This window comes from Gambusia affinis, linkage group LG21 (genome assembly GCF_019740435.1).
Source record: "Gambusia affinis linkage group LG21, SWU_Gaff_1.0, whole genome shotgun sequence".
Lineage (NCBI taxonomy): Eukaryota > Metazoa > Chordata > Actinopteri > Cyprinodontiformes > Poeciliidae > Gambusia > Gambusia affinis.
Genome location: NC_057888.1, coordinates 12,763,829 through 12,895,457, shown reverse-complemented (window position 1 = coordinate 12,895,457; position 131,629 = coordinate 12,763,829). Strand labels below are relative to the sequence as shown.

Genomic DNA, 131,629 nt, shown 5'->3' with positions numbered 1-131,629 from the left:
GAACAAGTTTGAAAGCTGTGTAGCAATTCGATCTCACTTCACAATTGAGTATTGTCAAAAATCAAGCAAATAAACACGTTGAAATCTGTAGATGTCACCGTGCCATTTCTAATAAAGTCTATGACAAAAGGGGAACAGCAGTGTTAGCCTGTTATGACGTTGTGTATTCTAACTGCGAGATCCCCAGTGGCCATTCGTCCTTTAGTCTAATGATTGAATGCTCTGAAATTAACACCTTGCCATCAAGGTGGAAAGACCCACAGCTTCAGGGCTTTGACAGACAGCTTGTTTCTGTGTCTTTGATGGACACACAGCAGAGTCACCAGCAGCTTATTAATGCGACTCTATGTTAAACAGGAACATGCCTTTGTGGATGCCTCTGCTCCCGTGTACCCACATCTAAATTCAAATCAGGTCATTTTCATAAAAATGTTGCTACCCACATGGGGGAAGTAAAGCTGAGATTTACATTTCAAGTGGCCTCTGTACAACTCTGGGAAATGCGTAGGGGAACTTTTTCTTATCTGTGGTGGATGCAGGGAGAGACAGCAGATCTGCTGGATATTAAACCAGACTGGATGAAGATATCTCAAACTAAAGGCAGCTGTGATTCAGGAATAAAGATATCTTGCCGAAAGAAAAAAGGTTTTTGCGAGCACTCTTAGAATTGACTTTGCACTAGAAAATCAGCTCAATTGTGTGTATACTTTCATTCATTCTAAGTGCTGTGACCTCCAGAACGTTTTTGTCCAATTGAATTTCTCTCCCTTTTACGCTGCATGGCTCGCTCTCTTTTACAATAGATGTTTTACTCCCTCATGGCCAAACTCACAGAGCTCCAGCTCAACTTCAGAATGAGGCTTTAGTAGCCTGGCTCCGCACGGTGAGCAGAATTCATCAGTAAAAACAATGAAGTGGCTTTGAACGCGCCATCAGACACAGAGATGGATGACGGTACATTAGCTCATGATTGGAGCCATGAGACAGATGGAAACAAAGATACGACTGCTCTCAGGTCTTTGGAGTTGTGTATATTGTTGTATTGCTGGGCGGAAGCTTCCCACAGTTCACCGTATCACCATAAATCATGTCCCTATGCTGCTTTTCATCCTGCGGTTTCTATTGAAAGTGCACTGACTCGACTTTTTTCCCTCCCCCCAATTAATGAAATTTTCTTAAAGCTTTTCATCTTTTCATATTATGTCATAATAAGATCAAAAACAATCGATCGCCACAAGATGACTCTTGCTGAATTCATTTCAACTAAACGAAGGTGAAACAATAAAAATATTTTTTGTTAATTTTGTCAGCAAGAGCAGCATACAGCCACAGGCTCAACAGGATGACTTCAATTAGAACGTATTTGTTTATTGGAAAAGTCTGGACTAGGGGTCAGCAACCTTTTCAATAAAAATTTTGCTCCTCTATTGCAAAAATAAACACAACAAAATGAATCACTAAACTTTTGCAAAAGAAAAAAAAAAAACAGGAATATAGGCAGCCCACTTGAAATACAAAGCATCTACTTTGAAAATGAAAAACCTTAATTTACTTTAAAGCCTTGCTCTATTGCATTCCTTCTGCTGTAAATGCTCTGTACAGATAAAGCATAAAGACAAACAGAACAAAAGTCATCTTTTTTTATTGCCTTTAAATTAAAACCATTTCTGATTTGATTTTTGTCAAAGCCACAGTGTGGAGGTCAAAAAGCCGTAATTGGTTCTGGAGCTGCAGATTTTAGACCCCTGACCTCGACCTACAGTAAATCTAATTGAGATTTTCTTCTTGCAAGACATAAAAATTGAAGTTCACTGACCCCCTCTGTCCAATCGGGCTAAGCTTAAATTATTTAGTAAACCCAAATAGGCAGTCGGTTACACCTCAATATGTAAAAAGTAAGCAGAGACTTGTAGCTGACTGGGACTTGTAGCTCATTTTCTTTCAACTTAGTTATTCACTATTTTCTGTTGATCTCTTACATAAAATTTCAATAAAATATAAATTAAACGTTTGACGTTTGTGGGCCTGAAATTACAAAATATGGAAACTTTCACAGGGTTTCAATGTTTTAACATTGCACTGTAGGTTCAAAGACATGTTAAGCTAATTATTCCGACGCATTTGCTCTCACTTCTATTTATTTGTCGTTTTGTTTACTGACTGTTGGCTCTTGCTCTTGCGATGATTTATGTGCATGTTATTAGTGACCATAAAGTGCGGTTGAAGAAGGAGATGCTAACAGCCGGCCAAGTTCAGTGCTTTCATGCCAATCCTTAGTTGACCGTAGCCAAGACCCCATATTCCTTCTGTCAAACAGGCCATCTGTCATGCTGTTTTCTGCCATATCATGTCCCTGGTCAGCCCACACCTTGCAAACACATTTGGCCAATCAACCTGCCAACAGGGACATAGAAAATATGCCCTCTCACTGACACACAGAGAGAATATTTTCACATGTTGAGGCTGAAATACAATGGCTGCAAAAAATGAGTGACACATGAGGTTTTGCCTGACTCGGGTTGCAAACGAAGGTGAAGGTGCAGGTGAGGTAAGGGGAGCAGGAGATGGTGTTTAAAAACAGGGCAGGGGTGCATGACTATGAAAAGATAGCAAGGGGTGAGGAAGAAGAACTGGCCAGCTGTGAAAGACTGCAGTCATTTCTCACTCTCAACTCCATACCTGCAGACTCAATGAGCCATTCCCGTGCTGCAGCAGGGCCAAAGCCGTGCGATTTCTCAGGCTCATTCAGCTTTACCACGCCTTGCAGAAACAGACGCATGCAGGGCCTTGTACTGCCAAGACTCTGCAAATCTACTTCCCCTGCTACGATTCGCCGAGTGAAAAATTGAGCAATGACTCTGTGACATTTAAGGGTGTCAGATCATGTGTCAGGTGAGCGTGAGCTTGTCGGTGTCACCAACAGCAACATTGTTTTAGATTTGGATTAATCAAATAAGTACATGAGGCAATGTTTAAATATTCTTGCATGTAGTTATACAGCCTGGTTTTGTGGCATTCCTACACTTTCTGCATCCTCTCCCGAACCGGGTCCTGAAGGCAAGAGTGAGTGCAGAGGTCTGCAGATGTTCATTATGTCCCGTCATATTTTCAGGCAGGGTTCTTAAGCGAATCAAGATATGTAAATTTTCCTGTGTATTTCGGTTCTGACCAGACACGTTTAATGAGGAGATAGTTGGGTCCAAAATAATTTTTTTTAACATGAAGAACATTATCAAAAGCTGAAAAACAAATTACAGTGAATATCACTTTTTTTTTTGATACCACTAGGAAAAATACATGTCTAAAAAGCAGCCAAATATTTGTTTAATCAAGATCTCAAGTGGCTCATTAAGTGATGCTCCTAACTAATTTTCAGCTTGGTGATCTCTTTGTGGATCTGGATATATAGTTTCAATTATTCTGATTTTGAAAGTCCCAATTCAGCTTCTTTGTTGAAACATCCAGATTTTATTCTTTAAATCTCCATAAATTTCAAAGAGTCTTTGTGGCCATGCACTCTCACAAAGTTCTCAGCCCTTTTGGAAAAGAAACACACCCACAGCATCTCCGTCCCGCGAATGTACTCAACAACAAAATATCCATCCATTCAGCCATCATCTATAGTGACTATAATGAGAGGAAGCTGGAGTACACAAAGAGAACAGATGCATGCATGGAGAGAACATACAAACTCAATTTAGAAAGACTCCAGGCTGGGATTTGAACCCAGGACTATTGTTTCTAATTGCCCCGCCGCAGCTACCTACCACAAACAACACAGATTATTCGTTTACGAAATATGCATTTATTTTAAGGCTTTTTCCACATCTCTACCAGAAGTGCCAATAAATGTGTCAGAAACTGTGTCAGTGACTCTACTCCTCAAGACCCCCTCTTCTATGAATAGGATTTTTATTTCTTAGCATTGTTCAGTAAAAAAAAATTAAAAAAATATCCTCCAAAATCTCTCAAAACACTTTTGACATGTGTGAAGAAGCTGAATCTTTACATGCCAGGGATGAGCTCTAAAACTCTTCTAGAGCATTGTTAACACATTTTTTTTCTTCTTTTAACACACTCCACTCCGAGACTTTTGTTGTGTTTCATGTAAAACTAAAAAGGTTTACTAGTTAATCTTTATGGAAGACTTCCATCTTGTAGCTTTAAATCCAAATGAGAAAAACCAATCAACCATCAAAAAACAATCCTAGTCTATGTAAACAACACAATAACTGTTGGAAATTATTGTGTAATCAAAATTTTCACATACACTCTAAGGCTTTTGAAAAGGCCTTGAGTTGAGGTGAGAGGACATGCACTCCAGCAGATAATGTTCCTGAGATTGTCAAAACATGCAATATTTATGATTCAGAGGCGTTGTGATCAAGAACCTGTCTAGATGAATGTTGCTGCATTGCATCGCAGCATCCTTTAATGTCAAGTTAAGCAATCTCATTCTGCTAGTTGTAAACTCAGTAAGCTTTCAAAATGTAATTAATTTATGAGTAGTGTTAAGCACTGAATGCACAATTGTCTTTTTACTCCTCTTGAACGATAATATGTCTCAGACCTTATATAATAGAGAAGCTACTCTCCCAGTAATGGATAGTCTCACTTCAAATTTAGATTTGGAATATTCTGAGATTAATTGCAGGGTTGGGGAAGTTAATGAAATCAGCTTTGGTACTGAATGTGCAAAGTGCAACCTGTATGTTTTCTTCCAACTCGGGCTCAGAGCCTGATGATATCCTTTTAGGCAGCTTCTGCATTGAGACGCCTGAGACAGTGAGAGACACAGAATTAGAGCCATAACAGAATCACAGCACCAAAAAGCTCCAGCAATGTTGCAATATAAAACAAAAATACTAATTCTACAAAACAAAAATATGCTGGAACCATTTAACAAATAAAGATAAAAACATTACATTTAATTTAAATACAAAATTAAAATAATGCCAACATGATGTTGAGAAAGCAGTATTTTAGGCATTAAGAAAGTGCAACAGAACCGAACAAAGGGAAACTAAATTAATTGGCAGAGAAAGTTAACTTTCTGACTGAGCTGTTGAGAATCCAGTTACCACTAACCTCAAGTAAATTCTGATTCAACTCCAGTCACTTTCTAAACTTTTTGGCTACAGACAACACCGCTTTATGAGCAGCTTAGATTAGGCAGGTGAATAAGCTACATCCTGCTCCAAATTTTGTTGTTTGGGAAACAGTCTCACCACATGGAACCAAAATTAAATCAATTTTCAGGCACACAGTGTTCAATTCAGCACCATCCTGTGGTTGCGGGTGACTGCACCGACCTCTCACCAGATGAGTCACTGTTTCAGATGAATCCACACATTTTGCTCACTTGAACTGACTGCACCGACCTCTCACCACATGGCGCTCACTGTCCTCTCGAGTGCACACATCCACACATCTCTGTGCTCACAAACAGAGGACAGAAGGATCATGGTAATATTTCACACAAAAAACACACGAGATCCATAAAGCTGGGTGCTTCGTTTCCGCACTACCTGATTTGACTTGTGCTTTTGTTCCTTGGACGCGGATCACATTCCAGAAGAACTGATGGTTATGTCATCTCTGTTGTGTCTGCATGAAGCCAAGCAGCAGCCATGGGAAAATGGAAAAGATGATAGGACCTCATTTAAAGCCAAAAGTCATAAAGAACCAAATGTGGTGTGCATTTGTATTTTTTCCCTTCTGCTGTGATATTCTTTAATAAGACCCAGTGCAATATTCATTTACAGGTGTACAAGACTAAATGTAACTATATATACTAAATATAAATATAAATATGGGAGCTATATGCACAGATTATACAGATTATACAGAATATACAAGAATGTTAGGAAATGGATTATATATGTATTAGTGGGTTTATAATACAAGGTAAATAATGGCAGATAAGGTTTACAGATTGTATATGTGTGTGAGGAAAACAGTCCGTGGTGTGTGTGGGTGGGTGTGCGTGTGTGTGAGGATAGTCCATGTGTTATTGTTGTATGAGAGGATACGGGAGTACAGTCCTTATAGTTTATGTTATTTCCATCTGGCTACAGACAACACCGCTTTATGAGCAGCTTAGATTAGGCAGGTGAATAAGCTACATCCTGCTCCATTTAGTGTTTGGGGAACTGGAGTAATCGTTCACCATCACTTTTCTATGGCATGGAACAGTTTTCACCACCCTCTGCAGCGCCTTCCGGTCGGAGACAGAGCAATTCCCGTACCAAGCTGTAATACAGATGACAATTCACCTGTACTAAAAGACCACCCGAGGAGCCAATAGGCCTGTGGAGGAGCTGCAAGGGGGAACCTGTCAACAGCAAAACGTTTTCTGATGCACTCCACAAAGAAAACAATAAGAAATCATATTCATGTTTATTCTTTTGCATAAGCAAAGCACAACCGCATATGTAGCAGAAAACCTGCACCGTACATCATCCTGAACACCATTGACCAGGAATGCCCACCCCTGCCATAGACCACAGGAATGTCTCCACAGGGAAAGAGCAGTAGGTGATTCTACAGGGATACTGACTATAGACACAAAGCACTCTCATTCAGATTTTTATTCAACCAAGAAGATGTTTAATTTCCACATCACAATTATGTTTTAAAACACAATAGATTTTAGCTGTAAGATAGCACGTTGAAAAAAATATTTTGCAAAGCACAATAAAATACAAAATAGCTTTTTGAAGACTGATTTTCATAAATGGCACCCCAGAGATAACTGCCAAGCCTTACAAAAGCAAGCAAAACATGTATAAAATGATATTAAATATAAATATGGGAGCTATATGCACAGATTATACAGATTATACAGAATATACAAGAATGTTAGGAAATGGATTATGCCTAGATGCAGAATAGCATGCTCTAGTAGAAATACAGATATCCATCATGTCTGCCCCTCTCCCGTAGCGGCCAGCTGCGAAGAACTGCAACACGCTTTCCATGCTTCTCATGAGAAACGGACCTTGTTGACAGGCGAGGGGACGCCTCTGTGATTGTTTTCGTCCCACGTTGGACAAGTTAATTAATTTCAATTACCGGCTCTCGTGTTGAAGGCTAGAAGTCAGAGCTGGGAAGAATTTTGTCAAGAAGGTTGTCTCAGTTTTATTATTCCATTTATCAAAGACGACATAGCCATACACCTGAGAGAGAGAGAGATTTGACTGTTTTTCCCTCTCAAGCAGTTTTAAGTGCTGCTCTGCCTACAATAATAGAGGTTATGAAGCAAGAACAATCCAACAAGCATTAATTAAAGGAGGAATCAGCTTGCTTTCCCAGAATTTTAGACCATTCTGAAGAAAAGCTAAACCTTTATGACTTCTACTTTGAAAGATCCTTCCCTCCAGGAGTCATTTTCAGCTCTTTCTATCTTTGAGACATGCCTTTGGAAAAGATGAAAGCAAATGTCTAAGCCTTTCAGTCAGGGTCAAGTCAAAATGGAGAGTGTTCAAATGTCTAAAAACAGGAATTTGAAGGAGAACAAGAGACTTTCAAAGGATTGTAATGGCTAAATTGGCAGCAGCAGCCATGCTGAATTATTTTGGACTAAATTAAGAGACGCTATCTGGCTTCTTTTAAAGTATAACGTCTTTTTCTATTAAAGCTCCCATGAGTGTAACAACTATCTAAGCTGAACAAACTAATCATCAAGGATTAGGCAAAAGCTCGAGTGCTAGTAAAAATAGAAAGAAAAATTCAAAACACAGGAAAAAGTTTGAAACAATATAGACAGAATTAGGAAAAGGTAGAGAGTGCAACTTGTTAGATGAGTTATGGTATCAAGCTTTCCCATTTGTCAAAATTTTCCATTTTCATTTGATCAAAAATATTTTGTGTATCTGTTATTTGATAATGTCCAGAATTTTTTTTTAATCACAATCTCTATTGATTCTTAGCCATTTTATTTTACTAGCTTGTTAGCATTTGTGTCATGTTTTTAGGTTTCTGGTAAACCTGAGAGAGTGAGGGCTTTGACAATTTGCCCAAGCTAAGATTCTTAAGCGCATATGTAGGTTTGCGAGTTTTTAGAAACACATTTAAACCTGCAAAATGTTCTGAACTGTATTTTGGTAATAATAATAAGCAAAGTAATCATGATGGAAATGCTTTTCATATGATGAAATCCAAGAATATATGTGCACTACATGGACATTTTAGAATTAGCGTTCTGGTCATTTTCCCTGTGAGGCTGCATTGATCAGCAGGCAGGTTTTTGAACAGAGGGATTAATTTATAGCAATTGTCATGTAAGAGAAAACTGTATATCACACTGAATGTTAATAGTTCACTGATATTTCACTGTATCACAGTGGTGAAGATTGCATGCATATGCCACTTGTCCCTTAAACATATTTCAAATTTATTTAATCTTTTTATAGTTGATCATAATGCTTTAGTTTAAACATTTCCGTTCTAACTTTGCTTCACATACTATCCCAAGTTTGTTTGTGGTAGCACTGTGTTGAAATATACATCCATGCATAAGTTATATGTTGAGCTAACACTACTGAACTTTTAACTAATTTAGAATTTTTCTTCTGTTAAAAGATGAATCACTTCTGGCTGTTTCTTTGTTAATACTCACTATTATGTGTCCCTTTGTTCAAGTCCTACGTCCAGAACAGGTGCATGGAGGCATTGGCCCAGCACTTCCTGTTTGTCATATTGGTTTATGATGTCACTGATTGCATCACCAGGTGCAACGAAATGGAGGGTTATCTTTTGTCTATTGTCTGTAAAGTAAGTTTTGAGTTGTATTGTATTAAGTGTTTTATTTTGCAGATCATTTAGTTTTGTAAATTAGATTAATGATGCTTCCTTGTTCAGATTTTGTTGTTTGGTTTACCCGGATTTTAATGGCACAGACTAATGAGGTGCAGTTGTGTTTTCAGTTCTGCACAAAACCAATAAGATTTTGGCTACTGAAAGGTTTATAGGATGGCAGGGAACCAGGATGTCAGAAAATAAAATCCATTAAGAAGAAACATAGACTGTCTGCCGATGCTGTTTACTTATCACTTTCCTTGACACTTATAATAGTACTTCACATTCATCTGGATATTTTTAACACTAATGCAGGCTGCTTATGTCAGACCCAGCAGCCTGCTTTGAAGCTGTCATTTATTTGCTGCTACAGCCTACCTTTCCAGCATTTCAACAAAATATCAGCATGAATGAAATGCTATTGTTATAAAAATTGATTGGGGATAAAATAAATGTCCGTATGTCCTTGCTAGTGCTACTGTACTGCAGAGATGAATGGGGAAAAGGTTATACTATTGAACAATTAATTAAATAATCAATCAATCTGACATAATTCCTTTACCTTCCAGGTAAAGATTGCTATTATTATTACATACCAAGAGGTTTTGTTTTCTCAGTGCTGTGATTTTTGATGATTTACACAGCATCCAAATACTATAAGTAAATCATCATGATCTACAAATAAGTGTATATTTACTCACCATTATTTGTCCCTTTGTTCAAGTCCTATATCCAGAACAGGTGCATGGATGTAGGACTGTGTTAGTATATATAAAAAACATATACTTCCATGTAAATACTGGCTAGCCTGCCAACCAGCTACAAATATAAGGATGGACAACAGGAACACAAAGCTGAAGAATGAAACGATGTGTCTGAATATCTAATACTTTGATGTTTGGATTGGTGAGGTTTTGGGTTTAATCTACAATAACATATGAATAAAATATCAGATAAAAGAACATATTTACTTGATGTGTTTGAGGTTCCTTGGTGAATAATAATGGGATTCACTCTCTCCGGAATTTCACAGAAAAAAAATTCTGTTCTTACGAGTGCTTGCAAAGAGAAGTCTCTGGAAGTCTACAGGCAGGCAAACAGGGAAAGTGAACAACACAAAACAAAATAAAGGAGACTTTCCTTGATCCTGTTTGACCGGACCAGGATGGAAAAGATGAATTTAGCTACATCTAAGCTCTAAATGAAGCAAGAAAGTCCAGCAGTAAATGGTTGATAAAAACGACTTAACCTTAAACAAAGCGGTGCTACTACAATTCACCACCATGACGCTAATTAGTGTTTCACCAAAGTCTGTCAGTTTGAGTGATTAAGGTATAACTCAATTCATTTCACTGATTATCAAAATCAAATAACATCAAACTTTTATCTGAAGATTAATTTTTAACCTTTGCATTTTTAAAATGCCATTACTGTAAGCCAAAAAGAAGACATTTCTAATCATTTTCATTATATTTATTGAAAGAATATGCATGGAAAATTCAATCATTTTACTAGAGGTTGCAGGGATGTCATATTCCATATTAAAGCTCCTGTGTGTCAGCTTTTTTAGAAAAATAAAACCATCTCAAATTTAAATGGCCCAGATTTTGACTTAGAGACTGTGAATGAAGCACCGCTTCCAAAAAACAAAGTATAAAAAAAGAAATAAATGCAATCAATACCCAAAGGATCTCAAATATTTGCTGAATCCTCATATGTCAAGAGAGATATTATTGTGATGGTCTAATTAGGAGTTTAATGACCTTACTTAATGTGAACGTGTCTAAAGGGAAGCATAAGAAGGAAAGAGGGACCATGTGGATAGAAAAGCTTGCAGATTTTGAGATTTTCCTTTTCATGCTGACCCATGAGAGTATATGTATTATAGAGTGAGAGTATATGTATATGAAAGTGAAAATAAATGTGTGCAAGAGGAGCAAATAATGAATGGGAGTATGCCAGAATGAATTATGGCCTACATGGCCCCCCACTGATGTGTAAACCGCTGTAACAACACTTCCAAAAACCGATGAGACAGCAGAATTGTCACAACGAGGTTTTCTCCCTGCTCTCAAAATAACAGGGATAACTTACTGAATGTGGCAAACACAACAAGTTCACTGAGCCTTATGTCATCTCTGTTGTGTCTGCATGAAGCCAAGCAGCAGCCATGGGAAAATGGAAAAGATGATAGGACCTCATTTAAAGCCAAAAGTCATAAAGAACCAAAAATTAGTAGAACTTCACTGATAATTATTTCAACATTCAAAATCACATCTTCAGAACCATTTAGATGCAAAACCAACATATGCAAGAGCAGCTGGCTATGCATCAGCTTCCTCAACCTCCATCAGTGTTCAATATCTGGTTCTACATGTCAAACATTTTGCTAACTGTGAAAAAAGGAGTACCATTCTGGTTTCCTTTCACAGAATGCAATTAGCTTCTGGGGTGTTTTTTTTTTTTCATTGCTATTTTCCTTTTAATCATTTAAGACTTAGACTAATGAAAATTACAACCGTTTGCAACAGATTTAGAGAATTAATATTTATTTCCCATGCTTTATGTATAATTTAAGCGTTCACCAGATTCATTAGAGTTTAGAGAGCAATAAAGCAGGGCTTCTGGACTCATTCACTCTGAAGCAAATCATTTCCAGAGATCCTTATATGATCAGAGTTTGCTAAGCAGTCCTCGGTGGTGAGACTGCATCATTTAGATATGAAGCAGAAAAAATAAGTACTAGAAATGCAAAGGTTTTCCCTCAGTAAATGTATGTCTAACAGGATTGACTGACCTGAAATGGACACATGGAAATACAAACAAAAATAAATTAGTCCATAAACTGTGGAATAAAATGAAATGGCACAAAGAAGGATTAAATCTTTCCCAAATTGATCTAATACATTTTGGGGAAAAAAGTGTTAAGGTCTAATTTGTAATAACAACTCTAAAGACTGTCTTCAAATTTTTAAGGTTTTGGCAGCTGTTTTCTGTATGGTCATTGATTTTTAATTTATTTCAAGTTGCCAGGACTACTATCTGAAACAATTTAAATATTCCCTGGGTGTGTGGGTTATTGTCTTCATTGTTTTATTTTCGCATTCAAGAATGTTTTTATACATTTCCCCATTCATGATAAAGCTACATATAATATTCTTGTACCCTTTTCTGAAGCCCCACACCATAACATGCTCATCATCTAACCCTATTTTATTGAGTTTTTAGAGAGATGTGCAGCATCGTTCCTCCTCTAAACACAGTGTACAAAGCAATAGAAAAAAATAATTCAGTTTTGGTCTTGTTTAAATAGATTTTATTTTATTGTTCAGAGGCAAAAATTAGCATGCTTTCTCCTCAGCAGTGGTGTCACTCACACTATGTAAAGAGGCCATTGCAGTTAAGTGCATTGTTCACTGTTTTGAATGAAAAACTGTAACTACAATTTTACGATCTTTCTGAAGTTTTCAATAAGTGGCCATTGGCTCTAGATTAAATATTATTTTATTGTCAGACTGACTGCTTTGTTGTGACATTACATACTTTAAACCTCTGGATTATGGTCCCAATGGTGCTTCAGTACACCACTGATATATTAATGTTTTCTCTGCATAAATCTTTTGAAGGTCTTGAAAGAGCTCTTTGTTTTTATCCATTAGGGGATGTTTTCTATTAGCTAATTGGTAATAAGAGCCCTTTTTACAGGCCATTAACTGTGATTAATCCAGCTGCTATTAATTTGCACGATCAGAGCTGAGGGTTGCTTTATAAATGCTATCAGACTTCAGCTGATTTCTTAATGTATTACCATCATATATTCAATACTTTTATGTCCTTGCATCATTTAAATTATTATACTTAACATCATTTGTTTGGACTGTTTTCGTATGTTCGCATTACTGAGGTTGTTACTAAAATAAAGACTGAATTTCATGTCAACAGCCCCATTGAAAGGAATACAACAGTTGGCATGTTTAAAACCTATGTTATTACACATTTCAAGCAATAAAATGTGAATTACAAACTAAAAATTTGCTAAAAAAAATAAATAATAGAATCACTTCATTTATTACAAAGGGGAAATTGAATAGGTGAAGAGCAGACTAATACTACTACTACTACTACTACTACTACTACTACTACTACTAAAATGTGTGACTGGAACAACCACACAATAAAATGTAGAAGCCACCTATTTTTTCTGATGCCTGCCTTGTCGAGCCAAGCACACATTTCTCACTTCAACAATACATGCATTACCATAATAGCTACATGGAACACCATAAACTCCTAAATTGATTGCTTAATTGTTCAGAATACTCGAACTGCACCCTAATGACCGCCGAATGTCGCCTCGGGGATTGTAGGATTTGTGTCAACATTTCTCCATGCCATCTCATTCATTCCCTCCTTTCTGTTTCGCTTCTGAAAGCGTGAAGCATGAGATTGGATTTACAGTGTAATGGAATAGAACGCTTTGTTTCTCCTTCATGAGAGACAAGGATAGCACTGATAAAATGCTCGAGTTTGGCCAGCTGGAATAAAGCTGATCAAAGACTTTGCAAACAGGAAGGTAGATTGGTGTGTTTGTCTACAACTTGTTAAGTTTACTTATTCCAAAAACAATTTTGGTTTTCTTGGCAGCATTGCAACGGATTTGCTCCGTTGTCTGTTTCCAGCTAGAATTTGGAAGGAGAGCAGGAGTAAATAAAAGTGGCTATCAACAGGCGATGAAAGGGTCTGATATGAGAGGTGCTGTGTTTTGCCCAAAAAGCCTGCAGCGAGATCCAGATTGAAACAAACATGATGAAATCCATGCTCCTTGCTTCAGTTCAATGTTGTTGGAAGCTGTGATGAGGATTACTCAGCACTCATGCCATCCTAGTGTGAAATGTAATCAGACGGAATAAAATTAGCTTCTCTTCCTTTCAGTCAAGTATAACCGTTTTTCAACATTCCTGGTCTTTCAGTTCTTTGAGCTGGCTTTCATATTCACTGAATAGAAAGCCATTATCAATTAATTAATTCTTATCTATTTTTCTTTTGCAAAGATATAATGTTTTTTTCTTTTTTCTCCCCTCGAGGGGTTCTTTTGAGGGCTCTAATGTCCCTTATATGAAAGTAGGCTGACAGGAAAGGGAGGAAGACATGCAGCAAATGTTGCCCGTTCTGGGAATCGAACCCGGGACGGCCACGTCGAGGACTCAAGGCCTCCAAATGTGGGTCGCGCTTTCCCCTACGCAACCACAGCACGCCCAAAGATATAATGTTTTGTAGTGTCGCACCAAAAGCCTGATCTGCTTAATGCCACAGCTAGTGTCCATTACCACAACTTCATTCCCATTTGTATTTGCACACACTAAAGGAGAGAGAAAAAGAAGCATCTATCGATTCTGGCTGAAGCAGATTTACAGAAAGGTGACCCTGGAAGCAATTACTGTCCAGAGGACTTCTAGAAATTGGTTGTACTTGATGCTGAATTTATGCTCTTGATTCTCCCAGATAAGAGAGAAAAGTGCAGTATTGAAATGAAACGTGTCACCTTTTTTAAGAACAGAGTGTTGCTCAAACAAACATGATTAACATGTTAATTTCTCTCTAATAGTCTCTAAGCAGTTGTGCACTGAAATGATTTATTTGATCCCACCTTGAAATTTACTTCCCAGTTGCAAGTTTGTTTGTCATAGTCCGTATAATTTGTACTCAGTTGTCATAATTTCCCAGTAAAAAAAAAAAATAAAAAATCAAACTGCTGATTACCTCTCTCTGCAAATCAATGAGGTATCTTCAGGAGCTTCTCTCCACTGTGGCGTGCAGTGGAGAGAAGCAGTAGTAAGTAAATTGGAAACATAAAATGGGGTTTTATTGAACTAAAAGAAATACATGTTCACACCAGTGGATCACCAGGATGTGACGATGAGCTTCAAAATATCTAATTTCAAACTTATTAAAAGTCCCAGCTTTTAAAAGGTTTGAAACCTGTTCAGTTGTTGTTACATTGCCACGGCGCATTCAAATATTACTATAAGCTGAGCTTATATAATGCTTTTCTAATCAACCGCTCAATCAAACTCATAACTGTCTTATCACCAGATGAGAATATTGAGATCAATCCCTACCAATGGAGCACAGTTTCATTCAGAAAGTAAATTTTAAGAAGGTTAGAGGTCAAAGATTCAAAGATTTTTGTCAGATGTTTGTGGTTTTTGTTGGTGCTGCATCTGTTGCCCTAAAGTGACGCAGGATCACAGGACGATGCAGCAGTAGAATTTAGTTAGGATATTTATATTCAAGTCAGACCTGGTCCTGTATGCTCTATTCCTCTTGTTGTTGAGGTGCTGTGTTTTGTACAAAATATGTTCCTTGGATTTATTTATAGTACTGTAAAGCAATATTTGTAGCAGAAATTTGCCCCCTTACATTTTATCTTTATTTTTTTCACACTTAACTGTTTCAGGTCATCAAACAAATGTTTCTTTCAGACACAGATACCCTGACCAAATACAAATAAAAACTGTTTTCAAATGATAGCTTCATGTATTGAGGTGAAAAACCTATTCAAACCAATCTGGCTTGATGTGAAAGTGTAATAGACTTCAATTTATTTAGATTGCAAATGATTTGCTGCTTTTTGAGATGTTTCATCTTGGTCCTAATGACATGTTGGTGGAGAAAATCTGTTTTTGGTGGATTTTTGAACCCCGGTGTCCAAAAATGTAGGTTCCTAAATGATATGAAGCATGTAAGTGTGACAAATGGCATAAACACAAGAAATCTCAGCACTGTAAGGTTGCTACTTTCAGAAGCATGTTTTCTTGATTTGTTTCAATGATTATAAAGATAAATCATATGTAAAACTATTCAGACCACATTGGTTACTAAGGGTTACTGATTTACAACAATATTTCCTTCATAGGTGAGGAAGTGGACCTGATGAAGGATGAAGGAGTAGAAAGACATCAGTGTTCACATGGTCCAAAACTATAAATCAGGTAAAACACAGCAGGAACTTTGCAATTCAGACTTGTGGTTGGCATATGGCATTCAAAATTGTCTGCTGAAGGAACACTTGAACCAGTGTTGGTCTAGGTCTTTCATACTAGGATCCCCCGGGATATTAGCCCCCCAGGATTTTTCAAAGTTGCCCATTTTCTGCCTCCTAATGACAAAATTTAGAACTAGACCCTCCACATTTCCCAGTCCTCTCCAATGTCTCCCCATTGTTTTTCCGTTCCCAAGTCGTTGAACTCAAGAGTGAAATCATGTTGCCCAGTATCATTCGATGTTGCATGGACTGTAGGTGCAGCAGGCACATTTTTAGTTTCCTAAGTAGCCACTAGACTATTGGAGCCAGCGTAACTAAGTGCTTGCTTACGCTGTAATACATAGGGCCGGCATCCTATGTGTTGTAGTTCACTCCCTGGTTTAACGCACCTGGATCAAATGATGGCTCATTAGAAGGCCTAAGAAGAACGCTGACATGCTGAAAAGGTTGTTGGTACTACCACTGGACCACTGGAGCCATGATAACTGAAGTGACTGACATTTTGGAGGATTCCTTGATGCTCCCATATTTTCTCATGTTAAGTCCACCCATATTTCCCATAATAAGTCCTCCCAAATTTCCCCATGTTAAATCTTCCAAGTTGTCATGGATAAAGCTCTACACACCCCATAGTTGCACCAACCCATTGACTATTTCTTAACTAAATGCAGCTGTAATCTATTTCTAAAACTTATGAAATCAGCATACAACTGAGATAGGAAAAACTGACTAAAAAGATTTTCACGGGTGCTGCAGTGGAGCAAGGGTAAAGCACCATCCAAATATGGAGGCCTTAGTCCTCAACGTGGCTGTAAAAGGTTCAAATCCCAGCCAGATGACTTTTGCTGCATGTTACCCCTTCTCTCATTACCCACTTTCCTGTCTGACTGCTCTCAAATAATGGTCACTGGAGCAATAAAACATTTACAAATAAAGGTTTTCAGTAAAAATCAAGAAGAGAAAAAAGCTTGCAATTTTTTTCCTATAACAATCATGATAAAATATTTAAAAAAATATCTGTCTATTTATTTAATATTATTCTCTGCTGTTTCTGTTTCGTTCTGCAACAATTGTGTGCAGTGATAAATTCCAGCAGCTGCAATATTTCAATATTAGTTATATAATTTATTTGATGTTTATTAGGATCGGTCTATTTTCCAAAACCATTTGCAAGGTATATGTCTCACACCAGCATTGGTCTGAAGGGCTATGGTTGACCAAACGCAGACTTGCTGAGGAGTCATGTTGTTTTATCTCATCTTTTCAGACAGATTTAACTAGGCAACATGCCACATCAAAGAAAGCTAATACATGTCTGTACTAATTAGTGTGTTTGACTAGTGATATGTGTGTGACCTATAAGCACAGACAAAACATTCACACACATCTCTGGAGCTTCACAATTGGAATGTATGCCTGCTATTTTATAAAAAGCATGAAAAGAGCTTGAGAAGTTTCAACTACATACAGGCCTATATGTAGCGATAAACGTAAAAAATAGTTTTGAAGCATTCCTTCACACTCACAGTCCAAGGATATTCCTGTGGATTACAAATATAGTGATTTTGGCACGCCAAGTTGAGTTCCCCAAAGACAGTGTGAAGGGCTCTGACTGCCTGTCATCTTCTACGGACTCCCACTTCAAGCCCATGAGCTTTTTATTTTTTTATGAGGAAGGAACTCAGCACAGTTTGGCTCAAACATCAGAATCCAATTAAAATGTAAATTCACAGTAAGCTGATAAACGGCAACAACAGTTCTTTTGGCGCCACGCAGGAGGCATCCTTCTTTACAGGGAGGCTTGTATCTTGCCTAGAACAGCATGCGAGCAATCAGGCCCAGGAAGTGCCTGGAAAACAGAACATCAGGGTGAAGACCGGCAGCTTAGCGGACCATCATTAAAATGTATATTTCTTTGCTGTTATTTTCACAGTTTTTTGTTCAAGACAGATCTTCTTGTTCTGTAAGACAAGAAGATGCTTTGATGCTAACTCTATCTTACTTACATATCTACAATGGTCACCTTCCCTACAGAGTTTTATTTCTTCACATATAAGAATGCTTCAAATGTTTCCAGATCAAGATTTAAGCCACGGTTTGATAGTGCCACTGGAATCAGAAAGACTTTCTGTTCAGTCTATTGCTGGAGAAATCCCCAAATCCTGATGTGCATACGTTACAAAATTACTGAAATGGCTGACATTTTTTCTTAAAATGAAAACAAACATCCATAGACATTTGTATACATTCGAGAAACAATTCTGAAAAAAGTGGTGCATACAAATTTTACGCACCAACTGGGTTTATTGCTGAGACAGGACCAAAAGGCATCAGCATAAGGCACAAAGCCCTTTAGCGATTTGTAACTTATCTTTATTACAGTCGAGACTTTTATTAAGAAATGCGAATGTCAAAAGAATGTAGCATTAGCACGTTGCTGCTAATAGAGAATACTTTATTGATCATACTAAAAGGCTAAAATAAGCACATTACAGTCAGTAAGTGACCTAACCTGCCTTCAGACTTTAATCCTCAAGACAAACTGAAAACGGGAGAACAGAAATGTATTCTGAGACTTGTGCAAATGTGGCGACCAATTACAAAGCTTGTCTTAAGATCTTTGTTCGTCACTAAGTTCAATGTACGGATTTTACACATGATGACTTTATTTCAATTGTTTACTTCCATGTTTGAATACTTAGAAATGTAAGTCTATTCACAAAATCAATTTACAATGCCAGCAGTTTCTCCCACTGTACAGGAGTAAGAAAGAACAATTAAAGAAAATTTTTCATCCGATACATCAAACATTTTATATTAAAGATGAGTCCGGTCTCGTCCACCTTATCATTATGTCTGGACACATGCATGTCTGCAGCATATGCTCATTTTCCTTCCAGACATTCAGACATCCATGCTTATCTCCTGTCATCACACAGATGCAGGAGGCGGCATGCCCCCCTCCTCAAGATTATATCTAGAGCGGCACTCCAAGGAGAAATGATCAACCTGCTTATTGCGCTTTAGACATTTGATGAAGATGAAAAGATGTGAATGGCTCCATTATAGTTTGGAGTGATGAAACAGCTCATTCAATGAATAAAAAAAATTCAAATTATGTTATTTTTTTTTCTCCATGTAACATGGTGTGCTCTTTTGGGACATTCGGATTACTTAAAAGAACCATAGAGTACCTGATAATATCAAAGCTTACATTAAAACAGATTATTTGAATAATATCAGAAGATTTAAGTAATAAATAAAAATCTAAGAGTTCACAACTGGGCGTGCTAATAAAAACTGTTTGGACCTTTATCTGTTATAAATGACAAAACAATCTCAGAGGAATATCAAATTATGTTTTTCACTTTGAAGTAATGCTTTCCATTTTTAAATCTGCTTTAGCTTAAGTTGCTCAAAAATATTTTTCAGTTCTCTTGAACTCCTCTCTCGTCACTCAGGAGGAATTTTGGATCACTCTTTTATACAGCGTGGCTGCAGATTAGCAGATTCACATTCATGCACAGATTCTGTCACAACATTTTTACCAAGCTAAGATCTAATTCTTTTAGGCCATTAGAAGCACTTAATAATTTTGCTTTCTGAGTCATTTAACTGCTGAATAATGTGTGCATTTGAGCTCACTCTGACAGAGATTTGACCGAGTTTCAGCCAGTCTTTGCTTGAGGTTAATAAAGTGAACCCAGTCAGTGACATAGGGTGTAGGTCGTTCAATGTTTTGTAGCTGTCCCTCTTTGAAACCTAAACAGTAAGTGAGATTTGATCAAATCTTGGCTACTGGAGTCCTGAAAGCAGTTTATCACTACAAGTGACGTAGGTACAGTACATGCTGATACAGAGTACAAACACTGAGTAATTAACAAGTTGGAACTACGATAACTTTTGAAAACAAATGTAATTTATTTAGACGTTCTTCTTTTTAAGCTTGTTGATAATGACATCATTTTAAGACAAGACTCACCATCTATTTTAAACTCCATATCCTGTCTTTTAAGGTGTAGTAAGTAGAGGCAATTTCTCAAAATTTCAACATGGGCTTCCTCGTTATTTCTTGTGTAGTTTTGCATTTTGATGGCTTGTGTTTGTGAAAACACATTTTTGATCTTTTTTCCCGCTGCTTCCTCTCGGATATGGTCATCACACCTTCTCTGAATACAGTTGATTGCTCCCTCAGTAGATATAGAGCCCCTTTCAAACTAAAATGTCCTTATTTGCTATTTTGTTGGTTTATACCTCAGTGTTAGTTTAGTTTTGTTTGTGACTTCTTGTTTTGCAGTAGGAGAGTTTTGAATTCTGTAAAATTAATGTTATGTTATTCATCACCAGCTTCCTCCCGCCAACTCTTTCTGCTTTGGATCCTCAACAACCACCCCCACAACAGATGATTTTAATTTTATCGTCACACGTAAAACCGTTGAGTCAGGAGAAATGCGGTTTCTGTTCAGCGATTGCAATGCATTGGCTTGGTTGAGGCCAACAAAAGGAGAAAAATTTATCCACAGGAAAAAAAAATAAATCTGACTCCATAGTCATATGTCATTGCACACATAATGTGGTAGATTTATACAAATTATTTGTAATTTTTTATACAAATTTGCCTGTGCTTGAAATGATGAGTTTTAAATTATGTAAACTTTCATAATTCATTTTCAAGAGGTATTAGTATTTCTTTGCAGTCAAACATTTGGAATGTTTAGTTAACTTTCTGCAGAATATGTTCACAAGTTCTTAAATTTTAATTATTTTGATGTTGAAACATGATGCTTCAACATCATCATGTTTCAACATCATAATTTGATTAAATTTGATAAATCTCCCCTCAAAACCCTATAAAAAAACTACAATGGCAACATGACTTATTAGACTTTGGATAACTTGTTAAATGTTGTCCAGTTGAAGCCTTATGGCAGATTTTCATCCATTCATCCATTATCTAAACTCGCTTAACCTTGCAGGGTCACAGATGAGCTGGTGCCTATTTCCAGCACTCCCTAGGGTAAAAAGTGGAATGACTTTCATGCATAAAAATCACTAAATACTTCTTTTAGTAGACTTACCACAGCATTACAACAAATATTGTATAATCAAAGGTGTGCAGACTGAAAATGGAGGCCATTGTTAATCAGTTAAATGACTTGATTAATATAATTTACAAGAATCAAGCAAGAAAAACACAAAAAAGTGCAGTTATCTCAACTTGGAGATGGACAGCAAAAGTTTGATCTACGACATCCTTTTCCAAACAAAAATTTTCTTGCAGGGTTCAAAAGATGTGGTGTTGCTTTGTTTTTTTTTTCATGTCAATTCCAGACTATGCACCTTCAAAATACCTGTTTGTTATTAGGCACTGCATTCGGGTAGCGAAATTCATCTTTTCCAGATGTCTGAGGGTAATAGAGTCATTGTTTCATTTTTACAGACGGCCTTCCAGACCTCAATATCCTCGCAAGGGGTTCAGCAAAGGTATTTGGAAATATTGTTTTTGGCTGTTTACATTCTGAAGCTCTTTAGTTCAGAAAGTGCCAAAATATTAAAGATACATCCACAATAGATTGTTGTCTTTTTCTGAGAAATGTTAAGATTTCTGTTAGTCAGCAAGCCTAGCAATATCTGAAACAGTGAATCAGTTCAATCTTTTCAGCAGTTTAGCCTTGTTTAAATCACATGATAACTTATCACGACACTTACACACGCAGTATGTACGTGTTGAGAAGGAAACATTGTGTCTCTTTAAACTAAAATTTATGTAGGTCAAACCTGATCATAGGCAAAATTTTTCATATAGCAGGTAAATGTTTAGAGCTCAATCACGTCCTGAAATAGGACTGCTATTTCAAGACGTGCTAGCACCTTTGAAATGCAGAAACAAAAAAACATAACATCCATTAGAATTCATTCCATAAAATGGGCCAACAAGTGATTTTAATCAAACCTATATCCCCTTTGAAATATTTAGAAGAAACGTTATTGTCAATTCATGTCCCTTGGTGTGTGATAAAGCACACCTTGGTGCTGAGCTGATTTAAACCAGTTTCACTCCTGCTTTGATGCCCAGCAACAGGTGCGCCTTGCCGAGTTGCGTAAGGTCAAATCATAAATTGGGCAACACTGCTCTCTGGTGGCTAATTAAGGGTAACATCCTTATTTCGCCTTTAAAATAATTAACCCACCAAGTCAGTCATATTCATCGATTCTTTTGGTCCAGCATTACATTTTATGAAACATGAGCAAATTTAAAAGCCGAGTTATTATTTAACTTTTACCTAAATCAACCCCTGCCCTCTGGATGCTTTTTTGCCACTGAGTTCACTTAATTTATTTAAAACAAGTAAACAAAAACACCTCAGCAGATAAGAAAATGAACTGAAATAAGACTAAGACAGCATAAATTTCATGAGATTTCACAGAAGATTTTTCAGACAAACAAAATCTAACAGTCAAATATTGTGTTGGGAGTGAGATAATAAGCCATGATCAATGGAACCATTAATTTTGAGGAGGTCGAAATCCCTGGTAATGCTAGTGTTAAAGTTGCAGCATGTAAGTTTTAAATTTTTTTATACGTTAAAACTGTCATGTTGTGACATCAAACGGGTAATCTATGAAAAGATAGAGCTTATTCATCTTCTCCCATTGTTATCAGAAGAAATGTACTGCTCATGATCAAAAACAACCAGTGTCTTAGTGCTGTCAATCACTCTTGTGTAAGCACTCCTAAAAGTGCAAATGACAACTTACCGTTATTTGCTGTCATCAGTGGTCATGCTAACCAGCCTGAGCTGTCATGGCAGGTTCTGGCATTGGGAAGAAGCTGTACCACGGCAGAGAGAAAGGGGGAGGTAGTACCAATGAGTGATTGACAGCATCAAGAACCCCCTCCTAGCTCTGATTGGTCGTTTCTGACAGAGCAGTGCATTTGGACAGAAGACGGCAGGCCCATTAGGAGAAGGCAGAGGAGCTTAATTTTTTCACTGGTCATCTCGTATTACACAAAGTATAATATGTTGTGATCATTTTAACAAATATGCATGAGAACTTATTTCTTTTCAGAAAAGTTACATTCTGTAGTTTTATGGAGGTCCAGCCATCAGTTTGTGATCTCAAGCTTAATTATATGTGTAATTGAACAATGATTTCAAGCACACACCCAAGTATATCAATCACTGAACAAATCTGTGTGTGGCCAGGTACTTTTCACTGCACTGTACTATGGAAGCCCTTCTAGATGCACCTTTCTCTTCACAGTATGTGAATACAATAAAAAAAAAATAAATAAAAAAAAATGTTTTTTTTTCTTGTAAAAAACTGTTTCATCTCTTCTGGTGAAACAAACAAACATTTAAATGCTGCTCATCCAGCTCGTGTATGTCGAGTACAGTAGAACAGCATCGGACTCTTCAACTCACAAGCACAAAATGATAAATGTCTAAGCACCAGTGATAATATTTTATCCTCTTGTGCACGCACATATTTTATCTGCTCGTGTGGAAAACCACATTAGACAGATTTGCTGAAATATTGAGGCACATGCTGCTTCACATCTAGGTGTTGGCAGGGTCTACAACTCATCAGGATTCAGGTACCCCTGGCATTCAAATGTGGGTTCATGCCGACAGATCATTTTTGGCAATCTTCTACGCTAAATATCTTATTCCATGTAAATGTTTGCTTCACGCAATGTGTTCCGTTGTTTTTAATATCCTAATTATGTGAAATGAAATGTTTTCATTAAAAAAAAAGAAGCAGAAGATTCAGATCTAAATCTAATTTGAAACCTATGCCTATAAATCTTGAAAAATTGTACTCAGACTAACCTGCACAATCCAGCTGAGTTTGAACTAATTTGCTATGAAGAATGGGAGATAATTTTTAATGCAAAGCTGGTGGAGACATACCCCATAAGGCTGTCATCTGCAAATATAGAATAAGGTTGTTCAACAAAACATACACTAAACAGGCTAAGTGCAAATGCACAGCATGGCTCACATTGTGCACAGGCTGTTTTTGTTCTGCAACATATAATGCCAAGCAAATGCATTGTTTGTGTTACGGAATATGAAACAGCTTAAAGACTATGAGAACTTTTGCAATTATATTACAAATAAAAGCGAGATTTTTCCAGATTCATTTAAACTTTGATTTATTTGATTACACAGAGGCTTAAATAGCTGCAGTCTGTCTTGTTTTGGGTTATCAGTATGCTGCTAAATTTGCTTTTTTCTTTTGATTGCAACAGATTAAAAAAAAACAAAATAATAATGATGCTTTAAACTTCAACAATATGCAACATAAAAGGACAGTTTTTTTATACAGAAGATTTATTTCCCAATTCAATGCACAAAAAATATTTTCCCCTTAACTGTCACACCTACAAATAACTCGTTGAAATAATAGATTTAACAACCACCATAGGGAATGAACATGAAGTGAACTAACAGGATATACAGTATATAACAGGACAGAATTGATTGTAGCAGAATGGTTAGGACTGTTTATCATGCTGCTGCTGACAGGTTAGTGATATCAAGCAGGTTCAAACATGCATTCATCTGTACCTTTGCTTTTGCATCCATCAGACTGAAAAACCAAATAAATGTATCCAGTAAAAGGCATAAGGGACAAGCACATTTATAATTGTAATGTAATGACTAGCCATTGCAACATAGCATAGATTAAAAAAACAACAAAAAAAACAACCCTATTTCATACATGTCCCAAAAATTTAAATACAGATGTACAGCATCCATTCGCTCTTTCTTTTTATGGTAAAATCTAAGGGTAAGCAGTGATAAGATGGCCAACCAGTGCAGGAATGGGGAATGTGTATTTAGCTCGATAGTCAAAACATTGTGTTGATGTCATTACAGGAAGCCATTAGCTAAGATATGAAGCCCATTTAATCTCTGGTGGAAAATTTTACAGTTAAAAAGGGGGTAAGCTTTAAATTAGGTATACATTGGTCTGAGAAAGAAAGTAAAAAAAAAAAATAAAAAATTTAACCACAACTTTTATTCTGTTTTTGGATGCTTTTGGGTTTGCCAAAATAATCAGCCTCTATTTCAGCCTGTTTCCAGCCTCCTGCCAAGATTTTTCAATGAATAAGGGAACGCCTTCTGTGGTTCTCCATGGCCAGGTGATCCGGATATTTTATTTAAACGTAAAAAAAAAAAAGAAAAAAAAAGAAAGCGATTTGTATTTTCACAGGTTTTGTGCACCTCCAATTTTCATGTGTCTGTTAGTGCCAGAGTGCAACACATGCAATGTAAAGAAAACCTAGAAGAAAAACTTCACAGTGTTGTGTCTTTCACCAACCGTGTCTCATGCTCACCAAAGGCTACAATTAGGAGCTAGCTTGGGTGGAATTTCTTGCTTTGTGCTACTACGAAGAGTCACTGCTTGGTCACAAAATACACTGTTGAACAAATTTCTGAACTTTATTTTCCGGGATCATATTACTATTTTAGCTTTGTGATAGTCTTCTAAAAGGAACACTAAACGCTTTTCCAAAAAAAAACAATTTACAAGAAAATACAAAACTTGTATAACATCCACCTACACGTGGTTGGTTGCCAGAAAAATTACAAGCAACAGATGGTTTTTTGTTTAGTCCCTTCTCATTATTTTGAGAGAACATTTTTAAGGCAAAAAATAAGAGAAGTTTAGTGGATGACTGCAGGCATAGCGATTTTACATAGGTTAATTTCATTTCATAAGAACTTTTATACTTCTGTTTATCTTTGGGAATAAAGAAGCAGAAAAAATGTTCAGTAGTGATGACTATAATTGGAAGAATATATCTACTGACATTAAATGTTTCATCACATTGCTCCCCTTCTGTGCTCAATCCCATTCAGTTAGGTAAACTAGCATCTCAGTATAAGCCACAACTTAATTATGTAAATGATTTAGTGCATTTATAGATACCTCAAGTGAAGTAATGATACACCAAGCAGACATCTGATTATTTCTTATGCATATGTACACCTGGTGGCTCAAGATGTTTTAGATTGTCGAAAACAAGAATTCTAATATCAAACAGGTGCTGAATAATTGTGATAACTACAGAACAAAGTTTAAAAATTTAAAATCAGGAACAAGAACTAACGCTGAAAGAATAAAGAAGTTAATTAAGCTCTGTGGGACATTACAGACAAACAGCAAGAGGAAAACATATAAAAGTGAACACGGATTAAAAGTCCCTCTTTCTGTTGTTGATCCTTGCTGGGAAACAGGTTCTGCGGTCCTGATCGAGGCACGAAGGCTTGCTGCAATTATCTGTTATTGCCAAACTCATCAGATGACCAATTTTTAATACAAGTAGAAAAGCAAATTGGTTTCAAAACCAACGAAGGCACACACACACATACACAGGCACACACCCACCCAAATAAACATTTGCTCTCACGGTGAGAGTAAGGCAGGCAACGATCACTGAGGTTGAATGTAGGAAGGCAGTGCATGGGGTGGGAGAAAGGCAAACTTGAATGAGCGGCTGTTTAAGTGGCCCTGCCTTCTGGCAGAGGCTCGCTCTGGCTTACAGGACTGCCCTGGGGGCCGGCTACTGGAGGAGGAGTCAGTGTGTAGGGGGGAGGAGCTTCGCTGATGCGAACCGAGTTTCCACCCTGGGAAATGAGAGGAGTGTTGTGGGAGAGATGAGGGGAGTCGGACTCATCGTTTTGAGCGCATTCGCTGTATGGAGGCGGCTTCAGGTCATCCTCTGCAAGGGAAAAAAAAAGAAAAAGAAAAGCCAACCAGTTTTAATCTTTTCGTACAAACACAAACTTATAGTGATTTTTGTCAGACCGGTTTTATCTATTCTACCTTCAGGATTCCTCAGGCCATCTAAGACTTTTTTTAATAGCATCTATTTACATTATTATTAAGGTATATTTTCTCCAAGTTAGAATCATTCCATAACATTTCCTCATTACGTAACAATTTGGAAATTTAGTTAACATATAATCATAAACTACTTCAATCCTTAAGAAACAATTTTATAGTCCGATTATTATTGACTGCCTAAATAAATGTTTTTTTTTATTTGGAGATATTATAAAAATGTAACTTAATTAAATTTATTCAAAATAAATACACTTATTAAATATACTGCTTTCAATAAGTAACTCATCAGCATGGCCTCTCCTCTCATCTGATCTCCAGTCTAGGAATGCAACATCTGTGGTATTAGTCAAAAATTTATTTTACAGCCTTCTTATCAATACACATGCATGTAAAACATGCACACCATAACCAATGTACACAGTTAAGGCCAGATGACAAGTAAAAAAAATGACAAATTATAGTGAAGATGTCTCCTTTATTAATACTACAATCTGCTGGAGACAAATATAAACAGTATAACAGGAAGTACTATTAAGCTGAAATTAGTCATATGTTCTCTTGCAATAGATTGACAACAGGTCAGAACCATCATCGCATCCCATCTACTTAAGAGTTGGTTTTCAGCTAAGCAATTCCTGAGAATTGACATCAAATCTCAAAATATTGATAATGAGCATCATTTAGTGAAACACTTCCGCCAACATTTCAGAGACCCATTTCCCTGACTTAAAATTTTGCTTGTTTTTAGCATTTTGCCAATAAATGTTGAAGCACAGTGAGTTACTGCTCACTACCGTCCTGAGTTCATGACAAGCACTGTGCCTCAACCAGAAATTTTACAACAACAATATTTTATAATTTTCTTCCACCTTAAAAAAAATGTTTTAGTTCTTCATTAAAGCTTAAAAAATACAACATAATGAATAAAACATGTGCAGGGTTATGTTGAAAACACCTGCAGCAAAAAGAACAGACTGAAAGTACAGTAAAAGTTTCCGAACAGCAGCACATTTCCATCACTGCTTACAATGCAACCTCAAATTACCAGACTCATGATTCAATCATGCTGTGTCCGAGATATTTCCGGCCAAAAATGTACAACTGAAATATTGAAGCCATATATGCAGCGCCTGGAAAAATATACAAATGCACTTGAACTTCAGATTACAACACTCTGATAACCATAAATGAGATCCAGTACAACTAATGGTCGTCAGAATCTCCTAATAAGTAAAAAGAATCTGAGTAATTTAATCAGAATATAGATCGACTGGTTTCCTGAAGGTCTCAAAGGTTTGTAAGAGAATGTTAGCGAAAAAAAACAAACAACAAAAAAAAATACAGCATCATGAAGACCAAGAAACATTGCAGACATGTTAAGGATTAAATTTCAGAGTGTGAAAACTGAATCAATCTGCATTTTATTGAGGGGTAGCACTGTCAAGGGGCTCAATAAAAATCACAGATTTTTATTTGCACTATGTAATTAAAGAATTAATTGATAATCCTGCTACTCCTAATAGTTGATAAAACCATGACATGAGCGAATGAAATGAAAAAGCTCCCATCACGTAAAGACATTTCTGCTGAGATGTCACCATTTCACCACTATAACCACATCCTGCCATCAGACTAAACAAGCACTTCAGAAACAACGTGTAAGTTACAAAGAAGGAGGCTCTGAAGTTCAGCTCAGAAACAGTACAACTGGAGAAGAAAGCTCAGGTCAACCTAAATAAAAATAAATAAATCTCAAATTCAAATTAGGAGCAATCATTTTGAGTTCACCAAAGGGAAGACGTTGTTTATAGCATATTAGTGTACAGAGTAAAGCCAAAGTTAGTCAGATAAAATAAACCTTCAAAAAACTGACCACACTAACTGACACTGAAAAAAAAAAATATTTTAAAAACATATTTAATATACTACTTTATTTTTTCTCTTGCTAGAACTAGTAAGATAACAATTGTGTAGCTAACTTATTTAAATTCAAACAGAAACTGAATTTTCATACACACAGATAGCTACTTTCCTGTGTAACAAAAACACAAAGCTTTTATTGTCCTTTACTACCATATCAGGGTAAATTTCGTCCTCTATGCGGATTCTTCTGCCCGAGTGAAACTGTTCAGAAACCAACAGAGAAGTCAGTAATAAAGCCAGGTGGACTTTCCCACCATCAACAGTCATAAAGTGTGAATAAATTTGTGCAATTCAAATGGTGCAGCATAACATCTACCAGTTTACTATTAAACACTTGCAAAGGTGTTTATCTCCTTTAAACTTTAACATATTATGTCGCATTGTAACTACAAATGTCAATGTACTTTGCTGGAATTTTGTGCAACTGAGCAAAACAAAGTCTCAAGTGCAGAACTAAGTGGAAGAGAAATGACATGAGTAAGAATTTCATTGTAAAGTGCTTTGCGTCACCCTTTAAAATTCAACCCCTAAATAAAATCCAAAATAGTCAATAGTCTTCAGATGCCATTTCTTAGTAAACAGAATCTAGCTGTTTCTAACTTAAATGTTCCCATAAATACAGTTATATCTCAGAGAGCATTAGTGAACAATGACCAAGAAACACACCAGACAGAAACTTGTGAAGTTTGAAGCAAAGTTTTAGTAAAAAAAACAAACAAAAAAAAAAAAAAACAGGATATCCAAGGTTTTTACATGTCATGGAGTAAAGCAATCCCTCATTAGAAAATGCAAAGCGAGTAGTCTAACTACAAACCTCCAAAAAAGTGTCTGTCCACCTTAACTGAACGCTCAAAGAACAAAAGTCAGAGAACCAGTCAAATGACTTGTGGTAACTACAGAGAAGTTTCTCAGATAGAGAGCAGCCTGTGCACTCTATAAATCTGACCTTTATGAAAAAGTGGCAGAAAGAAATTGAAAATGCAACAAATTTCTGATGAGAAAGAAAAAAAAACTTTCTGGTCAACAAGAAATAAATAGAAAAACAAGAAAAAAACATGAGTGAAAGAAAATAAACACAGCACATCCCTCTGAAAACACTACCCTGAACATAAAACATGGTGGCAGCATCATGCTGTCCCCCAGTGCTTTCCTCAGTACGAAGCACAAGGAAGGCGGTCAAACCTGTTGTGAATATTAATAGAGACAAACACAGAGCAACCAAAGAAGAAGGCCCGTTGTTGGCAACAATAGATTTGAGACTGGGGTTAGGGTCACTTTTCAGCAGGACAACAACATGAAACATACAAAGACAACTAAAATAAAATGATTTAAGGAAAAATGCTATGTATTCATTGTGCATCTTTTAGAGAAGCCTTCTATGTCCTCAATGCTGCTACTTGGATATAAAGTAGGACGTCTGTGTTGTACCTTATATCTGTATATCCACATGTGAGTGGATAGCAGCAAAACACATAAGAGGAAGGGGATAGGAAAAAAACCAAAAAAAACTTAGGTATTTATGCTGACTGGCTCTGATTGCATGAGGAGATAAACTGATGGATTCCATATTACAGGTCTTATGTACATGTTTGTTACCTCCAGAGACCACCTCGTATGGTGGGGGCATTTCCAGGTGGGAGAAGGATGCAGTCGGGGGCATTGTTGAGGACGGTTCCTCAACTGAAAAGTCCTCTTGAACGCCATACCAACTGGGCCACACAGATGCTTGCTACAGAGGAGGCAAATACATAATAAATATATACACACGAGCAAAAAGCAGAAGCACTGAAAATGCAGAAGTGCATAAATGTACATATAAAGGACATCCATTATGAAGTTTTCAGCTGGTCTGGGTTTATATGGACACTTCTCTAGAGATAACAGTTATGATAGCATTTATTTTGTACACCTGTAACTCTTAAAGAGACAGTGTTATGCATTTCCAGGCACATTTTGCCATTTTATAGCACAAACAAGTAACTGTGTTACTTTCAGCTGTTATAAAAATGTTGTAACAAATATGATTTAAAAGAAATGTGATGCCTTTAAATTCTGTCTTTGTCTCTTTAAGAAACTTCTGCTCTTTCCAACATCCCACCTTCAGCACATCATCACAACAATGCTTTGCATTATGAAGTTTACAACCATCCCTAGGAGAGTTGGAGTGAAAAGTAATTGGCGGGAGCCCAGCAGATGTGCAGTTCCGAAGGTGTTTGCTATTGGCTGCTGGCGCTAATTTAAAGGAGCTGCAGGTGAAGGGTGCTCTGTGAGTCAGAAGTTCGGCTAAAGACTGCAGCACCAAGGAGGAGCAGTGTGAAAAAGATGGTGCTTGGTGAGACCAAGTGTTTCGATACCACCTCCAATGGTTGCCATGGGAGATTCAAGGATTTCTCAAACATGCATTAAAAGAATCAAAGCAACACTCCATGTATATTTTTGATGGTGGAGTAATATTACACAATATAAGGCTAAAAAGAAAAATGCAGATTTTACATAATACCACATCTCCCCCCTTTAGAAACAGTTTTCTCCAGGCCAAATCATTATCACTTCTGGACCTCAGTTATCAAATTTCATTAGGCCACAACTTAACCACCAAGGACTGATTCAAATAAGCAGTGTACCAGAGAAGTATGAAAACCAATTTATGGGAAAGGTAGCATTCAAAAATACATTGATGTCTCTTATCATATTATGAGTTTTGTAGTTAAAAGTGAATAATGTGGTTAGAGAAGATTTAGCAATTTAATCTTATTCATTCAGGCTCAAAATTGAGGTATTTTGTACCGTAATTTTCCCAAACAGTCATTGGGTCACGGATGACCTTAAGACCTTCCTGCTTATCATCTAAACATGGAACATTATCCACCAGAGACTGCAAAGGCTGCAAGGAGGACAGAAAAACAACAGGAGGAGTATGTAAATAATTTATAAAAAGACAGAAAAGCGGGAACAATCAGTTAATAATCAGATGGAATAAGTAGTGTGAAGAAGCTGTAAAAAAGTGAGAAATATGCAACAAAATGTGTGTCAGGTTAAGGTGAGAGGGATTCTGATTCTACAAGCTGGCATATAATTACTTGTCTGACAGAAGCAACTAGACTACATGTTCTTTCATGTCTTGTAAACATTCAAATATGACGCAGGATATTATAAATGATCATGGAAAACCCGAGCCTCAGAGCACTGGCATTGAGCAGTTTCATTTATTTTCTTCTGCAAATGGGGCATTTCCTGGGGAACAAATATTCCAAACAAGGCTAAAAATATAAATGTCTGTTCTCAGATGTAGCAAGATCAGTTAGAAAAAAACAGTATGTTGTGGATGAAATTATTTAACTCCCTTTTCTTTGGACACTTTTAGAAAAAAGAAAGGATGTGCAAACTGTTTCCACTTGTTTGTTTTAGCAAATTGAAGATTCTGTCCAGTTGTTATAAAAAGGCCATGAAATTTACAAGTTGTGAGGCCAAACCTGAAGAGGTCATCTAAGGTAATCCAAAGCAGTTCTTGACTGATCACTGAAGCATCAATATAACGGGAAGTTATATTTTAAGTTAATTATATTTTAAAGCTTTAACAGATCAGACTAACCCTAAATTCATTTTCTTTCAGTATTTCTATGCTTTGGATCACAAAAAAAAAAACAGAAGATGAGAATGTTAACAATCAAGCAAGAAGAGAAATACAAACAATAACTGGTAAAATTGATTTTTTAGTCAAAAGTGGAGCATACAGTTGTCTGTAAATGAACTCAGCTCTTAGTTTGTTATCAAAAAGATTGCATAACGCAGTTCTTACAAATACGGTTGAACTGTTACTCTATCACACTGTTGAAAGTCATAAGTTAAACATCTAGATTTCAGTTATTTATTCAGCTAAACTCATATAAAAGCACAAATGCATCTAGTGAATTCCGGCAAAGATCTTTATACTTTATATGGATAAAGTAGCTAATAGGAGAGAGCGGAAACAAATGCATTCCTGAGTGAAACCACAAACAACTTGTCTGTTAAAACATCACCCAGCCAACAGTGACCTTACAACAGTAATGAAGGCATGCTAGAAGCAGAAAACCTATTTAGACAACACATTTTAGAAACAGGACGTAGGTTCTGGACTTACATTCTGTCTCTCACACATCTGATGAAGGTAAGCCCTTCCTCCGACGATGACTATTTGTGCATTGCGGGTGTTGCTCAAATATGCTGCCAGCTGCCTTTGTCTTGACCGGTACCAGCACACATAGAAGAAGATCTTTATGATGATGAATATTATAACAACTCTGTGGGAGGAAAAATATGTTTAGAATAAAAACCTCCAAAGTGGTAAAAATTAAAAGGTGCAACAGTCAGAATTCTAAGAATGAAAGAAGGAGACGTCTCGCAAAGCCTCTAAATTATAAATAGCATCCATGCGTTAAAATATAGTGACCACGGATGCAACAACTGTTTGCACGTCATGCAATTGCACCTTTTAAAATCTTCCACACACATAAGTATTATCTGTAACCAGTGTTTGTGAACGTGTACCATCAGAAATACACACTGTTATACACTTGCTTAGTAGTTAATATGCCTTTGAGTGCAACTGGGTTCTCCTATTGTTTTTCCAAATTGCAACTAAAACATTGTTAAACTGATGTTATTCCAAGTTCTGATTACAGGGAAATGGAACGCCGCAGAAGCAGTCACCAGCAGTTTTTTTTCCCCTCAGTTTATTTTTTGTCTTCTTCACTTTCTATGGTGGTTCTTCAACCATTTTTTTAATTGCACTTCCCTTTTGAGTAGTATCTGAGGCAATGTTTTTGATAATTATATAAAAATCTACTTTTTTTTCTTAAGTATTTTGTAAATAACTGAGACCAATGTTTCCTTTGTGTTAGTTTGTTAAAGTCAGGAACTGCTTGATAGGCAATTATGTTTAGGCTGGAGGCAGTGTAGCACAAATGAGCTTCCTGTGTGAAACACAAAACACGAGACGTGAACATGAAATGCTGCCCTGTCGGTAACTACTCAACAGAAAGATGAAGCAGTATTAAAAATATTTTTAATTCCTTTGAAAACTGATTCAATATTTTTGATTTTACATTGCTTTATTTTTGTATTACAAAGTTACTTAGCATTATTTTTGCTTTACGTTGTTTGTACTCCATGCACACCTCAGAAGGGAATATAATCAGTGAGCACCACCTTCTACCTCTGTTTCATATGCGAGTAATTAGAGCTTTTCTGTGTAAAAAAGTATGGCAAACAACAATCATTTGAAGGCTCGTGGTTTCATAAATTGCAATGGTGTTTTGGTGACTGCAGTTGTTTTAAGAGTCAGTATCAGTATCTATATTTGTAATATTAACTGAACTGACATAATCTTAAATGCATTCTTGTTTTCAGGTCAGAATATCGTTTGTCTTTGTCATACATACATATAATATGCTCCAGTAATACTTATTACAAGTCAAACATAAAATAAAAAGGACAAGGTATTATTCATCGGAATATGAACAGAGATGAACAGTTGTTTTCAGGACTGTATCCGTAAAATTTTCGTAAGCGGTATTGTTTTTTTTGGCAATAAATGATAGCTAAATCACATAATACATTTTTAACTTATAAATAGCAGATTCCAAAATTTTCATACCACTACAGTACAACCAATAGCGACACACTGTTGGTAAGTGAGTACAAAGTCATCAGTCTACAGTCAAAAAGAAATAAACACACAGCTATTGAAAAAAATAAATAAAAATTCACTTACATATACCAGTAAAGCTCCATTTCATAAGACGCTTATAGCTGAGAGGAGAGTCTCATTACTGAAGAACCACACAACTTTCCCTGCAAATACAAATAATTTTGGTTACGAGGAAGCAACATTTCTCACGTCAGTTTACTTCAATGCTAGCAGACTCAAGCATGTTGTAGCATTTCTGAAACTTTAAACATAAACAAACTTAAACACCAAAGTCCTTTATAAAATTAGAAACAAATTTAGTACAGAAGTAAACTTACCTTAAAACGACAGAGACGTCCACCTGAGTTGGCTAGCAAGGTGTGCCATTTCTCTTTCTATTTTCGGGTGAGAGTCGGTGAAGCTCCAGGAGCCAATTGAGGCTGCTGCTAGTGTTAGCTAGGATATCCGCGTAGCAGGCCAAAACAGCAGCAGCTTTAGTCACTTATTCCGAGCGCAAAACAACGACTAAAACCGTTCTGTTTGATAAACACGCCTCTCCGTTGTTCATAACATGCCATTTACTATCAATTGGGCGAGCTATTTGTTGAATTCAGGCTAAATTAAGAACTTAAGTAGACTGGGCGCAGTTGAAGCTAACGCAGACTGACTGACCACATCCTCCAGTGTTCTGTGCTGCTTTCAGTTACCCAGGTGGGCGGTGTTTATGGGGGTGTTGATATCACGCTTCCAGTAAGATGCTCCCCTTCACACAAACCAGATTCTCAGTACGAATTAATTGGTACTCTTTGCTTTAGACTAAATAAATAAATAAATATTCTGTCATCCATGCCGTATAGCAGTACAAAGTAACTTTGTCTAAACACCCAAGAAGCCTGTTTTCTATTATTATTTAGCAATCATTCCTGCTTCTCTACACACTTCAGCCTGTATATATATTTTTATTTTGCTGATTTTTTTCTACCATATTTGTAACCAACAGAACTACAGATAAGAAAGTGCATAAAAATGTTTTAAGGACTTGATCAAAAACCCCCATCAGAGCATTGCATAAAACTAGTTCCTTCCTTTAATTTTTAAATAGAAAAGGCTTTCCAGTGTCAGGTTTTTGTCTCATTTGTGTTGAACTACTTTGTGAACTACTTTCCAACAACTTTTATTCTTGACTAAATAAATATATAGACTTAGACTGACTTTATTGTCATTTTGTATGCACAGGGGTGTATCCAGAACGAAATTTCGTTGCATACGGCTCAGGACAACATTTTGAGGTTTCAATGTTATTTGGTTACTCCAAAATAAATGGAGTAACCAATTATTAATAATATATGTGCAGGTATTACAATTATCACGATTCTGATTTATGCATTTGTCTTTATGATTTAACTAGAGGCTTCATCACATTTTTACATGGACTTTCTGATGTTCCTCACTGCATGATTGCGTTTCCTCAGTTCTGCAACATTTGTAAATGATTCAACACACTTCTCTATTTTAGTGTTTTGCTTTTTCAGCTGCTTTTAATCTTTGTGCAGCACTTTTGAGCTACACCTGTCTGTAAAGTGCCAACTCAGCAAATAAAGCTGGATTGTTGTTCCTTAGAAAATAGCAGCAGCAGCAACAACTAAAAACCCTTGGAGACTGAGTTAGTAGCAATTTCATATGGACAATGTGACAGACCTACTGTAAATGTAAATATGGAAAACATTTGCCAAAATATTTCTGGTGCTTGTAAGTTGTTGGCTTTTGAATTAGGCCTATTAGATTCTATGAAGTATCCCTGTAATCTCAGTGGTACTTCATAGTTTCACTGGGAGTAAATATGTCATCAAAAGACATATTTTGATGATTCTAAGCATAAGCTATTTTGAAGGGTCATGCTGATTTTTTCATTCCTGCTTCACTTCCAGTCGTCACGTAGAATCAACTTTAAAATAGTTTAGTACTAACAGATTTCTCTTTTGAAGAGCATCAGTTGACATTGTTTTGGAAATTATCTTCTGTAAGTTTAAATGTTCTGTTGTTGTAAGCCAAGACATTTAACCCTAATTTTTTATAGAGTATCAGTAAGATTTATAATAAAAAAACAACAACACAATTGTAGTAATTACTAACTGTTTTGTTTAGGTCCATTCAGTTTATAATCTCTTGCACTGCTATAGCAGGAGTAAAAATAGCCATCCAGAAATATTTAAAGGATATATGACCATGCTTTACAGGACAAATTAGTAGAAATATGTTAAGTTAGAATGAAATAAAAAAAAAAAGACTCAAATATTGTCATGATAAACAGATAAAACAAATAAGGAACACAACACAAAATAAGTGTTTCTATTTTTTGTCTCCATCTGGTGGTCTATATATTAAGATGCACCATCCTATTCAAAACTGCAGAATCATACACAGCTAACCTACCAATTTCACAATTAAAAAAAGGATTTGCTGTAATAACAAAAAAATAACAGGCCTTTTTATAAAAACAAAAAACAAAAAAACCTCTACATAAAATGAAGCTGGAGCAAAATAATCTAAAACCACTGGCAACAAATTAATAATAATAATAATAAAAAAACATTTTATTAATATCACAATCCACAATTTTATCCAAAAACAATTTCTATTTGTAATACATTTGACTTTGTTAAACTCCTACAAGAAAAATTACTTTCAATCAATCACAAATATTGCAAATAATAAAGAAGTTTTTCAGCCATGGACACAAACGCCTGCATTTTAGTTAGACACCATTTCCCTGGTTTCAAATGCTGAGAAGTCATGTAAATCTTTCTCATCTGTTGTCTTCCACAATAATGCTCCTCCTGGGATATGTGTCTATGTCCACAAATATATAGCGAAATTCATATTTTCCAGTTTCAGCGTTCTGAAAATGATAAAACAGATGTCAAGAACAAATTAAATATAAAATTAGAATATTCCCATTAGGACTACTGTCTTGCAAAATATATATATTTTTTTACACATTGTCATGTTATAAACAGAATCTTTATTCTAAATAATTAGGATTTTATGTGATAATACCAATTTCACATTCTAACAGGACCAGTCTAAACATACAACTGAGGAATAGCATAAATCAAAGCATAAGAATCAATAGAATAAGCCCAAAAGTCCGTGCTAAATTATGTTGAGAAACTGGCAAGATTTAGAAACTGTTGTTCACAGACATTACCTATCCACTGAATAACTTATCAGACTTTTTTTTTTGTTATAAAATTGTTCAAACCACAGGTCAATTTACTTAGGCTTTAGAATTACGCACAACTTTTTGTCTGTCTTGGACATAAATTGAAAATAACATTCAAATGTGTATTTTTGAAACTGGAAAAATGTGTAAAAGTATGAAGCAGTATGAATACTTTTGCCATGTAAAGTACACACCTCTTTTGACTCCGAATGCACCGTTCCTTTCAGGCCTTCCTCGGAGCCTTCAATGTAAAATTTAAGTCTCATGTGTTTTAGCCCATCCTTTATGTACTCCATGTGACTGAGTCGGAAACAGAAGCAAGCACAAAGTTACAGTGAAGCCACCACAAAGACACTGATCTCTATTGAGAGCCATATAAAAAAACCTTCCTAAGATATTTTAAGAATTTTGTTTTTATATTAAAGTCCACCTGACTTGCTGCCTCCTTCCTCGACGAGTGGTCTCACCATAGCATTTGATTGGCTCGCCAAAGGCACCGATCACCTGCATTTCAGATTAATTTAAATGTTTCAGAGTTGGTTACATGTGTCTGAACTGAACCAACAACAACAAAAAAATTGCCACCTCTGGTTATAGTGGGAGATGCAATCGGTTCTCAGCTGTCTACTGTCTTACGCTACATTCACACTCCAGGCTTCAATGCTTTATCCCAATTTTTTGTGAAATCCATTTTTTTTGTGTGTGTGTGGTCAATAAACATTTCCAAATATATTTGACTTGTATGTGATCTCCTGTGGGAACTGCAAACAACCTAAAACTGTCCTGCATGCGCAGTAAAGGATGCAGTAATGTCACACAGAGGAAGCATACTTGGTGTTTGCGTAAGTAAACATTGATGGTAATGGTGGAGCATATTTTGCAATTTTAAAGTTGCTGTCCAAACGGAGCCAGCACATTGGCAACTTATTGTCACAGTTTGAGCACAGCCTTATTCTTACCTCTGGGTGCGATTTGACTATGTCAAAAGCTCTGCTGTAGACCTTGTTTGGGCTTGAGGAAGAAAACAGCTCTTGAAACACCACATACAGCAGCCCACCTAAAACAGAAACACACAATCTACTAAAGCTCACTGGTATTCCAATTGAAATGATTAAGATAAAAGTATTCTGGGTGACATTAATAAAACATTGTCACAGGGCTTTCAATATCCTAATTCTATGTGTTCTCATTCTCTCATTAAACTAGATTGACGCTAAATGTGGACTGGGGGGAAAAAAATGGATGGATAACAGATTGGGACTGATGCTTCATAGACCGATTGATAGATGAATAAAGGATAAATGCAGATGGATTAGTGGATGGATGCATGTAATATTCACATAATTAGAAAGTGAACAAAGTCTGGGTATTCAAACACTATTTGTTTCTATAATTTCGCAGACTGAAAAAGAACCATTTTATTTACCTGTCACTCCCAGTCCGATGAGAACTACTATCAAGTAGGTGAAATCTCTTCCAGCTTCTTTCACTGCAGTAATCATGGGATTGGCGGTTAAAAGCGGATTATCAGATCCAGTCTACAGAATGTCGTCGAGCTATAATGTATTTAGTGGGATGCAGTAAAGAGCATTTAGTCTGAACAAAAATATTTTTCTATTAAGCTTACAGAAACGACGGATAAAGAATGACTCTGGTCATTTTCTTGTCGCCTTGCATACCTTTCTGTGCAGCTGAAGGTTTAGGGGTCCCACTCTGATACCTGGACACAGACTTGCCTCTGTCTTCGGGGCTGCTTCTGTTTCTGGCTGTACAATGGACAGACGCAACTTGGTGTCTCTGACTTGCAGTGAGACAGTCCAGTGAAGAAACCTTTGTCCCGAGACGGACAAATATTGGTGCTGTGCATAAAGCCCTGTGCGTGTGGACAACGTAGCACTGGTGCTCGCAGAGTTGTGTCGCGGTTTGTCTCAGACCTCTGTGCAGGACTTTCAAAATGTGAGCATAAGCCATGATTATTCTGGTTGGGAAGCCGGTAAAAAGAAGAGATAATTACACTACCGCCCTGAATAACTATGTAAAGGTATATTAGTATGACATGGATACAAACTAAACTACTCCAACCTCAACCGAATAGTGTCAAACAATTCAGAGCGCAGGGCGCATGACTTTGACATGCCCTTACTCTCCCACATTTGGGTTTATTTGGAGGTGGCATATCGCCACCTACTGGACTGGAGGATGGTCTGGAAGAAGTAGATGTAATGAAAATAGATATGTTTATTTATCTGGAATTAAGTATTCAAATGACGATGCCATTAACAACAAGAAAGAGGGCAGACCGAATTTTGATTACTTTCACAATTTCTATTGGACGTGACACAAATTAGAAATAAGGCAGAGTGGTTTGGAGACTAGTTTAGAAACGAAAGGTTGTGATGCATTTGACACATGGAGGAGAGGGACAGTGGGTTTATTCAGAAAGAAGTTATTGAATATGGAGCCAGAGGAGAGAAAGAGTGTTATGTGAAAGAGGAGAATGCTGGTGATAGGTTGAACTAACCAGGTGATCCACTGCGTCCCCAACAGCTAAAAATATAGACAGCTTAAGAAAGACAATATTGTCTTATTCTATTTCTGCTTGAAAACATAAATAGCTTTTTGAAGAAAAGCGTTTTGGCTCATAAATTAATCCAAAATGAGCAAAGGAACTAAAAAGTTTCATAAACAATATTTGACACCCAAACTATTCCATTATTGAAATGAAATATTTTGAGTTTTTGTACTCTCTGATTTGATTTTCTATAAGTCAGCATAATTTAAGATGCTGCCTTGTTCATATTTTCCTTTGATTCTCCAAGATTCAGCTAATGTGGTCTGCTCATTAGAATGTAGAAGTAACAAAACCTATGTGGAAAAAAACAGTCACAAAAGTTAAATCAGAAAGCATTAGTTTATTGAAAACAATTCAGTCCAGCATTTTCTTAAGTTGTTGTCAAATACAAGCTAAATTAGATAAACAAAAAAAATACTAACAAAAACAAGTGTTAAACTTGAATTAAGTATGACAGGAACAAAAAAAAAATAGTGTGATTGAAGTGTTATTAAATAAATGTTTAAAGATCAACAGATTAATTTGTAAGTCTACTGTGGTTTTAGGTCACATATTCTGAACTGTCATTTGTATTTATATAAAAGGAATTTGACTCTCAACTGCAATACCATGGCATCAAAATTGAAAATATGCAATGGTCAGTATGTTTTGTATGTGTATGTGAAAAATGTTTTTATAAACCTGATTCTGTTCTTTTTTCACCTAAGAGCAATTTTACATTAAAGGTACTTGACTTAAAATAAAAGTCTGTCTTCTATCAGAAATCAGTTGCTCCATTGGTCATCAAGCCCAACCTGATGTGGAACTGCACAGGAAGGGGGAATTGCACCTTTTATCATCCAAGGCAAAGAAGAAAACGGAAGAAAAAACTTTATCAGTAACTTAAAAAATATATTCTGATCACAACACTCTACAGCAGTAAAGTTACTTAGGGTAACAGTTCATCACTGAGGATGCACACAGGGGAGAAACTTTAGCTCCAAATGATGTCAAACTTGGCAAGATGCAGTGGAATGATGCATCTGTCTGATGTATCTGCAGAGAAATAAAGACACTATTACTGAAAATCTGCTCCAGGCCCTGTTCCGTTCCAACCTGCTGCTGGCCTGCCTCGGATTGAGCCGTTTCAGATTTGTTCAATTAGAGATTGTAGCATTTCCACCTTAGAAATGGCAGATGGGTTTGCATTTACATTTGTGGGTACATTTGAGCATCTGTTACATAGCAATTGTGCAAGCTGTGCTAGATACTTTTTGAATTTTCTTTAGATGTTGGAATATGAACTAAGAATCAACAGAAAAAGTCTACAAATTATGAACAGAAACAAAGTACTTTATTGGTACTTGTCAGTGTGTATGACCCTGTGTTTATGTAATGCAAAGAGCACAAATGTAATCATGCATGAAGTACATCACACGAATAACAATAAAAGCAAATAGTGTTGATGGTGGTTACAGTGAAACGAAAACCACACATTTACACAAAACTCTAAGAAAAAAATGTACACAAAAGAGTGTGGATTGAATGTTAGTTATGTCTGTCTAATTTAGTTTTTGCACTTATCACTACCAAAAATGTGACCAACTCATAACAAATTATCATATTTAAAATTTATTTAAATAATTAAATTAATTTAATTATTTTCTCAGAATTCTGAGATTAAAATCAGAACTGTTTCATTTATTTTTTTTCCAGTGGCCCTAATCCTCTTCCGTAATAAACTCATCACTAGCTGCAGAGATAAAATGGCGGTGGTAAAATCCTCCTAAGAAGACACACACACGTTTTGTACATTTTGTGTAGCTCTAAAGGCTAAGCGAGGCCAAACGTTTAAGATTTATTGCTTTTTGCGCAAGAGGTTTTCTTGCCTCGAAGCTTGACATCTTCACCTCCCCCTTTTCTTTCTCCTCGTCTTCCCTCATGTTTTGCTCACATATGTTTGTAATTAGCTCATTATTCTTGAAGTATATTTCAGTACTCAATCCCTTAATTATAGTTCATTAGTTAGTCGATTTGATTCTTGATTGTTCATTGTCTGCGGAGCAGTAGATTGCATAATTAGAAGTCCGATAAGGGAGTTGTTGGCTGAATATTTTTGGAATCTATTTTTGTAAATAAGTGTTAAACATATATTCCTGTCTTTTTATCTAGACAGGAATATGATCATGTAAATCTCAAAATGTAATAAGTCATTAAACCGGGAGAAAAATATTTGAGAGATCATTATCTGTATAGTTAATCATTAATTCATATCTGATATAATAAATTAGACTGCTTTTAGCAAAATGGTCCTTGTTGGGGAAATGTGTGTGAGTGGGATTGTGAGGTTTGGGAAATTTGGAGTGTAAAACAGTTACTCTAATGCATTATTCATGCCAGGGCAGCCTAAATCTTACAGCTCTGATGTCGGGCAAACAGTAAAGTTGGCATTTTATATCTTAAACCTCTTGAAATTAAGTTTTGTGCTCCAAAAACATTTAGGTGAATGTTGGGGCAGCAAACCATATACTGGGTTTAAGAAAGATTAAGTCATGCCAAATGAAAAAAAATTAAACTACACAAATCCATTCAAATTACTGACAGAATATACGGAAAACAACAGAAAAAAAGATTCATGTTTTGGAAAGACCAGAGTCAAATTTATTACTTCAGCCTAAGAGCAAAGCCATGTTATGTCATACAAAATAGTTTTAAGTCAACAGTGTTCACAAATTTGGTATTTAGCTTTTTAGAAAGAATTACATTAAAATAATAAATTTTATTGTGTGTTTTAGCACTTAATGGAGCCATCTAAAAACAACTGCTGCAACTAATTTATTTTTTCCATCTTGGACTGTGACTGATACATGTTCAATTAAACACCAACTACTGCCTGTTAAAGCTCAATGTGTAACATTGATTTCATAATGATGACCAGGATATAATTATAATTAATGAATGTGTAAATCATTTTGATAATCCTCATGACTGTAAACACAAACCATTTTTATCTGTTAGTTTTCTTACAGAACTATTCCAGCTATTTGGATAGCTAGACTGTTCTTTTTTGTAGACATGTGATAATGAAAGTACACCCTATTTCATCATTAAATGTTTACATACAAGAAAAAAAACATAAACAATATGATTACAAAAATGTTCTGGTCCTCAGATCATTTTAAAATTAGGTAAATGACACATAAATACTTAATTGTTGTTTTAGAAGCAGAACTTGTCAATATCACCCAATATGCTGTTTTCATGCTTGCTATGTAAACATGTATATTTTTTTGAAACTTGAGTAGCTGCATTGTGGTTCAATGGCTTACAAAGAAACCTAGTTTAAAAAAAAATATGCTCAGGCATCAATTTTATATGTATCTGATGCTGTACTATATATAATTTAATCCCTAGCAGAGCCAGGCTGAAACAATTTTCTTAGGCATTTCAAAAAATACCATGGAACGCACATTCATTAAATTGCATGTGCATTGCAATTTAATGTCATTGGCATTGAAATAAATGCATGTGCTATTCAAAAATATTACTGCAATAAAATAACACTCACATTAAAAAACCTTAACCTCATACAAGCTAAGCTATCCAAATGCTCCCTCTTCTCTGATCACGATTTTGTCACTTTGATATGAAGTAGTTGACACACAAGTGATTTGAACATATTTTGTTCAGTGACAGAATAAATTTGACACGCTCCATCTTTCCAGGAGGCACTAAGCCAAACAGAGATGCATTATTTGATAATTTATGTTGTACAAAGCATTCCTCTTTATCGTTTTAGTTCTGCAGAAGTTCAGATACACCCAAATAGATGACATAATATGAAACAGTTTTGACTAATATTTATATAGTTTACATTTGATGATGAGATCCAAGTGTTTGATATCACTGTAATCTTTAGCTCCTTCCATAAATGACCAGATTCTTTGACACCCTCAAAATGTTAACCTTACTTTCAATCAAAAGAAACACACAATATTAAATAATTATGTCACAACTAAATCTTGTACCGATATTAATAAAAAGTCTAGGATTTTGAGATATTAATGGTTTGTTCAACAATCCGAGGACAAGCTTAGTGGACACATGAAGGAACTGATTAACATCTAATGAATCAAAAAAAAAAAGCTTAAGTATTACATTTATTTTAAAAAGCATTGGCAAAATAAGCCCTGAAAGATAAGTTGAACAATGTAGAAACTGTCACTTAATTTTTTTCCTATTATAAAAGTCTCTTTTCATACAAAGATATTGAGCTTCAGTAGAAGAGAAGTGAGTCAGACTTAAATATTTGTCAAAAAGGCAAATTTTAAAGTGAAAGTTTAAGTCAAAACGTTAGTCAACATATCAAAAGACAGCAACATCAAACTCAAATTAGATTGTGAAAATATGATTGAAGAACGCCGTGTAGTGATTTAACCACACACCATGCAATGCATTTGACACATTTGTGAGTGCTATTTAAATAGCATCTAAAGGTCATACTGTGTATGAATAAGTGTTTCTTTTTTAAATTTTAATGTTAGTATCTTAATGGTTTAATGGAAAATAAAAGAGCATGCACAAACCACACACCTCTACCTTAGATTATCCAACATAAAACCAAGCTTTCATAAAATCACAATAAAAAATTAGTTTACTAATATGTAGTGTTAAATTCAAAGAGAATAGACCAATTGCAAGCCTGTGTAATTTGTTGTGAAAATCATAACATGTATGCCATTGACTGAAAAAAGACATGCTGAAAAATTAACTTAGACATGTTCAATCAAACGTCTTTTGTGGTCAGAAGGAAGTTATGTTAATGACACAGATGTTTCACAGCCCAAACAGAGGTCCTTGAACTGTATTCCTTCTATAAAAGTCAAAAAACTGCACCAGCAGCAGAGAGGACTGTTTTTCAGATATCCATCCTTTACAACATTGTGGCTAGAGTATTTCCATCTAGTCCTTTGTTATCTTTGCCCATGAATACACCTCCAGTATCCATTTCATTAAAGTATCCCCTCATCATCATCATCAGCATCATGCTGGTGTAAATCTCCGCTCCGCTTTGTCATGTGTCAGTGACGCCCGTTCGTACTGTTCCAGGATAGCACTATTCTCAAGAAGTCTACATGATGGAGACAATGCAACATAAAGTACAGTATAAGCAGACACAGACACATTAAGACAGCACATTTCTCACACTAAGAGACAAAACAATGAGCAGTAATTGTTGGAACGACTTACTTATATGCACACATGAAGCTGCGGCCCTTTAGAGCACAATCACGTTTTACTTCATCAAACAGTTTTGACTAAATCAAACTATCAGGAATTAGTTAGATTAAAAAATAACTCAACAGTTTCATATATTACTACTGGGTGCTTACAGTTTCTTGTGCCACATTGGGTTTTTTGCAACTTCATGGAAGCAATGTCATGGAGCATTTGCACATAAAATGTTACACACAAGCTTAATAAGAAGAACTAATATGTCATGCAATTCTATAAGAGGATCCCCATGTAGGTGTAATATGGGATCTCAGTGCGCTATTTTAATTAAGTGCAAAATTGTCCTTAGACTTAAAGATCCAGAACTGTGCTTGGTTTTAATTTCTGTGCTTCGATCATAGCAAATTAGGTTTCTTTATACTGACTACATGAATGTTTTTCTTTTTCCATGGGTCATTCCTTACCAACTTAAACTTTCCCATTTCAGACCATTGATAGCACTGAAGAAAAAAAATGTTAGTGAAAACTTTTCGGACTTTCTAAAAGTAAAATATTAAGTTGTAATTTGTTCTAAATTTGTTCAAAATTAATGTTTATACTCATTTTGCTTATATATTGGCATTAAAATCTGATGCCATTTGAGGTGAGACAGTGCACCAGTGACAACCCCATGTCGCCATAGAACAGGGTTTATCAAAGAGAGAATTTGGGAGTGGAAGAGTGAAAATGGTTGTTCCTGACCTGTATCCTATTGAATACTTGTGGGATCAGCTTAGGTGTGCTGTTCATGACACAATGACCAGCACAAGCACGGTGGCTGACCTGTGACAAATGGTGATTGAAGAATGAATGACACCCCAGAGTTGTGCGCGACCAGTTTGGTGACCAGCATAGAGAGGAGATGACAGACTGTTGTGTTTGTGTACTGTTTATCAACAACCCAAACCCACTACAGAACCTGTCTGCTAATTGACAAAATTGTTATAATTCTACTCTTGGTAGTCAAACTTCATTCTTGCAATCCAAAACATTAAACCAAACAAGCCAATAATAGAATAAGCGGTTTAGAATTGGCGGAGACAATTCTCATGGTTATAATCCAAGATTAAGTTGCATGTAGTTACAGTGAAAATTCGTAAAAGATAGTAACAAACTATAAAAAGATTAATGTTTTTTTTTTTATTTGAGGGAAAGAGTGGTTTTAGGTCACATAAGAGTTTGTCTTCTCTATGATGCCAGAAGTCTTCAATCTACCAATGAGGAGAGTGCAAATTAGGAAGGTCATGTAAGTTGGCAAGGAATGATCTGGGATTCTACTTGGAGAAATAATAAGAGTTATAACATATTAAGTGGTATCAATTTCAAGAAAAAATGTCTAGAAATCCATGGTAATGCATGTGAAAATGGCTATTAGAGAAAAGGCTTTTTAATGATGAACATACTCACTTTAAAAGCAAGATGGCTACAAGCAGGAAGACCATCTTAATAAACAGTAAAAATTAAAAAAATAAAAATGCATACAAAACTGAACTGGTAAAAATAACAAAAAGCCCATGCAAAAGTCACAGAAAAGGAAAAAATAAAAAATTAGACAAAAGTATATACTGACAGGGAGAGATGTCAATTACACAACAAAAAAGGTGTTGAGTGTTAGATAAGCGTGCTTACCTTGGGATTGTCTCCTAGACCCTAGTTGTGTTGTACTCTGATTCATGTTTGCTCAAAGAGCCAATGAGGCAGAACCTGAAATGTTATGTCTCTTTCATTTAATATCAAACTCATTTTGCATAGAGGTTAGAATGCATTATGTGCTACACACTGTAAATGTAATAAACTTAATTTTGTCATTTGGTGGGCTTAAGGAGCCTTGCATGCACAATTGTAGTTAATCATTGCAGCACAATCAGGAATATCCTGTAATGAGTACATAGAAAGTGCATGTGAAGTTCATATAAAGTTTCTTAAATGCTATATGATTTCTTCATACAGTATTTTTTGTAAAAACACAGCAGTTTTCAATCCATCTAGATTAAATGACAACATATTTATTTTTGTTAATAAAATAGATGCTAATGTTAAGAGAACATATTTTTCTTATCACAGTGTGGAATCAAATGCATATTTTATAATTTGCATTATTGTAAAAAATATATGGAATTTCAACAAGGCACCAATTTAAGCCCTTTTGATTATTGTCAGATTAGATACTAAACAAATGGCATCAATAACAATAAAATGACAAATCTCAAAGAACAGGTTGAATTAAATACAGCTGTCAAATACATATGAACAATTATAGAAAGCTACCTGGGATGCGTTACAAGTTTGAGGATGAGCATGCGAGATGAGACATTCTGTATTTAGCCCTTTGTTAGAATTTGGGATGGCAGAAAACAGGTGAGTAAAGAGGGTGAACTGAAAAGTGAATGGTAAAATGGTAAATAAACAAAAAAAAGGAAGACTAAGAACAACGCTCAAATAAAACAACAACAAAAAAAAAACATAGGTGAATATTTGTTGCACATTTCAAACTTTGTCATTGTTAACTATGGTGCAGCTGTTCCTTCCTCATCAGAAATCTATGGATACTGACCGCTGTACTGCCTTTTCGTGGCGCGACAGTCGGTGGCTCGTCGTGGGAACTTCTTCCAGGTCATCGTCCAGGTCGCACCCATTGTCTGCCGCCTCTTGCGAGTAGCTGTGCTTCATGACTAAGATGCTCCTGCGGTTCCCTGTGGCTGGCAGCAGCGGCCGCACAGTCATGGGAGGCTGTGGAAGGTCTGCGAGCAGAGCTGCCGCGGCCCCTGAGTCACGGGCACTTAAGTTACTCCGGCTCCCTCGCCCGCTGAGCGATAGCTGCGATATGTGTGCGGATCCAGGGCAGGAGGGGGAGCCACAGTGGTGGTCATGGATGCAGCGGGAGGAGGCCTGGCGGAGGGCATGATAGTTTTCGAAGTCCTCCGCCAAGTCAACCAAATCTGCAGAGGCTGCTGTGGGTGTGGCAGCACTCCGTAAAGTACATAGCTCATAGTGAGGGGGCTCGAAGACCTCCTGAAACATGGTGGGGTCGAAGTCTTCTCGTCGCAAGATGTACTTTTTACGCGGCTGCTTTATCTGAACAATTACTGAGACAATGAGGAGGATGAAGACGATGCAGCAAGTCACACCAATTATGGCCCCATTTGTGGAATTCAGATTGTCCAGGAATTTGGTATTAGTTTTCTCTGCAATGGTAGAAACACATAAAAACCTATATGAAGAAAGAAGAATCTCATGATAAATAAGAATATTATTTTCTCAGTAATAGAAGAGTGAAGACAAAACATTGAGTGTTAGGTCATTAGATATAATAGTTAATTATCTGGTCACACTTTACCAATGTAAAGGTAGGTAGGTAGGTATTTGTGGCATTTCATTAAGTCACACAGACTTAAAGATATCAAATGGGATTGAGTATTTACCCTCATTAATATTAGCTCAGATGTTCCAAAAAGAAGTTGCACCTCGCCTTTTTGCACCTATCATCAAGCATCAAGCAATAATGCCTCTTTTTTTAGCGGAAACGGTAGAGTTAATTTAGGATAGTTGGTACCTGCAACAATCGTGACCTGCAACAATGTTCTGCAATTGCAGTTCAAAACGAGGCTTTCTGTTCATCTTTTCGGTGTATGAAGAAAAATATATGCATATATACTGAATTGCTACTTTTTTATCCTGAGGACCATAGTTGTCAAATAAAAGTGACAACTCTTAGTGTACAATGGAAGCTGTGGTGACAATGTGTGCAACGGATGAGAAGGCTGAAAGATTGGAGGAGTTAAAGTGACTTTGCTGCAGCATTTTAAAGTATTATCGGTCTGTCCTTTCCCTTCTCTCATAATATGTGTAAAAGAAGGCTTTGATAATACAGCATTATTTAAGACTTTTCATGTTAATATGAATAATTAAGTTTATTCTTTTTAATTGGCAAAGAGGCACATTGCCTAACACCCCAAGCACTTGACAAGCTTATTTGTAAGCCTTTGCCAATAAAGAATCCCTGGGTGTAAATACTAGGAAAATATGATGCCATACTGTTGCTGGAAAAAGTTCCTATATATAGTTTATAACTTCTTAGTAAGCATGTAACTAAAGGCCAAGTTCACTGATTTAAAAGGAACCCACACTGCATTTTATTTTCTTAAAACCAGAACTGGGATATTCTACACTCTACAGAGATTCTGTAAAACACAGATCAATTTTCGTAAGTCTTTATATATATTTTTTAAAAACACAAACATATTTTTCCTGCCATTTGGGAGACCTTAGATGGTTGTTGGAGTGCAGAAAAAAGAGGCAATTCAAGCAAGAGCAGCCATTATCAACATTGTAAAAGTTGGTTATTTTATAAATGTGCCAAAGTGATTCAAAATATCTTAAAGGTGATTAAAAATAATGGAAAGCTGCCATAAAAGCTGTTTCTTACTCTGTAATTGTCTCAATAATTTCTAAGCTTTTCCTCAAGCTAAATGCTTTAGCAATCAAATGCTACCCGCTCCAAAAGCTAGGTAATTGCATTATGTGATTTATTGAAAAACTGTTAATTTAATTGGCAGGGTCAAGACCTCTGTGTTCATCCACTTCATCAAGTGAACCTGTTCTTTTGGCCTTGTCATACAAAACAGACGTCTCTTGTTAAAAACTAATGGGTCCAATTGGTGCGGAGACAGACCAAACAACTATTGGACACTGTTGTCCGGTTTGATCTGGATTTTTAAATACGCAGTGCATAATGACAACTAGGAACTTTGTTTCACTGCTAAAAAGTAGCAGAACAGATATTGGCATAAATAAGCAAAAAAACTGAAATAAAAAAATCATAATAAATAACATGAAAAATATGTTACATATAGGCACATACGCTACCTTGCAAGAATCTTGCCTTGCAATTTTTTTCTTATTTTGTACTTAAGACTAGCACTTCTTCAACATATTTTTACTTATGTAAAAGTAAAAAGTAGCCATCCAAAAAAATTACTCAATTAAGAGTAAAAAAAAGTACAGGCCAAACAAAGAAGCATGTGTACAAACAATAAGTTTCCTTTTAACTTCTACTGTAAGTTTGTGTGATTTTGGGTTAAAACATGTTTTTTTTCCACAGTTAGTGAAGTTACTTGGAGTAGGTTAGGTATAAAGAAATTTGTCTTAAGTAAAAGTAAAAAGTAAGCCCAGGAAAATTATTCCTAAAAGTTTTTTTTCTGGCAAAAAATTACTTAAGTAAATGTAACTGAGAAAGTTTAACTAGTTACTACCCACATCTGTTCTTGGCATAACATGAAAAGCCAAGAAAATACAATAAAGATGTTGCTTTGTCTTGTGACAAAATGTAAAAATGTTCAAGGGCAATTAATACTTTTACAATGTTACTGTGTGGTGGTCCTGTTGCAGGAACCTTTGAAAACACATCTATCCAGCCTTAGACTTCCTTACACATCTGCATCTCACCTTTGCATTGATTCTCATCCCAGGGGTAGACACAGTTCTGTATGCCATTGCACACCAGAGTGTAGTTTATGCACATGTTGCTGTGACAAAAGAAGGCATCAGCATCACATGGAGCTGCACAGAAGGGGAAAAAAAACAGAGTTATCAAACACTAAAATCCAATAATTTAACATTTGACATTAACATTTGACCTGTCCCTTTAAATCTGATGAGCCAGATGTTCACATTTTACAAGAGTAAGTCTAAGAAATAATATTTGCTAGATCACAAAGTTGCATTTGAAGTCACAGATGGGGAGAAGCTGCAGTGTGCCAGATTTTTGAGGAAAAATATTTGGATCAGTATTACTCAGATCAGATCAGTTCCCTCTGCACACATCTGTTCTTCATGAATTTTCATCACTGCCCTCCTCTTCAAAAACATCTTGGGTGACAACTTGAGGATACAAATTATTTTCTCAGAACATATCCATATTATGCTTGTATGAATTATGTGACTTTTTTAAAATCCTCCAAACCTGAATAAAACCTTTCCTGATGACTGCAGATGGTTATTTCCCCGCCCTTCCCGCAACTTTCATCAAGAATCATTGATTATTATTATGGAGCATGGAGTCTACTTCAGTAAAGGCTCTTCTGATGAGGCATGTTTAAGCTAGAGATTTTGATATCTTCACCTTCCTGTGATGACTGTTTGTAGTAAAGCTATCTGTCAGCAGGAAAAAGACATGAAATCAATATGGAGCTGTTGCTAACGCCATTGTCATGTAAATGTATAAGTGGAGGTTCAGAATTAAAAGTCAAGGTGCCCTTGTTCTTCACAACCAATCATACTAATGTACAAGCCGGATGAATGGTCAGTAGCTCTTAGCTGACAATTCCAGAGAAAAAAAACCCCAATGATACATTAAGCATGCATGCTTGATACATTGCATGCTTAACGTATCAAGCATGCAAATGATCCATAATTACGCTACATATTTAGACATACAGCAGTTTATTTATTCTTCATTTAGTCCATAAATAACAAAGAAGGAAGTCAATGTAACATCCTGAAAAGGTTGAGATAATTTATAGCATGTTTTTTGTTTGATAAATCAGACATCATTTATTAATGGGTGGAGTTTTCACCAGTTTCTAGAGTTTAATTATGTCCCACGCTGCTTATTCATCAAGGACTTTGTTCACCAGAGTAACCAAAGCTCTTGTCAGCTGCTTGCTTTATGTGAATTTGGGTTTATTTTGGCATACAGTTTTGATGATATTTATTTCTACACCTAGTAAAGTTGCAAAAAAAAAAAAATCCTTAAAATGAATTAATATTTATTGCAGTATCATAATATCACACTGTAGGCCTTTCATTTGAGTATTTATTGAGTAAAGGAAAAAATAAAGTCTTGCTAAAAATTCATTATATTGTGATAATAAAATCACCCTTGGCACAATTGATGGTACTGCCAACAAACCCAATAAAACTAATGGAACACAAGCCTTTTTTGCTTATACTTCGCTTTTTAATCTTATTGGATGTAATAGTTCCTTATTTGCTGTTTCCAAATAAGACCTGACACAAACATACATTACTTTTAGCCCCTGGCTTTTAGACTGTGTAATATATTCATCTTACCACCATGTAAAGTGAGCAGGGTGGTGAGGGAAGTAGATCTCTAAACCCTTCTCCTAGAAACTGCAACAAAGAGTGTTGTTGTTGAATCACTATGTTTAGACAACAACCGATAATATCTGAATGCCAAATGGTTGAATGGAAATTATGCCAGAAAAAAATGCATTTTTTTGTCCTATCATCACAAACCTAAACAGATGAAGTCTTCTAATCTCTACCAAGATTTTAACTGAAACTTACAACAAAAACAAAAACAAACAAGCAATGCACTTCAGGTGATTCTGATGTGAAACAAAAAAAGGATGTGTTGGAAAGCACTTTGTGTTTATCATTAAGTAGAGTGGAGAATCTGTGATGCTGTGGGCCTGTTTCTCTTCCAAATTCAAACCTTGTTAGAGGGTATAGATTACAGATTCTAAAATATCAAGATACTTTAAATAAAATCTGGTGGCCTCTCCCAGTAAACAGAAAGTGGGCCAGCTGAATGTGCAGAAGAGAAGAGTTCATAGAAACCAGGACTTTAAAAGCTCTATGAAAACTGCAGAAAGAAAAATGTTAATGTTATATCAAGATATCTTAATGAATGTAACCTCCCACATTGTATGATATCACAGGAGAAGTGTTGTACTATTTGTAAAATAGATTGTAGAAATGACAGCAATAATTTTAGTAATTGATATTGTGCTAAAAATGTGGGATTTCTGTCACGTCTTTTGCAAGGCCCAAAATTGAATCTCCACTCTGCTTAATATGCATGGCCCATCTTGCTGGCATTTATTTGTATGTGAGGCATGTTTTAAGATGTCTTTAAATAGTGAATGTCCCACAAGTAACTCCTGACACACAAGGATAATGAATGGCTCTCTTTGGTCATTAGTCGTTTGTTACAGAGGAAGTGTCCTTCCCCTTCTCCTGCCCGTCTCATGTTGTCTCTCCTTATCTCTTTCTTTCTCCTCCCTCTCACACAGCACTGTCACTGGCATTAAAGGAGCTTTGCAGAAGTGTGGCAGAGCTGGGGACTCTCTGACAGTGTTACCACTGTGATGTATGGCTGTTGTTATTTCAGTTCTCCTCCCGATTGAGTAATAACGCACACAAAAAAAAAATAGAACAACTTATCTCTTTCTCATTCTCCTACGCATCCCGCCTGGACCTTTGCCATAACGTCCTGAATCAAACTATCCTCTCTGTGTGTATCTGAAGGCTCTAATTCTCATTCAAAAATTCTCCGTATGTATGTTGATCTGGTTGTCAGAGAGTGCAACGTCCTACATTATGTGCCAAACCTATGACAGTTTGTTCTAGTTACCAGCCCCTAGAGGGAGCCCACGTCATCTCGTTTTGCCACCTCCTGTTTCTTCTATTCTCCTGGAGGTGAGACCAGACATAAAGACCGCAGTCTGCTCTTACCTTCAGCAAAATTAATTTCAGGACATTTTGTAATAAATGTGCCCTTTTGCCCACAAATAAATGTTCACAGTCATGAGTGGAGAGACATAAATTAACTCCTAAAGGAGTGTCTGGAAGAAGTCTTTGGGTGTCTGCAGAGCCAAAAAAGGGTCTTTGCTGCAAAGTAGAAAACCGGCTTGTTGAGAATCTTTTAACTGAAAAAGTGAATGCCAATCTCTATTTAATTGCTAGCTCTTTGCATTACAGGAGCCTGGAATTGGTATTTCAATGTGATATGAATGAAGCACCCTTCATGATTACTGGCACCCTTTATAACGATGTTTAACACGCTTCAAAATACATTTAGATTTTATTGCAGTTGCATAATCTTACTCTGGCAAAAAAACAAACAAAGACAAAACAAACAAACAAACAAACATTTGTCCAAGTAAACAGCCAGAGCAATAAATTAAGTGTAAAACAACTAAAACTGTGAAAAACAAGCCAAGATGAGGACAGAACCAAAACTGAACGGTAAGGTAAAGTAACAACTCAGAGCTGGAGATTTGCATGTTAATGTCACCATCAAGACCATAAATTCAACTGTGCACTTGAACAAGAAGAGATTAAGATTGAGGGTTCCAACAGTTAAAATTACAGGTGGGTCTGGTATTAAAACAAAGGATGCCATCATATATGGCAAGGCACCCTCAGATAGCTTTGCAACAAAAGACAACTTCGGAGAACGCTGTGTAAATGTGATGTAACTAAATATATTTTGGATGGATGGATATATTTTTCTGATTCTGATATGCAAATATTTTTAAAGTGAAAAAAAAAATCAGTTGAATAACTCTGAATGTGTTTCACTAATCATTAAACAAAAGACTCATCCATGTACAACTTGCCAAGCAGAGACTGAGCGTGAAAGCTGGCGAAATTCATAGAGTGGCATTGGAACAAAAATGTTATTCAGGTTGTTTGCTCAAAGTCTGAAGTCTGTGAAAAATTTGCTTAACATTTATTGTCGTTTTTGCCTTATGAGTACAAAACCTGAGTTTGAAGCAGACTCTAATAGAATGAATGTTTTCAATTGCCTATTCTGTGTGGTCTACGTGGAGCACCATGCTGGTGTAGCGGGGATCACTTCTTCCTGACAGCAATAGTTTTTGCTCACCTCTTACAATGAAAATTTAATGGATGGAAAATTATGCTTTCTTCACAAAAACAAGAAATTTTCACCTATTACTGCAACTTCTATACTCAATTTGCCTTCTATGAATCATCCATCCCTTTTGTCATTAATCTTGATTCATCTGAGATGCAGTGAAATACTCCAGTCCAACCTGCAGTGGCTTCTTGATTGCAACAGAAGCTGGGATAACAAGTGTACACACATGGCATAATCTAATCAAATCCATGCAAAGATCCCACCACTAAGACAATTGAGTGAATTTATTTAAAAATTGGCATGCAATGTTGGTCTCAAATGCATCACCGCACACAATAAAGAAGCTTTCCAAGAATAAAAAAAAAAAAAAAAAGAAGTGATGTGTGTAGTGAAGCCAGAGCAAATTTCCATCTGCAACCCCAGAGACGTGTTGCAGATGAGATGAAACAATGCTGACGGCTGAGATGTCACACAGGCACATTTATCACCTAAGACGTAATTGCTTCTTGGATGAAGGGTTTTGCTGTCTTATGGCTCACATTTGTGATTGTGGACTGCAACGCAGGACTGTATGTGTGTGTGGAGAGCATAGGGAGGTTAGTTTGAATAAAGGAAGATATTTGCATTCATGAACACTCTGCACACAAATACATCTCTCTGGAATTTCGCAGCTGTAAACAGTTCTCTAAAAGCTGTTGGATCCACTGGGAACAAACAAACAAAATGTTTAACATCAGGATAGGCTGCGCTGAGAGTTGCAAATGCATCCCCTTCAACCTTCTGGTTGCAGTAGGTGGACATATTTGGAGATTGTCCAATCATTAGTAATTTGCTGGGTTTTTTTTCTTATCACAGCAAAAAACACTTTGTATCAAATGAGGTTGCTGTTAAATGCATGTAACAAAATGGACATGGACAAATTATAGTCTCCATTTTCATTGTTTTTCAAAAGCAGATACATTATTATGAACAGACCTTTCTGAAAAATTAAAAAAATAAGAAAAAAAGATTTGAGTCACACCCACTGAAACAGGATATTACTACCAGACATGAATGATGTATTTTTTAAAATTTTCCGTGATGGAAATTCCTCGCATTGATTACTGCATGGAATGTTTTTTAAGGGACGTCTCTTGTTTTTTTTTTATGTTTTAAAAGGGACTATATCAACTGGACGTGTGAACACATTTTGGTAACACAGGAAAAAAAAAAAAACTGAGAAAAGATTTGAAAAAACTGAGAAAAGATTTGCTATGAAGATCATCTTCTATACAAGAAGGTACTAAAAGGGAAAAGCCGAGAAGAGGACATAACACAGTTCATAGGATAACAGAGACAAATGGTTTGAGGGGCAAAATCAGTCAGATTACCATCACCTTCAGAGTTCATATTCGTGAGCATAAAGTCAGGGAGATGCTTAAGTTTGTAGTGTTTTTTTTTTTTTTTATCTGTCTACTGTCAGGGCAAAACATCAATTTAATCTCTCCAACAGACATAATTGCACAAACGGTAGTTTCAACTGTGACTGTTTTTATTTTAAAATCCAGTCAAAAAGCAAATACTTCTCTTGACTTTTTCTTTCTCACCCTAAAAGTTGGCATATTATAGTAATCAAACTTGAGTTGGAGACTTTCCCATCACTACTTTTGTTGTGAGTAGCTAATGTGCCATCACTCTTCATCAACTTTTGTCAACATTCTTAGCGACCTTGCTTGCTTCTTTTTCTTACATTTTTTTCTGGCATATTTCTTAAATTTGGCAATGAAACTGAGTAAAGCTACTGCAAGATACAATCCAAGATACAACACTATTGAAAAATTATGCCATACGCATTTAATCAACCCGGTCATTTTTTTCATCGTATCTGATTTTTGAGCGAACTTTAATTGTTGGCAACAAGAAACAGTCTGCAGTAAAGTTGACTAAATTATTTTCTCTACCACTTTGCTTTGCAGAGATCGAACCCATCTATGCATTCAGTGTTGACAGAGTTGTTGTGGAACCGCTCAGCTGTGGTCGATGCTGCTCTAAATGTGAGGTCTGGCTGAGGACTGCCAGAATGACTTAGACTGAATCGTTGCCCCGGCAACAACCCATCATGGCTCTGCACATTGAAAAAGGTCTTCTATAGGGACACACACAACACATCACAAGTATTTCTACAGTGAGTGGTGTTATCTATTCTTACAAAAAGCATGTGTCCTGCTGTAACAATCCATGTAGAAAAGTAAAAATATCTACACAGTTTGATCCTTTTTTGTGGAAAAAATGATATTTCCTTATTTCAATAACTCTCTTTTACCACAATTTGTTGCAAAAGACAAGTTCAGCTGATGTTTTGCACCTTTTATTATATTCAGAAATTACTCAGACATACATTCCTTGAACTGCCTGTTGGGCTTTATGAATTTCCCTGTTTATCTAATGAAACATGAACATGACCACTTCTGGCTTTTCAATCTATGTCAGCGTCCAAAAAGCTTTACTTTGATATAAACACACCTGAGCAAAGTCACATGGATGCAAGTGTGCTTTTTGTGAAATTTGTCTTACGTTCTTGGTAGGTTGTGAAAAGGATGCGGAAGCGGCTCTTGCGGCTGAGCTCGTCTGCCCACATCCGGATAACTCCCAGCGTGGAGACCAGCATGATGTCGTTGGCCACTGTGGAGCAGAACTTGCTCTTCAGGTCTTCCACAGAGCTTACAAAGAAGGATATTAGAAGACGCATTTTACTGCAAAATGGACATAACCACTGCACCTCTAAATAACCCTCCCTACTGACTTCATTTTGTTATTAATGCTTCTTTTGTCATTTCTGGCATCTACACTTACAATGTGTGTGATAGAAAGACTTTTGGGACATGGGCCAGCTTTGAGCTAATGCAACCGCACACCTGGATAATTATCTTTCTCACAGCTGATCAAATCATCCTCCTCCTCATTTTATGGCTGTTGTCAAACACAAATGACTATTTTCTTTGGATAGTCATTTGTGTTAGAGAACTAGTTAGACACCAAACTAGTTCTCTCCAATAGCACAGAAATCCTGAAAAAAAAAATCCCCCTAAAAACTTACTGTAAATAAAATAAAATAAAAATACTGTAATGCTGTTCACCAGTATCCTATCAAGATAGCACATTTCTGGATTAAATTACTTCTGGTTTGGTCTTGATGAAACTAACTATAGTGTCACAGTCAAATTATTTTAATACAGTTTTTGTTTCTGGAGAACTAGACAAAACATACAGTGAAAAATGAGAAACCTTTATGTTTTTTGACATTTTTTTCATTAAGCTTCATTATTCACAGAATGATAATGTAAAGTCTGTTATATAAAACTTTGTTTTATTTCAATCAGTCAGTCAAGCAATCAGTTTCCTCTATAAAGCACCCTTCATGATGGAGGCAGTTCGCTGGAATCACATAATAAAGGGTATTTCTGAACTGGGTTTGAGCCATCCAGGGTCACAGTCTGGAGGTGAAAATACCAGAGTGGTGACGTAAACTGAAACTGGTGGGATACTCCCTTTTGCTCCCATCTCTGTAAGAGGGCTGGTGGATATTAAAAGCGATATACAGTACAGGCCAAAAGTTTGGACACTTTCTAATTGAATTCAATTAGAAAGTGTCCAAACTTTTGTTCTGTACTGTACCTTCATCTTTTCTTCACTTCCCTGGACCAACCAGGGGAGTCATTGCTCATATTCTTTGCTTAATTTCTTAATAAAACAATAACCAAAATGCATTTTGATCAGTTTTTGATTGACTCAGTGTTTCACCTTAGGTAAAACTTATTTACTTCCTTTACAAGTTTTAAAACAACTGCATTTCGTGTTTACTCGTGTTGTCTCTGACCAATATTTCAATTAGTTAGATTTCTGGAAACGGAGTGATAAATATGCAAAAAAATAAATAAAAATAAAGTAAAGGAAATCAGGAAAGGGACAAACACTTCATACCACTGCACACAATTTTATTTGAAAATCCTACCTTCCTCCGTCATACACTGCTACAAAGTTGCGCTTGCATTCATTGGAGTTTGCCATTTCATAGTCCAGAAAACGCAGATAGATCTGGGACAACACAAGAGAGCAGATTGGACAAAAACAGATTAACTGGAAAAATTGAACTATTCTGTTGTAAAAAAAAATGGAAAAGATATATAGCACATTGGGGAAGAATCATCAAAAAAGCTTTGGTTTCAATCTTCTACAATCTTGAAATTAAAACATCATTTATCATTTCACAGTATTTCTCCTATGCTCCCTGATTGCCTCTGCATCAATGCCAATTATTTATTCATCAGGCTGAGATCAGAAAGCATCATAGCATCATTGCTAGAACGCATCATTGTTCTGCTGTGCACAGCCCTCACCATCATTCCGGGTTAATGAGTGGACAGCTATGACAGGGAAATGTGACACTTTTGAACGCCCAAAGACACAAGCTGCAGATCTGCCGGGATAATGGACTTCGCAATGACAACCTGGCTTTGACAACATGACAAGTGAAATGTATCGGAGCACAAAAACAAGGTAAATGCTTCCCCCGGGGTCTCATGTAAGGGTCAATAAGCTTTCATCGAGCCAAAAATGGTCAATGTCAGCTTCTCTATTCTCACATCTAAACACTTATTTGTTAGGCATACTTATACACCAACACTTGTACGTACAATGCCTTGCAAATTTTGTCAAACCACTCAAAGTTTTTCACATTTTGTGATGCTACAACTACAAATTTTGAAACGTTTCATTTAGATTTTTTGTAATAATAGATTGATACAAAATAGACAACAACAGTGAAGTATACAGAACAGATTTGTTAAGCCCAACTTACTTTGATACCACAATATACGTATAACCTTTCTGTGAAAGCATTAGAGGTTTGCGAAAAAACAACATTATGAACACACTAAAAGCAGAAAGTGGGAACATATAAAGCAAGATTAGGTGGTTCTCTAGATGTCTGAAAATGGAAAATGTACACCATAGCTGAAAACCATCTAAACGAACAAACCCAGTATATAATATTTATACAGTAACTAAGGAGTACTATCTTGACCATCAATCTATATGTAGATAGGGGATTGATATCTTCTATAAATATATGTATTTACTAATTGGGTGTCTTCTAATGGAAATTTTTTGAAGTGGATTTTAGATAGTTGTACAAGAATAGAGAGGGCTTAATACAAATGCATTCCTTTTATTTCCTTCTATTACATCAAATTCCAGCAAAATATATAGAAGATTTTAGTTGTGTGCCGTGACCAGAGTGTTAAGAATACTTGGCCATGTACACACAGCAGATGTTAAGAAATTTGTTTATTATACATAATGTATTAATAGAATACCATTTTGATGTTTACACCTGTATCTTAATCAGTTTAATAATGTCAAATCTTTAAACATCTGCTGAACGGTCAAAGTCATTAACAGTCTGATAGATGATGCTTCACCACTAACTGGAACATTGGCTAAGCAGCATAATTATCTGACAAATAATCTGAAAGGTAAACACAAATGAAAGGAATTGAATGCTTTTTTTCAGCTGCTCCTTTGATGAACTGGCTGAAGAAAAATCCAAGGCCAGATGGCAAAACACGAAAAAGAAAGATGTAATCAAAATTTATAAGTCAGAATTATTTGCTCTCTGAGGAAAAAAAGAACTGCTGCTTCCGTAATAGCCACAGCCAATAATGGTGGAGACTCAATCATTGACTGAAGAAGATAATGTTCTCTCTGTGGCTAAAAGGTACCCAGAACACAGCATGCTGCTCCTTACAGTCAGAGTGATCTTTGTCTTCATAAAATATAAGCAAAGTGTCGGAAAGTTCAGACAGATATGTTGGAAAGAAATAGACAGGACAAACATGTTACATGGTGGAAATAATCTTTGACACTCCCAAGAGCTGCCAGGTGTACTTGGACGTCTGTGTAGGCAGAAATAACAAGCGGGGAAAATGTAGCTGTAAAAAAAAGACACAACCAACAGACATACATGTATTTGCAGCCTGATGTTTTATTTTGCAGGCTTGTGTCTGATTAGATGTTCTTTCATGATGCCTTGGATACCAGTAAAAGCTCATTAATTTTGATTTTGTTCTCCCCCTGTGGTTGCTACAAATTCTCTTTATAAAAAAATGATGTTCAGATGACACATGCTGGTGTAAAGATCTAACATCATCATTAAAAGTGGTGCATTGCTGTCACTTCTGGCAACAACACATGGCCATTACTGCTTTCTGCAGGTGTGCCTACCCTTACGACGACTTTTTCTCTCTCTCTTTGCCATCTGCCTTCCACACTTAATTTCCATCCCTTATACATTTAGACCTTAGATAAAATACATTATTTAGCAACCCCAAGCCCCCTACCCTCTTCCTTTTCTTCACCCCGTTTTTCCTGCCTTCTCTCTGGAGTCCGCCGGTGCAGTCTAATTAGAGCCTCCGGCATAGGATGTCATTATCTCTCTACTGTTTCTGGCACACTGGCAACAGTGCAGCACTGTAAGAGCATAGGGGGTATTGAACAATTTGCCAAGATTACAGCACAGCAACATGTATGTAACATATAAAGTAAGGGAGGTGGGTAACATAAGCGTGTGTCTGCACTCTCTGACAGAAACATGAACAGAGGTTTTATACGCTTCATGAGTTTTGCAACTAGAACCAGTGAGAAGTTTAAAACCGTGCACCTGTAAAGATTGAATCATGCTTGAAAACGCATTCGCGTTCATGCCTATCAGTGCCAGTGAGTGTAAACCTTTGGCCCTTGACTTGCACTATGATGCGCTTTTGCAGCATGACATTTTAAACTGATTTTAACATTATAAAATATATCACTTTTCAATGTTCACGTTATGTTGGTTTTTCATTAATGACATCTTTAAATTGTAAAACTGACTCACATTCTTTGGCATGCATGCAAATGTTGCACTGCACCAAATCAGTTACAGAGTAATATCCATGCTGAGTAAATAATAATAAAAAAAAGAAAATCAGTCTTGTATTGGTAAGGGCCCAGCATCCCTCTGCCTTCCTTTCATTTTTTTACTACTACTTATAGCAGCAATAAAACAAATGCTATAACTAGTAGCATTTTGATTCAGAATCAAAATGCTACTACTTATAGTAGCTGCATTTTGATTCAGAAAAAGTCTGAAGGTGGATGGTGCAATCTTACAGCTCCAGTGGCCTTGACTTTTAAAGCAGCTGAATCAGAAGGGCATTTCCGATGGAAACGAAGGCATTAGTGGGAAATATGCAACCCTGAAGAGGATGCCAGATAAGAACAGCTGCTGCAGCCATGAATCATGGCCATACCATTGTTATCAGCTAGCCATCTCATAAACCAGCATGAGTATGCATCAGAGGAGGCTGCAACATAAAAGAGCAGGTTATTCTCTTTTCTGAGAGCCTAAGGAAGTCCGAATCAACCATTACTTTAGCTAAGAATCAACCAGCTTATTGTCATTTAAATTACTTTATTGTTAGGGAAAAGATGCAGCAGGAGAAAAAACAGAATATTGATCTGAATGAAGCAACAGTGAAATTTACTGGAAGCAAATATAAATAATTTTTCTACCTTTAAAAACAGGTATGACACAAGGTAAAAAAAAAAAAGCACATAAATAAAATATTTCATTAGTTAATAATGCAAAACAATTAAAAAATTGCATACTTGAATTGGAAAAAAATAAACATGTAAGTAATCAAATGTACTCCATTCAATAATCAATGCTCCTCAGCAGTTTTGACCTTGGTGGACATAATGTTATGGCTGATCAGTGTAAACAGCACAAAGCCTTTGAAATATGTTTTTTTTTTCTGCTTGGAGCTCCAGGCTCAGGAGACTTTTAATCCTTTAGCATTAATGCAGCACAGGTACATCCCAAAGATAAGGAAGCGAGTCTACAGTGTATTAGTGGCTGGAGTGAAGTTGTGCATGTTTACGAGTGTAGGGAGCATATCTGTATTTTTTTATGCATGCAAGGCTGCGTCCAGACACTGGCATAGAAAACAAATATGGGAAGCCTCAGGGTAAAGGGTCAAACTGCATCGTAACACCATTTCATCAGCGCTAAATCATCCTGTCTTTTTCTGCCCCAACCAAGTCTTCCTCTCTCTCATCCTCTCTTTTAACTCTCCACATCCTTTCAGTGGTTTGTTCCTCTTGGCAACACTGCGGCGATTAGAAAAATGAGCACCTGGCCCTAAGTAAGCGCTTCTGCCTGTTTGTCTTTCTGACCCTAGTGGTGGAACTCTTTCTTCCCCGCAGCGACAAAAACCTTCACAAGCAACAGAATATGCTTCTACGCTCTCTGAAGAGACACAAGATTAAAGCAACTAACTTGCATTGTAATCACAGCTGGATGAAGAATAGTTAAGTCACTGACCTTGGAACGGGGTGGAGCACGGATGTACCATTTACAGTCGACAGCCTCAGTGGCACCAGCTTTCCCGTCTCTGGTGATCTGATGGGACTCAATGATACCTTCTGGACCAACCATGTCATACTGACAGGCTGAAACACAGGTGCATTCATAAACACATACAAAAGCAATTTTCCATGTATGCAGTCATGAGAAAAAGAAATATTCTGCATGGAAAAGTAATTGGAAACGCCAAGTATACCACATCAATCAATAAAAACTTAAAACAGTTTTTTTCTCAGATCACTGTGGAGGAATTTTGTCCCATTCTTTGTAACATTGCTTCATTTATTTGAGGTTTTCAATGATATATTTGACTAGAGATCTAGTAAGATCCCACCACAGCATCTTAGCACAGGGTAAGGTTTTAACCTAACAAGATGTTAACTTTTAACCCTTCCCGATTTTGTGTGAAGGCAAACCTTTCTGATCCAGAACAACAAATTGCCCTCTTAAATTTGATATAAGCAGCAAAGGTATACTTAAATGTATTCACACCAGCCCTGTTTGGGATGTTTTAATCAGACTCTAGTTTGTTAGTCTAGAAAGTCCACCTCTTTTGGGGAAGTGTGAATGAGCAACCAAACTCTGATGCAGAACAAAAAAAGCAAACACTGGTCAGCCTAAAAACCTAGGTCTCGGTTCAATAGACGTGAACTCTGGCGGTGTTTGAATGCATACGTGGGTGTAAACAGACCACAGACTGATCCAAAAGCAGGAAGCAAACTCTGGTGCAGGGCATTCTGGGTGAATATAACCAAAACAAATGTCAGACTCTTACTCTAGAGGGAGATATGGCTCGTGGTGTTTTACCAAGGACAAAAGTGAAATCTTACAAACGCTAACATTTGACGCTACTCTATTTTTGCTTACATTTTATGAAGAAAGAACTTGTACTCTTGTCTTCTTGTAAATGTCACAAATGTGGCAGTATTGATCCCCAATAGAACAGAGTCTATCGGAGTATCAGATGTGAAAACATCCTCAGTGTTTTACTGTATTGTATTAACATTCATTGAAAGTAATAATAAATGTAATTTTTTTTCTCCATTGTAGGTGGTTTAATGTGGTGGATGAATGACTGGATGCCACAGGTACATATGCAAACACTGCAACAGTAAAACACAGTTTGTACAGAGCAGCATTACAAGCCTTAGGAAGAAGAACTGTGGTAAAACATAGTGTGTAATGTAATCAGAAGTGAGGCAGAAAGAGAAAAAGGAAAAAAAAAAAAAAAACAGAAGTAAAAACAGAGACTGAGAGAGTATACCTACAGGGCAGAGGTGGGGGTACTCCCAAATCAGCAAAGTCGGGATCTGAGGAGATAGAAGGGGGGAAACAGAGAGGTGGGGGCATTCATTTTTAATGCCTGAAATAAATTTTTTTTACAGATAACACAGCAGCAAAGCGCATAATGCTTAAGGGAAGCCTATATATGAAGAACTATATCCTATATCCTAAATTAATTCTGGCATCCTTAAATGTTGTGGTAAAAATCAATATTTGTTACGTGTTTTTATGAATAGGAGAATTATTTTGATAACTTACACCAGTGAAACAAGTATAGCTATGGTTACATATTGTTATATTTCACTATATTGGGAAATAATTGAGCATGAATAGGCATTTCCTTTTTTTTAACATATGTGACTGAGCTTGTTCAAGACTATTATATCATCATAATTACACACCCGGCCATGTCTAATTATACGTGCATGGCTTGCACATACAGGCATTTTACGGTTGTGGTATTAAATTATATAGTTCCATAAGACAAAAGAGATGGTTTTGCATTCATTGCAGGGAAACTATCGTCTCTATCAGCACTGCAGCTAGTTTTAATATGCTTATTTGTAATGTACGCAGTTCAACAGAGCATTAGAGCCACCAGTGTAAAAGCACATCAGACATAAATGTGCATGTTTTCTGAATTCCCATAACAAAAAGTAAAGTGCACATGTTGACGTCTCTATGGTACAGGTGTGCAAAGTATTTCATACTGTAAGAACCCAAAACATCTCTTGTTCTAATGTAAAGATAAAATGCATAGTAAAAGCATGAAAGCAAGCAATAGCAGGAGTCTTTCATGGTTCACAGAAATAATACAAAACTTTCCAAGGCATTACAGAAATCACAAACATTACAGGGGACTGTTAGGTCAGCATTAGTACTTACAATTTAGATGATCATAGAAGTCACAAAAAATATGTTAACCATTAATTCATACTAATATAATATTTACCAATGTTTGCATGAGTGCTGTAAGCGTGCTACAGCAGATTTGACGGAGAACAGATTGAGCCAGGATGCAATTGCAGCAAAACATATTGTACTTGCTGTCTTGAATTTGAGGAGCGTTAGCATTAGCAGCTGAGACAATGGAGACACTGTTTAGCACATCTATATGGACAAGACTACCTGGATGTATTTTATTTAGGTTTTGAGTACTGCTGCAGTAAGTTGCTTCAAAATGGCTGCCATTGATGACACATGTCAAATCTTTTACCCAACATCACAGTTTATTAATCCTAAAGATTTAATGTCATTCTGTAGAGAAGTGTGATGACGTCTCTACAGACAGAAATCATCTAAGCTTCAACTTGGTTTTTTGTCATCACTTCAGCGGAAATATTTCTGTTTTCCAATAAAATTTTGAAATTGGAAAGTCTTTAGAAATTAAGATCAACTCCGGAAATATTAAAGCGTAATTTACTAATTATGATTTAGTACATTACTTTTTGATATAAAATATGAATAGAGTAAATATCGTATTAAATCAATTCCACTTGATTTCATTTGATTCCAGCATAGTAACAAAGTTTTTGTGCCTTTAAAGGTCTGCAGTCAGTTACAATCTTCTGACTGCCTTCATCTGAGGACTCACAAAATCCACTTGAGGATAAACGGTGACATGGCTACCACTGACTGAGCTTAGTGTGGAAAATGAGCTTTGATTGCACAGCATGAACTCCTTTCCTAAATGCCACTGACTTTTTTTGTCTGTGTATACGCTCTAAATTCTTGGTCTAGACATGAGTCAGTGACTATTTGCTCAAGCGCAGCAGACATGAAAAAAGAAGTCGGAAATAGCTTCCAATGAACACCTGGTGAATTTGCACAAAAATGTAAATCAAATCTCAAATAAGAATAAAATTAACATTAAAGGTAAAGTTAGTGTTTTTCAACTAATTACAGCTATGTTCAGAGTCAAAACCTAAGGTCAGTAAACTTTGTAAAGGACAGTCTTTTGATGACCATTTAAAAAACATGAAGGACTACATACAATGATTTATAATTAAGGATTATTTTTACAAATTATCAGGGATAAGAGTCATGACAAACTTTGAAGGCTTCTGTCCTCTCTACCGCTGTCCGTGTTTGCCTGTCTTATTGCTTATGTCTGTGAGAAATGAAAAAGAAAAAAGAGTAGAAGACAGTTCATGAAACATTGACCTCAAGGTCAACTTTGCTGCCTTTTTGAGAAATTTCTCATTTGCTTATAGGTATCATGTTCCACACAATAATCACAAGGTCAGCCAGAATGAGAGCAGCCTGACATCACCTATAATAAAACCTATTCTTAATATAGTCACCACAGGACTACAGTGCTTATAAATTAGTTGACCCTTGACCTTTCTAAACTTGAGGAGTTGAATGTTAATGAGACATCCTCCATGCCTCCATTGATCAGCCCCCTTCCTTTCCTGTCTGTCATCACTGATTAATAGATCCAATCAATTAGCTGGATTGATGAAATAAATGATGAACTAAATGTTTACTCTCTGCATGAGTGATGATGTAACGTATTTACAATCTCAGCAAGATTCATAATCTCAGCCACATCGGTGACACTACATCACAGCGTGAACATGATATTTCCAAAGCTCTGTTGAGTTTCATCACAGCATGCTGACATTATTAATTTGTTTGTTTTGTGCTGTCATTGTCATTAACGTCCCCCTATGAGGTCCCCAATTTCTGCATTGTGTAAACTGCTTTATATTAACAGAATAAATTTAGTGCAAAATGTCACACATTTTTCTCTGTTAAAGTCCAAATTCTTGTACTTAGCTCTGACAAGAACATGCTCACTTGAAAGACCAGGACGTAGAGTTGGCTTCTAACTGTTTACAATGGACTGTCTGTTGAGGTTGATTTCGAAACAAAATGCACCATAAAATACAACAATTTAATGTTAAGTGGTACAAAAATAGAACAAAGTATTTTGTGGTTCGGAAATCTGTAGCTGGGAACTGCATCTCAATGGGGGATCTCTGACCAACAGAACCCTGTCACTGGACTGTCCGTGTCTGAAAAACCGATATTTAACAAATAGCTTGAACCCGTGTTCACTAAGAGGATGACTTCTGCTCTGTTCCAGGTACAGAATCTTTGCTGACCTGTTTAAGTTGCGTTTCAACATTTCAACAAAAAAACCTGTGTACAAAAAAAGCCAATGTGAATACCATGCAAGCCTTGACTACAAGCAAACATTTTTATGAAATGTTCCGTTACATTTTTTCTAACATATGCCTTCATATGAAAGGCTAAACTGGAAATTCCCGACATAGACATTAGTGAATTGTTATAATGTCTTATGCGTAGATGAACACAGTTCAGCTGTGTAGTACAAAGTGTTCCCCATATGTCCTTTAGGCACTCACAAGTGAAAAGCATGCTACATAGCTGAAGAAGTGAATTTCTAATGACTACAATCCCATAAGTGTTGCATTACTTTTCATAATACAGACATGAAAAAAAATGTTTCATTAATAAGGTACAATAAATCGCATTTAAAATTAAATAGCATTACTTCACTGCTACACTTGCTACACATCCCTTCACTATTAACTCTTGCCCTTAATGTATGCATAACTAATGAGTAAGCCCATGATTGTGAGTGTAGAACAATGTTTCAAGAATTAAACATGAGAAGAGGGAAGGAGAAATCGAGGCACTGACAAGCAGCCCACACACAAAACTCAGTTTCCCAATGGCCTCATTTCCTCCCAACCACTTGGTGGTGACATTTAAATAAGCATCTGATTAATAATCTCTGTTTATGTGGTTGATCGAGTTAATGAATAGCCACCATTAATCACACCAACCACAGATGTGGGTAGAGTTCCACTAAACGACCAAAACGGAGCTGCAGGCGGAAAGAGAGAGCGTGGTGAAATCAAACAGGGGTGACCGTTTCTTATATTCTTACAGTTCAACTAACATCCAGATCTCACAACAAACCAACACAATACATGCTGGATTGTTTGATTGAGAAAACATATGTCACTGGGAAAATCTCTTCTAATGAAACACTGCTTTAGAGAATAACCACATATCTGATGTGACTCAGCAGGACTTTGTCATCGCTTCAGACGACAAACCATCTGTACTTCGAAAAATTTGATGTCAAATGTGGATGCTGTAGGACCTGCAAAGGACTGATAGGATTTACCACAGCCTGGGTGTCATGGTCAGTGAGCTGGGTCTGTGCCCTGAATTGCGATTAGCGCCGATGTGTACTGCAACGCCATGTCACGAGCATCAACATCTACACATCAGAAGTCCTACTAGAAACTGCACCACACAGCAAAGAAGGCAAACCCTATCCCCCCCAAAAAAACAAGTCTTGCTTACGGTGAAGAATAAAGATCTGACGAATATATTTTCCCTGTGAACCTGAGTTCACTTTGTTTTACATTCATACAGACAGCTGCCCTTGACCTCGTAATATATGGTCTGTAACCCTGCAGGAAGAGCTTGTCGCTGGCAAAACTCTCCTGAGTAATTTCCAATCCTACTCCAACTATCTATGGTTCAAGTGCCCTTGATTAAAAGCACTTAACCCCCAGGATGTTCTGGTGGAGGATTCCAATATCCAGAAATATCTGTTCAAAGAGAAAGATCCTCTGTCAGCATCTGGAGGACAAACCGTTACGTTTTTAGAGGCATATAGATTACAAAAAGGCTGTGATCTCTGTCCTTGTGTTTGAACTAACGATTCATACGATACATTATTGATCTCCATAAGGAAAGCAGTGAATAGAAAAGCACTGGAAGCAGAAAGGGATAAAGTGTCTTTCTCAAGGACACCACAGCACAAGAAGAATACTAACACATATGCATTGTCATCATGGTGTTGTTAAAAGACTTACAGGTACCCAAATCACAATTTTCTGCCAAGGTTTATGGATACAGCACTAAGAGTTTGCACTTGCTCCATCAGCAGAATGTGCTCAAGCACTTAAAGGGTCAAAGAACAAACCAAAATGACTGTTGCTTTGAAAAGATCCGTAAAAGAGAGAAATAAAAATCTTTATCCCCAGTGGAATCTCTCAAAGCACAAAGGAACCGATTCACTGCCTTCCACATCTAAGCACATTCTGTTCATAAGAGACAGCTAGTCAGCTAAGTGAGATATATTAGACAGTTGGGGGGAAAAAAAGCATGATGCCAAATGACCAATGTGCACCATATTCACAAAATATTTCTGTCACACAGCTGCACAAAATGACTATTTAAGCTGCCTTCCCATTGCTGGCATTTACTTTCTTCATGGTAGCTCAAGGAAATATGAACTTTTAACTCAAATGCCACATTGGCTTTTCAAAAATTGTTTTTCCTCTTTTGTTTTCTAAAGTCAATTCATTCCTTCACCTGAAGTGTTTCTAGCTTGCACAGGTAAACCAAGTGAAGTAAAGAGAAGCAAAGCATCAAAATTATTCAGAAAATATTTGACAAAAAACTTGAAAATTTACAAATTTTTTGGAGCTTTTAAGAAGCTTTCAAGATAAGGTTTTGCAACCCAAATTAACTTCTATTTATGATGGGAAGAGAAAGAGAGGCAGTTTGAAAACAGCTTTGAGTCATTACTTTCTGTAAAATGGAAAGAAATGTGCCTTGGTTGAACAAATGAGCAGTTTGTCAACACAAATCTGGCTTTATGTAATTTATGCATGCATTTGGATACAACATCCCTTTTCTTTACAGGACTGAAAGGAAAATTTAGCCATTTATCCATCCAATAAGCCAAGAAGTGCAGCCTCGTCTCCCTCACTGTTTGGCAAACTTTCGTGTCAATCTTCCTCGTAGCTGACAAACAAACTTTTGTCAATCCCACCGACTACTGTGCTGATGTGTGTGCAGCAGTGTGAGCAGTGTGTCAGAAATCTGAGCAATACTTTTCAGCAAGTCACTTTTTAAAAAATTAATGATTACAATTAACATGTTGAAGTCCCAGTCCTAGTTACAATATAGATGTTGAAAACAGATTTTTGGCAAAAACCTAAAATGTAACAGAAGATTTTTGCCTTGCCAAAGGTTCGCAGTTTGAGTTTGCACTCTTCTCAGAAATTCATCTATGACTTACTTACTGGCTATTGAAATCCATTTTAATTATTCCTTTCAGCTGGGAGTTCTGTAATGTAGTTTTAAATATTCCATCATTACAGCGTGTCCAACACATCTAAGCTTTTGGCAGTTTTGAGCTAATTCAAAGCACCGTAAAAACACTATCAAAGGTTCAAGTACCCTTTGTTCTCTAAACTGCTCCGATGAGTACTTTTTATTACCACTATACAATTATGTACTGTGGGGTTTTGAGGACATGTTCCTCATTTTCAGTTAATTACTTTTTTCTCAAGGCTTTTGAGAAGAAAAAAAAAAAAAAAAAAACATTTTTCTTTAATTAAAGAGATATTTAATTTCAGTTAAGTCAAAAGGGGCTTGTGTCAAACTGGCTGGATCTGATGCAACACGTGACTGCTAGGCATCATGCAGTATGCTAAAACATGAACCGGGTTTTTCTGTCTTCGAGTCATTTTTCACGGCTTAGGTAATTTAACTGTCAACTGTATCTTCTTTAAAAATATGTTATCTTCAGTTTTTTGTTTTTGCCGACAACAACTCACTCTCCAGTGGTGCCTGTTCTGGCCCCTATCTATTCCATAAAACACAATGTCCACTCGAGAGTATTTCACATAAGCCCTCTTCAAATAGATTTCAGTAATACTTTGACTAGGCTGTTTTCCTATGCAACTATTATTTATTTATTTATTTTGTCAGCAAAGCTTTACAGATTTTACTTAGCGTCTGGCACAAACTGAAGTCACCTGTAGCTGCCCTCACAATAGTTGAGTAAATATGTCAATCAAGACTTTAATTTTGAGAAGACAGCACAGAATTTCAATCACCCAGGTGGAGTTCTTTTTTGTTTCCCAATCCGCACATACCCGCAGTAATGCGAATGCTGTCCCTACCCTCAATTCAGTGTTCCAGGGAAACAGTGACAAGCACAAAAAAACTGATAAGACATCACAATACTATCACCTAGTGAAGAGTTTCTCCTGTCCTGTGTGAATACAACACTGTGTTAAGCAATGGCATGCTGAAGTGATCCAAGGATGAAGCATAGTCTCACTATGCTTTGTAGTCGTCTTTTTCAGTTTTGGTAGTGATATAGTCATTCAATCATCTTCTTTTATTTCTAAGATATTCTAAAAGATAAAATGGATCTGGTCTTCACAAACTGTAAATTATTAAAATCTAACCTAAATTGTAAAGAGCGCAAATCTTACACTAACAGTGTCCATTGAACAAAAATGGAACCAAGTAAAAAATCTGTGCATGGAAACTTGCTGCATTCAGAGGATTTAATATGGGAAGTAGCTGCTAATCAATGCACAGCACAGCTTATGGCTTGTAAAGAAACTATGTTTCCAGCCTTGCCTCTAATCAGGTGAAAATGTTAATACTGAGCGGAGATGTTGTGCATAAATCCTCATTTTTGGCTTTTAAGTAAAATATACAATATATTTAAACTGTCTAACCCATTATGTAGAGATAGTTTCAAAAAAGTGACTAAACATGATTCCGCAGGCAATCCTCACCCCAAATCATGACAACGGAATACAGCAGAAAAACGTATCCTAACATCGAAAGCAAATGAGAAGCAGTGTGACATATTTAAAGGCTGTCTAACATGGCAAGAAATTATTTTGGCTTCAATAAAAACAATAAAAAAGTCTACAGAACAAAACAAAAGAAAAAAACTAAAGCACATAGCAGCTAAGATGTATTTCTGTTAGTTTGGACAATGCTACAAACACTAGTAACGTACAGATTTTGCACTGGTATTGCAGACATGGCTTCTGTTGATTTAAACAACTTGACTTTGCTCGGTGGAGGGTGATAAGATGTGGGAACAGTTTATAATTTCAGCTTTCTCCACTGAAAGTTAGCAATTCTAAAGGATCAAAACCATGGGCTTTGGAGTGATTCCTAATGATTTTTTTTTTTGATGGGTGACAAAGAAGTTTACAAAAATGAAACTAACTTCCAGACTGCAATTCGTTACCATAAAAAATAAATAAATAATAATAATAAAAAAAAAAACATCTCCACCAGTTGGACCAACAGTTTCAGTTTTGTTTGTTTTTGTGAAGCCATGCTCTCAAACATCCATTATGTTTAAGGTTAAATGTTGTTTTCAATAAATTGCTTGCTCTATTTTTTCACTTGCAATTTACAACCTGACCAGCATGATATGCAAATACTTTAATCAAAAGCTGAAAAAGGTCAGGTTGCAAATGCTACACAACATATTCAGCAAGTGGTTATCATGCCATAATGATGTGTGTACTTTTAAAAACGCAATAATCTTGGTAACATTTATTGAGCAAACATACTATTAGAAATGCTTTAGTGCTTATTTTACAGAAGCACTATATAAAATAGCGCTTATATACTATTTCAATAAATGTATAGCGTATTCCGATGTACATGTCTAATACTTTACAAGGTGCTCTAAAATTAGAGATAAAGGAGGTCAAAACTAGTACTTCCTACACTGATGTCCTTTGAATAGAATCTTTAAATCTGGAACTACTAGCTGAGTTATATTGTGGAAAAAGAACAAAAATATCCTGGAATTGATGAACATTAATACCTTTTTCCCTCTAATGTGTCCTTAACAAGAGTTTTACTTTTACAACAGTAAGAGATTGAGTTCTATTTAAAATAGATTAAGAATAGGTTAGTTGAGAGAACAGACAGGTATTCTCTTGCTTTACGAAATTGATACAACATAGTTAAACAAACTGAAAACAGACTGCAAATGTTATTTTGTCATTTGCATATGTGCGTGTGTTGGCGGGTGTTTGTGTGAGTGCTGGTTGGAGATGGGGGAGCCATTACTAATACAACAGTTAGTTGTCCCAAGGCATCACAGGTGTTTCTATCTGAGGGATGCTACAATGACAGACACTTTCAATCTAGGTTCCATTTGGCCAGCCATGCAATAAATCAACACAACATCCCTACTCTGCCACTCATTACTGCAAACAGTGACTGAAAGGCATGGAGTAAGGTTATGTGTGTGTGAGAGAGAAGGGATAGATCTGCTGATCTACAAACAATGCTCCACTAAGAAAGGTAATTGAAGACTCTGATTGCTTTTTTTTTTTTTTTTTTTTTTTTAGGGAAGGCGTTTTATTTTCTTGTCATGGAATTATTAGAGGTGGCAAATCTCTGTTTCAATTGTCACTGCTACTCTGCAGTTGTTTTAGAAGACCCAGGGGGGAATCAGCAGCTCAAAAAGACTTATTTTCTGCCAACAGCAGGCTACAATTTAACCCAGTGGGGTAATGAACTGCAGGCAAACACACTGATGCTTACAACCAACACAAGCACAAGTGGGTTAAAGTGAAGAATGAAGAATGTTAAACACATTCTCTCTTGCATATACACCATGGCAATTTTTTCAACATACCGTAGTTTAAAATGAGCAAACATGTAATTCTAAGATAACATTTTCTTCTTCAAACATAATCTAAAATGAGGAAACAGTGAGGACAGTGACTTATGCAATGAGGATGACAAAGAGTATTTAAACACGAAGATTATGAGAGAGGGCGATTAAGAAAACAGAAACGAATGGCAATTCAGAATTTTGCACAACCGTTTTCTGCCCTGTATATTCAGTAAAGTTGCTGAAGCAAATTCATAGCTCTCTCAACCAAGAGAGCTATGAATTTAACAAGAAACTGGTCAATGAGCCAAAGGTGGAAGTAGTTATGCTGTGAAAACAGTTTACAATTTGTATTCAGAAGTGTACAGTGTGGTTCCTTCTGAGATTGAAATCGCTGTAACATGTACACTATGGACTCAGCAACATCTGGTGTGTTTCTTAAAACTCAGTTCAGGTGAACCCAAGAGAAAGATGACCTGTCTGTGAAGGATAAAACCTAGGAGTAACAGCAATAATATTTTTAAAAAGTTGATTTCTTTTGTAGTTTTATACCTTAAACACGTATTGCAAACGTATTTTGTTGTGTATTGTTGCACTGGAGATAAAAAAAAACAATTTAAATACTGCACCCCAAGAAGTCCTTTACAATAATGTTAATCTGAATACTTCTTCTTCTTATTAAGCACCGTTAAAATATCACCATTTTAAAAATACTGCAACTGTGTATTGTACACACGAATCCAGATAATTTGAAAACCGGTTCAGCACACTTGCATATAATTGTGTGACTTTGTAAAGCTTAAAGATCTTTGAAAAACTGAAGATTATACAAACTGTTCTATGCAAAAATGCGCTTGTTCTGTACATATTCTCTTTTTTTCAACTGATATTTTAAATGTTGCTTATAGCAATACTACAGTGATGTTCTTACTTGAATACAATTCAAATTGTAGGGTTACTCCCATAGCCTGTTGGCTACTTCATTTATCCAGTGATTATAAAAATGCACCATCACAAATATCAGCATTTAGAATTTGTAAAAAATACATATTCAATACAATTCAAGAAGGTGAAGAGAAAAAAAAAGCAAAATGAGAGTGTGACCCACCTGCTGAAATGACAGGAATTCCCATAGCAACTGAAATACTGTGGCATGCATTTGAATACATAGATCTTTCTAAGAACTGTTCCAGGTAGCATTGTGAAAAGGAAGATAAAATTAATAGTCTGTACCTAACAATACCCTGATTTACAGAGCATTGCAAAAATAGTTTTGCCTTCTGGATTTTATGAGTGAAAATTTGATCTAATTGCATTATTAAAACTCTGCAGTATTTTTCATCATAATGAAGTTTGTCCTCCCAAACACTATGCTATTAATATGACTATGTCCATCAAAGTGGGGATGAGCTATTTTAAGCACAGACTTCAATTATGAACTTGCTAAGGTTCACACCTTGTTGTATCTACTATAAAAAAAACCCCTGCTTTATCTACCCTACTGTGGTGAGCTAGTTTGATGAAGATTGAGCGTTGGGTTAGCTGTTAACACAAAAACATAAAGAACCTCCTCCACTTGTTAAACTTGATTTATTTAACCTACATTTACCAATATTTTTAATATTACTTTGGATCAAATAAAATAGGTTTCTTTTTTTGCAGTCTAATTGAACATAGTTTGTAGCTGTGGCGAAACAAAGCAACAAAGACTCTCCTATAGAGATTTTCTTCCATCACCAGCAACTAATAACCAATATCCCCCTAACACATTATTTCAAGCTGTTCCTACCCTCTGTTGTCACCAGAGACAGGCTGCCCCTGATTAACAACCCAATGGCTTCTCAAACAAGGTAGTCAGAAAGTTATGCAAAGAGATGACAAAGAAAATGCAGACGAGCACACGCAGAAGCACAAGCACAAGCACAGAAGTTTCCTTCAACTTTAATTGAACCCCTGCCTGATGGGATAACAGTGTGTGCTAAAAAGGCTTATTCACAATGCAAACAGACAATACTGCTGGGCATCTACATCAGCTTCTCTCATATGGCTTGGAAGATAATGCATGCAGAGCTGCTGTCTTCAGCTTGTATTGGAAACAGCAGATGTAGAAGGACACAAAGCCATTTTTACCCTTTCATTCCTTCCTTTTGTCATCTGATCAAACTAAACAGGATTACCCTCCTCCCCTGGCACAGTGTAGGTACGTTTCATTTTCATTAATAATAAAAGCAGGTAAAATCAGTTTGAATTTGATTCAGTTGGATTCATTTCCTCTGTACAAAGCCATAAGCTTATAAGAAAAGTAATAATCCACATGTGATGTTTGCGGGAAAACCTATGCAACAGTGTCTGACTGTTTATTGCCTTGACCCAATGCAAACTATTGAAGGTCATGAAGCTTATTCTTTTCACTAATGGGGTAGATGGAGTAATAGACAATGTATTTAAAGTATTAAAACATTGGCCAAGAAAAATATTCATGTGTGCATTATCACTGTAACAAAGGACTGCTGAGATGCAATATGTGTTGACTAATTTATGAAGATGCAAAGATCTAATTTAAACCTCTGCCTACACTATAAGATTTCCAAAAGTAAAACACTTCTAAATTCAGCAGGGTCAACTGCAGACAGAAGGACAAAGTGCAAAACAAATTCAGAACGAGGAACTTTCTTGTAACTTGTTCAGTTTTTCTGTTACTGGCTGAAAATCTTTCTCTCACTTGGAGCCTGAATGAACTGCAGGGATTTCTTAGCAAACACAGAGTACCACTTTATTTGACGGGTTGTGAATAAGACTGTCATGACACCTTCATAAACATGACATAACAGCTGTCATGAACATGAGTAAGTCTTTGTGAATATTTATGACTGTTGTCATAAAGTGTCAATTGTTAAATCATGACACTTTTAATACAAAGTTGACATTATTCAAAATATTTTTGTTATGACAACTTGTCATTAACAAAGAAATTATGATCGGACATAAATTTGTTCTGAAAGTATTACTGATTAAACTTTAGCTTTAATAACATAAAGCTACATAATTTTTAAAGTGTAATCAATAATATGTTTATAACAAATTTATGTCAGCTCATGATTTCTTGGTTAATGTCAGGTTGTCATAACGAAGACATTTTTCTCTAGGTTAACACACATATTCACCCACCTACATACACACAGTATATAGTGTGTATGTAGTGTGTTTTGACGTGTTATAGAAAATTAAATTTTCTCTTGGATAGCTTCCTCTGACTTCATTTTTAAACACATCCGTAGACTGAAAAGCGCTAACGTTAAGTCTTCGTCTCTCAGTAACAATGTTCATACTGAATAGCATTGTTGTTACCGTAGTATGTCCTAGTAGTAGCTGCTAAGTATTCATTGATTGGATATTTAAGTTTCAGTTTGCCTGCTCAACAGTCATGGTTGATTGATGAAAGTCTTTTAGTGGCAGTCACTATGCAAATTGTGTTTTCATAATTCATTAAAGTTACTGCTGGATGGGGTCTATCCACAATAGATACCCACAACTGTTAGATATGACAATCCCCAAAATGGCAAAGTTGGAAGCATTGCGACATAGATCAGAAGGAGAAGAAGAAAAAAAAACCACTACACAGTTATTGAACCTGATATTATTAGGACATTTAACAATAAATATTACAATTTCTTTCTAAATACATTGCAGCTCCAGTTAGCAAGTAAAATAGCAGGAAATTGTCAAATCCTATTTCACTCTCAGCAGAAAACTCATTTCAGTGGATGTCTGTTAGAGAAAAAGAAATACACACTTCACATATTGAATCTTAAAATGTCATGTCAGGTATGAAATTAAGTGACATAGGCAGATAGGTCATCACCAAGAAATGATAACACCTAACAATGACAAATATTCACTTTAGGTGCTTTCTTTGATTGATGAATTATTTTCAGGCCACAACTACTGAATGGGTGAATGCAATCAGCAGTGACAGAGAGAGAGACAAAAAGAGAGACGCCAGCTCTGTAGCCTCTGTAGATACACACTAATAGAAATCAAATTCCTTGGTGCAGAGTGAAACCTCAGGTTTTACCGTTTCAGCTGTTACCAACAACTCCCAACAGAGTGGAGAGCAAGGTAATGGAGGGTGACCGTCGAGTTGGACTTCATTTTGCCGGCAAATTAGAAACAGTGAAAGAGCTGAAGTGCCTGAAATGTGAACTCATAGTGGCCTCACCGTTCAAATTCATTAAGATATTTTAAGACATTTATAACATGTACTTGAGCCCTTTCTTAAGAAATATTTAAGTATTAGGGTGACAGCCTGAATACGTAACTTGAATACTTCAGGTTGTTACAGTAGCAATTTGATAATATTCTTGTATTGTTGTATTAGTAATGCCTTTATGCATTGTTTCAGTCTCACAAAAACTGAAAAATTTAGCAATTCTGTCAACACACCTGTGAGATGGTTAATCCATAGTCTCTTTTTGACAGACAATATTCATCATATATTGTACTTTTTTAGCCTGGTGCCTCTTCCATTAAAACATATTTATTTGGAATTCTTCAAGGTTTCTTTGGATTACACTATTATGTCTACGTTTACGTAGAAATTACCCTCCTTTTCTTTCTCAACCTGCTCTTTCTGCCCCTACTTGAAAAGTGAAAAAAAATTATTTACATTTCAAAGACATGACAGGACTTGGTGGTCCATAAAATCTCTTTCTTTCTCATCTAGACACACATGAATCATGTTTCTCAAAGCACTAGCTTGGCAACATAGAAAACAATGTGACAGAAGCCAATCACCACCTGCAGTCTGTTAGCTTAAGATAGCATGACATATATAATAGTCTGTACAAAAAAGATTGCAAAGTGCTGGTTTTACTGAAAATGAAGTGAATAACAATATTCAAAAAAATGTCAAACTCTTCTTTTAAATCAACCCCCTTTGCATTAAAGAAATACTTTATACATTTGCAGACAAAGCCAAGAGGAGAATAGGTCAATATAATCTAAATATATGTAGATTTTAATTCGCTCCTTCCAGTAGCAACGCAGTAAGACTCTTTTGGCATAGTAACAAATATCTGCATGCACAATAACTATGGATTAACCACAGATGTACAGTTTCACCCAACTTGCTGGGATTGTTCTTTGTCCTTTCATCCCCTCATGCCGTCAGCATGCAACAGGGGAAAGACGGTGGAGTGTCACACACTCGACTTCATTACACCCTCATTTCAGTACATCACTGATCACTGTCAGTGCTGATGGATTTCACCCAGAGCAGGGTGAGCTATGAGGTTGTCATGGTGCTGTGGTCAAAGTGATCCTGCAGGACCTCATGTCACAAGTAAATATGATTCATATGGTAACATGGCTTCGTGTGCGGGGTGGCAATTTGCATGTGTATTCTCTACTCCAGAGTATCTATAAACGGCCCATTCTGCTTTACTGCAAGCTGCCATTGGTTTTATGAGCGCTCTGACATGAGAGTCAGTGAAGGACACTGATGGGGACTCTAATATGACTGGAGAGCTGGCAGAGTTTGCACCGTTGATGTACAATCACATCCATCTTTGTTTACCGTCAACGTCCTCACTGTCTGATAATCAACAGATAAAAAAAATATATTTATGTCGCTTGCAGTTCTGTTTAGCAGCCTCCCAGAGTCCTGCTGATTGCCAAGTCTATTCAAATAAATATGTATTAGCTGAAGTGCAGTTTCTGTTGGCATTTGTACTGCTGGTCTAATCTTTTCTTTTTTAGAAAGCTTGCCTTGTTTTTTACCCTGTAATTTGATGTTTTCTTTGTTACACAGTGAAAAATCTTAACTTATATTTGACCCCAGGTACCCAACATGGTGATATGATGACATTGGCCTAAAAGTGAAACATTAGTAACTAAGCTTGAAATCTTGGCATAGCTATAAATACTGCAATTTTTCGTTAAGAGAAATTCTGAAGTAAATAAGCGAAGTTGCGGAGAATTTCAGAACAAGGTTATGCTAAAAAAAACAGCAGCCCTATGGCTGTTCACTAAAAAGCAAGCAGACCTTTAACAGGTAAATCAGCAAAGCAAAGAGGCCTATAAAAACTCTGCAGGAGTGACAGAGTTCCACAAGAATAAGAATCTGTAAACTAGAAATCTGGTGTTTACAAAATAGTAGCATGAAGAAAGCTTAGAAAAAAAAAACTAACTAAAAAGATCCATTTTCTGTTTGCCACAAAATGTCTTGCACACACAGTAAATCCATGTGGAAGAAACTGGTCTGGTCCGGTAAGACCAAAATTATTTATTTTGGCCCACATGCAAAATGCTATGTGTGACTGAAAAATACCACCACACATCATCCTGATAGTTTTTCTCATGGCAAAACATTGAACTGCCAGATTGGAGACTTAACACAAGTTCTCCTTCCTGCAGGACTATGACTTTAACTCACACATTCTTAGCTACTATCGAATGGCTGAGATCAAAGCATGTGCATGTGTAAGAATGGCACCTTTATAGACCAGATCTAAACCAAGCTGGAGATCTGGGGCAATATATATTGCAATGCAAATATGTCCAACCTTTCTGATTTCAATTTTACTTATTGGAAAGATGTAGCTACAGCATAATGTAGTTTTATAGAGACTGAACACAAATGCATAACCACACATTTCTAATTTGCATTTATACATTTTAAAAACCATGTATAATTTTCTTTCTCATTCACAATGATCCACTTCTTTGTGTAAGACAGATAAAATCGCAAAAGAACGCTTTGCATTTTGTGCTACAGAGTACTGGTTAGATGTGTGAATGATTTTCCAAGGCACTGCATAGATGTTATTGGTAATAATACAATATATACAAATTCTGATTATCAAAGACATATAGAAATGGAATGCCTAGACACTCGAGACAGTTACTCAAATTCTGTTTCATTTTTTTCATTGTTCAGCATCTTCTGTTTCTGTTGCAAGCCATCACACTCAGCCCTAAGGCTCCTTGCAGAAATATCCGATTCTTGGAGACATAAAGGAAGAGAAACTGTTTCAAAAGACACTGACACAGTTCTCTCCTTTTTTAAAAAAATATCTAGTAAGATTGCAGAAGTTTTACAACAGCCTCATCGGTGTAAGGAGCTTGTCATGGGACAATATTATAGTCTATTTTTAAATTCCTTTCCTCCATCATAGCTTTCTTGTGTAACTGTCCGTATTATTCTTAAAAAAAGAGTGGCACAATGAGTTTTCTTTTCTAAGCTTCTGCAATAGTTGTTTGACAAAATATTTTCGCAGCTCTTCTTAGCGAAAACTTCTAACTCCGATTTTTTATTTTATTTTTTTGTATTCCTTAAGAAGAAAGTGAGATATATGAACTATTGCTTGAAACAAATGGGAGATGAGTCATATGACTCTTATGTGATGAACTCACACAGACCGAATCTTTCAAATTAAAATCCAGTCAGTTCAGTTTTTATATACCTATGGATCCTGTATGTTTGTGTGTGATAGAGCTGCTGTCAACATGTCAACTGTTTCCTTCCCCATCTCATCAGGATCTCTCCGGTTGTGCTTCCTCTCCCTTGGTGCATAATAGAGAAAAGTGAGGAATGTCTTTCGACCCCTCCCTCTTCTCTTTCATCTCTCTGCATTTGCGTGTCACTTCTTGAGGTAAAATGTCAAAAAAAGGAACCCAATGTAACATACAGTCAACATTCAGCATCCAACGTAGGGTTTGTTTTGGTCACTTTTTGACATCAGAGCTCCGTAACATTGTGTTACTGTGTTTAACGTTAAGGCTCATACTTACACTATAATGAAAGTACAGAAAATAAATAAATAAATAAATACATACCAAGAGGTGTGCATCATCTAAACATGTCACACTCACTTTAGTATCACTTTCCATTGGGGAAAGTGCTAGTGTGCAAACACATCTGTGTCAAAACAATCACTTCTTCCTTTCACTCAAATTTCAATGTTTTACAAGCTGCAGATGAACAACATGGACCACGGCTAAAAAAAAAACTAAATGTGAACATATGTCTAGGTGTTTTTGTAAACATAAAGGTATTCAGATCTGTCTTTAATTACTGTAGTATCATATGCAGCGTTTTGCAAAACTAAACACTCCCATCTAATGTCTTACATAGGTTTGCTAACTAGAAATGTGAGCAGCTTGGCTGTAAACATTTAGTGAAAGTCATAAAACACATACCCATATACTAGCCGGACTTACCCAATGCTTTGGCACTGCACATGCAGCTCTTTTACGACTTAGTGTTTAAATTATTTTAAAAACAGACAAGAAGAAGCTTATACATGGAAATAGCTGCTTTGCATTGTGCTCCATTTCAGGCATATATGTTTTTTTCCTCCAAACATGACCAAAAAGAATATTACTAATCAAAACAGTCCTTAATTTTGAAAGTGGCAGAGTGTTCTTGAAAAATAAAAAGAGTAAAACGCTGCTGAGGGACAGCACATCCAAGCAAGTGTTGGCACTGGGGTGACAATTGGCTACTATGGGAGGTTAGAAAAATAGGTGGTGAAAACTCCACTAAATCACTGGCTTTAAAACTAAGGCACACTGTGGTAATCATGGGAAAGATAATTACTGCATAGCGTACTCACTGGTGTTCCTAACAATGGTGCATTAAAACAGAGTTTTAATAATCTCTCTGATAAATGTCCCTTTAACAATGAGTAATACACTGCCATTGTTTGATAAATCACAATGTCTGTGAAAAGTCACTCAGTTCAAACTCTCACACTTATTAGGCAATGAAGCACATGCACACCTGTGTGCAGGGTGACAAAGAATTACTTGACATTTGGAAGATGCAGCATCTAGTACACTCTTTTACTGTGAGCCAAATTATAAAGGGTATAAAGCCTGCAGGGTATTGTACTATTTCACAAGCCATGCAGTGAAAGTAGACATTTCTTTTCTTACTGTAAATTCTTACAACAAACAGGTATTGGAAAGTGGGATTAGCCAGGTTTCAGTTTCATCATCTAAAATGTTTTGACAAGCAATTTGGGACATCCTTCATCGATTATTTCTATGTAAACGGTTAATCTTATGTATCAACGGACAACATTTTCTTTCTAAAAACAATGAATGCTATTGTGAGAAACCACCATAGCTTTGAGTTGAGGTAAATGACAACCAAAGGTAAGCAATGTTTACCTGAACTCTTTCAAAAACATCAAGATGACAATTTCTGTCATCAGCAAAATTGGTAATAACTTATTTATAAGACATTGGCAACTCAACCTTTCAACTGAACTCTCATCCATAAGAGTTCTTGATATATGAAAGTGACGATGACAAGTAAAGGTAAATCAAAGCTGGAGAGCAGATTGTGCACACAACAAAGTTCCTTATTGTCATCCAAATCACTTAAAAGTTTGTGAATAGCCTTCATAAATGTGTACCTGAGTGTCAGTGAAATACAGTCCCACTTTGACAAACTATGCACAGAAACTATACCTTGCATTCTATGAGACAAATAAAGACCGTTAGGAAACAGAATAGATTTCACTTCATAAAAATGTCATCAAACATTTTAATTCAATTTTGTATTGGTCTCTTTTTATGCGTTTTGTATTATAAGCTTGTGAGGGCACAATTGGAACCAGTTCTGCATTAGATTAGCATGTATGAATCTGTAAATAACTGTGTGCTCTTACGGCACCAATAACAAGTGCTCACTGTGACTGTGTTGAAAAATTCCTGCTGTTTAAACTGTGTTGCTTAAGTATACATAATGACAACAAAGACAGCAGATTTTTAGCAGATTTTTGGGATCTGCTAAGGAAGGAACATTGGTAAACAAAGGGCAATGTAATGTAGGAAAAGGTGGAATACTGGGAAGTAACTTACGGTTCATGTCGCCAAATCCAACAGACAAGTTACTGTTAGTCCACATGACTAAATAAGTTAATGATTCTCCACCAGCATGTGTTAGTGAGGGTGTTTATACTGATTATAATGTTATGCTTGATCGGTGGAAATAAAAAAAAAAAAAAAAAAAAAAAATTGGCAAGTACATAATTTTGCCTCAAGAATTACACCAATTCTAATGACTATGTCTAATCATATTTGCAAAACACACAGAAAGTTTTTATTTATGTTTTAATGAGTAAATAAAGTGTTCGTATAAAAAGGAGTGTATTGCCACTTCTTTAATTCAACCTTCCATTTTTACCAATAAAGATATGGGAGTTAGAATTTCATTCAACCTCATTTAAGATTATAGTACTCCAAAAAGGAAAAAAAAAAACACACACATAAGTGCTGCTTTGAGGAAGACTAAGGCCTAGTTGGCAGTAACATTTCTTTCCCTGCCACCAGCACAATAAGAAGGCAACAGGAAGCTAGCCAAGCACTAGCTCTTAGCAGAAGCCATAAGGATCTCAGCAACAGAACTACAGCAAAGAAGCACTGCAACATAGTTTTTACTATATCTGCCAAATCTGAACATGAATAAATAAATACAGCTAGATCAGTCCAATTTTCCCTCAGCCCTGAGGCATTAGACCAAAATACTTTTGACACCTGCTATGATCATTCGTCCTTTTCAAGCATGCATTATTTCACACGAGCCAAATCAGAATGTGTACACTTGCAATAGATTCAAATGGATGAGAGAAATGTACCCAGCTTGACACAGACACTTGTGCCAGATGAGGAGATTATTGTGGGTTAAGCTGTTCCAACTGCAGTTCCTACAACCAAATTACTCAACAGGTCAGATTTCACTTTGGTGAAAACTAAATAGTCTGCTGAGAGCAACAAGGACCTCACCCACCAACAAAAAATAATTTACCGGTGACGTGCTGCTTAAGCTTAGTAAATCATTTTTATTATTGGATTTTAATGAAGTGAGAGTCTTAGGAAGAAAGAAATGGCAGTTAACACATTAGTTTAGCAAAATATTAAACTTTGAAAGTAGCTTGAAACAGCGTGATGGATATTTCCCTTTCCTCTGAAAGCAGCCTGTGAAATTTGTATGTATAATAATTATTTTTCAAGGTTGCCGTTTTGTTGGGCTCATTTGATCAAAAATGTACCAAGAAATAAACCTTACATAGGAGTGCCTGCTTGTTGTTTGTAAGAGCAAAAATAACCATCCATCCATCCATTTTCTGTTCACCCTTGTCCCTTAATGGGGTCAGGAGGGTTGCTGGTGCCTATCTCCAGCTATGTTCCGGGCGAGAGGCGGGGTTCACCCTGGACAGGTCGCCAGTCCATTGCAGGGCACGAAAAGAACCATTCTTGATATTTACAATAAAACATAGACCAAATTGAGTTGGAATTATCACAAACATATGAGGTGCAGCACTATTCTGCTCCCGATTATGTTGAACTCAGTGAAGACTACATCGTATGTTCCTGACATGACAAGTAATAAGCTCATCACCTCCTGCTGCCAGAACATGTAGAACCATTTCTATCATGTTTCAACAGCCCAACACTTTTACAAGGACTGTGTGTTAGAAAAAAATGACCTAAGTTCATTTACTTATGAGTTTATTTAAAAGGTATTGTTTTCATGTTATTATTTTGTGTGTTGTTTGCTTGACGTCTTTCTTTTGTGGTACATCATTAACTATTTTCTTGGATATTTGCTTGGGGTTTAGTAACATTTACACATTCCTGTGTCCTCAGCTGCTTTGGTCATTAATTGCTTGTGTTAACAGCTTCCTGTGAAACTGATTGGTAATGGTCAGCCTCGTGCCCTTGTAAGAGCATGTCCACAGAAAGTTCCAGATCATCTTGTAGTAAAGGTCTTTGATCCATTCTTTGTGTGACTGTGTGAAAAAGCCCAACCTCCTTCCTTGTAATCATAATAAAAGGCAGTTGGGGACTGAGAGCTGACCGAGTTGACCACAGACAGTGTTCGACGGTGGTTCTCAGTGTCTGGCTCAGCTTCCCTTTTCTGCAGAAAAGCAATTTGTGTTTTTGGTTGATTCCTTGCAGGTTAGGAACTAAAATAGACCCAACACTGTGCATGCAGGAAAATATAAAGAAATCACAAAATTAAGCCTCATAATTTGGATTTGCAAACCTGATTATCTAGTTTGCAGGAAGACTGTTTCTACAAACAGAATGGGAAACTTTCAGGAGATCAATGAATTCAAACTTTGGACTATTATTTCTCTACTAAATATCCAACCATACATTTTTTACAGTCACTTGCCACGTCACGAGTGGCTATCTCTAGAGGACAATGGGCAGAAGGCAGGATACAAATAGCACAAGGTGTTCAAGCAAGCGAGACAGCCTGCCAGTCCATCACAGGTCAACACAGAGTCACACAGGACAAACAACCATGAAAGTACACAAAATACCTAAGGAAATTTTAGAGTAGTCAGCTAAGGAAGGAAATCACACTACCTAGAGAGAGGCCATGCCTGCACAGTGAAAACATACAAACTCCAGGCGGAGTTTTGTGTGTGCGGCTCTAAAGGTTAGCTTTGCAGCGCCTTTGGCAGTATAATGTGTATAATAATAATAATAATAATAATAATAATAATAATAATAATAATAATAATAATAATAATAATAATAATAATAATAATAATAATAATAATAATAATATCTTTAATTCTTATCCTTAATTTATAGTTTCACATATTTCTTCTGCCATTTGGCCAAAATAAATCCTGTCTTTTTCTTAGTAAAAGCAAGATCAGCAGCATGACACTTTGTCATCAAAAGGAGCAAATTCCACTTAGATTCCACTTTGTGGGACAAAAAAAGTAAACAAATTAACATCTGATCAAACTCTATCAGCAAAACCCTTGAAAAAAAAGTAAACTAATTTCTGAAACATAGAAATACATTTAAAAATGTGCTTTTAAAAGTTACATTGGACAAATAAATAATGAACTGCAGTCAAATGATTCAACATAAAAACAAATAATACCATCTTGCCAATAAACAATCTGGTTTGTGAAAGTCAGTCAGTTAACCTGTATGGCACTCAGAGCCATGGAACCTGTCCACAGCAAATTGACATGAATAACAGCCTGACACACATAAAGACACCGACACAGGGGAGTGAAATCTGTCCTAACTGTCAAGGAAAGGAAAGAGGCAAGGATGTGAAAGAGTTCTGAAGGAGAAAGAGGGGAAGGAAACTGAAGATTGGGGGTAAAATGGTAAGAAGGAAGTGAAACTATACAGACCACCAAATAGGATCAAAGAAATGAACAGGGTGGTGATGGGGAATACCTGCACCTGATGGGAGCAGAATGACAGGGAAGAAGACAAATTTAATACACACCGAGAAATACGGACACATCCAGCAGAAAAGTGGAACGAGTGTAGCAGTGAAGTGAAGACTTCAGGTAAAGTTGACAGTGTGTTGGATGAATGGTTGTGAGTCTGCTGATGAAGGATAGATTTCTTGCAAGAAACCAGCAACCTGCCAAGTGCTCTAGAGCCAACTTGAGAAAAAAAGCATCTGTCTCAGCAAAACAGGGAGGAGCAATCAATAACTATACAGTTAAGGTGTTGGTGTACATGTGCAGATTTTATCAGCATTTCTCCTGTAGGCTCTAGACCCCAGGAGTTGTGCTTATAATACATGCACAGTAGGTACATTTTTACTTAAGCATGTAGCATCATATGCAAAAAAAAGTAAATGAGCACATTAAGCTGTACTGATATGAACTAATGAGAATCTTGACTCTTTAGTGCTGCACTGTTGGACTGAGTGCATTTTTCTGAAGCTGATGCTTTGATTTGGTATGACAGTGGCAAACATTTGATAATTAAAAGTGAAGTAAATGAGAATGTAAGTGCCTTTACCCTTACATAATTGCTGTTCTATCAACATGCGGATTTGGAGAAGAATTTTAGCCAAGGCATTTTCTGCCGGTGCAGCATGAGGATGCCAGAAATGCTTTTAAGAGTTACTTAGTCCCTGTATACTCAAGTGAAGAGCTGTCCATATTCTTAGCTCAAAGTCAAGCTTATTTGTAGAGCAAATTGGAATTTCTCTGGGCTGTTACTTGTTGCTGAGCCTGTTCTTGGTGTTTATAGACAGGATCACAGGGACAGTTTGGAGATGCAAATATATGGTTTAGAAACCTCAGGGTGTTATCTTTGGATTTGGCAAATGCTGCACTTTTGTTGGCATCTTTAGAACATAAGCTTCAGCATGCAGTGAAGTGGTTTGCTGCCAAGAGTGAAGTGGCTGGGATGGGGAAGCTGACCTGGAAGAGTCAGCTAAGGTCATGCATGTTAACTGGAAAAAAGATAAACTGCTCCTTCTGGAGTATCTTGTTCACAAGTGACAGTAGAACAAGCTATAGATATAAAGATATATTGAGGACTTGTCTGCAGTAATGTGTGTGCTGTTTCAGTCTGTCATTGTAAAGACAGAACTAAGAACAACAACAACAACAACAACAAAAAAAAACAAGGTTTTGATTATCTAAAGTGTAAATAGATTCCAATCAATGTCCAGGAGAAGCTGATTATGACAGAAAAAAATAAGAGATTAGTGACACAAATTTGCTTCATTATCCAGGGGGAGCTAAAAGTAGAGCCACTGTTTTTTCTCATCAAAAGAAGTCAAATGAGGTGACTCAGGAATCTGATCACGATGTCTCCTGGATGCCTCAGTTTGGAGATTTTCCAGACATACGCAAATAGAATAAAATTCTGGGGCAGACCCAGAATTCAATGGGAGTATTATTTTTCTAAGCTGGGAATGCCATGGGATCTGCCAGAATTAACAGAGGAGTGTCACTGTGGGGAGGAACATCTGGAATTCTGTCCTGAACCCGTAACCGAATCTCAGATATGGGTATGGATATAGATGGAAAAGGTAAGTGGAATGACAAATGGGACATTTATAGTGGATGGTATTTGAATAATTATAAATCTATTTATAATTATTCAATTATTTTATAAGATTTCAATGAAACAGGTGATGAAAAGAAATGAAATTTCTATAAATTATTTTTGTAGACCGCTCACTAATAAAGCTTGGCTGATTTCTTTTCGTTGAATAAAAAAGCCACTGAACGTGTGAGGACCATATGCAACGTGCTGATTGATGTGACAGAGATAGTTGCTAGAGGAAGCATGAGACCAAAGTTGATGATATTTTTGAAGACCCCTACAACAAAGCAAATGTAATGCAATGTGATGTAGTTTCTATGACTAAACTTCTCTTTGGGATTAATAAAGAATATTCATTCATCCATTCATAAAGGCAGACGGATCGGTCCACTACAGATTTTTGCTTCAAAAGGTTCTCCATTCAGAACATTAAAATACATGCAATTAGTTAAAATCCTGTCTGATTTGCCTCATTTAGCTTAATATTAGCTGTGGGGAAATACCTATAACAAAGTGATTAAAACTACATTACTTGCTTCCTGCTCCCTTTGATTCCAAGCCGCAGTGCACAGTCAATATGATCCTTTTGTCTTAGTTTTATCCCTCCACCCCTACCGCTCTGGACATCATTACACCCATAAATACATCCAAGAAATGAGACTGTAATCTCCCTGAGCAGCAGCATAATAACAAAATCCATTTCTATTTGCTGCCCAGTATTAACAAGAAATATCCATTTATGAGACACAAAATAGGACTACTCCACTGATAAGAGGTTACTATGCAAGAGATGCATGAGTAATTTTATGCAAATATATGTTTTTGTTCTGTGACCTGCAGTAAACACAAAGTGCAAATTGGATTTCCATGACTTACCTGGAAATCCAATTCCAATGTAGAGGCATAATTGTAAATAGAGTATATAAATATTACTCTGCAAGAGCTATGAAGTAGGATGAGTATACAGAGAATCGTATGCACAAACACACAGATCCATGATGGATGAAAGTGTGGCCACAGTTATCAGGGGGATGAATTATACATACTGTACATGCACTCGATTTATCCCTCTATGTAACCTTTGAAGTCTAATAGAAATGGGAAGAAACACTCTGATCTTCTAGGGAGAATAACCCTGTTGGTCAGATTCACAGCATTCAAAAAGACAGTCTATTTCTCAATGTGTGTCAGAGGGAATTAGAAGCCCTGAATGAGAAATTATATCATACAGCATTTCCTTTCATCTTCTCTTGAATCAATAGCATGCCATAAAATGTCGAACTAGTCCTTTCCCGCATCCTGACATTTTCTGCAAATTAAGACGGCTCCTTTCTGTCTTTTTTTTTTTTTTTTTTTTTTTAGTTTCCAACTGTGATGAGCTTCTTGCAACACCTGCCACATAATTCGTTTATATGTCAGGTTTATTCATAGTCACTGTAACTGGTTGAAATAGGACCATCATCAGCATGGCTGTCCTTAGAATACACATATTTCCACCATCCAATTTAGTCAATTGGGGCTTCTCCCTGCTTCAGTGTTTGATGGACACCCAGAGTAGTTGGGCAGCGGAGTGGAGAGAAGGCTTTGATGTTTAGGCCCGCCCAGGCAGTTGGAGTATTCAGGTTGACTTTGATAAACCATATTAGTGTGTCATCATCTCTCCTTCAGCTCTCCCACTCTCTTTCTTGCAAAAACTGTCAGGCTACGAGCTCCCGAGGAATATGTTTGATAAGGTTGCTCCAGGACTGGATTGAAACTGAGTAAGTCAGAGAACAAGAGGATAATAGAGGGGACGCATCTCCTAATAAAAGTGTAAAAATACCAACAAAAAAATTATTTAAAAAAATCAAATAGGTAATTTCCAAATAATTTCTACAGAAGATACAGTTATAACCAGTTATTGATTTACTGTGCACTGTATAAAAATAATCATAATATGTTCCATACTAAAGGTGTACTGTTTTAAGTCAGGTAGGATTGCCAACATTATTTCTCTTTCCTAAGTGCAAGAATACATTTTTTAAAAACTTTCACCAATTTTTTTTGATCAGACTCTCAAATTTCTTACTATTTGATACAACTGCCTTATAAACTACATGATTTCAGACAGGTATTTTGAATTTATTTTGACTAGCTTCTTATAAACACATGCTGGAATTTTTGCCCATTTCTCCCCGCAGAACCGGTATTACTGGTTTTGTAAGCCGTCTTGGTCATCAACAAATTTTGAAATCAGCTCACACATTTTCTACAGGATTAAAGATGGCCACTCTGCAACACAGATTTTGTTGTCCTTGAGCCATATTGTAGTTTATTTAGTAGTGTCCTCTGTACAACTCAGACAATTTATTTCAATGTGTCAGAAGTGTAAATAGAAATATACCCAAAGTAAAGTTGTGTAGAGTTGAGTTAAAAAGGTAGTGTTCGATTTAAAGACAGATGATGGCAGATGCTTTACTAGTTTGTCATGGTACAGAAAATGCATAGTTGAAATGTAAAGCCTTGGGTGCTGCTTGGCTCAGTTGGTAGAGCATGTACACCATGTGAAGAAGCTTTAGTACTTGAAGTGGCTGTGCTGGGTTCAGTTCCCAGTCAAAGGGCATTTGCAGCCTTTTTTCTCTTTCTCTCTTATATGTTTCCTCCCTATGTCTTTGTCCATCACCTAAATTCATGATCCGAGGGTGAGGACTAAAAGAATGAGATTTCCAATAGATGTAAATTGGATGTTTGTTTAAATAGATGGGGAGAAAGGCGAGGTAGTTCAGGCATTTGATGTGGACACCATCTTTAGAAGAAATTTTAGACATGTCCCAGTGCTAGCTAGTTAAGATTACATATTTTGGGTTGCATGGGATCAGCCAAAGTTATCAGGAACTCCAATTCTTCTTGACTTTGTGAACTCAACTGATGTGGCAATAAAGGCTCTTGGATCCTTCCTGCAGTCCAATAAGTTAACAATGGAGCTTCCAAGAGTTTGAAAGGGGATGGCATTTGCATAAAAAGCTGATTACATTTTTAGTACTGTCAGACTGGTGGCTTGATTAACCTTTAAAAGAAGTTAAGAGTAGTCTCAAGAGTAGGCACAGCGCCATTCTTAAAATATTTCCGTCATGATACTGCAGACACCTTTTTTCTAGTCATCTTAACCCATGGAGATGTGAGCTTTCGTAACTTATTGTTTTGTCTTATTTGTTAAATAGAAGCACTGTTCATTATTTAATGTTTAACAACAAAAGATCACAATTACTACTCGAAAGACGTTATGCTCTCCTTATGTTTACAGGAAGACTGATGTTTGACAAATGGTGTGTCAAGAGATCCCCTGCTGGAGCATAAAGAGCTAAAGTCTCCACAGTGGAGCCACCATCAAATGAAAGTTTAAGCCACATCGAAGCCCTTCTTTCTAGCCTCACTATTTGAGCATTTTCACTCAAACCACAATTTAGAGTTTCCACAAAGCCTTGCACTTCAGAGCACGATAAAATCAATGCCTCAAAAGACCCTCCTGATCAGTCAGTCCCTCCCTATGAGCAAAAAAACACACAATCTCGTATCTGGCAGTGTTTAAATCTAATCTCTCCTCTCATCTCCAAGCTTTTCTTTATTTCTCTGTCTGATTTTCAACACTGTGATTATGTTTCACGTCTTTCTTACTTTGCTCTGTTCTGTGGGGTTGTGAATTCATCCGGTATTACTGTGATGTACATTTCATTGATGTGTTTTAAGAGATAAAATTACACTCTATCTGTAGTGGAAAAAACTCTTCACAATTTGATTGTATTAAACCCTACAAGAACATGCAAAGGTTTTCAGTTTCCATTTGCAGACAATTTAGATAACTAGAGAACAAAAGACACAACTTTTTAAAATACTTAGAAAACTTTCTTGCCTTCTGGGCCACAAAATTCAAAACCATGTTCCACCAGCTCAACTTCTACGTTTTTAATTTAGAAGAAAGAAAATGATGTCTTTGTAGCACACAGTTACCTAAAAGTAGATAGTCTTTTCAATCTCACTAGAATTCTACATCCTACCAGAGCAAGCTTCAAATAGATTATGCCTGAATATTTAAAATAGTACAATTTCTTAAAAATAAATTTTGACAAAGTAAAGCAGCATTTCACAAGTGTATTGCAGAAAAAAAGAAAAAAAGCTCTAATACCCAACAAGGTCACCTTATCCTTTTCCTGTTCACTGCAGGAAAAAAAGGACGTTTCTACTGCCAGCACACAAACATAGAATCAACATCGCTCCATGAAACAAACTGGAAGTACAAAATGAAAAGGATTTTTTGATCTGAGAGTCGAGATGTAGCTGCAGTGTGGAGGTCCAGAGTGTGTGGCTGTGTTTGTGTGAGGGGATTAGGAGCAGCATACAGATTTAAGTAGTCTCCTTCCAGCTAAAGTCCAATCTTTGGTCAGAAATGTCCTTGCTGTAGACATAAGACTAAAAAAAAAATATTACAATGAAATGATAGCTGTTGAAAAAGAACTCTGTACATTTATTGATCACACAGAGAGCAATTGGAGTGATCATTAGAGAGTGCAGAGTCAGTAGATTTTCCAAATAGAACTGGTTGGCTTAGTAATGCAACAAAAGATGCCCTTCATCCTGTGAAATTATATCCTTTACTGTAAACATGATTGTCCAGAATAAAAGAAATAAAAATGAATTCTTAATTTAAATGCAGAAAATAGGATGCTAATAGGAAGAAGTGATAAAAACAGTTTTGAGTGGAAATTGTTTGGATTGAATGACTATATATTAATGTAAATAAATTAGAACGGTTTGTTCATTGTGACTCAGTATTATATAAAAAAACTTCATTGAAGTGAATGTCGGCTGTTCATTCAAGTTGTCACTTCACTGTAACTGGCAGTCACCAGATAGCAGGAAAAAATATGCACATTACAGCAAAAGTGTTGTTTTATCCTTTTGAATAATCCAGTTCTATCTGTTGTGAAAAATGCTGAATTTGTGAAAGTTGGCAATCTTTTGCAAATCCCACATTGAAGGTTCTGACACACAAATATGAAACAGATAAGCAAACATTTGAAAACTCACTCCTGGTTGCCATAAGGGGACAGCATGGCAAGAGGATGAGAGGCCAGACATAAACAGAGCAGCAAAATTGCCTCTTAACAGAGAGGAGGGTACATTGGCAAATGAGATCCTTGTAAAATCCTGGATCGGGAATTGGCATTGAAAACTCTAACATGTGCTTTGGCCTAATTATTAAAAAGACTTGATTAATGAAGAGAACATCTGCTTTTACGCAAAAGTTTTTTTTTTCCTAATATTTGTTCTAGCCCCCACTGGGGCTAGAACAAATATTCTATTGAACAGAAGGGATAAACAATCAGATGACATGCATGAAAGAAGATAACGTCAGCATGTCTCATTCTCAATCGTAAACATAAACAGTCATGAGGCAGCTAGAAAAACATTAAATCTAGTGATGTTTTTGTGATGCAGAGCTATGTAAACACAACAGATAAAGTATTTTTTTTTTAGTATTTTAAGCAGTTTGATACCGCTTTTTTAGACAACAAGGGAGCAAATATTTGTTCCTAAGTATCTTGATGAGTGATTTGTGTGCATGTTAGGCATAGAGGCTTATTAGAAGACACTAGGTAAAAGCCACTTGGCATCCTTTCATAGACGATGGGGAGAAAAGCCAGTGTCAGCTCAATGAATATGCAGATTGAAGCAGCGCCTTGAGGGGACATGGAACAGTCCTAGTCTTTTATCAGTCCTCCACACAGCTTAGCCATAACCCACTCGCTCCAACCCACATCTTTCCGAGTATCACTGATTCCTGCTTTATTTTCCACCTTCTCTGTCTCTTGTCCTGTTTGGCCTGTTACTTTTATCCCTCATTTGTTCAGAATCTGCAGTGCCAGAATGTTCTCCTTGCTCTTTCTCTGCCTCAGTTGCCCCTAGCTGTACATTTTCCCGCGTGGGGGAATAATGAGAGCCAGTAACGGTGGGTGGCCATGTGCGTTGCATTATATAGGAGTGCTGTGATTAATCGAGCTTGCCAAATGGAAAATGAAATGCCAGCGAGGCCATGCTGTTCGTAAGGCTATTGGTGTTTGTTTGGGGGGGAAAACGGAGATGAACTCACATGATCGACTTCCTGACTCTTCCAGGTCCTTGCTCTGGGCAGTCTGCCAAAAATACTCTAATCTGTCATTGGGAGAAGATGCTCCTAATTGACTAGATGGACTCAACTGATGTACGTTTGGTGGTCTATGGACCTCTTGGACCCTCTGCACCATAACGACCACAGGCAATAGCACTTTCAAAGTTGTTTACTAATAATATCATAACAACAGACACTGAGTACTTATGCCCTCATTTCACAACTGTGTATCTACCTTTCAGTTCAATGGGACAGGCAGACAAAATCATTAAAGAATTAGGCTACAAATCTGACACTCCAACACATACAATTTGATCGCCACTGTTTGGTTCTTACTGCACACTTGCACATCTGATACAAAATCGACAAAATAGTGACTCAATAATTGCGAGAATTAACCAAAACTATCATTACATTGTCGCATACTACTTACTCTATGCTGACTCTTCCCTCAAACGCTATGTATTTGAAACTAAAAATCAACATGACAGCACAAGACACATTCAGAATAAATTATCTATTATTTATCTAAAGCAATTAGCTGGTTGAAATAACATTAGTAGATGATTTGTCGAACGTTTTGTACGAACAAGCCATTACTGGATGGCAAAAGAAATGTGTACAACCTTAATGCAGTTGAAACCATCATAATCCACACTTCTGACTGAAATACATGCACACACTATTATAAATTGCAGTGGATCAAAAGAGATACACATACTATACTTCAAAGTGTCAAGGTACTTGATCAGCTCCAGACTCCTAATGTGCTTGAGTCTGAAGCGGGGTAAAGTACCACAACTGTGGAAGTCCTCTGTGGTACCAGTGCCAAAGACCAAACATCCAAAGACCCTCAAGGGAGTCATCTACTCCTCATGTTGAGGTAATAATGGACTCTGCAATCCTTACATCTGAAACTAGGCCGTGAGAGCTGGACTGCCTTCGAATAGGTCAATGTTTATTGCTGTCACTACATTGACTGAGGCATCTCAGATAGAACAGTAATGGGATGACTTTAGCTTTGTAATTATTTGTCCATATTATATATTTCTTATTTTTTTGTAAAGTGCTTTGTGATATGTGCTATGAATTGACACTCTGAGTGAACTGAATTGAATTAAAACAATCAAATGTCTCTTTTATTAGGAGTTGTATCAATGTCTCAAACCAAAAGTTCAAATGTCTAGATTGTTAACTTTCTCAAAAAAGTTCCTCTAGACACTGATAGAAATATTTCTACAAAATTATTACGTGCGTACCTGTAATCTCTATTGCATAAAAAAGCTACAAGTCAAAGATAAGTTCGGTTACACTTATGATAACAATAATTCTTATTTTTAAATGGTGATCACCTGCTTATTTATGGTAAATGGAAAATAATCAAAACGGACTGGGAGACAAATTCACAGTCAAGATTGATCTATACAACCTCATATGGTAGAAATGAAATCCATTAAACCATTAACACACTTCTTTGTGATCTTTTAACTTGACTCTCACAGCCCAAAATGTGTTGATATTTCATTAAAATATTTAGTCTGCTCTTTCCATTTGAATTTTGTGTAAAGGGGCATAATATATGCACTTCTTTTGCACTTCTTTAGCTTTCTGGTTAAATCCATGACTGTTTTGTAATTCTAAAGTGTTGTGAGGATTACTGACATCCCATATTTCATAATCCCATCATGGTCTTGCCCTCCTTCATTGCTGGATGTTGACTTGATTCTCCTGGCAGCAAAACAAACGCTTTCCATTACCTATTAGATTACACTGATGCCAAATGTAATTTAGCTCCCTCTGGAATCAAACATTTGCTCTTAGATGAAAAGCTGGGAATGTAGAACTTGAGCCAATGCCAACTAGCATATAAGAAAATCGTGGAGCAAAGTCTTGAATCCAAAAGCAGATCATTCATACTTTGAATATTTGCTTGTTTTGGCCAATGCATCTACTTTTTAAATGAGAAAAATGTCATCTACAAAAAACAAAAGGAACCACTTGTTCTGTTCTCAAGTAAAAATGACTTTAAGTTATTGCTGATGGGCTAGTCCCCTAATGTACAGATAGATAAATCACACAACTTAGTATGACTGCTAATGGTAAAAGCAGGGCTCTCAGCATGACAGCCTCAGTGATACACTAATGAAAAACAGCCCTTAGCAGAATAAGGGGAGTAAAGAAAAAATGTTTAAAGACAATTTGAGGTTATTGCAATGCAACTCAGACAATAAAGACCATATATTTAGTCTATACAATATGTTGTAGCTAACACCTTTAAAACATAATGATGTACTCTGTTAAAGTTTGAAAAGGAAAGATTAAAAAAAGGTTCAGACTGAAGGGGAACATATCATACAGAATCACACAAGCTTCCAGGAAATAAAGATGATGCATATAGGTGGGCATAGCAAATACACATCTGAAGTGTTATGTGTAACCTGCAATTAGTAATGGACTTTTATTTTTGCGGGCCCACTTCCTGTTTGATTGCCTGAATTATTGGCGTTGTTACCTGGATGTCACCGGGATTCTGGCACAGCTGATTGTGGCTAAGCATACCCACTCTCTTAATAAGGTCGGGGTTTTTTTCCCTTTTGGATCAGATCCCCATTAGGATCTGAAGATGGCGAGCTAAGGAAAAGAACACTGAACTTAATGATTTTGCAATTAATTTATTTTGAGTCAATTGTCTTGTCTCATCGTGTTGCTGTAATTGTTGTTTTTATACAAACCACTTAATATATATATATATATATATATATATATATATATATTCACCAAAACTAAAAACACTGCCTCCTGTTTTCTCCACACCTCGGGCTCCTAAAAGAACACTCTTTTGATGCTGCTTCTGTAGCCGCAGTTAGCTGCCTAGCCCATAACTGTTACATATGCAAACACAGCATTCAAATCCAAGTGACCGTTCCCCTATGGTTTATGTTACAGTTGATTCCTAGATAACAGTATCCTGCCCTGATTCCCACAGCATCTGCAGCTGAACAGCAGGCCTGCCACAGAGGGCCAAGGCGGTAAGCAGGCTGAGCTACTGACAGATCTTTAGGGTAACTGGCTGGAAGCTACTAAAACAGCAAGAGAGGCAAATATTAGCCACCCTCCCAGCAACAGACTTTGGTTTCCTGAGTGAAGACTCTGAAATGCTAACAAACACACTCTCATGGCTGTTTTGCTGAGTTAGGAGAACAACAGTTGTTATAAAGTAAAGAATGTAAAAGATGGTGATCTTAGCAGAAGAGCAAAATAATGCAAAACTCACATGATATAGACAATGCAAAACTTCGTAATGTATGGATGTTTTTACTAGCTTTACAGTTTATAGTGTGTTGTCAGGTCAAGCTGCAGAGCTTCTACTACTAATGCTGGCAAAATCTTTGTGAAGATATGTCATAAGTAAGTTTTAGAATTAAGGAAATTTAAAAGTAAATGTAAACAATTCTTTGCAAACAAGGAAAAAAGGTAATTTCCTACTCATCGTAACACTAGAGTGAATAAGATCTGTGTCTAGAGGAGATCAATCAGGTTAGAGTCTCATAATTCTTGACTTCAGTGTGGTAGCAGAAGTATTCATAGCCTTCACAAGTTCAGAAGTGCTTACATTGTTTTACAAATACTCTACTGTGAAGATTTTTTTTCTTTTGTTTATAAAGGATAAAACTGTCTTGCAATGGTAAATGACAAAGGTTACCAACATACGTATTTTGCATTAATGCAAACAGAAGAAGTTGAAAGAGGTGTGACAAATTACAATTTGATATATTCACTTAATATTTACACCACAAATGATAAAGACTACTTTGTTACATTAAAAGTGACTATGCACTGGAAGACATTTCTTAAGCTCCTTCCCATCATTTTAAACTGAATGGTACTTAAGATCTGCAATAAAGTTCAGTTAATAGATTAATGCATTAGAGATTCTATAACTAACTCACCTTAATATGTTTTTATAAAACATAACTTTTCATTTTGCCACAGCCATTCCATGCAGTCTAAGTAATTTCCTCCTTTGTGCTTTTCTTGGATCTGTCATCATTGGTGGAGAAGGTTGAAATTAATATCCTGGAAATGTGTACAACAAAAACCTTAACGAAAACTCTGAGTGCACAGCAAATGAATATCCTGAAACTCCCTTCCAATGTTAGAAAACAAGAGAAGCCCTATCCTGCTCTATTGAGGGTTGAAAACATCTGATCAGCATCTCTCTTAGCTGTGACCTAAACAAAAGTGTAAGCAAATACTTTGGAGCACTTCAGAAAAGCATGTAGACATCAATCATATGGTTTCAATCCCTATAAATTGCAGAAACCTCTAAATCCTTCACCAGAAAGTAATGTTTTTTTTTTCAGAACTAGAATTGGGCAACAAGGACGGAAGGAAAGATGGATGGTTGGACAGACAGATGAATGTTTGGAGCATGGTTTAAACCACCTAACACGTAATCAAACCAACCAACCAACCAATCAAACTTTTCTATAAACTGTTGATAATAAATAAATTATGCGTTTCCCTTCGATTCCCTTTAGCTGATTGCTAAGCTAAACCCAAAGGAAATAACATGTTAGGAAAAGCAAATGAGTGCTCGGGTTAGAAAAACTAGAGAACTAGTGTTCTCTAGTTCTATGCGTCTTTGGGGCATAGCTTAGATAGAACCTAACAAAGGATATCACAAACTCTTCTTGGGAGCCATTTTGTCTTGCTAGGTCTTAAAGGTAGCATGTGAAATGGACCAGCTGTATTTTGGGATTAATAAATGGAATTCGTGAACTCAACTCACTGGCTCTTCTTTAACCTCATGCATCAAGAACTCAGCATGGAGCACCCGACACTGACAAGCAGAGACTGACATCTATCTCCGTGTCTATACACAGGTAGAGGCACAGACAAATCCTAAAGCATTCTGACGGGGGCCAAATTCGTTAAGGCTCCATATCCGCATAGCAGTCACAAGAGGGTTTATGCACATGCACCAGCTCCGGGTTGGGCTGGGATCATGAGGCTGCCTGACACCTGCGAAAAAGACTTTGGCTCTGATCCGGTCCAAGTCGGGACCAAATCTGCCTGAAAATGAAATAGGAATTCTGTACTTGTGCCACATCTGGCCCAAATGCAGTATTTATAGCCAATGTGAGCCAAATTTTTTTTAAAAAGAAGAAACAAAAAAACACTCCTATGGCGGTGAGAGAAGAAAAGGAGTACTGTTATCTGAAAAAGAAAGAGCAAAGGGATGGGTCAGGAGAGACTGGGTAAAGCTGACCTCTTCCACAGCTGCAAGACGTGTGATTGCAATACTAACTTGCTCCTATCTAAGTCTTTTTGCAGTAACACAGGGGAGAGAAAGGAGAGCTCAAATGTTAACACCTGTTATCCCTTCCTTTATACATAAGAGTGTAGTTATTCTTCTAAAATTGAGGCTGACAGAATTCTAAAACAAAAAAAAGCTTAAAGAAAGTGCAAAAAAGTCAAATGGGAAAGTGTGTACTCTTTGAAAACAGCTCGAGTATTTTCTCTTGAGCATAGAAAATTAAAGACACTCCCTTATAAAAAGGCATGTCATTCTGAATAATCTAGCATAATAATAGAAATAATAGTAGCAATTATTGGAAAGAGAGATTTTTTTATAATGTTTTTGTTCTGAGATTTAATGAGATTGACTACATTGATCCAGCTCATTCAGCGAAGTTCCAAACTATAAAGTGAATCCTTTCCCTTCCAATTTTTACCAGTAGATTTGAGTTTACCAAATGAACCACACTGGAGCACGGCTGAGATAAAATAAACTGAACCAATTTTGAATCAATACATTTACTTCAAAACAATAATCAATGACAATCTATTAAACCTTCCTCGTGTTAAAGCCAAAACTAAAATCAGAGCTTTTATAGTACAAAAGATTGATTTTGCTGATGAATATCCCCCATCCCTGCTTGACAAGCTGCAGTAGATCACAAGTCAAGTTATAAACTGCATTAGCCTAAAGGACATACAGCTTTATCAACCAGCCCCTTGCTTTGCCTATGAACAGTCCACAGTCCTTGTAGATAAAACATCAAATTGAACTTTGTGCAACAGTTAAACTATTTGTACAGCAAAGTAACATTCATATATTCCCTGGATCCAGATATCTCCACTTGCATGTCCTGCTCTTCTTCTGGTCAACTGAAAAAAAAAAAAAAAAAACTTTTCTGGTCAGAAAATATCTGACAGGACAAAAAGTACACAGAGCTATGGATCAGCAGCGGTTCCAAATGACCTCAAATATGCTGTTATGAAGGGCTGAGATAGCTGAATCTTTTACACTTGTGGTCTCACCCCAGTAATGCTTGGCTGGCCGTTTTGTGAGCATGTCCAAGAATACCGTGCAGGAATGTGCAAAGAAGATGGACACCATTTACTATACAAAGATGTCCTGCAGCAGCACCTAAAGAAAAATAACCTCCCAGAAAAGCTTGGGGAAGAAACAAAGCATAAAATAACAATAGAACTGTGCTATGGCTTATAGCATACAAACTGACTTGGGTCTGCTGATTAAGCGAAATCTTGAGCCTTAAGAATCAGGTTTGTGGGTCACCAAATGACCTGACCTCTGATTCCAACAAGATATACAATCACATTCTTAAGGATGGATTGCCACACATTGTCTGAAGATTACAATACAAGACAAAATCCCTCTCATGATAGCACCACATAAGATATCGTTTCTCACATTTTCTTACAAAACAAATAAATCACATGAATCCCTAAATTTCCCTCTTTCTCTCTCTCTCTGTCCCTCTCTCTTTCTCTCTGTCTTTTACAGTCTGGTAAAGGTCCTTATCCACTGGGAATCTCAAACAGTTTGTACAGAATAATTAAAACAAAATGAAACACAAACAATAAAATGTCACATGCTGCCACTGGCCTTTGGAGGGAGATGTGAAAATCAGAAGTTGCCTGACTTTTTATCCGGCCACAGCAATGGTGCTGCAGAAGTGGGTTACTTCCAAGAGCTACGAGTCAATCTCCATGGTTCAATTTCCAATTTCCCAGTTTGAGCCCATCTAGGCTCAATATCATGATGCTGGCTTCTTGATGATAGGCCCACTTATCCTATTCTAGCCATAATCCTAAATGCCAATTGACTCATTTTATTTCAAAGTGCAGCTTGGATGGACTTTTTCTCTTGCATAAGTCAGTCACCTTAATTTCGAGTCGTGATCAGGTTTTTAATTATTAGGAATTATTGCATAACATCATAAGGGTGTTAATAAGTTTCAGTAATACTTCTGGCATTTTTTTCATATAAATGAAAATGTTTGATTTTTCTTTTTATATTTTTTAATCACCCATTTAAATAAAAGTTTTAAAGGTGGATTTAAATTTTTGAGAAATAAAAAACTTTTTAATCAGGTAGAATTTAGGACATCATATTTAAAGTACCAGGGACAGACAACAAGTATCACCCCAAATCCTTCACAAAGTGCTCCTTGGAGGTATCTTTAGTGGCAGTGTTTGACTCTGCAAATATGGCTGAAGGTGCTGGGACATCTTACTAAATATAAAACAACCTAAAAATCACTGTGCTTTTCAAATGTTCAAATAGCCCTAGGATCGCACATATACACTTGCATACTTCCACCACAGTTCCTGGGTTCTTTAATTTCTCTACTGAGCGTACTGTATTCAAGTCTTGCACTTGCAAAAGTCCCTGAGATAATGTAACGCATTTGTTTTCCTCTGAAGTTGAAGTCTGTCAAGAAAAACATAAACTTAACTAAGACTAACTTAAAGGAATAGTCTGATGTGTTATTCCACTTCCTAATTGCTAAGAGTCGGTTAAATTAAGTTAGTGGTTAAATCAAGTTAGTGCTGTAAAAAAGTTAAAGGCTGTTATTGCAAATTATAGGTAATGTTTGACTTCTTATAACTGAAGTTTTTAATTTTGAAGAATTCTTTCAGCACAAACCAAAGGAATGTTTATGGCAGGATGGGCAAAAATGTAAATTTAAATTATGCAAATTGTGGTTTAATTCACAGTCACTAAAACATGCTAGTTCACTAAAATAATTTTTCTCCTGGGCCAAGGAGAAAAAAACAAACTGGAATCTTGTTCAGTGGTCCAAAGTTCTCTTTTCACAGAGAAGTAAAGTTTGCATATCATTTGTAAATTAAGGCAGCAGAGTCTGGAAGAAGAGTGGAGAGGGACACAATCCACATGGAGAAACTTCCACAGTCAGTGATGACATCTGCAGGTCTTGGTCCACTTTGCTTTCTGAAGTCTACAGTCAACAGAGCTATTGACCATGACATTTTAAGCACTTCATCATTCCTTCTACTGACATTCTTTATGGAGATGCTGATTTCATTTTCCAGTAGGAATAGGCTGCCCACATTGGCAAGGATACCAAAACATGTGTGTCGATGAAGTAATTCATGCAAAAGGAAGCCAAACCAAGTATTGAGAACAGAGAAATGAGCATACTTTTCTAAAGCCTGACATTTCTGGTTAGATTTAAATTAGTTATTGCTGTCATATAATATTAAAATTTTCAGACAATGTGTCTATGTTATTTAATAGAAAACTAATTTATATAAGGATACAATCTACAACTGAATATACATCTCATCTCAAGTTAGATGTTTGCAGGGAAGAACACAGCAAAATAAATATTTCAACAAAACATTGTCAGTGAGATTGTAATTGGTGGATGGTAGAGCACTATAGGGGTGGAGATCCAGAGAACTCTAAGAAACTGCTGCATTTTAAAGCATTGCCCACTGTGAGCACTTGGTATTTAAAGTCATTAAGGGCGTGTAGCTTTGAAAAATTTGAAATTAAAGAAAAAGGAGGAAAACGGTTTCTAAAATTTCTGAGGAAAGAAACTAAGAGATTCATGTCGCCTTTCTTTGCCACTACATTCCCATTCATCACAGGGCCATCTGAAAAGGCGTTGCTAAGAGAACAGCTGCAGATGCAAGACACTATTCATATTCCCAGATTTCAGAGTATCAGGTCGAGTGAATTCAAGACTTTTATCTTCTTTAATTATGCAAATTATACGCCACAGATATTTTCTATCAAGACAAGAGACCTTTTTCTTTTCTCTCAGCAATTTTTTCAATGAGATGCCCAAGTGAAGCAGAGGGAAGAAACAATCCTTGAAATGCACATTGCACAAAAAGTGGCATGGCTTATTTATCACTGCAGTTCGTCAATTATAAAATGGATGGATTTTTATTAATTTCATAAAACTGAACTTAAGATTTCTTTGCCTTCCTGCTAAATCACATTTGAAAACACAATACACAACAGCATAACACTGGGACTTTTATTGGGGCTGCATGAAATGGACAGATTTCATTGCTACTAGCTGCACCACTTCATAGTAATTTGCCACAAAGGACTCAGGCATTCTGATTTCTCAATAACAGCAGTCATTACCAATAAATCTTTAGTCCCTGTTCTGGCTCAGCCGCTTTCTCCTCAATAGCCAGAAGGTGATTCCATGTTTATTGAACAAAAGGTCTTTGTACTCCAAGCATGTTCATCACATAAATGATTGACAAACCCTTAATGCCCCATAGCATTATGTCCATGAAGGGGCAGAAGAGACATAGAAAGGCAACCTTGGGATTTTTGGCACTTTGCCTCTCAAGAGTCAAAATTTTAGATATTTTTTTTTAAACTGAGCAAAATGCAAGTGAAGGAATATAATAACTACGAAACTGTCTGCCAAACACATTCTAAAACTGTGATTGATGTGGATAGTAATAAGCTGGCGATGATATTACTGTATACCAAGTTTTTGACAAGAGACAAAACCACTACTTTCTTTCATTGTACTTTTTCAGTCACACTAGTGTGGAGTAACTTCTCCAGAGTTTCTTATCTGCTTCATAATGCAGTGGAGAACTGCCACTCTCACTTCATCTTGCCCTATCCATGGGTTTAAAGAAGGCTAGAAAACCTTGCCTTCACTCACAAGAAAGACAAAAGATAAGCGCCTTTCGCAAAAAATAAAGAATCTGCCTGATATCCCAAATGAGTCCCACCTATCACTTCAATTAAGACAAAACTGTCATCCCGGTCCTTTTTTTATTTCTCCTTGTTTACCTCAGACCACATACTTTGTCGAGTGAGAAAAGCTAAGCAAAAGAGGCATATGCAACCAAAGTAAAAAATGGAGAATAAAGTTTATGCAGGCGATTTTTATAAACTGGAGAGTGTGATGTTTCTCTCTCTCAGTGCCAGAAACAACAAATTGGAAACTACCTTGCAAATCCTATTGCAAGCTTACCAAGGACTTGTACCAATGGTTGAGCAATGAATTAAAAGTATTAAGAGTCTCCCAAAAGATCAAGAAAAGCAACAGAGGGACTGAGGTTATGGGATGTATTTTTTCCCTTTTGTTTGGAGTCTATAAACAAAAGGGAAATAAAAGCAGAGAAACAATTACGAAAAATGGAAATGCTTTAAAAAAAAAACACACACACATACCTGCTGTGAAGTTGTAACTTGCTGAAAATCCCACCCCTTCCAATTCTCCATCGGTCACAAATTTTATCCACAGGTATCGGCCACTGCTCTTGATATCTGGTGGGCTGTGCTGACCGCAGTACCGCCCAAGTATCGGGGAGAAGCCAAACGGTCCATCGCGAACCTCAATGTTGTCGAATTTACATTCCCAAGAGGACTCAATGGAATAACTGTCCTCGAAGTGTAGATCAATGCACTGTCTTGGGGGAGCTAGAAAATAAATTGAAAAGTAATAAGCACAAAGTATCGTTTCATACAGTACAGTCAATATTTCCATTGATATTGATAAAAACTCTAGCTGTTTAAGTAGCTTGGGGGTAATTAGATTTTCTACAAGCTTTTTGTGACATTGAAACACAATTATGTTTCTCATCAAAGCAAAACCTTTCTCACCAATCAGTATTCAATTAAGTTATTTGTGTTGAATACAAACCTGAGTACTAACATTAATAACCTCTATGTTTGAGATTGCTGAAGCAGGACAGAAAGTATTTTTTGAGTTGCCATGCAGCAACTCAGCTACAAAAGCACTGAAGAAATGCTCAGCACTCTTGTATTGTTTATGTGGTAGCATTTTGTGAACTTGGTAGAAAAGGACATTTGTAAACAAAGTGGATATATTCTACTGGCTAACTGTTAGCACTGAAAATGTACACTTAATTTAGAAAGCTGGTCTAGATATGATCATCCAATCCAAATACCTAAACTGATCAAACTTGAAATGGATAATTCTATGCCATATATTTTCTTTTCTAAATCAGTATTTTACATTGGAAAATTAGACAAATATAAATTTACTTGAAATATTCTACACAGATTGAATTTTTTCTTATTAGAAAAACATCTATATGGAAACAGATCACATCTATAAATATGTAAACAGAAAAAATGGTTTTGAAAATATTTCAGGGTTCTTTTCAACCCAGCATGTTTTCATCATCTCGTTACAGGAAGTGGTTGTATTGTAACACCCTTATTCTAATTCAAAATGGATCTTCAGGTGTGACTAAAGTTAAATGGAGGGTATTGCGCATCTTCCTCAAACATAGTGCCATTTTATAGTACAATCAAGTAGCTATGTTATGTTCAGTTGCTAATAAAAATAACTTGACATCGCAATTTGACACATTGAAAATGGCCTGTCTCTTTAAGAAGCTTGTGCTCTTTCTGATACTCTGCCTTCGGCACATAATTAAAACATTGCTCCTCCATGATATTGTTAACAACCATTCTTAGGAGCATTAGGCTGAGAAGCAGTTTGTATGATGAGCTCAGCAGACACACAGTTCCACCAGGTGTTTGTCAAACGCTGCTGCTACTAGTCAGAAGAAACTGTGTGTGGGAGGCGTGTCATGGGGGGTGGGAGCAGCTGCAAGGAGGAGCTTTGTGAGAGCAAGCGCTTAGGCACCCCCAAATGGCTGTCATGAGAGATTAAAGGATTTCTCAAACATGCATGAAAGAATCAAAGCAACACTCCACCGGGTATGTTTTTTGATGATAATAATAATAATAATAATAATAATAATAATAATAATAATAATAATAATAATAATAATAATAATAATAATAATAATAATAATAATAATAACTTTATAACATGGCATAAAGCTCAAAAAGTCAATTTTAACATAATACCCCACTGGTCCCACCTTAAAGTTGTATCTCTGTTTGGTAATACATCTTTCTACATAAAAACAATTCTCTATGGGCATGTCTTGCTAGACGTTTACTCAAAACAAAAATGATAGGAGTGCTCTATTTGGGGGGAAATCACATTAAAACACCTGGTGTTTTTATCTATTTCCTCTATTGTGTGTGTCATGATCATATTCACCTTCAAGGATATAAACGCACTCTGTGTTGGGGGGGTATTTGTTTGGGTAATTGGGGGAGGTGAAGAGTCCTCCTTCTGCTTCTTTTACCCACGCTCCACACTGACCTGCAGGCTTTACTCCAGAATTGTTTCTCACTAAAGATTCATACAAAAACAAATTTGAAAAAAATCAGTGATAAATGAAGCTTTGCAAGGACCATATATATGGGGTATAAAAATATTGATTTTTGTTGTTGAGATTACCTGTAGCCGTATCCTTTTTTGTTGCCCCAGACAACCCGAGTATGAGTAGACTTGCCACAACTGTAAGATCAGAAAGAACAATACATATTTTATTGTTTGTCTCCTTTTTTTCCCATTTTTTTGAGGTTTGAGACGGTTCAGATTCCTGATACTGGCTCACTTCAGCAATGTGAAAAATTCTTTTATTTTTTTTTACACACGAAAGATGATTTTTCAAAATATAACCAAAAGATAGGTTTGAGACATGCTCAGTAATAAAACAGAATTACTTCTCTTTTGAACTTGTTTGATTTTAATTTTAAATATTTAAAAGAACATGCAGCAAGAACTTGTTATGACCTTCAATGGTAAAATTGCAGGCTGCAAAATGCAGCCTTACCATTATTTTTGCTAAGAAATGATTTCAGCTTGATTTGTTGCTGGGATACTTAGTGTTCCTTTTCAATTGAGTTAATGGTTTAAAGAAAAATAAAAAGACATAGGAGCAAATGTGCTTCTGTTATAGTGTCTTACCGTGAAGGAAGCTGTGCCCATGCACCATGTCTGTTTCTTTCACAAACGGCTTCACACTCAACTAATTCCATTTAGATTTAGAAATACTTGAAGAAAAAAAAGTCAAAGATGAGAAGGATTTTTCTTGCTAATTCACACTTTTATAAAACCTCTTACCGGAAGAAAGAAAGAAAAAAAAAACCCTCCTTAAATCTGTGAAGTTGAAGAGAAGAAAAAAAAACTCATAAGAATTAATCACCAGTTTCATATAAAACCAAAAACAGTTCCGATTTCCATCCAAACGCTTCTAATGCCCCTTGGTGCTTTTGATGCACTGAAAGGATTAATAGTCCCTTCATCAGCCCTTCTCTAATCGCTCCACATTTGCGATCTTCTTTAGGGAGAAAAAAAAGCCTCGTTTTGTCCTCTTTGGTCCCTATATCAGGAGCGGGAATCCTTCAGAAGCACACCAGACCGCGCAACACTCATCTCTGCGGCGTTTTCTTTAGTCTTCTGGAGTGCGTAAAATTGTCCAGAGGAAAAAGAAAGACAAACGAGTTGTGTAGCCTATATAATAAGTGGGATTTCATGCGGCGTTTTTTCTCAGAAGGTTGTCTGTGGTGATCTGAGTGCGCCTCTCTGCATTGGCTTCTGTCAAATGGAGAGTCAGCAGGGGTAAATGCGTGATCTCCCTCCTCCTTTCGATTCTTTCCTTTTCTGCGTTTGGCACCGACTGTTTAAAGATCCAATGCGCCACAATCATCACGTTGCCTTTCACGCGCGCTTTGTGAACTTCTACCACAGCATGCTGCGGGATCAGCTGCACGCGCGAGAAACAAGTGATAAACAAAGCAAAAACAACAATAATGCACCGCGGTGCGTAAGTGCGCTATGAACCCCACGAAAATGCACGTACACACACACACACACACACCTACACACACACACACGTATATAAATATATATATTATCATTTAAAAGATCATTTCACAACTATTCCTTCTTCAAATCAAAGCTGAACGTAAACACTTTTAAGGTTAATTGTAACAATAAATTAATGTAGGTGCATTTCAGCAAATCAGAATATAAGAAAATTTAACAAAAAAAAAGTCTTATACATGAACATCCTTCACATTGTTAAATTTAAACCTTTTATTTCAGTTAATGGGGATAATTACAGCTTACAGGCAGTGCCTCCAAACATTTTAATATTTCATAACTAGTGTAAAAAAAATTTAAAAAAAATGCATGAACTCCTGGACTACTGAAGTGTGGCATGGAGGCAGTGGAACCTCTTGGCTGGGTTGAGGTGTTGAAGATGACCAGGTTGCAGTGATTGTGCGCCAGCAAGTCTGCACTGCTGGTCAGTCAAGCACAGTGGTAACCAGAGAAATTAGAGAAAGTAGCTTTGTTTGTGTGACAAGTGCCAGGTCCTACTGAAAAATAAAAGCAACAGTCAGCAGAGGTAGCTTGTCAGCAGAGGAAAGCTTGAAGTGCTTTTAAATTTCCTGGTGGGGGACTGCTCTTTGGATTTGATGATACACAGTGGAGCAATGGCAGCGGATGAAATGGGTCCCCATATCATCACTGACTGGGAAAACTTCAAGTATGATTCATCTGAAAAAGAAAAAAAAATCTTGGAACACTGAGCAGTTCCAGTTCTTTCACTATTTGTCCCATTAAAATGTATTGAAACTCTACCCCTGTTTTAGGTGTGTGTTGAGGATATATCTTTGTGTGTGGTGTCTCATAAAGCCCTGACTCTTGCCTCACTTCATGCTTTTCTAATCTACACAAAGTTCTTGGCCAGGCTTTACAATTGTTCCTGCTGCTTGTGCATATTTGTACAAGACTTTATTCTTCCACTCAACTTTTCATTATTGCGCTTGGACATAGTAATTCTCTAGAAGAGTGCTGTTGTTGCATTTAGAAAGTTGTGGGTTAAATTCCAGCTTCCTTCTTATTTACATAACATCCTTTATCTAAGATTTGCCACACCAAGAGTCAAACATTTATCCAACTGGTTGCAAGGTTTCATGAGGAAAATGTAGATCAGCAAACAAAACAATCGGTGAATAATTTGTCACTATTCCATTAGTGTAATTCCTGTAAAACTAAAAAGAAAAAGTCTGGAAAAGTATTGTGTTTTGAAAGGACAACTTGGCTGAAACCTCATAAGAGTTTTTTTTTAATTATTATTACTTGCATGGTCAAACATGGGAAATGCAATAGAAATAAATTATTTTTGAAGTTCAGCTCCCATAAAGAAACAAAAATAAGCAGATCTTTAATTTATCAGAGCAGTGTGAATGTGTCAGTTTCATTTGTCAATACAGCCTCTCTGGGACGTATCATACAACATTTAACTGTTCTTGAGCTTTGGTGCAACTCGGCTCTTGGTTTACAAGAACAGTGTACTTTCCACATTTCTAAACTCTACATGAAAAAGTGGAAGATTAATGATGCTGGATAAGAAAGATCACTTTTTACATTTATTTTTTTTATCTCAAACTTGTGAGATTACTGTCCCAAGACAATCATGTCAGAATGTACCTATAGGAGTGTAGCAGCTCTCACACCTGATGACAAAGCTGATCAGAGGGTGCTCAGGGACAACTCAGGGGCTCGGGAGCCCAAAAATAGTCTTGGCACTCAGGAGACAATATCCATCTTCTGATACTCCTGCTGCAGACGCAGCATTGGCCTAATGCTCTCTTTGCACATACATGGTTGGTTTTACCTCACCAGTTTTGATCAGTGGAGGTTTTTGTGTCAGAGTACAACTTTGTCTTCTTAAATCCTTGTGGTATTTTTTTTTGTAAAATATAAACGTAATAGCAAAATTCATACCTAGGAATTTTAGTTTTTACATTGTATTCTTAAATTGATTCAGTTCGGCAGCAATAATGCACACCTTGCAGGTGCCACACTGACTAAAATATACATATGGGGAATCTCAGGGCTCTTTTCATCTGTTATGGACAGTGATTTAAATAGACTTGGGATTTAGGCCCTCCTTCAGATACATCCACACCACATACACACATACATGCATACAAAACAAGAAAAAAAGTTGCTACCAACTTTCCTTTTCTCTACTTTAATAAATTCAGATAAATCTGCTGGGTAGTCAAGATTGTTAATCATCATTTGGATGAATATAACTGGGATGCATCTATCTCTCGAAACCTCATGCTTTACTTGCATCCAGCACACAAGGGAACCATTACACATCCTGTGCCCCATCACTTGTTTTATTTTCTCCAAAGAATATTTGTCTCCCTATCGCTGGATATGTTGTATTTGCTCAAGCCCCCTTAGACATTAGAACTGATGAAGATAGATCCCACAATAACAAGTTGGCTAATCTGTTATGTTTTCAGAAAAGCAAAAAATATTTGTCATTGTGTCCATTTGGCTGGACCAAAGTCTGGTGAGCACATCAAGTATGCACCTTTAGTGTGACGCTGCCAGTTTTCCTTTGTCAATGTAACAGGGGACAACCCTAAAGTGGATCAATTCTTAAGCTAATGCCTCCTGGCCAATGGGACTCAAATTAACCCTATTAGTGATGCATCAAGCAATGTGCTGACCTAAAAAAAAAAAGAAAAAAAAGGAGAGAGGAAAAAAGTATTTGTCATTCAAGGTACCTTGTTGTTAATCAAGTAGAACCCAGCACCAAGAAACGTTTTTGTATTTTGTTTTGCGGCCATGGAACAAAGTCTGTGCTGCTCTTTATGCTGCATTAGTTGTCTGGGTCTGTGTAGATAGACTGCATTTATCCTGGCTGTGCACCTGGAGCACCAGAAGGGAAAAAATGCCATCAAATGATAGTCACATAAACTACCTGTGGCATCATTTTTGCTGAGCCACTGTTGTTGGTTTGAAATTTGTAATCCAATTTCAAATCCCTTGGTGTTCTCTCTTTCTCTCTCTCTTCTCTTGCTGTCTCTCACTTTCTGTCCTTCTTCTGTTTTTTTGTTGTTTTTTTTTTATCTAGGATGCTCTCAAAAAAACATTAAGGTGTTTTGAATTATAAAACAAATGGAAATGTGCATAAACACTCTTAATCACACCAGTAAAAGGATATAAATGTTCATAAATCTAAGGAAACAAATGTGCTGGTCCTTTTCAAGCACATTACTGTAATTATTTTGTGAAGTACAATAATATAAATGTAATCACTAATCAGACGCACAGTAAAAAATCTATTTGTAAAGCTAATGCTGGATTTCTAAAATTATCAATAATTTAATAAGCTAATTTGATTTTATAAACTAGAGGAAAAAAAGTTCCTTATTATAGGATCCTTTTGTAATAATCTGCAGGTGTTTTAACCTTTAGGTTCATTTGGCTGTCCATTCTCTATTGTTTATTTATTTAGATCTCATATTTTAGCTTATTTCGTTGTGTTAGTACTTTCATGCTTTAGCTCTTATTTGTGCAGTTGGAGTTCTCTCTTTAGATTATCGTTCCTTCTGTTTATTTTGCCAGTTTAAGTTTTTTCCTTTAAATTCTCTGCTTTCTTTATCTTTCACCTTTCTCTCTGCCTGCTGGCTTGCTTCCTTCTCAGCTGTTTCCTATCCTTTAATTTCCCTCTGCCTGCACTTTCATTCAGCTGTTTTCCATTCTTATCTGATTAGCTACTTTAGTTTCTTCGTCACTTTCACCTCTCCCTCAGTACTTAGGCTCTTTAGTTTGTTCCAGTCCTCAATGGCTCTTTTTGTTAAATTACCCATTCTGCCATCTGTTTTGTCACACTCTGCTGTCTGTTTTCTAGTTTTCACTAAGTCAAATACCATTGTCATGACCTGTTATGCCTGCAGTTTGGTCCTGCCTTTAAATCTACAAAACATAACACCTGTTTAACATAGCAGACATAATAATTTAACATAAACTGTCAAAACCAAAGCTTGCAGTGTTTCAAAAATGTGTTCACACGCTGTAAATTCTTTCACAATTTGTAATATGACCACCACAAACTAAAGTGTATTTTGTTTTGATAGAAGTGGTTTAAGTAACACAAAGTAGTTGATAATTGTGAGGTAAAAAAAATGGCTTTGTTTCTTTACTTTTTTACATCAAAGAAACATTGTTAGAGTTTTAAAAAACTTTAACAAAAAAAATGTTAAAGTGTGATGTGCATACAACTCTAGCTTTATCTTAAAGGTTGTTTTCTGCTGGATGGTGAATCTCCACCATTTAGATTTTATTGCTTTCTACCAATGCCTATTGAGAAATAAATGCTTCCTGGAGGCGTGGACTCAGAACTAAAATTGCTTTGTCTTTCTATAGATTATGGACATCTGCAAATCTGTGTCTTTGATGCTTCTCTGATTAGTATTTTTCTTGAAGTGAGGTTATGATGGACTTGAGTTGTAAACCCTTCATTAATAGATTAGACTTGACAATGTATATTTTCAGACTGCTTTCTTGGCAAAGCATTTAATCAACAAGCAGCTTGTGGCAATCAGTATTATCGCTCAAAATTAATTTTAAAGAAAAGAAAAAGGTTAATTGATGTGTGTGCGTGTTTATATTAATTAATGCATTATATTAACCAAGCAACATAACAGAAAATTAGTTTTTTAAAAGCTTTGTATTTTACATGGTTTTTATATAAAACATTGTATGGTAGTTTATGCAGAGGGATCTGTATGTCAGTCTATTATGCATTGGTTTTACAGTGGGCAAATTAGCTAGGGCAAAAAACCCCAAAAAACAAAACTACTCATTCCTGGAAACCAACACTTCACCAGCTGTTCTCAATGTCAGGTTGTTGCTTTCTTTGTTTGGCTGATTGACTTCCAGTGTTACTTTTGAGAAAATCTTCTCTTGAAACGATCAAACCACTTACTAATTTTTTTTTCTCTCTAAACTGCTTCTCATTTTGCTTTCTTTTTGCGGTGCAGCTCAACTGTCAATCATGGAGGTATTATCCATCCAGCAATTACTTTCTCTACAGAAGGGCAGCTGCACCGTCCATGAGCCTAAGTATCTGCTAAATTGGCATGCTTGATTTCGGCTCTAGCTATAGCTCTGGGAGGAATTTAGGGTGCCATTGTACACCCATTTTTCAGCACCCCTTCCGATAGTTTCAGCATGAAGCAAGCAATGATTTTTCACTCTATTTGGGCTAACATGCCTTCTACAATCTGTTCGCTGCAGGAAGTCCAATTCCCCTTGGTTAAACCAACTGTGTAATTTGTCATTTGACCTCATTAGCCATTTAGGCAGGGTGCCATGGACACCATGTAGTGGCACTTTGTAAGCACCAACAACAGCAGATAAGGCATAAGGGAAGTGCCTTCGCTATTGTCCCATTTGTGATCCAGGTAGAAGGCAGAGAAAAAATTATATTTGACAAAGATGTTTGAGGAGAGATCTTCCAGGTCAGTGAAGATTGTTTATCTGTCTGAAAGATAATAGTTTGATGTTTTGTTTTGTGGAATCTTTGTTGATCTTTGAGCATTTATATTTAGATTTTTTTGTTTCTCTGGTAGGAAATATTTTACTATAACCCCACAACCTTTTAAAATGTCTACTTTGGTGTTTTTCAATGTGGTTACGTCTGTCAAGTGGTCGATAAAAATCATATGAACATTTCTGGATTCAATTTGAAAAGAATGGTTTCAGATTGATGGCAAGGATCATCCTCCGCTCTTGTTACGTAACACTGATTTATTGTTTCTGGTGGTTTCTTGGTCATTCTAGCACAGTGCTATCATTAAAATAATCAAAACCACGCCAGTTTTTTTTTTACAAACAGTAAGTGGAGTCTATATAAAAATTGAGAGATTCTTGCACTTCCTCAGCTTGTTTTAATTGGAAAAGGAAATACCATCGCAAGTTTGATAAGGATAGCGTTCTCTACCATAAGGTAAATGATCAGATGCAAAATGTTCAACAGTTATTAAAATATCAAAAAATAAATCTTCATACATGTTGATGCTAGGACTATTTTTATACATGTAAACTGTTTTTTGAAGTACGAGCTTAACTATTTTGGCAGAGAATAAATAAACAAGTTATTCTCATATAAATTTTTACTAAGCTGTAGTTGATTTATTTTCTTTTTTCTTGAATTTTCACCCGCAGTCTGATAGGAAACAGTACATACTGAGTTTGTTTATGTCCTGGAAAGCTGGCATGCAAGGAGCTAATTTTTGCTGCTATGCTTGCTGGGTTCTGTGCAGTATGAGAATATGACCTTTCATATTTACCCCAGTGTCTCAAGATAAACAACAGTTGTAGAGATCCTTTCACACTTAAACATCCCTGTGAGGCACCTCACTGTGAGAGCATGGTACATTTCACTCAGTTACGAGGCACTGATTTCTACCACTGTTGAAAATGTCACAGTGAGGTGTACATTTCCTCTGAGGTAATAGGTCAAGATGAGTTCAGAAACTCTTGCTTTCTTGCTTTACAGAATAAATGTCAGGTAGAGTGAGAAATTAAAAATATATATTTAACAGTGCCAGCAATCATGGACTTCAAGAGATGTGCAAGATTTATGACATTTTTATAATTTAAAATGTGTCCAAGAATTTCACTGTGAAGCTTAAAAATACTTTTAGCATGACGGAAAACTCATTTATAGTCTGTCTGCCAGACTCTTCTCTTCCTACTTAAATGATATCAGTTATTAATTGGTCATCAATATTCAGTTTATAATAATACAATCACATGACAAAAAAAGCCAGCGAAGCTATGTAGTCAATATTGGAATTTGGTGACATCTTCAGACAGCAGTAGAAGCTCATGGAGAAAGTGGAGGAGCTCGAGCTTTTCATGGATTATCTGGCTCAAACGTTACATACTGCAATTCAGGATGAATATTGGTCTATAAGAAGCAAACAAGCAGATTTACAGATTTCTTAGAAGGGGATGTGATGACATATGGGTCTATGAGTGAATGAGAGTCCAGACCAAAATTTTTCCAATATGGCAGCTGAATATGTCATGTTTGGGTCTACTTTTCTTGCCCACATGCAGAACACCACAGGGAAACAGATAATCAGTAAAAATGGTTTATTGAATGTTCAGGAAATCTGCTGAGGGTTATTGCTCCAGGAACTGCAGTTTTCGGGGAATGCGGCAAACTACGGAGACAACAGAGAGATGGTGAGTTCGAGGGCGTCGGAAAAAAGGGGTGAGTGAATGACACGGACTAATCTTACTTGTGAAGTTGATGGTGGAAGTCCGGGAGGGCTAACTGTGTGGATCGAGGGGATTCAGTCCAAGAGGTCTTCTGAACGGGTCCGAGCTATTCGGGATTGGTTGGATCCAGGAGCAACAGTGGCGGCGGGGAGAGGCGGACCGATGGGCTCTGGCGGGCTGGAGACTGAGGAGAGTTCTGACTGACGTTCGGCGTCTCAAAGGGAAGACACGGGCTTGGGCAACCAGCGGATATTCCTCCACGGCCACGAGGAATTGGTTCCAGAAAACCGGAAGAACCAGTTCCTTTCACAAAGGAACTCAGCGTCTCAAGGAAGACACCTGGAGGAGAACAACGAGAAGAATCACTTGAGATATTTCTCAGGAGAACAAAGAGTTTTCACTGTAGGGCTCTGACTACCATTGCTGGCAAACACTCAGGCGTCGAAGCCCCGTCAGTCAGCTCCTCTTGAACTCCAGACATAATGAGGAGATGTTGAACAGGTGTGCTGGCGATCACGCCTCCGCCGGGAAAAACAGTCTCTGGCGCTCTCTGGTGGAAAGTTAGTGACTAGCCTAACCAGAACCCAGAAACAAAAACCCCAACAACCCCGGAATCCAACAGTACCCCCCCCTCAACGGTCGCCACCTGGCGGCCGAGAAGAACAAGAAGGAAGAGAACTACGGTAATCACTAATAAGAGACGGGTCCAAAATAAATGAACTGGGAACCCAGGAACGATCCTCCGGACCGTAGCCCTCCCAGTCGACGAGGTACTGCCAACCACGACCTCGCCGACGGGAGTCCACGATCCGGCGGACAGAATAGGCCGGATGGCCATCAATGTCTCGGGCGGGAGGAGGGGGCTCGGAAGGAGGGCACAGATTGCTGGTTTGAACAGGCTTAATCTGCGAAACATGAAAGGTAGGGTGTATGCGCATCGTAGAAGGGAGGCGGAGACGAACTGCAGATGGGCTGATTACTGTAGTTATCTCGAATGGGCCGATAAACCTGGGAGATAGTTTCTTCGATATGGATTTTAGCGGGATGTTGCGTGAGGATAACCATACTCTCTGACCTGGAGTGTAGCTGGGGGCCGGGATCCTCTTGCGGTCTGCTTGGCGCTTGTTTTGCTCCGCTGTGTGATTAAGGGCATGGACTGTACTTCTCCAAACCCTTTGGCAGCGACGGATGTGTTGTTGCACCGAGGTCACAGAAATGTCCTTTTCCTCAGAGGAAAGCAGCGGTGGTTGGTATCCAATGGAAACCTCGAATGGTGAAAAACCTGTGGCAGCAGAGGTGTGACTGTTATGAGCATACTCTACCCATGGTAGGAATTGACTCCAGTCCGCCGGGTTAGTTGAGGTGAAGCAACGGAGGGTGGACTCCAACTCCTGGTTCATGCGCTCAGTTTGGCCATTAGTTTCAGGGTGAAAACCTGAAGTTAAGGAGACTTTAGCACCAAGGGCAGAACAAAAACTCCTCCAGACCTGGGAGATGAACTGAGGCCCCCGGTCCGACAGGATCTCCTGCGGGGAACCATGCAAACAGAAAACATGTTTTACGAGCAACTGAGCAGTTTGAAGCGCATTGGGTAACCTCCTGAGTGGAACTAAGTGACAGGCTTTTGAAAAGCGATCAATGATGGTGAGTATCGTCGTCATACCTTTGGAGGGAGGTAAGCCAGTGATGAAATCTATGGATATATGGGACCAGGGGCGACTGGGAATGTGTAGAGGTTGGAGGTAGCCTGAAGGAGGTCGATGGGACGGCTTGTTCCTTGAACAAATGGAACAGGCTAAAATGTATTCTTTAACGTCCTTGTGTATGGACGGCCACCAGAACCTCGCGGTTAATAAGGGCAATGGTGCGACTTATGCCCGGGTGGGCAGAAAATTTTGAAGCATGAATCCAATGCATAAACCGGGCTCTAATCGTGGAGGGGACGTAGATCTTGTTAGACGGACATGACTCTGGGGTGGGTTCAGATTGCTGGGCCTGTTTAATCAAATCCTCAATTTCCCAAGTCACCGTAGCCACAGTGCAACTGGGGGGAAGAATAGATGCAGGAACCTTATCAGTGTCGTCTGGAGAGTGGACTCGGGACAAAGCGTCGGGTTTAACATTGCGGGAACCGGGACGGAAGGAAATGCTTAAATTGAACCTTGAGAAAAAAAGTGACCAACGGGATTGACGTGGATTTAACCTCTTAGCGGATTGGAGATAAGATAAATTTTTATGATCAGTCCAAACAAGTACCGGATGTTCCGCCCCCTCCAACCAATGCCGCCATTCCTCCAAGGCCAGTTTGATGGCCAGCAATTCGCGGTCACCCACGTCATAGTTGCGCTCCGGGGGTGACAGTCTACGGGAAAAAAAGGCGCACGGGTGAGTCTTGTGGTCAGAGGCTGAAATTTGAGACAGCACCGCCCCTACCCCAGAATCAGAAGCGTCAACCTCGACAATAAATTGCCTCGTGGGGTCTGGTTGAACTAGCACAGGTGCTCTGGAAAAAAGACTCTTAAGTTTCTCAAAAGCTTTGTCTGCTTCTGTGGTCCAACAGAAATTGATCTTGGATGACGTCAGGGCTGTTAACGGTTGGGCTGTCTGACTGTAATTTCGGATAAATCTGCGATAGAAGTTAGCGAAGCCTAGGAACCTCTGGAGTTGTCTCCGTGTCTCGGGAATGGGCCAGTCCAAAACTGCCCTGATCTTCTCCTCCGTGGGCCTTATCTGTCCAGCTTCTAGAACGAATCCCAGGAAGGAGACAGACGTTTTATGGAACTCACATTTCTCTGCTTTAACAAAAAGTTTATTTTCCAGTAAGCGTTGGAGAACGAGCCGAACATGTTGTTTGTGTTCTGCAAGGGTCTTAGAATAAATGAGGATGTCATCCAAGTACACAAAAACAAAAACATTCAGAAAATCTCTTAAAACGTCATTGACCAGAGCTTGGAAAAATGCTGGGGCATTCGATAAGCCAAAAGGCATGACTAGATATTCGAAGTGACCGAGGGGTGTCTTGAATGCAGTCTTCCACTCATCCCCCTGACGAATACGGAGTAGGTGATAGGCATTTCTGAGATCTAATTTAGAAAAAATGGTTGCGCCATGGACCGGTTCAAAAGCGGAGGACAGCAGTGGCAGGGGATACTTGTTTTTTACAGTGATCTGGTTAAGCCCACGATAATCAATGCAAGGGCGGAGAGAGCCGTCCTTTTTGCCCACAAAAAAGAACCCCGCCCCTAATGGTGAAGAGGACTGGCGGATAATGCCGGCAGCTAACGAGTCCCTTATGTACTTCTCCATGGTTTCACGTTCTGGTCGGGAAATATTATAAAGGCGGCTAGAAGGAAGAGGTGCTCCGGGAAGGAGATCTATTGCGCAATCATAAGGTCTGTGAGGAGGAAGAGAAAAGGCTTTGGTTTTGCTGAAAACCGGAGCTAAATCGTGATATTCAGGTGGAATTGTGGAAAGGTCGGGAGGATCCGCTCGTTCCGGCTCTGCCGGTAATGGATCTGGTGGAACTGCGGAAACGAGGCAGGAGGAGTGACAGGACGTGGACCACGATTCGACATGCCGGTTAGCCCAGTTAATGTGCGGATTATGTCGCTGAAGCCAATTGAAGCCGAGGATTATAGGGGAGTTAGCGGAGGGAAAAACAAAAAAAGAAATTAACTCTCTATGATTCCCGGAAATGACTAAATGTATGGGCTTGGTCTGATGGGTGATCTGAGGGAGCGTCTGGCCGTCAATAGCGGTGACTCGAAGAGGAGCGGTGAGGGGAATAGTTTCGATTGCCAACTGCTGGACTAAAGTGGTGTCTATTAGGTCCTGCTCACAGCCAGAATCAACTAAAACAGCCAACGGGAGAGATTTGTCATTATGGATCAGGGTAGCTGGAAGTAGCAGGCGAGGGGAGGAATTATTCTGTTGATGGTCCGCCACCCTCCTCGCCCCTACTGGCGGACGGAGGGTTTAACCGCTCCGGACAGTGAGCGATAAAATGACCGGAAGCCCGCAGTAAAGGCATAGACGGGAGGTCATTCTTTGTGTCGCTCCTGCGGGTTAGCGAGTTCGGCCGATTTGCATAGGCTCGGTTCTGAGGGGAGAAACTGGATCGGCTCTGAGAGGTAAGGGAACGGCGGAAACTCTTACGGGAGTCTCTCTACGACCTCTCTCTTTAGTTCTGGATCGTATTCTTGAATCTAAGCGAATTGTAAGACTTATTAGCTCTTCTAGGGTCGCTGGTTCATCGAGCGTGGCTAATTCGTCTTTGATAGATTCATTCAAGGCATGAAAATACGCACTCTTTAAAGAGGCACTGTTCCAGCCGGAAGCTGCGGCTTTTATTCTAAATTCGATGGCGAAGTCGGCCACCGTTCGCTGTCCCTGTTTAATTTTCCATAATTCTCTGGAATGGAAAGTCTTATCATGGTCGTGGCTGAACACCTGCTGAAACTCGTTTAGAAATTCCTCAAAAGTGCAACCATAATCAGTGGGCGAGGGGAACCTGGCCTCGGCCCATCTCAGAGCTTGGCCCGACAAAAGAGAGAGTACGTAATCTTGGTGCTATCGCGGACGAAGCTTTGCGGTGAGTGATTGAAAATTATGGAGCATTGTAAAATAAAGCCCTTGCACTTGTCCAAATCCCCAGAAAATCTCTCTGGCGTCGGTGGACGGATCTCCGAAAATGCGGAATGGGCTGGAGGATCCGGAGCCGGAGCCGGAGCCGGAGCCGGGGTAGGTTCGGGTGCTGGAGACTGTGAAGCAGAGTTTTGCAAGAAAGTCATTAATTCATTCAACCGTCGATTGGTCTCGATCTGACGGGTATTAAGTTCCTGGAGGGCTGATTCATGGGATTGTAACAGTGAATGTTGCTCTGCAAGAGTTTTCCTAATGGTGTCTGCTGGACTAGGATTTTGGCCTGAGTGTTCTGTCATGTTTGGGTCTACTTTTCTTGCCCACATGCAGAACACCACAGGGAAACAGATAATCAGTAAAAATGGTTTATTGAATGTTCAGGAAATCTGCTGAGGGTTATTGCTCCAGGAACTGCAGTTTTCGGGGAATGCGGCAAACTACGGAGACAACAGAGAGATGGTGAGTTCGAGGGCGTCGGAAAAAAGGGGTGAGTGAATGACACGGACTAATCTTACTTGTGAAGTTGATGGTGGAAGTCCGGGAGGGCTAACTGTGTGGATCGAGGGGATTCAGTCCAAGAGGTCTTCTGAACGGGTCCGAGCTATTCGGGATTGGTTGGATCCAGGAGCAACAGTGGCGGCGGGGAGAGGCGGACCGATGGGCTCAGGCGGGCTGGAGACTGAGGAGAGTTCTGACTGACGTTCGGCGTCTCAAAGGGAAGACACGGGCTTGGGCAACCAGCGGATATTCCTCCACGGCGTCACGAGGGAATTGGTTCCAGAAAAACCCGGAAGAACCAGTTCCTTTCACAAAGGAACTCAGCGTCTCAAGGAAGACACCTGGAGGAGGAGAACAACGAGAAGAATCACTTGAGATATTTCTCAGGAGAACAAAGAGTTTTCACTGTAGGGCTCTGACTACCATTGCTGGCAAACACTCAGGCGTCGAAGCCCCGTCAGTCAGCTCCTCTTGAACTCCAGACATAATGAGGAGATGTTGAACAGGTGTGCTGGCGATCACGCCTCCGCCGGGAAAAACAGTCTCTGGCGCTCTCTGGTGGAAAGTTAGTGACTAGCCTAACCAGAACCCAGAAACAAAAACCCCAACAACCCCGGAATCCAACAGAATAATTCATCTCAGAATGTGACTCTTGCCATATTGCCCATATTTCATGTCAGGATGGCACATGAGATGCTTGTTTTTTTCTTCTATTTTTTTGGAAATATTTTTAAAATCTATAGTAGCTATTCAGATTCCAATTTCTTGTACTTTCTGTACTTTTTGGAATTGTGAACTTATCGTTCAGACTTAAGATACTCATTTTATCTTACATCAGTCTAACATGTAAAACCCACCTGAGACAAAGCATGCCTGTGTGTTTCCATTAAAATAAAGACAAAATTGGATGGAGCCTCATTGTTTAATCTGCAACAGAGATTGTTTTGCACTACAACCTAATTAGAAGTTGTATCAGAAAAGTAAAACAACAAAACCCTTCACTATATAGTTTATAACTGCAACTCAGCAGTGTAACAGAACGTTCACTCTTTAATTTTATGCAGTTGATTCAAAATCCAATTGTTTTGCATTCTAGCCATTAGGCCCTTTCTTATCTCATCACTGCAACACTTATACAAAAAGCCAGAGAACACAGCAGCAGTAGAGTAGATCGAGAAAATGTGGGGAAAGAGGAGTGGGGGAGCGCAGTAGAGTAGAGGAGAAAAGAGGAAAGGTAAGGAGAAAAGAGAGATGATTAATGACAGCAGCGGAAAAGATAGCCGAGGTGGTTTGTGAAATTAACAGAGCCCTAGCCAACAGGAGTCCATAGGGAATATAAGGTACTCAGGCTCATACCAACACAGACAAAGCTACTGTACGATTACCTGTTGAAGGGTTCACCAGCAGCTGGCTAGGAAGAATAACAGAGTATATTATAAAATAAATGTTAAACAAATAAAAAAAAAAAACAAAAAAGAAAAACTCCATAAAATAAGAACGAACCTGACACATTTAAAAGCAACAAACTTGTATGGTTAACAACAAGATTTGTGTTTCACAACCCTGGAGCTCAAGGCACACCGCTCTGCATGTCTTAAATATTTCACTGCTTCGACACACCTGATTAAGATGATTGCAGTTCAGCAAAAGCCTGTTAATCAGCCATCAATTGAAGTGTGTTTGTGTAAATATTAACAGTGCAGATATTGAGGAGAGTTTAGGACGAAAGTAAGCAGGTCATTTCTTGCATATTTTACGTGTTTGCAGCATGTTTTACCCAGAAATAAATGCAACATGAAAGCTCATGTTGTTTTGCACATAAAATATTCCTGTTATTTCCTTATTTTAAAAAAAAAATGGTTTTACATTTGTTTTTCTACATGAATAATGTTTTTAAGACTCAGTTTCTATTAAACTACAAATTTGTAATCACGAAATTATAGAAATAAAAAAAAACACCTATGGGCCTGGCTTAGCAATGTTGATTGGAAATCCAAATACTCTCTAGTGTAGACTAGTATTCCTATTATTTACCCAAAGTCAGTTATTTACCAAAATAAAATATATCTACTAGATATGATTTACATATTATTCTGGTGAGTAATCGTCAAAAGTAATGCTTGTGAAAATATTCATAGCAGTCCACTATACCCTCAAATTCATATCTTTGCTGTATAAGGCTTCAATCAATCAACAATCAAGCAAATTTTATTAGTATGGCAAATTTCAGCAGTAAGGCATTTCAAAGTGCTTTACATCATATCAAACACAGAAACACAATGCAGCATAGAATCAACAATCAAAACACAACATTAAGTCAAATTCCATCCATAAATTTGTAATTCATTACGTTTCAAATACAATCCAAAAGAGGTGGGTTTTTAGTTGCGTTTGCATCCATCAAAGGTTTACCAGTTACGCTCCTACTGTGTTATACGGAAAGAAAAACCTATTGGTATTTTTATTCCCACTCACGCTCACAATCACGCAGCTTAAAATGATGTAAACATTATTTCAACGGGCTTCCGGCCTTTAACAGCTATCATCATATCATAGTGAAAAAAGTCCACTGCACACAACATTTCTACCAACACATGACAGTTTATTTTGCCAAGCAAACATCATATCAAAACTCTCTTTTTCCCTAAGGGGTTTCTTTAATAACTTGGGTGTAATGTAATTCTAACTTGCACTGTAGAGGAGTCCTCACACAACAGGAATTCCCTTTTACCACCACAAAAATCAATACATCCAACTGTGCTACAAGGCAAGTAATTCTTGTGTTTTAATCAATCTTTTCAGCATTCAATAAAAGCTCATCATGAAATCAGCTGGAACCCATTATTCTGAAGAAGGATAATGCTCTGCCAGCGGGACATTTGTGCTCACAAAATGGATTCATTATTTGCAAATAAAGCACTGTCATTCCTAGCCCCCTTTCCCCCCCAGATAACTTATGGATATGTGTGAAGCAGTGACCTTGTTTTTATATCACACAACAAATATATTTTAATTTTAACACTATCTCCTGATATAGAATGCCTGTGTCAAAACTAGAGCACAATATCTGGATTGATACAATTTAAATATATTGTATCTTTCAGGTTCTTTAAGTAAAATAGATGTGAGATTTCTGCACAAATTCTTCTCTTTTCTCTAAATATTCTACTACTTCACAGTTCTTACTATTCTTTTAATGCTGATGCACAAGTGATCCAACAGTAGGTTTAACTCCTGAGAACAGAACAGTGTGAAGGCTTTACAAATTACATTTGATTTAGAATTTTGCTCCAATTTAATGGGAAAGGTTATATGTTAATTTTGATTAAGTTCAACTCCTTTTCCTCCATCCTTCATTCTGACAACTCAGAGCCCATGAGAAAACTGTAGCCATTGTGGCATATGAGCTGTCTGCTGATGTCAATTAGGAATTAAATTAGAAACGAATGTGCCGAGTGCTGAAGGCTGATAGACGGGCCAGGCCACAGGTGGGATTGTATGGTTATTTGGGGGGTCTGATGTCAAAAGTTTCTAATTATGCATTCAGTCATAGACAACCTGTTACTGCTAACTTGTCCAATTCAAAGGTGAAGACACACAGAGGGAACAAGCCCAGAGAATTGCCAGCTGCTACTCCTGGCCTTGTCTGCTCATAGCTACTGGCTCTAGCACAAGTAGCAGGCAGAGCAGAACACGGCAGCATGTGGGGAAATCAGCACAAAAGCAGAATAATTTGCACACATTATCCAAACTTGATATTTTTTAGCAAATGTAGCAAAACTAAGAGAACCAACATTGTAAAAGCACTTTGTATTTACAGGGGGTATTATGTATTTTCGAGGCACATAGTGTAATTTCATAGCACAATCAAGGAACAAGCTTACCCTCAGTTATTAAAATTCTGCATATTTCAAACATGATCTAAAAGAAATTAGACTGTCTCTTCCAGAAGATCCTACGCTTTCTGGCACTGCTCCATCAGCACCTCATCCCAAAAAACATTATGCTATCTTCCATTCTTAGGAGTGTTGGACTGAGAAGTAGTGCTTCCTTTTACTAAGTAGTATGATAAGATCACCAAACACACAGTTCTAGTTTCCAGCAGTCACAAGCATGACAGCTGGAATAAGTGCACCACTAATGCGGGTCTGAAAGCGATGGTAACCTGTGTCAGGAACCACCTCTGCTGCAGCGGGATACCAGTGGAGAACCGCTGGGGTCCTCCACTGGACCCCAGCGGAGGTCCAGTGGACCTCCGCTGGGGTCCAGCATCTTGGTAGCATCTTGTGGTAGCAAGATGCTACCACAATGTTGGTAGCATCTTGCTACCAACATTGTTTGCTAATTGCTGCTGCTTGTCGTCAGCTCCTTGTAAAACTAAACATAGCAACCAAAGTCTGTAACGAGAAGCAACAACCATCCCAAAAAATCTCCAGGAAACATTGCGTAACACTGGAGTGTCTTTTTTCCCCCAAATCCTGCCACTGTTGTGATCAGTAGAGTGTTTGAACTTTGAGTGTTATTTGGGTTTCTGCTTTGATAATTTCTTTGTTGTTTTCTTGCCATATCAGTTCATTTGTTTGTGTGAGTTTTATTCTTTTTACTTGGATTCTGCTCTCTAAGGATTGTGTTGTTCCTTTTTCCTTGTTCTATAGTTTTCTTGTTTTCCTCTCCTATGTATGTCACGATCCTTCCCTTAGCCCATCAGTTTGCTCACAACTGTTGCCTATCACCTGATTGTCATCAACTAAAACCAATGTTGTTCTCCATAATTCCTGTGTATTTATATCTCAGTGGTTTCATCCCTGTTGCATTTGTTTTAAGGTGACCCAAGTATGGAGAAATTAAGCACATTGTATAGTTCTGTCATGTACGTATATGCATCATGGGTATTGCTTTTCTTGCACCCCTGTTTTGAATAATGCATGTGTATTAGATGAAGGGCATCTAAAGTGGGGGTGTGTTCTGCAGGTAGAACTCTTAACTCTCTACCTGCTCTTAACTTTTGACATTTCCTAAACATAGAATAAACTCCTACATCAGCTCTTCTATTTCTTTTTGTGTATCTGCTTTGTCTTCTCAAACCTCGGTTTGAGAAAATCATCTGGTAGACTTTTATAACATTTTAACAATATTTCAGACATCCTGAAATGTCCCTTTAAGTTTTCTTTCCCCTCTGAACTCTTCTTTTTTCAAACTTTCAGCTAAATATGTTTTTTGTTAGTTTCCATACTTTTTATGGAGCTTTTGAAAATGGAAACTTTGTTCCTGTTGGTTTGCCAGCAACCTCTTTTTCTGGGATTGGTTTAATCTGTCTGTGGCAGGTCTAACACAAAACATCACACCCGTCCTGCCATGCCAGCTCTCCTTTTTATGGAAAACAGTTTGGCTCTGTGACAACCTCTCCTTAGGAACAAGAGCAACAACACTTGCTCAGAACACAGAACCATGTTCTACATAGAGTGATGAGGTGCAATGACAGTGCAACACGTCTACATACATGATGGAAAATTAGGAAATCACTCACCGTAACTGCCACTTTCACTATTACATACAGACTGTCATCTTATTCAAACATCAGAAGACAGATAGAACAAGTATTTCATCTTTAAGGAAGGCAAAGTATAAAGACTGCATTTTTATCAAAAGACATAAACCTTAGCAACTGGACAGATTGTTCTAATTTGAAACCACTTATCCCTCATAGTGATTTTAACATAAAATAAACTTTTAAAGCTAGTATTTTTTCTGGTTCTTAAAAGCCAAAATTTATCCACACTCTACCAATACTGAAGTGCAATTAAAGGTGAAAAAAGAACATCCCTTAGAGGCGGAGGCTGGTTCCATTTCCGGCCGGAATATGTTTATTCACTTCTGGGGACTCTTTGGCTGTAATCAGCTTGCATAAATCTCTTTGATGATAGCCACAAGAACATCTGCTGAAGCAATAAAAAAATTGAGGGAGGTAATAAAATGTCTGGCTGAACATATGCTAATGGAAATGTGAGTTCTTCTGTGAAGTTTGCTGCAGTCCCAAAGTTGCTGCGGTGGTGTCACTGCATCAGTATAAAATTCAAGCTCAGGTTTATTGAACGTAACAAAGCTGATGGTGTTATTCCGGCTTCTGCAGAATTATACACACGTCCCAGCTTTGGAAGTTGTGAGGCGGTGAAGGTTTCGTTTACTGCTGAGACAGCTTTGCCCTTCAGTAGTTTTCCTTTACACCCTGTTTACAGTGACAAGCACACTGGCATGCACAATTCTGCTGTAGGACCCACAATGGCTGCTGGTTATCTCTGCCTACAAAAGTAGGGTTGTAAGAGATAACTTTCTGTCACTGGTGATTCTCTCGCTGCTGCTCATCAATATTTAATACGTAAGAAATCACATGACTTTAGTGACTGTATAATCAGCGTCGATTGTTTAAGTGTCCATCCTTACAATGATTTGAATGAGAATCTTAAAGTCCTGCCTTAAATCTTCACACAAACATGGCTTTTTCTAGGTAATTTGCCAGTTTTGAGATTTCAATCTCTTACACACACAAAAAAAACAATTTATCATTTAACTTATAAGTTTGATTATTTTAAGTAAACCCAACTAATCCCAGCCTTTGCTTTTTGAGGCATTAAAAGAACTACTGAATGAGATCACTTACTTCTCAGAAATATACACACGCAATACAAACTTTACAATAAACACATTTTGTTTTGCTCTTACTTGCCAACTTTTAGTGACATTATGCAGTTTAGAGAAATTTAAACTCTCCAATCCATCCAGATATTAACCAAACTAACAGTGGATGCAATGCAAGCAATTTTAGTATTCCAGTTGTTCTTATGTCTGATTAAGCTCAAACTGTTTGAACTTTCTGAGTTGTAAGGCTCAAGTTATCTCAGATTTGGGGCAGCTGTAGGCTCACTCTGCTGTGTCGGAACCGGAGTGAGGGTAAAACCAAAAATAAAGCAACTTTTATTTTTGGTGAGTGAGGAAAGGGCATGCATTGAAATCGATTTTGTGGTGGAGGAAACTGTTCCCAAATCATCCAGTACTCTTGCCATGTGTCTGGTTGAGTTAATTGGGTGAGAGCAATGTGGATGGGTTTCTGTGACTAGATAATTGATCCATTTTGTGGGTGTGAAAACCACCCATAGAGCAGGGAGCAGATAGTAGAAAGCGTACACAATGCTGTAATCTCCCCCTCTGGTTGCTGCATAGCTGTGGAATTTCAGCAGCAGAAGTCCTGCAGAGGGCTTAGGAACAATTTGGACGCAGAGTGTTTCCATTTTACCCCCTCTTCACTGGGGAAATACCACAGTATATTTCAGCTTCAAAAACACAAAACAAAACACTGCACAGTTTGTCAACACTTTTTGCAGATGATTCAGGTTAAACCTGGTAACTGTGTTATTGTTTTGCGTATATCATTAATATGGGTTTCTTCAATACAATATCAGCTCTTGTAACAATGGGTAGCTTTTGAAAGGACATTTATTTATTTTACTGTTGTTGTTTATTTTCTAACCAAATGAGTTTTAGCAATGTGCATATGAAACAATGCTGCTCAGGCGCAGTGCCAATCCTAAGTTTAACTCACATAGGATTTATTGTTTGCAAGTGTTTAAATTCTCTGCAATGGCATACTCCTATATTGGAACTGCTGGTGTGCTTCTCTCCTCCTGTTCAGAATATAGGTGAGGAAGATTGACAGATACAAAAGTACTATTGAAAGGTTGAAGATTTTAATACGGGCTTGGATAAGAAGGATGTCATCTTGAAGAGACTGGCCACACAACACAGAGTAATGGGTGTGTAGAGTAAGTAAAATGCACATGTAAGTAAGCTATAGTTGTGTTGTCATGGTGAGCTGCAGGCAGCAGCATAATGAATGGTTGTTTAGGGAGGCAGGGGGGGAGACATCAGATTACTCAGTGACACTGAGTGACATAAAACTAAGTATTATGTATGATGTAGCAACATGCAAAACGTCGAGTGGACGGGTAAGAATATGTTCTAAAATTTAAAAAGTGTGGCAGGTAATTTTATTCAACCAACTCTGCTATGATGGCCATTATTTAAAACCCTATGTAAGCAACTGCCTTCAGAAGTGACCTAATTAATAAATAGAGTTCACCTTGGGACCTAATGTCTCAGCACAAATAGAGCTGGTATTTGAAGGCTTTATAGGTTTGCTGAAAATAAAAAAATAAAAAAAAATAGTGAATTAGGATCATGAGGCAAATGCTTTGACGAGAAAACCTAGATGTGTATTCTAAAACTTTAGCCTTTATGGTAGAACAGACATATGTTTGAAATCCTGTCCTGGAACAGATGCAGTGATACTGAGATTTAATTGTACTGAAATGGACATTATTGACTGACCATGTCCTCTGAAAACAATTAGATACACTGCATTGATTTTGTGGTAGCAGAATAAAATGAAATAATAAATAAAATAAATAAATGCAAACCATACTTTTCAGATTTTTCTTTTGAAAAAAAAAAAAAAACCTTCCTCTTTAAGTCATGAAAAACCGATGCTTGTAATTTTAATGTAACAACACATAAAAAGGTTTCAAGTATTTTAAAATTTTGCGATGCACTTTAATCTGGAAAAAGAATCTCCAATTTGATTTAGTAAATTACTGATGTTCTCCAGAAAAGTCAATTTTGTTCAGTACTTTTAGCTTACCATGACAGAGAATATGGTTTAGTAATGTATTACGGCAAATGTTCTGTGCTAACATACAAGCGATGCAAAATCTCAGATTTTGCTGCCACTCAGATTTATTCATCTGTTCATCACACTGGAACAAACTTTGCTATCATACGTTTAGGTGACTTCTAGAAGAGCGAATGTGTGCACATGCATGCATTGGTAAGCCGGGTCCATTTGCATGGTGCTCTCAAGGCCACGTTGTTGGAGTAAGAAGGCTGTAATTAGTGAGCCCATGCATATTAAACAGCATCCATTCATCTTGAATAACAACGCTCTGCTGTCACTTGGAGCTGATAAGCCACAGATAATGTGCAGAAGGTTGCACATGTCACTCTGAAGCACCCATCTTACAAATTCAGTAATACAGTTCCCCCCCTCCTAACCTTTAATGTGTGATGTGGAATGTATAATTATGATGAAATTATAAGGATAGGAAGCAAGAAGTTTGACTGCTTCACCAGGCATGACTAAATGAAAGTCAATATCAGTGAGTGAAGTTTTGCCTGGGGTATATTCATATGTTCAGATTTTTGTCTCTGGCTCTTTTCAAGAGTAGAAGAGCCATCATAGTTTTAGATATGTTTATGCACAAAAACAAATAAAAAGTAAGTACATAAAACATGAAAAAGTGTTTTTGCTGTTTACATGTTAGAATATATTGAAGATTTCTGAAAATATATATATATATATTTTTTTTTCTTTTTTACCATTGGGTCTAATGGGGAAGACATTTATAGAGAAATATGGAAGACCAACTTCACTTGTTCATAATAGCTAATATTAGCAAAGACGCATTGTACTGACATTAGGGTCTGTCACTTGCTTATAGCATCACACTTTTAACCATCATCAGGTTCATAAAAGAAGGTCCAATATGGATCCATTAATGAAAAGAAGATACTGTGATTGCCTGCTTGTGTGAAGTGGTTCGATATGACAAAACAACCAACATACAATTGCAGTGTAAAAGACATAAAAACCAAACAGCACAGAGAATCTCTCCTGTCTGTCTTTCCATCATCTTCCATGTTTAAGACATTCCTGCTGAACTCTTCTAATATTTTGTCACATTAGAAGATGTCTGAAGTTCCTCAGGTGTGTTGTGAATACCGTTCATCTTACTAAGTTATCAAGAAATGTTTGAATTCTAGAAGTTCTAAGAATTTTTTTATGAAATGACCACACTGGGAACAACATACAGTTTCCCTTGACATGATGGGACGCTGGGATCTCTATGGGTGTGGAAGCTCTCTTACCATTTCCATTCAGTCTTTGGGCCAGGATTTGGTAACTTGGTTTGCTGTTCTCTAACCCTTTTCCCTACCCCAGGATGTTCAAGTTAACATAAGTTCTTGGGT

At 37.2% G+C, this 131,629-nt stretch overlaps 3 protein-coding genes and 1 long non-coding RNA gene across 8 annotated transcripts; all 4 read right to left on the bottom strand.

The window, feature by feature from the left end:
- Positions 1-23,988: 23,988 nt before the first annotated feature.
- si:dkey-118j18.2 lies at positions 23,989-35,314 on the bottom strand. The gene is made up of 5 exons (XM_044103862.1): positions 34,640-35,314; positions 34,386-34,465; positions 32,754-32,913; positions 30,227-30,359; positions 23,989-26,582 (listed from the first exon to the last, which is right to left on the bottom strand). The coding sequence occupies exons 2-5, from the start codon at positions 34,403-34,405 to the stop codon at positions 26,362-26,364; spliced, it is 534 nt and encodes a 177-aa protein (XP_043959797.1). The 5' UTR covers positions 34,406-34,465; positions 34,640-35,314; the 3' UTR covers positions 23,989-26,361.
- A 1,305-nt stretch (positions 35,315-36,619) lies between these two features.
- timm21 (translocase of inner mitochondrial membrane 21) lies at positions 36,620-39,695 on the bottom strand. The gene is made up of 6 exons (XM_044103861.1): positions 39,204-39,695; positions 38,951-39,013; positions 38,484-38,581; positions 37,955-38,028; positions 37,719-37,824; positions 36,620-37,200 (listed from the first exon to the last, which is right to left on the bottom strand). Exons 1-6 carry the CDS (start codon positions 39,493-39,495, stop codon positions 37,108-37,110), a joined length of 726 nt encoding a protein of 241 aa, XP_043959796.1. The 5' UTR covers positions 39,496-39,695; the 3' UTR covers positions 36,620-37,107.
- A 739-nt stretch (positions 39,696-40,434) lies between these two features.
- neto1l (neuropilin (NRP) and tolloid (TLL)-like 1, like) lies at positions 40,435-109,054 on the bottom strand. 5 transcript variants are annotated; one of them, XM_044103857.1, is made up of 12 exons: positions 108,272-109,035; positions 107,759-107,818; positions 107,516-107,650; positions 105,643-105,891; positions 64,686-64,727; positions 63,376-63,503; positions 58,969-59,051; positions 57,531-57,676; positions 50,795-50,908; positions 47,904-48,534; positions 46,979-47,053; positions 40,462-41,131 (listed from the first exon to the last, which is right to left on the bottom strand). In XM_044103857.1, exons 1-11 carry the CDS (start codon positions 108,297-108,299, stop codon positions 46,993-46,995), a joined length of 1,677 nt encoding a protein of 558 aa, XP_043959792.1. In that variant the 5' UTR covers positions 108,300-109,035; the 3' UTR covers positions 40,462-41,131; positions 46,979-46,992. The 5 variants fall into 5 exon arrangements, 4 of the variants coding, with proteins under 4 accessions (XP_043959794.1, XP_043959792.1, XP_043959791.1 ...); XM_044103858.1 differs by lacking the exon at positions 40,462-41,131 and adding an exon at positions 45,111-45,206; XM_044103859.1 differs by lacking the exon at positions 46,979-47,053 and having other exon boundaries at positions 40,435-41,131; positions 108,272-109,033.
- A 12,095-nt stretch (positions 109,055-121,149) lies between these two features.
- LOC122824181 lies at positions 121,150-122,404 on the bottom strand. Its single transcript, XR_006369457.1, has 3 exons — positions 121,976-122,404; positions 121,570-121,893; positions 121,150-121,491 (listed from the first exon to the last, which is right to left on the bottom strand). It is a non-coding gene; the product is annotated as an uncharacterized LOC122824181 (long non-coding RNA).
- Between the last annotated feature and the right edge of the window lie 9,225 nt (positions 122,405-131,629).

Bases quoted from the DNA above. Each gene is read 5' to 3' on its own strand.
- timm21 (XM_044103861.1), bottom strand. From the start codon at position 39,495: ATGGCTTATGCTCACATTTTGAAAGTCCTGCACAGAGGTCTGAGACAA. The intron at 39,014-39,203 runs GTATGCAAGGCG...TGATTACTGCAG, and splicing joins ACCTTCAGCTGCACAGAAAG to TGAAAGAAGCTGGAAGAGAT. The intron at 37,201-37,718 runs GTGTGTACTTTA...TATCATTTTCAG, and splicing joins TGCATTCGGAGTCAAAAGAG to AACGCTGAAACTGGAAAATA.
- si:dkey-118j18.2 (XM_044103862.1), bottom strand. From the start codon at position 34,405: ATGGAGCTTTACTGGTATAT. The intron at 32,914-34,385 runs GTAAGTGAATTT...TTCCTCCCACAG, and splicing joins ATGGAGCTTTACTGGTATAT to AGTTGTTATAATATTCATCA. The intron at 26,583-30,226 runs GTAACAAACATG...TTTCCCTTGCAG, and splicing joins ATACGAGGTGGTCTCTGGAG to AGGATGACCTGAAGCCGCCT.
- neto1l (XM_044103856.1), bottom strand. From the start codon at position 108,299: ATGGTGCATGGGCACAGCTTCCTTCACG. The intron at 59,052-63,375 runs GTCAGTGACTTA...GTGTTGTCCCAG, and splicing joins GTGCTCCACCCCGTTCCAAG to ATCTATCTGCGTTTTCTGGA. The intron at 48,535-50,794 runs GTGAGATGCAGA...CTACCATTGCAG, and splicing joins GGATGAGAATCAATGCAAAG to AGAAAACTAATACCAAATTC.